General features: G+C 31.1%; 8 protein-coding genes and 2 long non-coding RNA genes across 24 annotated transcripts; 7 read left to right on the forward strand and 3 right to left on the reverse strand.

The window, feature by feature from the left end:
* The first annotated feature begins 1,502 nt into the window (after window positions 1–1,502).
* LOC103864382 (transcription factor bHLH18) lies at window positions 1,503–9,616 on the forward strand. The gene is made up of 3 exons (XM_033289534.1): window positions 1,503–1,974; window positions 2,296–2,673; window positions 4,441–9,616. Exons 1-3 carry the CDS (start codon window positions 1,534–1,536, stop codon window positions 4,504–4,506), a joined length of 885 nt encoding a protein of 294 aa, XP_033145425.1. The 5' UTR covers window positions 1,503–1,533; the 3' UTR covers window positions 4,507–9,616.
* A 15,639-nt stretch (window positions 9,617–25,255) lies between these two features.
* LOC103864383 (transcription factor bHLH19) lies at window positions 25,256–40,813 on the forward strand. Its single transcript, XM_033289502.1, has 3 exons — window positions 25,256–28,543; window positions 28,688–29,107; window positions 29,246–40,813. Exons 1-3 carry the CDS (start codon window positions 28,103–28,105, stop codon window positions 29,312–29,314), a joined length of 930 nt encoding a protein of 309 aa, XP_033145393.1. The 5' UTR covers window positions 25,256–28,102; the 3' UTR covers window positions 29,315–40,813.
* Window positions 40,814–56,133: 15,320 nt separating this feature from the next.
* On the forward strand, window positions 56,134–57,940 carry LOC117133401. Its single transcript, XR_004457175.1, has 2 exons — window positions 56,134–57,195; window positions 57,277–57,940. It is a non-coding gene; the product is annotated as an uncharacterized LOC117133401 (long non-coding RNA).
* A 3,047-nt stretch (window positions 57,941–60,987) lies between these two features.
* LOC103864386 (transcription factor NAI1) lies at window positions 60,988–63,764 on the forward strand. Of its 2 annotated transcripts, XM_009142140.2 has the most exons (4): window positions 60,988–61,820; window positions 61,975–62,473; window positions 62,914–63,330; window positions 63,425–63,764. In XM_009142140.2, exons 2-4 carry the CDS (start codon window positions 61,979–61,981, stop codon window positions 63,491–63,493), a joined length of 981 nt encoding a protein of 326 aa, XP_009140388.1. In that variant the 5' UTR covers window positions 60,988–61,820; window positions 61,975–61,978; the 3' UTR covers window positions 63,494–63,764. The 2 variants fall into 2 exon arrangements, with proteins under 2 accessions (XP_009140388.1, XP_033145392.1); XM_033289501.1 differs by lacking the exon at window positions 60,988–61,820 and having other exon boundaries at window positions 61,842–62,473.
* An 8,725-nt stretch (window positions 63,765–72,489) lies between these two features.
* On the forward strand, window positions 72,490–74,772 carry LOC108871751. Of its 11 annotated transcripts, none has more exons than XM_033289516.1 (7): window positions 72,511–72,791; window positions 72,872–72,944; window positions 73,019–73,155; window positions 73,244–73,329; window positions 73,442–73,566; window positions 73,725–73,808; window positions 74,159–74,772. In XM_033289516.1, the coding sequence occupies exons 3-7, from the start codon at window positions 73,118–73,120 to the stop codon at window positions 74,294–74,296; spliced, it is 471 nt and encodes a 156-aa protein (XP_033145407.1). In that variant the 5' UTR covers window positions 72,511–72,791; window positions 72,872–72,944; window positions 73,019–73,117; the 3' UTR covers window positions 74,297–74,772. The 11 variants fall into 11 exon arrangements, 8 of the variants coding, with proteins under 8 accessions (XP_033145409.1, XP_033145407.1, XP_033145408.1 ...); XM_033289517.1 differs by having other exon boundaries at window positions 72,511–72,775; XM_033289521.1 differs by having other exon boundaries at window positions 72,512–72,791; window positions 73,019–73,138.
* Window positions 74,773–75,732: 960 nt separating this feature from the next.
* On the reverse strand, window positions 75,733–78,729 carry LOC103864390 (malate dehydrogenase 1, peroxisomal). The gene is made up of 9 exons (XM_009142142.3): window positions 78,405–78,729; window positions 78,056–78,271; window positions 76,875–77,189; window positions 76,712–76,801; window positions 76,547–76,630; window positions 76,440–76,475; window positions 76,270–76,359; window positions 76,095–76,189; window positions 75,733–76,011 (listed from the first exon to the last, which is right to left on the reverse strand). Exons 1-9 carry the CDS (start codon window positions 78,465–78,467, stop codon window positions 75,939–75,941), a joined length of 1,062 nt encoding a protein of 353 aa, XP_009140390.1. The 5' UTR covers window positions 78,468–78,729; the 3' UTR covers window positions 75,733–75,938.
* Window positions 78,730–87,722: 8,993 nt separating this feature from the next.
* Window positions 87,723–89,278, forward strand: LOC103864391. The gene has a single exon (XM_009142143.3). The coding sequence runs from the start codon at window positions 88,007–88,009 to the stop codon at window positions 88,979–88,981; it is 975 nt and encodes a 324-aa protein (XP_009140391.1). The 5' UTR covers window positions 87,723–88,006; the 3' UTR covers window positions 88,982–89,278.
* Window positions 89,279–89,923: 645 nt separating this feature from the next.
* LOC103864392 (dentin sialophosphoprotein) lies at window positions 89,924–92,370 on the reverse strand. 3 transcript variants are annotated; one of them, XM_033289473.1, is made up of 3 exons: window positions 92,067–92,370; window positions 91,456–91,876; window positions 89,924–91,383 (listed from the first exon to the last, which is right to left on the reverse strand). In XM_033289473.1, exons 2-3 carry the CDS (start codon window positions 91,843–91,845, stop codon window positions 90,136–90,138), a joined length of 1,638 nt encoding a protein of 545 aa, XP_033145364.1. In that variant the 5' UTR covers window positions 91,846–91,876; window positions 92,067–92,370; the 3' UTR covers window positions 89,924–90,135. The 3 variants fall into 3 exon arrangements, with proteins under 3 accessions (XP_033145364.1, XP_009140394.1, XP_033145363.1); XM_009142146.3 differs by having other exon boundaries at window positions 89,924–90,417; window positions 90,448–91,876; window positions 92,067–92,345; XM_033289472.1 differs by having other exon boundaries at window positions 89,924–91,876; window positions 92,067–92,361.
* Window positions 92,371–114,805: 22,435 nt separating this feature from the next.
* Window positions 114,806–117,205, reverse strand: LOC103864393 (homeobox-leucine zipper protein HAT9). The gene is made up of 3 exons (XM_009142147.3): window positions 115,647–117,205; window positions 115,488–115,567; window positions 114,806–115,390 (listed from the first exon to the last, which is right to left on the reverse strand). Exons 1-3 carry the CDS (start codon window positions 116,061–116,063, stop codon window positions 115,042–115,044), a joined length of 846 nt encoding a protein of 281 aa, XP_009140395.1. The 5' UTR covers window positions 116,064–117,205; the 3' UTR covers window positions 114,806–115,041.
* A 4,981-nt stretch (window positions 117,206–122,186) lies between these two features.
* Window positions 122,187–126,357, forward strand: LOC117133398. Of its 2 annotated transcripts, none has more exons than XR_004457170.1 (2): window positions 122,187–125,676; window positions 125,969–126,357. It is a non-coding gene; the product is annotated as an uncharacterized LOC117133398 (long non-coding RNA). The 2 variants fall into 2 exon arrangements; XR_004457171.1 differs by having other exon boundaries at window positions 125,983–126,357.
* Window positions 126,358–128,029: the final 1,672 nt, after the last annotated feature.

The following is a 128,029-nucleotide window of genomic DNA, read 5'->3' on the forward strand; positions in this document are numbered from 1 at the left end:
GGAGATCTTAGGTTGGCGCCACACTTAATTTTAAAAAGCACCAAAAAAACTAATGAACTTTGTTCTCTACGAACAATGATTGGACTCTCATCTATTGTGGATGAAGAGTAAAATCTTTGTTTATCTCTAATAATGAATTAAATAGCGAGCGTTGTTTACAAAAATATTCAAGATTTAACTGTTTGAATACATTCTTGTTGGCAATACATTTGGAAGATAAATAAGAAGGTGAATTATTAAGTCTCCTTGAAGATTTCGTAATCTTTTTCTTAACCTACATTAATTTTAGTACGCGACAAAACGATATATTATCTTATTACAGTTGGCGCTAAATTAAATATTAACAAGATGTATGGTTGATCCCAATATATATAATAAATATATAATGTATATATACAACAAATTTTCTTGATTTTGTTGGTTTGAATTTGGTTTAAATTTATTTATAACATAATTAGTTATCTCTTGAAATATGAATATCAAAGTTGCTTGCTTTGCTACACGCCTACACCTCAAACCCTTAATGACAAGATCCTTCGTCACTTAAAACCTTGTTTAGGTACTTTGGATCCAGTCCCGTGTTCCTATCCGTGTACTACTCAATATGTAAATCCTCATTTTTTTGTGTTAATATATAACTAACAATAATAATAAGAGCCTTTTCAAATCTTACAAAATTTGCACAATTTATTCACTATATCTCGTATTTTCCATCTTAAATCTTCAAATTTTGTAATAGATACGCATTTGGTATCAAGATCTTTTTGAGTATTAAGAATATCAGTTATGTTTTTTTAAAAGTAAAATCACGACCAATATCTAACTGTATTTGATTGTCTTTTACACGTACACATAACTTCGGAGTTGTATATATAGCTGCATTTATCTTGGTCAGCCATATTAGCACCTCTCTCTCTCTCTCTCTCTCTCTCTCTCTCTCTCTCTCTCTCTCTCTCTCTCTCTCTCTCTCTCTCTCTCTCTCTCTCTCTCTCTCTCTCTCTCTCTCTCTCTCTCTCTCTCTCTCTCTCTCGCTCTCTCTCTCTCTCCTCTCTCTCTCTCTCTCTCTTCTCTCTCTCTCTCTCTCTCTCTCCTCTCTCTTCCTCTCTCTCTCTCTCTCTCTCTCTCCTCTCTCTCTCTCTCTCTCTTCTCTCTCTCTCTCTCTCTCTCTCTCTCTCTCTCTGTCTCTCTCTCTCTCTCTCTCTCTCTCTCTCTCTCTCTCTCTCTCTCTCTCTCTCTCTCTCTCTCTCTCTCTCTCTCTCTCTCTCTCTCTCTCTCTCTCTCTCTCTCTCTCTAAGCAGCTAGCAAACATGGCCACAACAATGAACGTATTCTCTACCAAATGGTCCTCTGAAATGGTATATTTCTACCCATACATACATATACACATACATATTTATACATGTCTCTCTTTTATCTTATGATTTTATATATAGTTTATATTCATGTTCTTTCTTCCCTCCTTGGTTCATGAGTCTTAACTATTTGTTCTTTCTATAGGATATAGAGGAGTATAGCATCATCCACCAATACCACATGAACTCATTCTTAGGAGATTTCCCACAATCTCTCTCATCTCTTGATGATACTACCACTTGTTATAACTTTGATGCTTCTTGTGATGATGATTTGCTCGAAGAGAAACCTTCAAAGATCCTCAAGACCACTCACGTATTACCAAAGTTATATCCATGTCCTTCTTACAATCCTCCTCCACAATCTCAGCCACCTTCTAGAATTCTTTCTTTCGAAAAGACAGGATTGAAAGTAATGAATCACAACTCTCCGAACTTAATATTTAGCCCCAAGAAAGAAGTTGGATCACCAGATCTGATAACAAGAGGGACAAAGAGGGCTCAACCCTTAACTCGAAGCCAATCAAATGCTCAAGATCACATACTCGCTGAGAGAAAACGCAGAGAAAAACTTACTCAAAGATTTGTAGCTCTTTCCGCCCAGATTCCTGGTCTAAAGAAGGTACATATACATAACCGTTCTATTTAGTGAGGCAAGAAATCGATTTTCACTGGACCTTTGTTATTTCTTTTCTTAGTTAACCAGACATTAAACTGTGTTTGAGATTTTCTTGGGATATCCCAGTTATGAAACTAGATTCTTTGGTCAGAACTGACTGTCTAAAAATCCAAATATATAACAATCCAACACATATATATATAAGAATAATAGGTTATTACTATAAAAAAACAATGGACGTTCAGCTTGATCATGGATATTCATTTTCAATGAATCTTTTATATGTCTCATGCTATTGACTTATGTTCATATATGTTTTTATAGATGGACAAGGCTTCAGTGTTGGGAGATGCAATAAAGCATATAAAGTACCTCCAAGAGAGTGTGAAAGAGTATGAAGAACAAAAGAAAGAAAGAACAATGGAATCAATGGTTCTTGTGAAAAAATCTCAGCTGGTTTTGGATGAAAATTATCAATTATCCTCATCTTCCTCTGATGGAAATCGTGACTGCTCGAGCTCGAATCTTCCAGAGATGGAAGTTAGGGTTTCAGGAAACGATGTTCTTATTAAGATCCTATGCGAGAAGCAAAATTGTAATCTGATCAAGATTATGAGTGAGGTTGAAAAGCTTGGTTTGTCTATCACCAACAGCAGTGTCTTGCCATTTGGACCCACTTTCGACATCTCTATCATCTCTCAGGTATATTCGCATACAAAACTATATATAAGAGTTATAGAGGGTGAAACTCTAGGTTCACCAACCAATAGGATTATATTATTTCAAATTTGATATTTTTTAAAAAAGGAAAAAAAATATTGCCAAGTTATTTTATGTTTTTAAAATTAAAAGGTAAAAAAAATAGTAGTTACAAAAAAATGATTTTTTTTAAAAAAATATTGTTAACGTCGTCAGCAAAACACTAAACCCTAAATCCTAATCCCTAAACCCTAAATCTGAAACCCTAAACCCTTGGGTAAATCCTAAATCCTTGGGTAAACCCTAAACCCTTGGGTAAATCCTAAACCCTTGGATAAATCATAAATTTTAAATCAAAAACACTAGACACTAAAATCCTAAACCTTGAGTGTTTTAGTGTTTAATGTTTTTGATTTATAGTTTATGATTTATCCAAAGATTTATGGTTTACCCAAGTGTTTAGGGTTTCGGATTTAGGGATTAGAATTTAGGGTTTAGTTTTTTCCTGACGACTTAAAAATATTTTTTTTGTAATTACTACTATTTTTATTTTTTTATCTTTTTATTTTTAAAACATAATATAACTTGACAATATTTTGTTTCCTTTTATAAAAGATATCAAATTTAAAATAACATAATCCTATTGGTTGGTGAACCTAGAGGTTCACCTTAGGGAGTGAACCCAAGAATAAGTCTATATATAATAACTAGTAGTTGAGTAATTCTTGGGTTCACCCCCTAAGGTGAACCTCTAGGTTCACCAACCAATAGTGCTTGATTATTTGATATTTGATATCTTTTAAAAAAGGAAACAACATTGAATTTTCAAATAAGATTATCTTTTTAAAATAAAACAATAAAAATACATAAAAATAGTTACAAAAATAAATAAATAAATATTTTTAAGTCTTTAGCAAAATACTAAACCCTATACCCTAAATCTTAAACCCTAAACCCTAAACCTTAAACTTTGGATAAACTCTAAACGTTTAAAAATCTTAAACCCTAAATCATACATTAAAAACTAAATTTTAATAACACTAAACCCTAAATCCTAATCACTAAACCCTAAACCCTTGGGTAAACTCTGAACCCTTGGATAAATCATAAACTCTAGAGTTTAATTTTAAATATTTTTGATTTACAGTTTATGATTTATCCAAGGGTTCAGGGTTTATCCAAGGGTTCAGGGTTTAGTGATTAGGATTTAGGGTTTAGTGTTATTAAAATTTAGTTTTTAATGTATGATTTAGGGTTTAAGATTTTCAAACGTTTAGAGTTTATCCAAAATTTAAGGTTTAGGGTTTAAGATTTAGGGTATAGGATTTAGTATTTTGCTGAAGACTTAAAAATATTTATTTATTTATTTTTTGTAACTATTTTTATGTATTTTTATTGTTTTATTTTAAAAACATAATCTTATTTGGAAATTCAATGTTGTTTCCTTTTTTAAAAGATATCAAATATCAAATACTCAAACACTATTGGTTGGTGAACCTAGAGGTTCACCCTAGGGGGTGAACCCAAGAATTACTCCTAGTAGTTATAATATTTTGGAGGAAATAGGTTGAACACTTGAACTTGTTTGTTTGTGAATATTTAGACATGTAGGTCGAAATGATCATGAATACGGTTCAATAGAGAGGGCATAGTTTGAATTAATTTATATTCATCATTTTAATGGCTGGAGCATATTTCAAAAGTAGTATAACTTTCGTCTTAAAATCACATTATTCGAAAACTCTAAATATATTGTGTATGCTTTTGCAGAAGACGAGCAATTTTGATATGAAAGTTGAGGACGTTGTGAAGAGCTTGAGTTGTGGTTTATCATAGTTGATGTGATTGGTTCCATATTGCATATCTACTCACATTCCTCAACGATTTCTACGACCCAAGAATCTAAAATTGATTTTACATGAAAGTGTTTTTTAGTTGATTGATTGTTTTTTAGTTGATTGATTTGTATGAAGGTTCCTAAGTCATTTGTAGAACCTTTTCTTGTTGTTTAAATGTCCATAACACACCAATATGTCATCAAAGTTTAGTAGACATAAAAAAAATTTCGCGGCTACTTGATTATTTCTTGCAGTTTAAAGCATTTCGTTAAATTTATGGATGTCATTCTTTTACTTATCAGTTTTCTTGTTAACCAAACATATTAGTTGTAAATTTTCTAAAAAAACGTTCTAAGTGGCCGCCTAGACGATGTACCGATTACCTTCTAAACTGCATAGATAATTACAGTATATAATAATAAATATTATATAGTTTATTATTCATAAATTATAATAATTAATATATTATTAAATAATGAAAATAAAATAATATCATTTATGAATAATAATATTTAATATAAAAGAGTACATATATTTATTATATTTTTATAATTTATAAACGCCTAAACCACTTAACTAATAATTTAGACGTCTGATTAGTAGTTCTAAACGTTAAGCGCTGAGTCACTGTCCGCTTAGCGCATAACACTTTCTTGAACACTGCAAATTTATATGAATTGGTACTGCAAAAATTAGCTCGGAAATTTATGGTAATACAAATTTATTTTCAAAAGCTGCAACCAATAAGCCATCCCTACATATAAAAAGATATTAAGTATATATGGATTTGCGTTTTCATTTCTAATCATAAGTATACACAATTGGTTTTACAACAAGGTACTATGACCAGTGGCAGAGCCAGCCACAATTTTCATTGGAGTCATTTTAATTCTAACACTATGTTATAGGGCTTACATAATTTTTCCTGTAATGTTTCACTAGATTTTTCATTAATATATATATAAATTTTTTTTACCAGAATTCATTGGGGTCACATGACCCCCTACCGTACTGGCAGCTCTGCCACTGACTATAACATTATAAAGTAAAAGTTGGCTAGATTAAAAGTCATAAAGTAGACACCTTGAACCAGATCTTTGAAGGACTGTTCCTTCGTGTGTGTGTGTGTTTTCTTTGAGCAAGGTAGTTTGAGCCATGTAATGATCTTAACTTCTTCTCTTCTATAAGCACCAGTAATCTATACACAGCACTAGTAATCTTTAAAAGTAATATATACTCAACTCATGAGGTAATGTTATTAAAGTCTATCTTAGCAGTCCACATCATTTTCTATTAATTTACAGAAGCACACCTAAAATCAAATAGATTAAATTTTTTAGGTATAAGTTTATAACATTCACACATTCTCAGAACGTACATATACACAGCTTTTCAAACAAATATATAGAAATTGAATTCAAGGAAAATTTAAAACTAAACTCACTTCAATTTTTTAGACCTGATTTCAGTTAATTGTAATTTCAACTCCCTTAAGTTTTTAATTGACATCCTAATTAATGGGAAAACGTAAAAAGTGAAAGGCAAACGAAACAATTGAGTGGGATATTCCTTGAAAACAGGCCAGCAAAGGTGACAATTTATGGGTTATTAAATTGAATTGAAAACGTGGGATTTTCTCATGTTCTCGGAAACAGTTTCAAGGAGGTCAAATAAATGTGACTACCAATAAGTCATAAACCTAACACTAATCTTTTAGATTCATAATTGCATAGACCAAATAATGTCCTAAATATTGGGAGGAGGTTCTGCTGTGTCTTTGGTCAACAAAGAGGAGAGAGGTTTGTCCCAAGAAAAAATGAGGAAAGATGTTACAGTGGGAAAACAAGATCTTAACTTACGAAAATAAACCAAAACCTATTTCAACTCATGAAACAAGTATTTAAATTTCTAATTTTCATTCAAACATTAAATAAATATCTAATTTTCATTGACCAAATTAATTTAGCTACGTGGTTAGTTAACCACTAAAATGTCATTAGCAAATACTCCATCCGCTCCTTAATGATAGATTTTTTAGAAAAAAAAATATTTCAAAAAGATGTATTTTTTTGTTTTCTATGAAAAAAATTATAATTTTCAAGAAAATTAATTGACTTTATTGAATTACTATTAGTTAAAGTTATTGAAAATATAAAACTAAACAATACATTTATCATGGTAGTTTAATGTGTTTTCTTAGTATGTGTGAAAATAATAAAAAGTCAATTTTTTATAGAATAGAGGGAGTAACATATACGTTTAACATCATAAGAAGAAATCAGCCAAAAATACAACTTTCAAATTCAAGCAAAAAACTCAAAACTTTAGTAAACTATTTTAATCTCTAATTATCATTTAGACACTAATAAGTTCCTTACTTATTTGCCATTCCATTCCATGTTTCGAGATCAATTGTTGAATCTCGTTAACAAACGTTTAAACATCTCTAGGTACATCAGCAATATAACCGACTTATTCTAACCGACTTATTCTCCCTGCCCAAATCTCGAAATACTTTTTTTTGGGTTAATCCTTGTTTCAAAGTGTATTAAGGCTCTGAATGGTAACTGCGGTTTGAGCGGTGCGGGACAAGCGGTTTAACTGCGGTGCGGTTTTAACAGTTATAAGAATGTATAAATATATGGTATATTTAGAGATTTTTATTACTGTTAACTGCGGTGCGAGGCAGGGCGGTTCGTAACATTCGAAGCCTAAATATTTAACTGTCATCTGATACAACCACATGTTTTAGCATTCATTTCCATATTTGATATAACCCTTTATCGGTATTATGTCATAATGTTCTAAGTTTAGTCTATGTACCCTCGTTGTTTGAGATTGAGAGATAGATGGGAAAAATATTTTGAATATCTGATTTGGAGAAGCGAAGATAAATTTATAGATTTGGAAAGGGGATTTAGGTCATTGATACTATGTAATTATGTATGCTTATTTCTTCTGAACGATGTTGTTTTAATGTTCAACATGTGTTAATGAAGTTTTGGCCGTAGATTTTTTTTTTTGAACTATCGTACATTGGTTAACATGTGTTAATGATGTTGTTTTAAAGCGAAGATGAATTTATACATGTTTTGGCCGTAGATCAAACATGTATTTGGGCAGTTAGATGAAGAAAAACATCGACAAAAAAATTAATAATTAAAAGTTTTAAAAAATTTGGTAAATTTTTCATATGACACTAACAAGCTTAATTAGGACGTAACTAAATTAGTTTGTTCAACAAAATTAATATTAGTTGGAGAATTTTTTAATGCTTTAACCTTATTTTCGTAAATTGTTGTATTGTTTATCATTTTTTCTTATATTGGGTGTATTCTATTGTCTTGCAAATTAGTTAACCAATAAAATACTCACCAAGCTCATTCGTGAAATCATATATATATATGTTGGAATTAAAGGAAGAAGACAAAACTGGGGAAGGCCCCTTGACAGTGAGTTTGATTAAGACGAGCATGATTAACTTAATGTGAGAAAGGAAATGATTGGTCCAATCCAAACTCAATAATGAAATAGTTTATTCTTTTGTTGGACTAAAATATTTAAATGTTATTAGTAGTACTTTATTATTGTTGTTGGCCTTGCGGTATAACATGGATAGAGATGGTAATGATGGACTTGAACTGCGGGTATGGCCTGTAAAGTACTGTCGCGGAATGGTATTGAGACTAGGCTTTGTAGGCCCGTATATTTGCGCGCATTGTAGAAATGATCTTTGCAGGACTGGGACTTTTGCGGGATGAGACGAAACGGGTCATGCGAAATTACATGGACCTGTATTTTTTTTTCATTTCTTATTTTACTTGAAAAAACGAGAGAGAAAGTGTGAGAAAAAAGCAATTCTTGTGACTTTCCCCAAAAAATATAAGGAGTTCTAGCGATGATGATTCGAGCTCCGGTGATGATGATTCGAGATCCGGCGATGACGATTCCAGCTCTAGCGATGACGATTCAAGTTCTGGTGGTGTTTTGATTTGGTTTTCTCTTTTTATTACACACAACTATGAATTGCTTTATTATAGTGTGGAATTTCTTGTTTAAGTTGATTGGTTTTGTTTTCAATACTGTGAAATTATGTTTTTCTTAAATTAAATTTGGTTACGATGATGTTGTTTAGGAGAAAAATTAGTTGTATATCATGTCACTTGTATAAAAAGTGATTCACGATTTTTTTTTTTGAAATCCAAATAATTACAAAGAGAGATGGTTTAATGAAGACATACAACACTTGAGCCAAGTTATTACAAAGACAATAACTCAATCAGACAAAATTAATAAAATCTTATGCTGATAACAAAAAAAAGCTTTTAACTCAAGAACGCAAGCACAAACAAAGCTTTATGGCATTGATTTTAATAAGGTTAGTGAAGCTTAATGAGCTCTCTTCAACTCTCTTACACAACTTTTCCACTTGAACATTCATGAAAGAAGTTGTAGTAGGCGGTTTGATAAGGAGACATCCTGCGGGACAGCCTGCAAAGACCTATATGTTCTACGGTACAGGTTTGGACCGGTATTCTGAAGACCGCAGTCCATGCAGAAGATGCATGCTGTGACCCGCTCGATGACTAATCCGTCGTAATACGGAACGGGATGCTTGCAGCAAACCTGTTCGACATCTCTAAACATGGATTCAAATTTGAAAATGTATGTGCGTGTTTAAGTTATAGACAAACTAGAAATAATAAAACTAAATTTAATAACATTCTCTTATATATGATTATTGGGGTTTTTCAATAAACTAATAGAAAATGATGTGGATTGATAAGGTAGATCGACTTTAATAAAACATTCGCTTATGAGTTTAGTATATAGACAAACAAAACAAATAAACGAATTAATTATATAAGGACAATAACTAAAAATTTATAAAATTTATTAAAGTAAGGACCATACTGTTTTGTAAACTTATCTATTCTTCTAATAACGTAAAACATATTTTTAAGTTTATTTTGATCCACTAAAGTTCTTTTATTAGATTGTTAAACGAATTTTAATCCACTCTACAAAAGATAATGTCAGCTCAAGTGGACGAAAATAAATAAACCATATGGAGATCAACCTTAATTGACATTAAAAAGACCAAAAGAGAACATAACTAAAATAGTTTTGTTTTACATTAATTAAATTTAGCCAGGAACCTCTAAAGCAATATTTGATTTCAACATGAAATATGTGCAAGTGTAAACTTGGCCTGAAGAAATGATGTTATAAAGAGAAAGCTATCTTAGTCCAAAAGCAATAAAATGGTTACTTGCAACATATATGCAATTACATAACTATATCGTTAATTAGATAATTCAGTTATCTACCAAATTAACCTTTTTTAATTAAAAACCGTCATTAAAAATTGTCTTTCAAATTTGTTTGATCTTATTTGCAAATTTACTATTTTGTAAAATTTGGCAAGAGATTAGTCAAATTTTGTACTTGAAAATCTGTAGGTCTCGGATTGTTTCCCCAGTTTTCCAAATTTTACGAGAATTAGTTTTTTTTTTCTCTTTAAAATAGCAAATATCTAGAAATGGGAGAATTTTACGATGATGTCAGCTAAACTTTTTTAGTGTTTGTTAAAGAGTGAGTAAGTGTAGAGATTGATTGAGATTGATTGATCACCATTATTCTTGATATTTTCGGCTGCATATCCCGTCCACACCGCACCACCAACCGTAAGGTCCGTAGCCATGCATACACATTTGTCCTACTTTCTATAGATTATCCAGTTTTGGTAGAAAAAATATTATATTATACAGGTTTCATATCCAGCAACTTGCTGACAAAAACTCCATTTATATATCATTAAAATTTTGAAAAATCTACTAAAATTATGGCTTCATTTGAAGAGATTATACGTACCAATCATTTAACTAATATATCGTTTCAAACGAGAAGATAGACTTGTACACATACACACATACATATCATAATTGAGCGTATCTCTACGGAAAGAAACATCCAAAAAATATGCGATCAATAGATATATGTGTATATGCAGAAGTTTAAAAATGCCGTTTATTATATTGTTGGTTAACTAGTAATGGTCTATTTTACCAAAAAAAAAACTAGTAATGGTCTAACCCGTTCGCGTGCAAAAATGTAAAAAAAAAAATTAGCAAACAAAAATGTAAAAAAGAAATATTCGAGAGCTTCAGTTCAACTTTGTTCACGATATGGAATTTCAGACCGTGTTACATACATAATAAACTGTGTGGTCTACGTATAGCAATTTTTATCAATTTCACAAAGGTTGGATGACTGGATTTGAATTATGAATCTGATGGGGTGAAAATATTAAGTGATTAAAAATCCTATGTTCTTACAATATAAAAATATGCATGAATATATATATAATGATAATTTTTTCTTTCATTTCTCTTGAGCAACTTATACAATTATATTTAATATTTCTAAGGATTTTGGACAATTTCTTACAATAGATTATGCAGAGCACAGTGTGCGTTGGTCTAATAGAAATGTTAAGTGGTACCTAATTTTATGTTTTAATAGATACTAGTACTGTAGATATATGTACTGTAGATATATGTCTTGATTTTTTTCTGACCCTGTAGCATTAGACAAGACGAGGATCTTGCTATATTGGTCAACGATATGTTTTAGGTACAAGATACTCATATATTGATCTTGTGTTATTTTAATCCTAGTTTTGCACTCTGTAATTTTAAAACACACTTCCAATAAAAAAAGTTTTTCTTTTGTGTTTGTAGACTTGGGTCATGTTCGTTTTTGTATTTGGTTGCACAATTTAGATGCAAAATCTCAATACATCATCTTGATGTTACATCTAAACGTGTTTTACGATTTTTGCGGGAAAACAATATTAACAGAAAAACTCGTTTCCGCGGTTTTAGCGGAAAATATGCTTTTTCAATTTTTGTGAGAAAACTTGATTTTTGGTTTCTGCAGAAAAATGATTTTGCAGATTTGGTGGGAAAATATTGTTGTGTTTTAGTGAGAATATGTAATTTTATGGTTTTTACGAGAGAATCTGCGAAAAAAATTAAATTTTTTTCAGAAAAAAATAATTTTATATTTTAATATACATATATAATAATAATAATAATTTCAAACTACCTACTTTTATATTATATAGAAAGATATTGAAGTCTTTTGAATTTTGAATGGGCAATTGTCAATAATAGCAGCTTATGAGTTTTTATTTCAAAAATGACACTAGAAGGAGAAAGTCCCAAAAATACATTCATTAAAGGATAAAATTACATTGGTGAGGACGCAAACGAGGTTTCTAAAGGAGTAAGGAAGGAACAGCGTGAGACAAATAGAAGCCCGAACCACCGTACTCAGTCAAATCCCACCTACTCCACACCCACAAACTCTCAACATGGGACCAGACAACCAGAGGATACCCTACGACCCCCGACTCCCTCAACTCCGGGAGCTTTAAACCTCCACCAAGTGGGGCAACTTCCGCCGAGACCGCCCCTGGAAAGGAATCTTTATGTCTCCGACTTCCCCCCACCCCCAAATCGACTGCCGACTATGGAGGAAGTAATGGAGGAACTACGGGAGGTCACGTTTCAGTATACTAATTGTCCGGACCCAACAGAGAGCGCTGCTAGGAGACAAAGGGTCCTCGATAGCGAATCACGTGGACTTATGGAGGAGACGGCTGCACGAATTGTTGATAATGCTAAGGCTACAGCTATGATACCATCCCCAGCCCAACAGCTGATAAGCTTTCAACCAGAAGACGGCTATGCACAAACGGCGGGAAGGGAGATCACGTTTGGGCAAACTGGTAATGTAGGGCCTTCACTGCCTATAATCCCTGCAGAGGGATCGACAAGACCGGGGCGTCCCCCCAAAAACAAAAAGAACATGACAGCGCAGAGGAAACTCTTGGGAGCAAACCTTAGAATAAAATAACCAGGCTCTCTCCCAACGCTCACCGTCAATACGTTCATCCTCAAATGATCAACGACCCACTGCATCAGGACACACACCACGAAGCAGAGGGGCACAAGCAAACCACACAACGCGAACTCAGGGGAGAAGGTCTCCACACCAGGAACAACGTCCATCGAGACGGAAAATAAATACTGGTAACCCTGCTACTTCTTCTCGGGCTGAAAGATCTCCAGCCCATACACAACAGTCTGAGCAGAACCAGAGAGGAATACAAGTGGCAGGACAAGCGCCCACTAGCCCTAGCCATCAGGTGGATTTTCACCACCTAGCTCCGGATCTTCCTTAACTGTTGTAAGCTGGAACTGTTGCGGGTTGGGGAACACCAAAACAGTCCAGCGCATAAAGGACATGTGTAAAACCATATGTCCTCATATTTTGTTCCTCATGGAAACTAAGAACCCTGATGTTTTTGTTTTGAAAGAACTCGAGTCTATCCCGCTAGAAAATCACTTTCTTGTCTCCCCCCATAGCCCGGGAGGTGGCGGTTTAGCTCTCCTGTGGTCTCAAGAAGTCGATATTACCATCTTAACCCAGTCCAACAACTTTCTAGACACGGTGGTACGATACAAAGGGACAAACTTCCATATCACATTTGTTTATGGTGAACCGGATGTCCAACGCAGACAAGTAGTATGGGACGCAATCCACGACTTTGCTAGGGACAGATCAAGCCCCTGGCTTCTAACGGGGGATTTCAACGAAATCCTCGACAACTCGGAGAAGTCGGGAGGCCCAGAACGTCCAGAACGATCTTTCTCAGCTTTCCGGGAATTCTTTGCTCAAAATGATCTGCTCGACCTGCGACACGCAGGAAACTTCTTATCGTGGCGGGGACAACGAGGACGACATTTAGTTCACTGCCGACTAGACAGGACAATGGTTAATTCTTCTTGGTTTGATGCATTCCCACAAGGTCGGAGTCACTACCTCAGGTTCCACGGATCTGATCACAGACCTGTTGTCTCATCTTTTGACGTTACAAGGAAGAAGCAGAGCAAAATTTTTCGCTATGATAGGAGATTAAAAGACATAGAGGAGGTGCGTACCCTTATAGATTCCACCTGGAACGCTTCTCCTTCGTCCCCCGTCTCTCGACGCCTCTCAGACTGTAGAAGAGCTATAGCAAAATGGAGCAGAGATCACCACAACAACAGTCGAGAAACCATCGCCTCCCTATAAATCGAACTAGATGCAGCAATGTCGGCAAAGGTATCAGATGAGATAATAGCGGGGATCAACAAAGCTCTTCTTGATGCCTACAAAGCTGAGGAAGCTTTCTAGAAACAGAGGAGTAGGCTCTTATGGCTAACTCTTGGAGACAGAAATACGGGCTTTTTCCATGCGATATCAAAAGGGCGAAAAGCACGCAACAGACTTACGGTTCTGGAGACTCCTGACGGTTTACCGGTGTATGAGGAGGAGCAAATTGCAGTAGAAGTAGCACGATATTTTGACGATATCTTCGCATCAATTGGGACAGTGGGAGAGGATGTAGTCCAGAAAGCTCTCTCCCCGCGAATTAGCCACGAGACAAACGCCAAGCTCACCAACATACCAACAGAAGCAGAGATCAAAAAAGTTCTCTTCTCTATCCATCCGGATAAAGCACCAGGTCCCGATGAATTCTCAGCATCCTTCTTCCAAGCAAATTGGACGGCGGTGAGCCCAGCCATTGTAGCGGAGATTAAGGAGTTTTTCGCATCAGGGAAATGCCCAACTCAATCAACAAAACCCATGTACGGCTCATCCCTAAGACCCAAAATGCAATGAAAGTATCAGAATATCGGCCCATCGCACTGTGCAACGACTACTACAAGATAATCTCAAAGATCTTGTCACTCTGTCTACGACCTGTACTTAGCGACATTATCTCCGAGAACCAATCGGCTTTTCTCCCGGGACGAGCAATCGCAGATAATGTCCTTATCACACATGAGATCCTCCACTATCTTAAGGGATCCGAGGCTGAGAAACACTGCTATATCGCGGTCAAAACGGATATGAGCAAGGCGTACGACCGACTGGAATGGAGCTTTATCCGACTTGTCTTCGAAAAACTTGGCTTCGACCCAATATGGGTGAATTGGGTAATGGAATGCTTCACTATTGTATCTTACTCCTTCTTAGTCAACGACACGGCTCACGGCTGCGTCCAACCACACCGAGGGATATGCCAAGGAGACCCGATCTCTCCATACATATTCATCCTATGCGGAGAGGTCCTGTCGGGACTATGCCGGGAAGGACAGAATAGTGGAGAACTCACCGGGGTGAAAATCGGACATCACTGCCCACGGATCAACCATCTCCTCTTCGCTGACGACACGATGTTTTTCACCAAAGCATCCACCGACTCCTGCATGGCCTTGGTCAAGATCCTCAAAGATTATGAGCGAGCTTCTGGCCAACTCATCAACTCAACAAAATCTTCCATTTCCTTCTCTTCAAGAACACCACAGGAGACTCGAGCTCGAGTCAAACAAACCCTTGGTATTGAAAATGAAGGAGGTGTGGGAAAATATCTTGGCTTGCCTGAGTTGTTCACAAGGAGGAAACGAGATCTATTCACCTCGATCGTTGATAGGATCAAGATACGAGCAGCCTCATGGTCCACACGCCGACTCTCAGGAGCGGGAAAGCTAACCATGTTAAAGTCGGTACTCTCCGCAGTTCCGACATACTCGATGTCATGTTTTGAACTCCCTGTCGGACTGTGTAATCAAATTCAATCTGCTCTTACTCGCTTTTGGTGGGATAACGATCCTGATGTAAAGAAGATTAGTTGGATATCTTGGGACTCTCTAGCTCAACACAAGGATGCGGGTGGTCTTGGTTTTCGCGACATCCAAGACTTCAATACAGCTATGCTGGCTAAGAACGCCTGGCAAATCCTAACGGAACCGGAGTGTCTCCTGGCCCGACTTCTCATTGGCAAATACTGCCATAGCACCAGCTTCCTGTCGGCAACATGCCCCAAATCAGCATCTCACGGATGGAAAGGCGTGATAGCGGGCTGCAAACTCCTGAAATTACAGGTCGGCAAGGCTATTGGAAATGGGAATACGACCAAAATCTGGTCTGACTCTTGGATATCACCTTCGACACGAACCATGCCCTTTGGACCGCCAACGGAAGAGAGTAGAGATCTTTTTGTTTCTGACCTGATCACGCGGGGAGCGGGAGAATGGAACCACCAGTTGGTTGAATCTATCTTCCCTGATGTAGCTCAACAAATATACCTCATCAAGCCGAGTCTCCTTAATGTAGAAGATTCTTACTGCTGGTATAAGACAAAGACAGGGATCTATAGTGTAAGATCTGGCTATTATGCACTCCGAGAAGTCAACGACAGCCAACAGGAACCACTCCCACAGATTACCTCCTTCAAATGGCAAAAGCATGTGTGGCGGGAGAACACATCCCCGAAGCAGAAACTATTTCTATGGAAGATGGCCAGGAGAGCGCTTCCCTTAGGTGACGAACTACTTCGTCGTGGTATCAATGTTTCTGGTCTATGCCCACATTGCCTTGAGCCGGAGAACGCCATCCATCTCTTCTTTGACTGCCCTTTTGCTAGACAGGTTTGAGTTTTGGCACCTCTAAGCGTTACCCTAAATTTTGACCTTGTAACGACTTTACAAGAAGCCTTCACGATCATGGCCACCGCCATTTGCCTCCCACCAACAGGTATTGCAGGTAATCTGACATCATGGCTGTTGTGGAATATCTGGACATCTCGGAACTTGCTTGTGTTTGAAAACAGAGTAGTAACAGCAAAGGTGGCAGTGGGAAAGGCCATTCTCTCAGCCAGGGAGTGGCTTGCGGCACAAGTTACCACTCCCCCACCTGCACGAATAACCCACCCAACCAAAGCTCCCCCTCCCTCGACACAGATGTGATCTGGTGCAACACGGATGCAGCTTGGGCTGCAAGCAACCTTAGAGCATGAGCGGGCTGGTGGTTCAATGATCGATCTCTAGCTATACACAGCAAAGGATCCCGAGCCCTGACCCGTGTCTCATCCCCCCTCATGGCGGAAGCGCTGGCTATGAGGGAAGCAGTCCTGGATGCTAAGCGCAACTGTCTCTCCACCGTCTGGTTTCGTACCGACTCTCACGAGCTCGCTAGAGCTTTAAATTCGAAGTCATATCCCGTGGAGCTCTTTGGGGTTCTCATGGATATCGAGTCTCTATCACTCTCCTTTTCGTTTTTCCATGTCTCTTTTATTAGGCGAGAACACAATACTGTGGCTGATTCTCTTGCAAAAGCTGCATTGTACTCTTCTCTTCCCCCTCTTGTACCGAACTCTTGCGTTTAGATATATGAATCTTGAAGCTTGTTTGACAAAAAAAAAAAAAGGATAAAATATTTTTAATACCCTTGGTTTAAAATTAAATAAACAAACAAAAATAAATAAAAACAAATAAAATAAAAATAATGAAAAAAATAATTTTTTTTTAGTTTCAGATTATATGTTTTCAGATTCGAAATTTTTTATAATTTTTTTTTTTGAAACTTTTTTTGATTTTTTTTAATTTTTTTTTTCAAATTTTCTTTTTATGATTCAAAAATACTTTTTGAAACTGTTTTGTTAATTTTTGTTTTTAATTTTTTATTATTTATTTTATAAAATTTTAAACCTTTATTCCAAAACCACATCCCCCTTAATTCTAAACCCTAAGGTTTGGATTAATTAACCCAAGGGATATAAGTGTATATTTACCTATTTAATGAAACCTATTTTTGTGACTTTGATCCTTGAGTGCTAGTTTGAAAAAAAAAAGTTGATTTGGTGCTATTCTAGTCTTTTTTTCATTTTGAAATGCAAATGCTGCATTTATACCATATATTCTTTGCATATCAAATATCTAAATTTTTTAGATATTATGGATTTTGCATCGAAATGCTAAAACTAGTTGATGATACAATAGTTTTTAAACGAACAACATCTGAGCATTTGCACATTCGACATAAAAAACGAACAAAGGTCCTTGTTAGTTTGGTGAATTTCATTATATATTTATGTCGTTTTTATATTGTTTATTCATTCTGCATCTATTCATTCTCTGTCATAACAACTAGTACTGTTCAAAAATGATTTTTGGACGTACCCTTACAATTACAAACTTTAAACTCGTTGTTTTAAAAAAAAAAACTCGTTGTTGAGTTAACAACAATAGTATAAATAAAATACCAGTGTGTGTCAATGATGTTCCAACGGTCAAATATACGAATTGATGCGAGAAATTTGAACGTCAGTACGTTGTTACGCGTCACTTAATTAAAAGCGCTAACTGCTCGAGGTTAACTACTTTTCAGTTTTTTTGTTCTATAAAAAACTTCAGTTAAAATAAAGTTTACATGATTGTGTTAATTATATCATAGTATAAAATAGTCATGCATAGCCCATGACCATTGCATTTTTACCCTACTTTTTTGGGCCGTGTGTCTCTTTGACGCCATAATTTAAACCTAAAAACTCTATAGTTCGACCCTTTGTTGCCATTTCCATTGCATTGTTGCCCTACCTATGAGTGTTTCGTTTTTTTCTTAGCAGTTGAGACTTAATAACCAGTTTGATGGGGACATACATTGGGAACCGTTTTGGGTCGTTCTCTGAACCAAATTGAGTTGACAAGACAGTATGATATACTATAATCCAACACACAGTATTTAAAAATCTATAGATATCGACATTGACATGGCATCAACGTCTTCTGCATTTGAAGTAATATTATCCCTCGTATTCATATCCACGTCTGGCAGATGACGTTTGAGATGATCATTTGCACCATATTCAAGATATATATTATCAAAGGTAAGGAAAATAATCGAAATTGTTTTACTCTAACTAACTGTCTGCAAATTTTTTAAAAAAATCTGAGAAATAATTTCTTGAGTTACCCAACAAGATCATCTCCAACCCATACCTATTTTTTCCTCTATAATTCCCACAAAAATAGAGTAACTCTATTATATAGTAAGTTTTGCTCTAATGGTTTACTGAAAAAATAGAGAGATTTCGTTTTTTCACTCTATATTTGGAGTGAAAAAGTGAAATCCCTCTATTTTCTTCTCTATTACTCTATTATAAAGTAAGTTTTGCTCCAATGGTTTACTGAGAAAATAGAAAGATTTCATTTTTTCACTCTATATTTGGAGTGAAAAAGTGAAATCTCTCTATTTTCTTCTCTATAATAGAGTAACTCTATTATAAATATAATAGGGTAACTCTATTATAAATTTAATAGAGTAACTCTATTATAGAGTAAATCATTGGAGCAAAACTTACTCTATAATAGAGTTGTTCTATTTTTATAGGAATTATAGAAAAAAAAATAGGTATAAGTTGGAGATGCCCTTAAGAAGTGGAAATTAGGACAGAAAAAGAACTAAAAGAGTTTACCTTTTACATTTGTCCAAAAAAAAGAGTTTTCCTTTTACAAAGTTGAAGTTTTTTTCCTTCTAATTTACCTTTTCTTTATTTTCTTCATAATCCCACTTTCTTTTTGACTAGTCACACCCCAAATGATAGATGGAAAGTTTAACGCGTACAGTACATATCTAAGAATATTCTTAGATTGGTCTGATTTTACATTGATTAACAATGTCTTGAGGTTCGAAGTTTGAACTTTACACCACAATCTTATTTACAAAAAAAAAACTTGAAACCACAATCTTTTTGGCTATGAATGTTACGATCCGCACCGCACCGTACCGCAGTTAACAATAACAAAAATCTTTACATATACCATATATTTATACATTTTATAACTGTTAAAACCGCACCATAGTTATACCGATTATCCCGCACCGCCCAATCTGCTGTTACCATTTTTTTACACCCCCACAATCTTTTGTCTCGTTTCTTGATTTCTTTTAAATGAATTTTCAAAAGTGCCGGAGCATTTCGAGCCAACATTTGAACAGAAAAAGATGATGATTTAATCTTAACTTAAACTGGTTACACCATGTGAAACAATATTTGATTAGTGGTTCTATTTCAGAATAAAAATAACTTGACACCTTTAGGTATATATGACGACGTTCAATTCTCAGCCTACATATACAAATATTTGATGTGGACTAATTAAATAAAAATAATACTAATCATCGAAAATCTTGCATGACAACTTGTCAACATCTCTAGGTCAACCAATGTAAAAATCATACCTCTAGGGCTCTAGCTAACTTTAACTACTAACTCAAATTGGGTTTACGTTACTATCCAAAGATAGTGTGAAACAAATAGCCTTTAATGATTATATTTTACGAGTATTACATTAGGTTTCGATTACTGGACCGAATTACATTAAACAAAGCTATTTCTTAATAATTACACAGGAAAGAAAATAAGTGTAGTTATCATCAACAGATGTCAGTATATGCCCCCTATAGAATTATTCCATGGTTTGGAAAAATGGATATCTTCAATTGTAAGATAATTAAGTTGTTTCTACACCTATTTTCTAAAATTTCATTTTATAGTTTAGATACTTATAAAACACTCATGATAAATGATACAGAATTTTATTATCTTTTGTATATGTTAAATATCTCAAGAATAAATAATTAAGAAAAAAAAAGTTGGAGAGATAACCACTTGTTATAACCCTATGAGTTACCCTTTTTCATACATGATAAAAGGGTAACTAATAAAACACTTATAAAACACTCATGATAAATGATACAGAATTTTCTTATCTTTTGTATATGTTAAATATCTCAAGAATAAATAATTAAGAAAAAAAGTTGGAGAGATAACCACTTGTTATAACCCTATGAGTTACCCTTTTTCATACATGTCATTTTGTTAGTGGTTAGATTGCTCTATTAACAATGAAATTTAGTTACATAAAAATGTGAATTGAAATATAAATATAAAGTTGTTAAGAACCTCTTTTCAGTATCTTGTCTCTCGTATAGATCTGATGATACTTTGTTAAAAGGAAGTTATTAATATATGAGCGTTGATTCAGTTTGGTTTAATGTTGGTTCAATATAGATTGTATTCGGTACATGTATAAACCGGGTTTCAATACTATATATTGTAAACGTTGAATCATTAATGAAAAGAACAGAAAGATATTTCTATTTTGAGCTTCTTCTCTGATGAGCTTGAGCTCAACTAACATGGTATCAGAGCAGTGAGGCTCAAACCTCACTCGATTCTGTTCACGTTTCTTCTTCTCGCTCAACAATGGTGATCGCAAAGAGAGTTGGTCGTCGTTCTGGTCGAGCAGCGGCATCGGCGCGGAGATCTGCAGATCCCGAAGTTTCGCCGCCAAATACCCCGATCGCTCCATCCGAATCGTACGATAGCATCCATTCTCCCTTTCACCTAACCAACGGCGACAATCCAGGTCTTTCGATCATCTCTGAGGTGCTTGATGGTACGAATTACGATAATTGGTGTATAGCTATGAACATTGCGTTAGATGCGAAGAATAAATCAGCGTTTATCGATGGATCATTAGCTAGGCCAAGTGATTCTCATTCTAACTTCAGGATCTGGTCTCGTTGCAACTCTATGGTGAAATCTTGGATACTAAATACTGTTTCGAAACAGATTTACAAAAGTATTCTCAGATTCAACAATGCTTCGGAAATCTGGAAGGATCTCGCCACCAGATTCCACATCACAAATCTTCGGCGTTCGTATCAGCTATCTCAACAAATTTGGTCGTTGCAGCAGGGCTCTATGGATCTAGCTACCTACTACACAACTCTGAAGACCTTATGGGATGAGCTGGATAGTGCTAACTGCGTTGATTCTTGCCACAACTGTGACTGTTGCAAGGCTATGAACAAAAAGGCTGAACAATCTAAAATTGTTAAGTTCTTGGCAGGCTTGAACGAGTCTTATGCCATCATCAGGAGTCAGATTATTATGAAGAAAAATGTACCTGATTTATCTGAGATATATAATCTTCTGGATCAGGATTTTAACCAGAGGAATCTCAGTTCTCTTCAGAATGCTTCTGCATTCCAGGTATCATCTACTTCACAAGTTCCTGCTGTGGTTTATGCGACTCAGTCAAACTATCATCAGAAACAACAAAAGCCGATATGTACTCATTGTGGTTACACTGGACACACCACTGATACTTGCTACAAGATACACGGCTATCCGATTGATTTCAAGCATAAACATAAGAATAAGACAGAGAAGATTACTTCAGCAAAGCCTCCAAGCTACACGAAGCCAGTGGTGGCTCAACTTGCTCTCGAGGACTCTGAGATCAACGGGAATAACATTTCTCATATGGTCAACAGTTTGACAAAGGATCAAATTCAGGGGGTTATTGCATATTTCAACTCCAAGCTGCAACCTTCCAACCTTCAGTCTACTGCTTCCTCGTCTGGTGCCACCATTACTGCTTTGCCTGGTATGGCCTACTCCTCATCTACTCTTAGATTTGTAGCCATATTGCAGGCAACCAGTAGTATTTTGGGTTCTTCTTCATGGATTGTAGACAGTGGTGCTACGCACCATGTTACTTGTGACAAGAGTCGTTTTGAGACTTTATCTGTGACTCAAAATGCCTCTGTAACTCTTCCTACTGGAATGGGTGTTAATATTGAGGGAGTTGGCAGTGTTAGACTCAGTCGTCATCTCGTTCTTAATAACGTGCTCTACATACCTGAGTTTCGTCTCAGTTTGATCAGTGTGAGTCAGGTAACAAAGGACTTGGGTTATCGCATTATGTTTGATGGATGTTCTTGCATGATACAGGATCCTACCAGAGGGCTGATGATTGGTCTGGGTGAAGAGATTGCAAACCTCTATGTGCTGGATACTACATCACTTCCTGATTCATCAAACACAGAAGAAACTACAGATTTAATTTTCTGCTCAAATGTTGTTGCTGATACTGCTTTATGGCACAATAGACTAGGACATCCTGCCTTGTCTAAAACTGATTCTCTGAATGATGTACTTGGATTAAAGGAGAGAAATAAAATACATCATTGTTCAGTTTGTCATCTCGCAAAGCAGAAACATCTTCCGTATATATCTCATAACAATATCTGTGATCATCCGTTTGAAATGTTACACATAGATGTGTGGGGACCTTTCTCTGTACCGACTCCTGAAGGCTACAAATATTTTCTCACCATCGTTGATGATCACACCAGGACTACATGGTTATATTTACTCCGAAGCAAGGATGAAGTTATCACGGTTTTTCCAGAGTTCTTACAGATGGTTGAAACTCAATATAAAGCTGTAGTGAAAGGAGTTCGTTCAGATAATGCTCCAGAGCTTCGTTTCACGGCTTTATTCAAGAAGAAGGGTATTGTTGCTTATCATTCTTGTCCGGAGACACCAGAGCAGAACTCAGTGGTGGAGAGGAAACATCAACACATACTGAACGTAGCTCGGTCATTGATGTTTCAGTCACAAGTTCCTTTGGATCATTGGGGAGATTGTGTTTTGACTGCGGTCTTTCTGATCAACCGTCTTCCTACTCCTCGTCTCAAGAACAAGACTCCTTTCGAGTTATTGACGTCAAAGAAAGTCGTTTATTCTGATCTCAGGGTGTTTGGTTGTTTAGCATATATGTCCACTTCATCTAAAGGACGACATAAGTTTCAGCCACGCTCAAGACCCTGTGTTTTTCTTGGTTATCCCTCTGGTTACAAGGGCTATAAACTCCTTGATCTTGAGAGTAACAGAGTTCATATATCCAGGAATGTGACGTTCCATGAAGATATATTTCCTTATGCTGAGGAGAAGCCGCTTTACTCAGAGGATTTCTTAAATACTGATTGGATGAATATGTTTCCTGAGAAGTCTCATCCAGCAGCATCGTCTGATTTCCCTACAGGGGATTCTATTCTTCCTTCACGTGACAAATCAAAGCGAGTCAGCAAACCACCTGAACATCTTAGTGAGTATTATTGTCATCTTACTGCTACTGATGTTCCTTATCCTCTTGCTTCTTATATATCATTTGCCAAGCTCTCTGAAGGGTATGAAAACTATATATGTGCTTTATCTAAACACATTGAGCCTGCGTCCTTCACACAAGCTAAAAGGTTCGATGAATGGCTCAAGGCGATGAATGAAGAGCTACTAGCACTCGAAAGCACAGATACTTGGAAGATTGTTTCTTTACCACCTGGAAAGCATGCTATTGGTTGCAAGTGGGTATATAAGGTGAAGTTGAATGCTGATGGCTCTTTAGAACGCTATAAAGCGAGATTAGTCGCCAAAGGGTATACTCAACAAGAGGGAGTAGACTTTGTTGATACATTCTCACCCGTTGCGAAAATGACTACTGTGAAGACACTCTTGGCTGTCTCTGCTGCTAAGAACTGGAGTCTCACACAACTTGATATCTCGAATGCGTTTCTCAATGGAGATTTACACGAAGAAATTTACATGAAGCTTCCTCCAGGATATACACCAAAACAGGGGGAAACATTGCCTCCAAATGCGGTTTGTAAGTTACAAAAATCCTTATATGGTCTCAAGCAAGCTTCTAGGCAATGGTTTTTCAAGTTTAGCTCTACTCTTATCTCTATGGGTTTTGCTAAGTCACAGACTGATCACACATTATTCATCAAGAATTTTGATGGAAAATATGTGGCCGTTTTGGTGTATGTTGATGATATTGTCATTGCCAGCAATGATGATACTGAAGTAGAACAACTAAAAGCTAATCTCAGAGAAGTGTTTAAGCTAAGGGATCTTGGTTCTTTGAAGTTTTTTCTTGGTTTGGAAATTGCCAGATCTAGTAAAGGGATTTCTATTTGTCAGCGCAAATACATCCTGGAGTTATTAGAAGAAACTGGTTTAATGGCTTGCAAGCCGGCTTCTGTTCCGATGGATCCTAATGTCAAACTTTTCTCTGATAAAGATCAACCAATCTTGGATGATCCTACTGTGTATCGCAGAATGGTTGGACGGCTAATGTATCTTACTATTACACGTCCGGATATCACCTTCGCAGTGAATAAATTGTGTCAATTTGCTTCCGCACCACAGAGCCTTCATCTCAAGGCTGCCTACAGAGTTTTACATTACCTTAAAGGGACTATTGGTCTTGGTTTATTCTACTCTGCAGAATCTGATTTGACACTGAAGACTTATACTGATGCTGACTGGGGTTCTTGTCTTGATACACGAAGGTCTACTTCTGGCTTTTGTATGTTCCTTGGTACAGCTCTTATTGCTTGGAAATCAAAGAAGCAAGATGTGGCTTCTCATTCTTCAGCAGAGTCTGAGTATAGAGCAATGTCTGTTGCGGTTAAAGAAGTGGTCTGGATTGCTAATCTTTGTCGTGAGTTGCAGGCACCTCAAGATAAGCCCATTGCTTTCTTTTGTGATTCAACAGCTGCCATTCACATTGCTAATAATCCGGTTTTTCATGAGAGAACAAAACATGTTGAACTGGATTGTCACCAAGTTCGTGACAGGATTTGCAGTGGCTTGATCAAGACGCTTCACGTTGGCACTGCTAGTCAACTAGCTGACGTTTTCACCAAACCTATCTTTCCTACTCAGTTCAACGCACTCATTGGCAAGATGTCTCTCCATTCACTATACTCGCCATCTTGAGGGGGAATATTAATATATGAGCGTTGATTCAGTTTGGTTTAATGTTGGTTCAATATAGATTGTATTCGGTACATGTATAAACCGGGTTTCAATACTATATATTGTAAACGTTGAATCATTAATGAAAAGAACAGAAAGATATTTCTATTTTGAGCTTCTTCTCTGATGAGCTTGAGCTCAACTAACAGAAGTAGTAGTTAAAAGATAAACTTTTCCCAAAAATAATAATTGAGTTGTTGTTAGGTGGACGGAAGGACCGAGTGAAAGATTCAAGCCTTAGGGACTTTTTCTTGGTCTGTGTTGTTTCCGAGTAGGAAATATTATTGAAGCTCCATAGACTCCACAAAACAACACCAAAAACACGTGCTGATAGCACACAAAGAAAGCTCAATAGGCAATAAGTGCGCGTTAGCGATTCGTAAGACTTTGTAGGACGTAAACCTTTTTTTTTTGTGCACAACTTTCTCTTTTTAAAAAAGATTTTTTTTTTACTGTTTGTTAGTTGTAAAGATAGATTTTAGCTTTCTATGTATTTTAATAGCTATGGATAAAATAATAAAATACGAACTTTAATAAACGTTAATTAAAAAATTAGTATAGTGAATTACTCATGAAAATGTTTAGTATAAAAATGATACATACTAAATTAACAATATCTTAATGCATAGGAAAGCTCTACAAAAAGTTAACAAAAATCGGTAGAAATATTATTCTTTTTTTTTACTATTGTTTGATGAAGTTATTAAATAGAGCGGTAAATGCGTAACTTAGGAATATTTTTTTTCTTTTTTCAGGAATAAATAATTTAGAGAAATTCCTAAAAAAAATTTGTTAAAAAAATAATCTCTAAAGATTAAAATGACCAAATTGTTTCATTAAAAAGATAAATATAGTCTCTAAAGATTAAAATGACCAAATTAAATTTTACAGAAAGTGAATTATACAAATTAATGAAAAAATAATTATAATTTCTTTTCCAGTAATGGCGGATCCAGAGATTTACTTTATCAGGGTCATATATATATATAATTTTCAAAAACAAAGAAAGAATGGTGTCAATGGGGAATTGATCCCTGAGATATGGGATGTCAAAAAGTACATAACAACCATTTCTGTCATAGATTATTTTAAATATTCTCTACACAATTTTATTTATTTGCCTATTTTAAAGGTGTTATGTGACCTCCTTCAGTTTTAGTGGATCTTCCTCTGATTTTCAGCATGATTTAAGAAGTATCGTCAAACATTAATTCCATAAGAAAATTCTTGATAGTGTAGTTTGACGTAAATTTTCGTAAAGTATGTAGAATATCAATCGTAGAATCGTCTGGTGTTAGAAAACTAAAAAATATGTATGGTTAATTATTTATGCTTTTCCAATACATACACTCATTATCAACATTAAATATTTTTCTACAACCGGTAATCGCCCTATTGAACTAATGTTGATATATCTTGAGTTTCTCGATCAGTTCCCTCTCTAAGTGAGCCAATGAAGGCTGTCCACATATTATTTGTGGTAGCACATGAGTCTTGTTTAACCCCAGTTTCAGTTTAGGTTTTCTATTTCGGTCTTTAGCTTTTAGGGTTATATTCTCATTTCGTGTCAAAAATAATATATTTATCATATACCAGTACACGTAACTAATCGAACGGTAAATAAATCACGTAAACACGTGTGGTTGTTTCTTGCGCTCTCATTCATTTTCTTAAATCAGTCATAACGATTAAAATAATGTTTGAAGTTTACATTATTAGCATCAACTACTAAAAAGTTAAAAAGCTCAAAATTAATCTTGTTTAATTGCAAGAAACTTAAAATATCAATTTCTTAAAATGAAGGACATATTAGTTTTTTTTTTGTCAAAGATTTATTTAGATATTACAATTATGAGAAAGATTACAAAGATGATTCGATAACCGACAATACTACCTGCTTTACGAGGATCTACGCCTAACTGCATCATTTAAGCCGTCCTATGAAGATCACGTCTGACTGGATTTACTTGCACCATGTTGAGAAACCCTTGTAAACCTTTCTTCCGTAATCGCATAATTGTTGAATAAATCGCTTGCTCCAGAAATTGAAACCTAATCTGCAAGAAATTACATAGTCTGGGATTTGAACCCCAGACCTGGACATATTAGTTTTTAGTTTACATCTTCTAGTTCCCGTACATAAACGATGATAAATTAATGCAAACGGATCTGCCAAATAACCAAAAAAGGAAATTAGATTTGTTTAGAAAGAATAGAGAGAGATATGAAGACAAAATAGGAGAAAAGGGGTGATTTTGAGTAGTTAATAAATTTGTGTTTTTTGGGTTATTAGGCTTAGTTTCCTTTAACGTTAATGAATTTGCTATAAGTTATGTTTGGTCCACCGAACTGTTGGTCTAGTACTCTAGTGGTAAAACCACTTTTTTTTTGTTACAAAGTCTTGTTTGGTTAAACTTGCTTAATTTTACTTGGTTTTGGTTTCTACAATTCCGTTCATATGGACACCGCCCCCTCTTAAATTAACTAAAATTTAGAATCTTAAATCTTAATAAAGTATGCATTCTAGCTCCCCTTATATTTAACACGTCCAGTATCTGGATTACCAAAAAAAATATCATCCACTATACGTGCGTTATGCATGTGTTCGTATTTATGAAAATAAGATAAAAATCAAATCTATTATTAAATTCTAATAGTTTTTTATTCAATAATTTTTTTAAAAAAATTATGGCGCCGTTTTTTCTTTACTTGTTGACGCGGCAAATATCTCAGACCTCTAGAAACCAACAAATTATGCGAGCAATAATATGACTACTTATAAATTCGATCATAGCGTATAATTTATTTCGATCAGTTACATCACGTGTTATGCATTATCTGTCTGGTCAACGTAGTAACGTAGTGGAAAAATGAAAAGCCATGCCGCGTCTAGTTGTCAATATATAAAGTAGCACCTGAAAACACTTTCTTTTCACAAACCCTTTAGGACAAAAACAACAAACACATCTCTCGATTTGTCTTTACAATCTTGTCTTGACTTCGGTTCTTGCTCAATTCCGACATGGATGCAGACTTCTTCTCAACTGACTTCTCACTCGAAAACATCGATTTCGACTTTAATATTCACGAAGAAATGAATGTAACACCGGTTGAAGCAAGCATGCATACACAAAGAGCTCATTATTCATCTAGTTTTGATCATCAAATGAATCTTGATTTCCTCAAAGAAAAGCCAAAGCCTGCGGTGAAGGAGATGATGAACATCAACAACAAATCACGAGTTATTTCTTTCGATTTCTCTAGTAATGTTTCTTCTTCTCCAGCTGAGGAAGACATTATTATGGATCGATTGGTTAGCTGTGGAAGCAAAAGAAAAGCATGTTCTTCTGCCACAAGATCTCCGGTTCTCGCAAAAGAACATGTTATGGCCGAGAGAAAGCGTCGTGAGAAGCTTTCCGAAAAATTCATTGCCCTCTCAGCACTTCTTCCTGGTCTTAAGAAGGTACTATATCTAGTGGCATATTTTAAGTGTTAATATAATTGATAAATATTGTACTTCGTGTATACTAAATTTTTAACTGTGAAATTTTTTGAATTATGTTTTGTCAATTGATTTTGAGAATACTCAACATCTTGTTTTTTGCAGGCAGACAAGATTACAGTTCTTGATGACGCGATTTCACGTGTGAAACAACTCCAAGAACAAATAAGAAAGCTCAAGGACGAGAAAGAAGCAAGAAGAGAAATGGAATCCATGATTCTTGTGAAGAAATCTAAAATGTTTTTCGATGAGGAACCTTACGTAGCATCTTCTTCTTCTTCTTCTTCTTCTTCTTCTTCTTCTTCTTCTTCTTCTTCTTCATGTCATGCGAAATTTGATCAACTATTACCAGAAATCGAGGCTAAAGTAGTTCAAAAGGACGTTCTAATCCGAATCCACTGCGAGAAGAGCAAAGGGTGCATGCTTAACATACTAAACACGATTGAGAATCTTCAGTTGCGCATTGAAAATAGTATTGTATTGCCATTCGGAGACTCTACCCTTGATATCACAGTCCTTGCACAGGTGATCCATTAAATAACAATTATCATTTGTAAATGATATATATTGAGTATCATAGTGGATATTTTGTTGCATTTATAATTTGTATTGGTTTTTGCATAAAATACTAATAAATATTGATAATTCTTAATTTGATTTCAGATGGAGAAAGATTTTTCAGCGAGTGCACTTAAAGATCTTATAAGGAACCTGAGACTCTCAATGGTTTAGTCCCCTTTGAAGTTTTATCAACCGACTGTTCATTATACCAATGGTTCAGCTGTAGAACGATACTTTTATCTCTATTTGATACCGTTTTATACTATAATGTTTTCACTATACAGTTTATTTCACACGTACAGTTCACGTGTGTTTGGTGTATGTTGTAGGTGAAGTTATGTCTTCCTCAGTGCGTGAAACTAAAGGGGTTGTTTTCGACAACTACCGTTGATTTGTTGTTGAATTTTTCTTACCCGTCTGTTAATTAAATAAAGTTAATCAAAAGTAGTAGAAAACAAAACTACTTCGAAGGTATTAAATAGTAATTGCATGACATTTGTTGTCAACTCAAAGTTAGAAAATTTTGTCTAGGATTTGGTGTTTGAGTGGTAAGGAAATAAATGGATATGGGACGTCAACACGTTTCAGGTTCAGCTTACTTGCTGTACAAAATTATTCCACATTATTTTTGGATATTTTGTATCAAACTACATTGCAACTAATGAAACTACATTGCAACTAAATATCAAACTACATTGCAACTAATCACCATACTGATTAAACCAACAAAGAGGGATAAATAAAGAGTTATTTTATAATAAATGTAATAAGAAATTTATCTAAAACTTCTTAATCAACAAAGAGGGATAAATAAAGAGTAATTTTAAGTTGTGATTGTTATCAACTTAACACTAATTTTAGTATCAACTTAATTTTTTCATTGAAAACAGACACTTAAAATGAAAAAAAAAATTAACTCTAAAACGACAAATAATATGAAACGGAGGGAGTATCATTTAATATATAGACTAAATATAGTTGAACCGATCATAAATAAGTCTATATAATTTTATAATTCATTGCCTTAACAAAGTAAACAAAGTAAAAAATATCACCTTGCCGTTTTTCAAGCTCCCTCGATATTGAATTCAGAACACGTGATTGTAATCACACATGGATTCGATCTCAGCTATTGATTTCCTCAATCCGGTCTCTTTACCATTTGTTCAGTCTCACAGACTCGGTTCAGTTCGGCAATTGACTAAGCATAATAATTCTTATTTCTGAGCAGTCTTTTGGTTGTCGAACACACACTTTGGCAAGGACACTTAACTCTCAACTGTGTTGTTCCAGTTTACCTCAATCCCTGAAGTCTTAACTCACTGCCTTAGTTATGTTATCCAGTCTATATTATGAAACAAAGGAAGTAATAAATAAATGGCCATACATTGATTTGTATACATTGAAACTTGAAATTTAGTGTAGGAAGAAACACAATTTCAAAATGAAAAAAAAAGTTATTTGATTGATCTCAAACAAGTAAACTACCAAACAATAATCTGCTGGCGTCATGTCATGAAACTTGGATAATACACACTTTTTGGACAAGATGGTTTACATAAAATGAGAAGAAGAATCAGTGATGAGAGTAAAAAAATATATAACGGAACATCTCATCGTTGCATGTATAATGCAAAACTCTGATCTAAGTTATATAATATATGAATATTCTTCAATAGCTAGATGTGATATTTTATAAATTTTTAGGAATTTATGAAGATGGTGTTAGAGTCGAAATATGCACAATCAAATTTGTTTACGTAATTTTGTAAGGAACCAACGTTTCTTGTTTTAATCACACAAAACACACAACATATTGAAAAAGACGGACATATGCAGGCACCACATATGTTCCTAACAATTTATAACAAACACCACATCTAGTTTTAGTGATTAGAGCTAGGCCTTATGAAAGGCTGCTTACTTATCAATCGGGAAGAGAACAAATCATTTTTAGTTTGTTTGCAGTTTTGGGTACAAGAGATGGAAATTGTTTCATAAAAATTCGTCTAAAAGCGAAGTAAAGTAGAGGAAAGAAAAAGTAAGTCGAAGAAGCGTCTAAAGCTAATTAAGTTCGCTAAAGTATAAATCTTCCTAAGTGCTAAGTTTGGTAAAGCTAAGCTGCAGAAAACTTCTAGGCGTTATGCGTGAATGCGCTCTTGAATACGTATGTCTTTCGGAAGACTTTCGAACTTTCTATATACCTTCATAAGTCAAATAAGTTAAAATGCACAGTGGTTGTAATTTTTCAACAATGATTTAAATCGACTTTGTACCATCAATTTGATTATCTAAGCCGTTTAAAATAAAACAAATATTGTAGGAGCAAAAAATTGAAATTTAGTATAAAAGATCATTACTACTTTTTAACCGAAGAATATTCTCAAGTGTATCGTAATTTTCATGTTTAAAAGGTTGACAGTAAAAATAGTATCTTAACTACCATAATATGTGTTATTTAAATGAATGTCTAACGATTTATGTTATATACATTGAAATATTTTCTTTTACAAAACCAAATTCGTAGTTTGAATATACTGTAAGTGTGGTTTTTAGAAACAATATCAAAACTGAATATTAAATTATAAGTGATTATTAATCAACCAAATACCATAATATTATAAAAATCTAAACAACAAAATATATCGTGTTTCATACATTTCACATGAAACATAAACTACATACCCTAAATATTACACCCTGTCAGTATGGAATACGAATATTTAAACTCTAAGTCCTAAACATCATAAAATATATATTATTGTATGTATATAAACGAATAGCATATGAGAACATGAAATCATAAATTAATAGCACCAATACAATTTTGTATATCTAAACCATGTATATATGTAACTTAAACCAACAATGTAACTTAGATTTATACCGCAAACTTTTCAATACTATGATTTGAAATTACGATTTGAAATCATAGGATAACAACTTAGCGAGTTTTGATTAGGATAACCAAGATTAACACAAACTGAGATTGAGAAAGAGGCAATTAAAAAGGATTTAGGGAAGCTAATCTCGCATTAGCCATGCCAACAAATTTATAGAAGCTAATCCTAGGTGTGTTGATAAGTCACATATGAATTGGACATCGTGTGTCATCCTTAGTCACATAATGAAGTTAAGCATCCAATAAAATTATAATATTTTCACTTAAACGTATTCTCAATTAATAGTATGATTGTTTAGGTTTTGTATTTATGGGGTAGGATTGGATTTATAAACTTGTATAAATATTTTATAAATTATTCTGAAACATTTATAAATGACTTAGGAGAATTAAATTTAGTTTTAATCATAAATTTAAGATATTTATGAAAATGGTTATTCTTTAAAGGTAAATTTGAAAAAGTGTTATCAAAGTTGTGGCAAAATTGAAATTTCCCATTTTATGTGCCTAATTGCTTAATTTTAACATGAGAATCTATAAAAATAATTAGTGTATGTTTATAATTTAGTTTAATAATATAATATTTATTATTTTTAGAATTTAATGATATGGAAAAATATATTAAAATTATATTTCAGCATTTTTACAAGTGTGTTTAATTATTTGACGATATAAAATGAATATATTTTATAATATTTTATCACAAAATCAAACAAGGTATATATTAAAATTTAATTAAAATTATGTAGAGATATTATGAATTAGTTAAATTTAATTACTTGATGAAATAGAAATAATTTGACAATATCCTCTTTTTCTATAATTTTTTTAATGGCACAAAGTCGTAAAATAAAATTTAGGATAAAGTTTAGTCTCATGTAATATTTCTATTTTAATAGAATAGATTAAATGCTTTTGCAAAAATATTATTTATCTTTCAGTTTAATTGAATATCTTAACACTGACTACAACAATTTTTTACATTATTTACATCTTATGGTCCAACACTACGATTATATGAACATGCATTATAATGATCTACTAGATTATCATCCGTGCATTATTTAAATCGTGAAATTATCTTTTCTATATAAGTTAGGTATGTAACAATTAAAATACTTAGTTTTAGTTATTTCTTATATTTGTAAACCGGTTTGATTTTATATTTGGATATAAAATATTTAATTTTGTTTAAGTTAATTTTTTGGGTTGTAGAGATTAAAATCATTTTATAAAATAATAAAAATAACAGAAATGTAATTATACTCATTGTTCTTACGTTGCTGGACCCAATTAATGCTTAACCATATTAGCCTCTTACTGAAATCGTAATAATTTACTGATCTAATAAAAATAATAATATATGCATGGAATTACTGGTTAAAGCTTTGTTTTTGGTTTTTAAACTGATTGATTGAGTTATGGCATCTTCAACTCTACTTTATTTTCTACTCTAAAATAGAGTTTAGAGTAAAATTGCACCAATGATATATATTTTACAATCTATAATAGAGTAAAAAATAAGTTTATTCTATATATAAAATAAGTTACTTTTTTGTTCATCATTCTATTTTTCAATTTAAAATAGATTTTTGTTCATCATTCTATTTTTCAATTTAAAATAGAGTACCATTAGAATATAACTCAACTCAACTCTATTATATAATTATTTTATTTTTAAAATGAAAAATATACTGAACCATTAAAGATAGTCTTGAAACAAAATTCGAAATTGTAATAATTTGGGCTTTAGCCTTCGTCTTACATAGACCCATAACAGGAAAAAATCAAAATTTTAGTCTACACCAACAAGAAAAACAATGGGGCATAATTACAATTCTTAGTGAGGAGAAAGGAAACAAAATTGAAAGATCTAAATGGTAACATAAAGAACTAAGGGGAATAATCAATTCCTACTCATTCTTTAGAATTAATTACACTATTTATAAAAAATATTTGCTGCGTATAAGTTCTTGTCATTCCCCAAATTTTAAAAAACTATAGAACAAAAATATTTTTTATCAAAATTGATACGGAACAAAAATAATAAATATATCTTTTCATTCTTTTTACTTTGTTCCTACTTTTTTTTTCTTATTCATTTCTATTTCCATTTTAATAGTCACCATTTAGAACCTAATAACAAATATATTGAAGTTTTCAAAAACCACCGTGAGAACTTGCCCCCCTTCTGTGAACAGTAGACCCTAGATGAATAACTAAAAGAGAAAAGATTAGGCACAAAGTCTCAAAAAGAAAATTATAAATTCATAATTTCAAGTCTCATGAATGTCACAAGATTTTTTTTTATTTCCAACAGCATAGAAGATCTCAATCAGAATCATCTAACATCCTTCAAATATTTGAAGGCATGGGAAGTGAATTATGGCAGGATAGGAATTATGTTAGAATAAATGAGAGTTGGAGTATGAAGAATTCCAAAATGTCTGAGACTATATTCAAAGAGATGACTGAATCAGCGAATCTCATATATTTTTATGAACTTTTATTAATAGACATATTCTTAATCACTTTAGAACTCGACTTTTAAGCAATATCTCTTTGTTGCTTTGTTTCTTATATTTTCTATATTAGATTTTCTTTGCATTAGATTTTCTTCATTAGTTTTCACATTTTTTAATAGTTTGGTTGGTTTTAATAATATTTTTGTTTTGATGGTACAGAAACATCGCGGAGATGATTTGGAGTTACGTTTTGTACTTTTTCCTTAATTTTTCACTTTTCAATCAAATTTTAAAATTTACTCTAGATGTTTAAAATTTATTTTGGATGTTTTCCGTTAGTTTTTTTTGTTTGTATAAATGTGTTTATCATACAGGGTTTCTGATTTTTATATACTTTATTATGCATGTTTGATTATTCGGGTAAAATATCGTACCGATCCAAATCCAATTTTTTAATAATCATCTGATTTTATATTGAATAATGAATACTATAACCGATCTGAACCCAATGGAAATAACTTAAACTTTTAATGCATCAGACAATCATAAAAAGAAAGAGTTTCAACTGGAACGATACCCAAACACCCAAGAGTCGAAGACTAGTTCTACGGATGATAAAAAAACTAGTTGTAACTTTGTTTACAAGAGCATCTCCAATGGCTGGCTTTATTTTTATTTCAAAATTTAATTTTTTTTCAAAATATATAAATAATTAAAACATTTACTTTAATATTTTACTTTATTTTTTTCAAAAAATATTCTAAATATATTTCATCCCACTTCATCATTAATTATTAATTATTTATAACATTTTATATTTTTTCATGTTTACTAATTTTCCCTGTTCGGGAACGCACTAGGCGCTAGTCGGACGGCCGGGTTAGATCTAGCGCCTATAAAAAAAATCGGAGACTAAACGGAAATTATACGCGGCAGAATTTTTAGATTGTTTAATATGTTATCAAACATGTTAATCTTTAATTGTATATAACATTAATACATTTTCATGTTTAGGAATGTATAAACACACAGATAGAATATATAAATTTAATATAGGGTAATTTCATAAAAATTATGAATATAAATTATATTTATCCAATTTAAAATTATGTAAACAGATAAAAATATTATAAAAAAATAAAATGAACAGAAATAACAATAAAAAAATAGATTAGGCGGTCGTCTAGGCGGTTAGGCGGTAATCTAGACAGTCTAGGCGGAAACAAATCGGACAACCGATTTTTTAGACTGATTTGGTATAAATCGAGGCGGATGAGTGACGCCTACTGACTAGGCGGCTAGGCACCCGATTTTTAGTAATTTTACATAGTTATTTTGTTTTTACAATAATCCAACAAAATTATTATTTAATATAATTAAATATTATCATATAATAAATTTATTACATAACATGAAATAACAAACACAAAACATCGTAATTTGTAGAAAAACACCATATATATATAGTTTTTATATGAGTGATTAATAAAAATGTTTAGAAGTAGAAAATGAGCTTATTTATTTTGGATTCTTTTTAAATGAGTTAAAAGTTCTTAAAAATAAATGTTCATATGCTCTTAGATATACAATTTTGATTGAATAAAAATAATAATTAAAATTTGAAAATTAATCGGTTAATATTAATGTATATAATTTATTTTAGAAAAAATAAAAATAAGTAAAAATTGAGAAATAATTTACAGTTTAAAAAGTTTATAAATATATCTCTAAATTTGAAGTAACATTGTTCATTGTTTTATTTTGAAGTAGAAAATAAAAGAAGATTGGAATAAAATTTAGTTCAAAGTAAAACAAAAATTAAAAACGAAGTAGAGTTAGAAATTATTTTCGAGTTATCAAAAGTCAAAACCAACTTGACCTCTTTCTGTCTGCCACTTTATTTAAGATCTGGTGAAATATAGAAGAAAAAAGAGAGGAGACTATTTAGTTTATTCTTCGGCCAATTGAAAAAGTCAAGCATTTAGAAGTGTTATTTTAGTATCGAAAACTAAGGTCTTCAATTTTATTTTACGTTTGAATGATGATATAAAATATAGACGGTGGAACTGGAATCTATCTATGAAAGTTTCAGCTAATCAAACCCTTTGTCAAAAAATATAAAGTTTCAGCTTATCAAATTGGATATACAATCGTCTCAGTTATTTTACAAATATATTTATATATTGATTGAATTTTCAACCGGTTTTTAATTGTTAACGAGTACAAAACCTAGGTTCAGCATACTCATATGTTAATATTCAAAACACAACTATTAAGTAATCTACTGTCTACAATATTTTTACTGAATTGTATTAGCTTTAACTTTTAGCTAATGTAACTGGTAAATAGGCACTTAGCTCATTTACTGTTAAAAGTCACTAATATCTTATGAATTTGCATGATTCTAACGATCATATTTATGTACATATTGATCATATATATCATCATTTAGGCATATTTAGGTTGCGTTGTATTGCATATGTTTATATCAGGTGTTGAAAATACTTGTTGGTGAATTTGAAGGCATTTAAGGGGTTATGAGTCAAAAGATTGAAAGATAAACATGGATAGAGGTCTTAGTGATATCTTTTTTAACTTATCTTTTGGGACGACATGGAAAATCAAGTTGGCTTTCCAATGGAGGTGGTTTCAATTCATTTGAAACATTATTGGAAGAGTTATGATCGATTTATGGGAGGTATATCAATTCTGCCGCGAAAAAGATATCAAAGATTGAAGTGTAGATAATTTTCTAGACTAAGTGTCCTAGCGACCAAGTCATAGCGACTTCAGCTGGTCGTTAGGGAGTTTGCAGTATGGCTGTAGAGACGTACGTAGCGACTAAAGCACGTCGCTACTTGAATACTCTTTGAAAAATTTAAGTGTTTTAGCGACCAAGCTGTAGCGACTTTAGCAAATCGTTACAGACGAAGAAATCTAACTTTTTATAGATTAATTCAGGTTTGTTGGATTAACCCAACTGGTTTATAGATTTCTATAAATACTTTTTATACCTAATTTTAGGTCAAAAAAGCATTATATGTTAAATAATAATTACATAATATTATACATTTTATATTATATATTTAATTGTAGATATACATTTATTTGTATAAAAGCCGGAGTGGAACCGATATCCAATTTTAAATTTTTAGTATTTGTGATTTATTTTGTTTTTAATGGATAATAATTTTTCAACATTTTCTTTATTCTGAATTTATACGGACATCTAGATTTTTTTAGATCGAATAATAAATCGAATCAAAATTACCGAATAAAATACTCAATCCTACTCACGACAACTCAATCTAAAACCAAGTTATCAATTAAACCTCACATATATCACGTGTTTACTCTATCACGTGGTCACAGTCACCTTCTATTGTCATCGTCACTGATAACTTTTAAAACAATCAATCGTTGTTTGCCAAGGACATTAAATTATTTAAGCAAAAATGCATTTCTGACCATTTATTAGAGCAATTGTGTACGTACTCCTTTTTGTAAAAATTGTAAGTAGTCTTAATCCTTTAATAATATTCTAATAAACATATTTTTGTGACGTCACCGAACGTTCAAGGCTAATGTGTTTTCTACGGCTAACGAGCTTCACACCTAATATGTAGATTTTATCACATGTAGCAAACAATGTTTCAATTTTTTAAAACAATATTTTTGATAAGTTCTATCGGTTGATCCAGTCGGCTCCATGAAAAACACCTTAATGTTATAGAGTAGACTATCCCAAAAATGTATCACAATGTATGATCCAAGTTTAGAATATTTTTCGACTAATGTCAGAAAATGGACTAATCGTCTGTTACAGTATACCATGTTAACCACTGGACTGAAACTCAAGCTCAGAATGGCCAAATAGTAGTAATTTAATTCCCATGAAAAATCAAACTTAGAATTGATATAGATACACAATAAAATCCAAGAAATTACCACTATACTACCATCACTTGGTAATCTTTCAAAAGTTTATTAGTTTTGTTTACTGGTTTACAATCACCATACGAAATTTCAATATGTTTTGCTTTCACCTCATCTGGAAATAGTTAATTTTGGTCGTGTAAACGTTTTAATAATTGGTTGAAACGTCCATAGAGTTGAACGAACTCACACCAAGCACACAACTAGATGAAATACAAAAACAAATTCTAATATATATATATAAGTTTATTGGCTAGATATTTTTTTATCTTTAACATTTATTATTTTAGCTATTTAAACTGTTTATTTTTATTTTTTAAATCAGTTGAAATGCCTATTTTGTACAAGTAATTATATTTTGTAAATTATATATAAGTGATGAAAATGGAATGTGAGTACAAGTAATTATATTTTGTAAATTATTTTAAATCATGGGATATATATGGCAAACAATAAGAAGATTTTAGTTTTGTGTCTTGACTGCAAATTGTAGATCAATTTTGAAAGAAATCCCTATAAGATTAATTTATTTGTAAAACATAAGTGTGTATTGTTTTATGGAAATTGCTTAAAATATCCTAAGTTGTCTATCATTTTTCAAAATACATTTAATAAAAATATTTTGTCACTTGGGTTTAGCCGCTTAGGGTTAATTGATCATTGTATGGGGTCTAGTATTTAGAGAGCAAAACTGAGTTTATAATTTTTTATAAATATTTTATAAATTATTGTTAAATTTTTAAGTGATTTAGAAAATTTAATTTAATTTTTTTATCACAAATTTAAAATATTTTTGAAAATGGAATTTATTTAAGAGTAAATTTGAAAGTGATATCAAACATGTATTAAAATTAAAATTTCCCAAAAATGAAAAATTGCTTAAAATATCCTAAGTTTGTTATCATTTTTCAAAAATACATTAATTAGAAATACTTTTACATTTATATTTTATGATTAGCTTTTAGGGTTTACTTCTTCGTTTCATTTTAATTTTCGTTTTAGACTTGGACACACATATTAATAAAACATTTAATTTTGCATATTTTCAAAATAAAAACATCACTACCAATACACCTAACCACATTTCAACTAATAAAAAAATTGAAATAAAAGATCAATAAATATGTATTAAAATTATAAAACGACTTTTATTTTAAACTAAATTTTTACTCTACAACGACACTTAAACTGAAACGGAAGGAATAGTATTTATGGATTGAGTTGGTCTTATAAATTTCTATAAATATTTTATATATTATACTAAAAATTTTATAAATAATTTAGAAAACTAAATTTATGAAAATTGTTGTTTAAATTTGTTTTGAAAATTTCTATTAAACTTGTGGTAAAATTGAATTCCGCCAAGATATTCTAAAATGTCAAAAATATTTGATTCTTTCAACTAACTCTATGGATTATTTTAGAAGCGAGCCAAGATTTTAGTTTTGAATTAGAGATAATTGGAATTAGAGATAATTGGCATAAGTGCCTATATGGGAGGCCTTAATTAACCACTTATCCTTGATTTGACATAAATATTTTTATGACCATTTTAGCTCTCTAGACATGTATGTGGATGTGTGACGTCAAAAAAAAAAAAAAAACATGTATGTGGATGTGTCAGTCATCTCTCCTTTCTCCTACCTATTCTCTACTAGTTTTCTTTCTTTCATATTTTCTCCTACTTTTCGCCATCTTATCTTTTGATTTTTTTTATCCCTCAAAACATATGTGATGTTTCTAACTCCGTTCTCTAATTATTATACAAAACTCTATCATTCTACATCCAAGTTAATTTTAATGTTCATTATTTATTTCATATGTGGCTTTGAATCTTTAATTTTATTGGTTCTTATTTGATTATTAATATAAATATTATTTGTAATGCGTTAAACAAATCAATAATGTAATAACAGTTTTTATAATGCAATATTGGCTATAAATCTAATATATTTGTTATCATGTAACACATATGTTAGCTACTAAAATTTAAATTAACAAGTAAGGCATTATGGGCAGCAGTCAATAATCATTATTTGTCGATTGTTAATATTTGATGTATCAATTGAAAAATATTGTAGATGCGAACATAGGTGTTAGCCGTTAACAATACATATACCAGAGATGTTAACAGAGGTGTTAGCTGTTAACAAATATTTGTAGATGTTAACAGAAGTGTTAGCATTTAATAAATAATATTATAAAAGTTTCAATTATTTATCAAATTGATTAAATTTAAAAATCAGTTATATTGTGACAAAGAAGAGAAAATGAAATATTTTTACGGATAAAAATAGCATAAAATAGAAGAATATAGAAAAAAAAGAAATGATAAGAAATAGAAAAAATGGAGACAAGAAAAAAAAATGTCAACAGTAGAGACAAAATTGCAGAGAAAGAAAAAAGAGTGTTAGGAAGGAAAAAGAGTGTCAGATAAGAGAGAAAGAAAATGCGAGGAAGGAAAAAAACATTAGAAGATTATTATGGTCAAATAATTGAAAGTAAAATGGTAAAGTAAATTGTCTTTGTATCAACTTTTTGGTAAGTATTTAATATGGACTTCAAATAGGGGTACTTTGCTAACTCTCCCTTTGAATTATCTGTTCTCGCTAAAAATATGAATACAACTAAATTAATTAATTAGTGTGGAATGTGGCTATGATTTCGGAACTAAATTAATGCGTCATGTACAGATTGGCGATGGCTCAATAATATCTTTTTTTTTAATAATAAACTTTAATTATATTGCTTCCAGGCGTATATGTACGTGCCTAATGTGTATCACTCCACAATTTTAAACTGTTTCGATTTTCACGTACAGTTACTTTATGCATTAACACATGGTAAAACAAGAACAATAAACTAAAGAGTCATAGTGGACACGTACGATACGTGGACCTGATGAAATTCAAAAATGAATTGGATTCCGAAGATAATGATATCTTTTGCTAATTCAATTATTCATTCATTCGATATTGACATATTGTCCGTTCATTTATTTGATATCATGAATCTTAGCATTTAATCTAGACAATAATAATACTAACATGTGTCACGTGTGGTAACATGAGGAGTGCAGACTGAGCATATGAGAGTTTAATAAATGAAATAAAATCTAAATAGTTTTTTGAAAATAAAATCTAAAATAGTTTTATAAGAGGAGTACTATCATCTAAAGGAGTGGATATTTTTATTACCTGAATATGTGCAAACTTAGGTTAATTCGTTAATACATTATGATTTATGCATGTTTACATCCGATTAGTTCTAAACTAATTTTCACTTAAAAGAAAAAAAAGAAAAATTCTTCTTTATTTAACATCTTTTTTTCAACGTTGGTTCGAAAGTTTTCGGGCCTTTGGGCTAAACTTTTTAGAAAAACTTTTTTAGTGAGAGTTTTGTTTTCCTTTTCAAAAAATTAATATATTTGTTAACCTATTTTATGTGAGAATCTGTAAAAGATTTATTTATAAAATATATTATCAGTTTCAGTTAAATAATTATGCATGTATAAACAGTTTTGTTATAAAAATTTATTTAAATCTGTTTCTTAAAACAATCTAAATTGAAAAGAAAATAGACTCCTTTTCAGAGAAATTGTTTTAAATATCAAAAATTGGATACCAATCTTCAAAATACACTCAATCAAAATATTATTACATCTGAGTTTTGAATTTAGTGATTATTGTTTAAGATTTGGTATTTAGAGAGTGAACATGTATTTATAAATAATTCTTAAACATTCATAAATGGATAACATTTTTATCACAATTTTAAAGTATTTATAAAAATGGTTGTTCAGAATTTTCCTTTTTTTAATGGATCATAGGATACTGAACTATTTGTTCTGCCAACTAAACCGGCTTTACTTTTTCCACCTCATAGAAGTTACAAACTTAGAGAAGATGAAATACAAAGGTAAGAAAATAGAAAGATTAGAACATTCGGGTTTGATTTGTATTGTAGATTTTCTGCTTCCGACTGTAGATTTTATCGATGCAAATTTTTGACTATAAAATTTTGACTGCAATTTAAAAGTAAAAAAAAACAAAATAATAATTAATTTGATTGTAGATTAGTATAGTATACATATATTAGATGTGATTTTAAAAAATAAAAACGTATAAAAATATATTTATTTTATTGAAGAAATAAAAATATAATTCCAAATAGTTCCAAATGATAAGCTATAATAATTTTTTAAAGAATATTAGTAGTACACAAGGGTTTCATTATTTAAAAAGTAATCATATAAGTTTGAATATATGGTTTTATTGTTTATAAAATGCTAGTTGAATGAAACTTAAGTGAATGTATATTTATTGTGGAAAGCTCATAAAAATATGTTCTAGATATTTGGCTGTAGAAAGCACTTGTAGAGACGTGAACTAATTTAAAATCTGTGGATTTTAAAAAGTTAATAAAATTTGATTGCTATAAATTTAGTGCGTAGAAATAAATAGAACTGTGGACAGCATCTACAACTGTCATCAATCACACCCGGAATAAAGCATTTTGATGGAAAACCGAGTATATTTGAAGTTGAGTTGGTTCAATAATTTTATGGACATATGTTAAAAAAATTATGTATATCTTTTACAAAATAGTATTATAGGTTGAAAATGTTCTAATGAGAGGACAAACACTGTAAATTGTATGTACAATCTCGCGTTTTTCCGTATTTTAATAGCTAAAGAGTTTGATATTTTATATGAATATACTTTTCAAAATACTTTTTTAGAAATTTAGTTATAATACTTAAAAAAATATTCAGTAAAAATTTCTAAATAAAATTAATTTTATATGTAATTATTTTGTCACTTATTTTTATCTAACTAATATTTTATTTGTAAACTAAGTGCATAGTATTTAACATCGTAAATACCATTACACTAAATTTGTAACGGTACTATAGGTTTTAGTGTGATTTTTAGAGTTTGATTAGAAATTGTTGGTGTAAAAATTACACAAAATAACGTGTTGTTGGGTTAGAAATAACCTTAAAACAAGCACTGATTAGAAGCTTGAGCGAACCCCCGACAGAAGAGTGATAATAAGGAGAGTAAAGCTGAACTAATTTTGACTTTTATACGTGATCAGTTTGTAAAATAAAAATCTGACTTTATTTAAATAAAATGAAGATGCCAGAACTTGTCTTGTCACATGATCCACGAGGATAGTGTCCAAGGAAAAACATGATCCACGAGTGTAAGGAAAATTTGTCCCGCAGAAATGTAAAAAGAAAATCAGATTCATTCGTTTGTTTTTATCACCGAATCATGATTTTTTATTAATTTATCGTATTTAAAGAAAAAACCCTATACTAAATGTTGGGTTAGTATTTAGAGTCTGACTATATAGTATCCCCTATATATTATTTGAGAAGCATTACAACATTTTTTTGTAGATATATGTCATCATTAAAATGATTCTTAGAATCCTTAAAAAAATAGGTTGGTCCATCTAAATATATAATAAACTTTTTATTAAACTAACCATAAATACATTATTAATGTGCTTTATTATTTCTTTAAATAAAATTACGGAATTACTAATGTGGCTAAAGTATATATGCCAATTAATGATTTTGAATAATAAAGATTTGATAAAATAAGGGTGTCTTATATTATATTTGTTTAATTTTAAACTATTAAAATAAATTAAAAAACCATAGTAACCATATAATAAAAATTAAAAATTTTATTTGTATGTTATATTTTGAATTTTTTAAAACGATTATAAATTACTCCCTCTGATTCTTAATGTTACATATTCTAGTTTTTTTACACATTTTAATAAAACAAATTATATTTGCATAATTTTTTGTGTTTATCTTTGTTCCATAATTTTAACCCAATAAAAAATTCAGTAAGTGCAATTAAGTTTTTTGAAATTTACAATTAGTTAATTAAATATGTCTTGAAAATGTAAAAAATAAATCTTTTTTAAACAATCTTTTTTCTAGAATATGTAATATTAAGGAACAGAGGGAGTACTAAAATTGTTAAAAATTTCACATTCAAATTTTGTGATCCATGGTTTAAATTTTTTGTTATGACTTGATACAAATAATTAAAAAATCATATAAGTTGAAAGTCTCATTTAATAAGTATTAAAATTAAAATTAAATATATATATATATATATCATTTTAAATTAAATTATATGACCATATAAAAAATATATAAATATCTTAATTTTGAAATTTACTGTGAACAATTTTTTTTGATAAATAATTTGAAAAATATTGACAACTTAATTTTAAAAATATTATAAATCACTTAAACTATTAATTTCACAGTGAAAATTTGTTATCAGTAATTTAAATTTTTTGCTATAACACATACAAATGATAAAAAATATATGAGCAAAAATTAACATTTAATAAATATTAATATTAAAATATACTGTATATATGTTACTATCATTTAAATTTAATTATATACCATATAAATAGAAAAAATATTTTTTGGATTAATCAAATTTATTTATATGTTCTCACCAATTTAATTATATAAGTAATAGTTATCATCGTTTTAATTATTCAATATATATTTATTATTTCATAATATGTTAGAAACATATAATATATAAGAAAAATTATATATATAATGTTCATTCGGCGCAAGGCGCGGATCTTACCTTAGTAATTAGAATAAAGTGAAAAAGGTAAAAAAGCCTTTTCAGCTAGTTTACTCTCATTTCATCTGGTCAGTATAATAAATGAGTAAATGTTTGTATGCCACTTTATTCTAAAAATAAGAATAAAGTAAAGTAAAATTTATCTCATTTTAAATGAAGTGGAAAAGTTAACGCTATTGATATTGTTTTTTTTCATCCTATTTTATTTTTTTCCACCTTTTTTACTCTATTATTTAACTAATCACACCTTTAATGTAAGAGACCATTTTGCGTAGATAATTTTTACCCAAAAACCCACTGCAGAGATGTGACATTTTAAGTTCTACGATAGTTTTAAAAATATTGATGAAAAAAAAAGGTAAATATATAAATTAAGCACCAGTCCTGCAAAAGAGCAAAGCCGAGAAAACCTTAAGAAAATGGCACAATTGGCGGTCGCATCACTGCTTTAATAACATCTTTAGCTAGCCTCAGCAGCAAAAACAACCTTATTGAACCACAAGTTTTTCATATAGCCAACTCTCTACAGTAAATCCACGATGGGATTTCGAAATACACAACTTTTCCACCTAATAAATTGTATCTTCCTTCTGTTATATATAGAGCTTTCTGCCTTTCACCCAGAGCAACGCATCGAAAAGATTGACATATAAATAAAGGGTAATTTGTAATTTCAATATTTTTATTTCAACATTTAGTTCTGATGAATTACATATAAAATAATTTTGATTATACTAAAATGAAAATATGGTAAAACATATGATCTAAATTGATATTAAAATATGTAAAGTATATGACTGATGTATTTTCTGGAAAAAAACATTTTACAGTCGGAATTGTAAGACTTAATTATTCAAACCATTCATCTGTCTTAATTATTTTTACTACTCCATTATATTCCCCATAAATCGGTTTTAAAAGATTGGATTTGTAATCTTATAAGGGTTTTAAGAAATTACTAGATTTTGACCCGCGCTTTCAAAGCGCGGGTATTGTATCCTTTTATATAATATTATATGAAAATATGTATGTTTGGGTTGTATTTATAGGAGATTATATTTCTTAATGTGTTATGTTAAATCGAGTACCACAATTGAGAAAATTGTCTAAGTTTTTAACATAATGATAATATATCGATCTACTTTAATAGTATAGATGATTTCTTATTTATTAACTTCAAAGTCAAGGTAAACTATAATTTCTATTCCTTTGGAATTATAAATTATATATAAATTATTTTGAACACATTATAATATTTATATTAAGGTAAAGTTTAACTTGGGAATATAGTATGATCAATATTATTTTGAGGTTCCATGTTGGATCTGTTCAAAATATGACACAAATCAATAAAATAATAATATAATATTTTGTTTGAAAAATGTAACGGAACTTTTTTTTTGTTGACAAATTTATTAACCCGTCAGTTTGTTCACTAATATATTTAGTCATGAGCGTTCGGTTGTAGTTTTTGGTTTTTTCGGTTTAAGGGATATAGAAAACATTCAATTATTTATGAATTTAGGTTTCGTTAAGGTTTGATTATTTTTTTTATTTTGGTTTGATCTGGATAATAATGTTAGCAACCCAATAAAATTTTGAATTCAATTTGGCTCTATTTTGGTTCATGTTTTCGGATAATTTTGAATAATTCGATTACAAACTATATTTTATAATTTTTTTGAATAAAAATAGATAAATTTAAATATTTTAAAAATATTTGAGTAATTCAGTTCTATAGGAAAATTAGATGAATATGTATCTTACATAGTAATACTTCTTATCTTTTATAAACCTATCTATATTTAAATTGATTTTAATAATGAAATAATATTTTTTTGTATAGTCTACGTTTGTAAACTATTTAAGAATGAAATTCCAAAAGACAGATTTATTTTATAAAGGTTATTAACGAATTAATGCTATTAGTTTTATAAGTTTTTTAAATCCCAACTATACAAATGTAAGGAACAAAATATATTTATATTAATAAGCTATAGACATATAATTTGTGTTTCTTTTTACTAAATTATGATATTCTTATAGAACATGTTAATTTAATATTATTGATTTAAATATATTTTTATATCATCTGTGAAATCTCAAGTTGATAATTGTATTGTTTAAGCCCATATTTTACTTTATTTTATTCAAAATTGTGAGACTGTGATGTTTTACTACAATTGAAATATTCGTGGCCAAAGCCCAATCGAAAAAAGCAACAAATGTTTATTTTTCTCTATCTCTTTGGCTACGAAAAATTCAAGAAAAAAGCACAATAAAAATTCACCTCCTCCAAATCGAAACAGGTTGGATCTGTTTTCTTTGTTTCTTCTTCATAAACCACGAGTTTGATGATCTGAATCATTTAATTGAAACCACATCGAGAGATATAACCGAACATTTTCTTTTGGTATCAGATTTGCATGTGGTGTCGATAACTTTCGAAAATTTAATCCGATGAGATTCTGATTGTCTTGCTATGGCGGTGACATGATTCGATTAGCTTATCAACCACTAAGATTAAAGTACTTCCTTATCTTTCTTTTGTATGTCTCCTTAGCCCGTTTATTACCTTGATCCTGATCTCTAACTCTTATTCCCAAACAGAAATCATTGAGTTTATTAATATTGTCTACTCTAGGATCATATTAAAACAAAGCGAGGTATATTTCATTCAACTACTCACGACGTCTTTCATATATCTATTTACTAAAGCGAGGTATATTTGACTCATATAATATTTAACTACCCAATTCGATTTTTGTTTCAGTAAGATGTGTGTGTTTTTGGTGCAATCAGTAAGATGTGTTGTGTTCTTACTTCTTATGGATGTGTCCAAGTTGTTTACATATGATAACAGAGGATCCTCCTCATAGCTGAAGTTACAAAAAGAGAAGAAGATATTTTTTCACTAAAGCTAAGTATTCTTTTTTTTTTTTTTTTTGAAACACTACTAAAGCTAAGTATTCTATCCAGAAAATATATTATGTTTCTTATTGTGGAATTATTTTTTCAGACAATTTAGGCTCTACAATAAAAATTCAGAAGCTAATTTAGATGTATTTACATGTAATTTACTAATTTAGGCTCTAATAATTCAAAAGATAATTTTAATTTATATAAATAAAATACAACAAAGTCTGTTAAGATAAGTTGATCTCAAGTCTATCTTTATAAAGTTTGCATAATATATTGTTCAATGAACCTTGTAAAATAATGATTTGTTCTTCACTGGCCATATGTTTATGTTCGTAAAACTACTAAAAGACAACTTCAAACAAACATTTTTTCTTGTTTAGTAAAACAGGATCACCATACCTTTCCAGACACTATTCAGTACTGGTTCTGTTTTAAGAAGAAGCTCTTTTCAACTAACAACTGAGAAAATAATCTTAACAGGTACTCATAAGCTCTCCTTTTGTTATTTTTTTTGTGTGCTTATGTTGTAATTAGTGTATATGAATAGTAGCTGTTTTGATTTTACTATTGAATATAATGTTATGGATATACAATATTATTTTACATTTTAGCAGAATGATATTTAAATTGAGCTTTCTAACTAAACTTACTTTATGCCTCCAAGTGTGAATTTTATTTTCTTTCTTTCTTTTCTACTACATTGGAGGGTTTGTAGCTCTCCAATAAATATTGCTTGCCCCACAACATCTACATAAAACGCAACATCTACATAAGTCAATATTCAGTCAAACAAAATTCAAACAATCACGATTTTCTTAAGAAACTTTTTAAACTTATCAATCAAGAAACTTGTGTTTAGCCTTCCATTTAAAATAGTTTCAAACTCCATAAAAGAAAGAAACATATCGGTCACTACTGAATTCATATGGAGTAATTATGGTGAGGTCTATAAAACCCATTTTATAAACAGTGAGCGGTAGGTCGGTATTCACCAGTGCTGAAATTAAGTAAAACATTTCAAGGTTTTTCTAATCACCCATACGGCAGTCCTCCCCAAACTAACCAAATAGTTTTTCTTGTTGCATGAATTTTAATACACTGTAACAAAGATATGAATAATTAATAAGTCATGACAGACGCATGAAATATCAAATATTTCTTGACTAAATTAGCTTATAATCGTTTACCTTGTCATATAAAATGATTCTGATGTGTCACCAAATTGTTTATTGAATTGTTTAAATGTGCATGTGAACAGCTTTCACGTGGATCCACCAATTCGTTTTGCTAGGTTTCACTTCGGAGAGGTATGATAACTTCTCTGTAAGCTTCATGTTTTCTATGTAGCTATTGGTATTTTGTGTTAGCTGCCACCTCTGCCAATTACGGTGTATATAGCACTGGAAAATAATGTTAAACAGGTCACGGGGATATTCAATAATATTTTCCTAGCGAATCGGGTTTAGAAACTAACTAATATAGAAAATTAAAAATATAATTTAGGATATTGCATTTCTTAATTTGTAACTGAATGGAAAGCATATAGCGTAGAGCATCATTTATTAGTTTTTAATGCAAAATTATATGTATATTTTGATTGGTATCTCTGGAAAGATACCTTTTTGTGCGTCGGTTGTCTAACAAAATTAAAGCTCAGTAATATTATTTGCTGATCTTGTTAATATATTGAGCCTGAATAGGGATTTAGAAATCAAATGGAAATCTAGTGGATAATCTTTACAGTTATGAAAGATCCATACTTCGAAGTTCGAATGATCCATATATTCCATATTCCGAAATGTAAAATATTGTTCGTGAGAAAGATATGCAATTTGTGTGGTGATTAGTTATCTTAAATATGATAAGTTCATACTTATAAATAAAACATTTATTTGATACATATAATGATTGTATATGTAACGACTGACCGTTTTTATATTTTATGGTATAAGGTTTTGTCATGATTGGTAATTTGGTATTGGATATGTTACAAAGGTCAAAGGGAGAGTTTAAATTAAATACAGAAATTTTTCTTCATAAAATTTTTGTAAAGCTTTGATTATAGGACTTAATTAAAGGTCAAAAGTTTTAGTTTAAACTGAATATAATTTCTGAAGCAATACTACATAAACGTTACGTAAATTTGAGAAACTAAAATCATCTTGAAGTGTTTAATCTCTTGAATATTCGAGGAGCTAAACCTCACTTTTATTAAACGTAGGTGGAACTTTAATTAATTACACGTAAAGGGAAAAGAAACTAAAGTCATTTGTGGAATTAAAAGGCATTTCGTGTTAATATATCACTAAATAAAAAACATAGACTTAAAATATTCCAGTGGCAAAGATCTGTAAATACTTCAAAACTTTAAGGTGGTCTCAAAAAAGGCACTTCAGTTTTAATAGTATTGATAAACAAAGCAACGTTTAGGTAAAATACAACAGATTTGGTGGTTCAAAAGATATAATCATTACTTCAAAATAATAAGTTTGCTTGAAATAAAAAGAAAATTGGTGGCCTAAATCCTTCACTTAGCTGGTTTGTCTTCTGGACCAAATATATAGTGTCATCACTATTCATATTATATCCATGAACCGTGATTTGAGTGTAATATAGACGAAAATAAAACAGATTAAAATTTTTGTACTACTATACACAAACTCAACAATAGATCCTGCTCGGTCCCACACAAATATTAAAAAATGGTGTGATTGCTATAATGTCACCAATTTAAAAAACTAATGTTATTATTAAATTAATCTGTCCAGATATATTGAACGGGAGCCTCATATTATTGCACAGACAAGTAGGGAGTTGTATAGTCTTCATTTTCACCCTAAATTCAATTACTTTCATAATATGTAACATAAAATCTAAATCCACGTAATGGAGGATTTGATTTTAGTTTTCTTTTAAATGGATATAATCCTTCTTACGCCAAAGTAATGGTATTGACCCTTTGGACAGTGATAGGCAATTTAATATATGTGAGGCTTGCAATGTGCAAATTTCTTTTTTTTTTTTTTTTTTTTTTGAATTGAATATTAAATTGAATTCAAAAGAAAAAGACCTTTTTACATCATGTGTCCTTTCCTAAACTTTTGTGTTAACTTCTATCCCTTTCCTATATCAACTTCACAAATTTTTCAAAAATTATAAAACTTCTATCTTGTAGCAAACCAATACTGCATCCCTTCTCCCATCTTGATATCACCTCTTCTTTGTATAATGGTAAGCTTGTTCCTCATGTTTTTATCCAGCAACTTTGCTAAGAGTATCGATGGAGTTGCAGCCTCTCCATGACGTCTCCTATTCCTCTCTCTCCATATCATATACACTGCTGCTTGAAACATATATTTTATAAGGAACAACTGCATCTTCCCCCTTGTCAAATCTCTCATTATCCTCAATAAGCCTTCCCATCTCACTGTGTATGCACCTCGCAAAATACCTTTCAGCAACATTCCCCAAACCTGAGCAGAGTAAGCACACTCAAAAAATAGATGCTCCAAGGTTTCCAGAGGCTCATTACACAGCACACATGATATATTGACGTTTCCACCCCACTGCCTCATTCTGTCTCCAGTTGGGAGTCGTCCTTTTAATGCAGTCCACAAAATAAAGGAGTATTTTGGAGTCGCATATTTAAACCAAACTGCTTCATGCCAGTGACACAGTTGGTGTTTTTCCCTGATAACCTCCCATGTTTCCCTCGATGAAAAGGATCTCTTATAGCTCCCCTTTCCATTTACCCACAACGAGACGTCTTCCTCATGCACTCTGCCAGCTCTGCTCACTTCAATCTCCAACTCAACCTTATTAAGAATCACCACTCTATGCTCTCTTCGGCGATGCGTCCAACTTTCTTCTACTGTTGCGTTTATTGAGATACCCATATCAATGTTACTTCCTTCTCCTAGTACATCCTTCAGACAACCCAAAGATGACCAGCTCTCAAACCAGAAAGATGTCCTCTTCCCATTCTTCACATCCACTTTATACATCCTTTTTGCCACATCTCTATACTTCAATAGTTTTTTCCACATCCATGAACCAGCTTGAGTGTTCTCTTTAACCGTCCACAACGAGCCTTTACGGATGAGATATATTTTCACCCAATTTACCCACAGCGACTCTGCAGACAGAATCCTCCAAAGTAACTTCAAACAACTTACCAAGTTAACATCCTTCAGCTTCCTTAACCCCAATCCTCCCTCTTGTTTCGTTCTACTGACCTCAGACCAAGAGACCTTCGCCTTTTTATTGTTCAAGCCTGGACCGGACCAAAGAAAAGCAGAGCATAGTCTTTCTATTTCCTTCAAACAACTGCTAGGAAGCTTGAACGCAGCCATCCAGAAATTTGCCAAGCTTGTGATGACTGACTGTATCAGTTGCAGGCGTCCAGCATAAGACAAGAACCTCCCTGTCCAGGAGCCAATTCTTTTCCTTATCTTCTCTATCAGTGGCAAATAATCCAGCACTGTCATATTTTTTGTCAGCAGGGGAAGGCCGAGGTAACGAACCGGGAGCTTTCCTGTTGCAAACGGGAAGTGACTGCGAATTTCCTCCTGTTTCTGAGCTGACACTCCTGCTAGGAACAGAGTAGATTTCTCCAAGCTAATTTTCAATCCAGTCATCCTGTCGAATGTATCAAAGACTTTTAAAATCTCTTCCACTGACCTTTTGCTTCCATCCGTAAATACCATCAAATCATCTGCAAAACATAGATGTGTTAAGTCTATGTTTTTGCATTTTGGATGGTATCCTATCCTCCCTTTCTTCACTGCTTCATCCAACATTTTAGACAGAACATTCATACAGACCACAAACAAATATGGCGATAGCGAACAACCCTGTCTTAATCCCCTTTTGCTTTGGAAATATCCAGCCAGTTCCCCGTTAATCTGAACTGAAAATGAGGCCGTAGTTATGCATAGAGATATCCAGTGAATAAACCTTTCAGGAAGACCAAGAGCTCTCAGAGTAGTAAGGAGAAAGGGCCACTGCACCGAGTCGAAAGCTTTGGAGATGTCTATCATCATCGCGCATCTTGGTGATATCTCTTCTTTGTGATAATCCTTCACTATTTCTGTTGCAAGAAGCACATTTTCCATTAACAACCTCTCCTTTATAAAAGCTGATTGGTTCCAAGAGATACACTTGGGTAGTATACTCTTTAACCTATTTGCCAAAATCTTCGAAATCAGCTTGTATAAGACGTTGCAACAGGATATAGGCCTGTAATCCTTCATCCCTTTTGCTTCTGTCTTCTTTGGGACCAGTGTTAAGATTGTAGAATTGAGCCCTTTCGGTAAGAATCCCATAATGAAGAAGGACTGAACTGCCACTGTAATATCCTTGCCTATCACTGCCCAAGACTCTTTGAAAAATTCTGTGGTGAATCCATCAGGCCCCGGAGCCTTACTCCCTGGCATTTTGAATAATACCCTCTTGATCTCTTCCTGAGTTACTTCCTTCACCAAGTTATTCTTATCTGCATCACTACACTCAAAATCCAATAATTCTCGAAGTCTCTCCTCTGTCACTCCCTCAAAATCTTGTGGTTGGGTAGTCATGAAGTCTTCAAAGAAACGCTCAGCTTCTTTTTTAATCTCTTCCTCCGTTTTTACTATACTCCCATCAGCACACTGGATCTCATAGATTGTATTACGAATCTCTCTTACTCTTGCTGCATTGTGAAAAGCAAATTTCTTTTTGAACAACACACGATTATATTAATCTAATATTTACAACCGTCCCGCCCTGCACCGCAGTTAACAGTAACAAAAATCTCTACATATACTATATATTTATACGTTTTTATAACTGTTAAAATCGCATCGCAGTTGAACCGCTTGTTCTGCACCGCTCAAACCGCAATTACCATTAGGAGCCTAAACATCGAGAAAAGTTAAAAAAATACAATAAGAAGTAAACTGAATGGCAAATGATATATGAAAACTATTACAATGAAAATAGAGATGGATATGTACAAGGGACGAAGAAACTCAAAAATGCACTTCAGTTGAGATTCGAAAACAGGAACAAATGATAGTCAATAAAATAACGTTGATAGACCTATATAAAAAGTTAGAATGTTGACCAGCAAATTTTTTTTGGTAAAAAGTTCTATAACCATTGATAATATAAGAAATAAAAAAACAAAATCGACTTGATTTGAAACTGAATAACAAACATGGTGTACAAGAGGCTAAACATCCTACCTTGGGGCACAAATTTTTTTTTTATGATTAAGATCATTTCCAGGTGGTTCATTCTATTTTTTTTAATAGACTAATTTTATAATAGAGTTAATTTTTACTCTAACGGTAAAGTAAAAAATAAAACAATGAACAAAAAATAAATAAATAAATTATTCTATTTATATAGTAAATTCACTTTTTATTATATTATAAAGTGAAAAATATAATAGGTTTGAAACAATTTACTATAACTCTATTTTGTTGATGTCTTGCACCCAAAAAAAACATGTTGAATTAACATCATTGATTATATGATTGCGTTATTTTTTATTCTATGTTTACTATTAGAAGATTTATAATCAAAATTTAAATTAATTTGTAGAGCAAGCAGACTGCCTTATAGGCTTATACGACTGGAAATTTAAGACATTTATAATAGCTATTGAAATCTCAATGGGAAGACCTTTTTTATGTAACAACTCAATGGAAAGACTTCAACCACTAAAAACCATAATACGTTGTTGATCATACTGTATTTTTAATTGAATTTGGCAACAAAATCTAAGCATATTGTGTTAACGAACAAAATTTATCAGTCAATTTTTGCTTTATCATCTATATGGAATACATCGATTTTTTTTTAAAGGCTGACCATATATACATCGAACTTGAACTGTGAAACCTTTGAAACACGAGTATATTCAACCATTAAACTACGAAGATATTAGAATTTGCAATGATACATTGTAAACAATAGTTATAAAGATGAGATCATACTTTAGGCTTCATTAGAAAATATAAAGTTAGACTAATTGTTAATATACTTTAGGCTTAGATATCCTAATTAAAAAAATACTCCATCCGTTTCATAAAGTTACATGTTTAAAAAAAATTATGTTTCAAAAAGATATATTTTGTATTTTCAATACATATTTTATCAACTAATAATGATTAATTGCAAATTTCAAAAAATCTAATTGTACTTTTTGAATAAGATTATCATGATTATATATTTATATATATTGGACATATATATAATATTTTAAAAAAGGATTCTAAAATGAATAGCACGAGTAACTATTTACTAAAGTATGCGATTACAAACAAACTATTTTGGAAATTTTTAACAGCTAAAATACTGTACATTTTTATTATATTTTAACATTCAACCATATTTCAGATGATTCAGTATCTACATCATCTGATTCTTCGGCCATGCTTGATTGGCCGTTCTATTGTAAAGTCACTAACTATCAATACTTTGTTTTTATCTCAAGTTGGATACATTTATTGTATGAATCTACAAAAAAAATTATATCAATAGTTTAAAATCATGTTAGTTTTCCAATGTCAGATCTCATCGCATATTTAGGTACTCAAATGTCCACGCATTAATTTTAAGTTCATCCAAAACAATACACACATAGAAAAAGGTGAAAATAAATTACGTAAATATCAATTCATGGATTTCTAATTAGAGATTAATTAACTACATAAACTAAAGTCACTATTTGTTATTTTTTTTATATAATATTTTTTTTGTCAATGAAATTTTATAGAACGGGTGAATTTTTCATATAAGATGTTAATTTAATTTATTTACATGATAAAACATCTAATTTATGAAATCGAGTTCCAAAAACCCAAATTATAAACGTGAAGTCCTAAACTATAATAATCTGTATAAATTAGATGTGAAATTTTCCAAAATCATCTAAAATTGTCCAACTAATATTTGTTTTATCTTTATTTCTAAATACCACTCAACTTCTTAACACATTGAATACATTTTTAATTCTTTTTCGAGATTTCTTGATAGTGTATTAAAATACAAAAAGCAAATTACCAGATCAGGTAACCTGTTGCTCGATATTGTGGATATGCGTTTCGTCGCCCAAATCTAACAATAATAAAAGGAGAATATCCTCAACAGAGAAGCATGCCACGTCGTTTAATTAAATCGACCAGTAAAAATGTTTCTATGTGCCAGGTCAGCTCTTCCAAAACTGCAATTTGCAACTCGAAAATAACCTAAAGTGGAATTCTACTGTTGGGCTCACTTGCTAAGCCCACTAAACAGAAACCCTTAACATCTCATCCAATAGCCGTCCAACAATCTCTCCATCCTCTTCGTCTTCTCCGTTTTCTCTACTTGCGATCTCCCTTACTGATTTCTCTGCTATCAATCAATCGTTCTCTTTAATACACTCTTCATTCTTCATGTCTTTCGTTTCACCTCCCTCTCTATCTCCTTATTTTATAAACTACTTCGCCTTCCAGTCAAAACCGAAGAGCTCCTCTTTTTTTTTTTGTGATCAACTTTCCAGGCTACGACCGAAGAGCTCCTCTCAATAAGCCGAATCCATGGCGATGAACCCAGCGAAGAAACATGTCTCCATCTCACCAGGGCTATACGGTTCCGAGCTACACCTCCGACTGTTACATTTCTTGAAGTGAGGAACAAAATACGAGAACTAAAGGTTGCAAACAGAAAGGAAATTCGAAGCAAACATCAAATAATTAGCAAGAAGAGAGGAACAAATGTATCGACAGCACTGGCGGTGAGTATTCATGAAGGGATTAGTCGTACCAGAGAGACGTGGAACGAAATACTAAAAAAGGTCCAAGTCCAACCAATAATCAAGGTAAAGCTGTGTGGAATCAAACGAAAGGGTCAATAAACTGCTATATTTATATTAACTGTAGGGATTGATATGTTTGAAAGCTGAGCTGATTCATGTCTCTGTAGAGATTGATATGTTTGAAAGATGTATCTTCGGGGATTGCTGATTGCACATCTAAGGTTTCATGAGTGAAGATTCCAGAGTTGTTTAGATGCGTAAACCACACCATGTTTATATATTTTTTTACAGATTATCTTGGTAACTCATCCAAAGACTGGAGATTCCCTAAAGTACATCTACGGTTTATACGTTGAATATGTGGTGAAAAATCCTATCTACAATCTAGGATCTCCAATCAAGTAAGCTTCAATGAATAACGCTCTTTTTATTGCATCAAGCAGCAAACCGTATTTGTTCTGACTATGTTTTCATTGGGTCAGAGTTGTTCAACACTGCACTTGACCAATATGTGACGAGTATCTCATAGTGTTGTGCATTACAAGATTTGGCAATTGGAACTTCTCTGACTGCTTCACAGAACTTTTGTCTTGAACAAATTCTATGGAGAAGAGAGAATTGTAGTAGAAAGATCAATCTCGTGTCAAGCCTGTTTTTCTCTGCGAATGTATTTTTCGCTTAATATGATAAGTACTTATAGAAGCGTAATTAAGATGCTTTTGTAAAAAAAAAGCTGTCATCTAAGTTAGTTGGTTTAATTCTGAGAGGCTTAGTGCTTATTTTTTACAAGAGTTGGGAGAAAGCCATGGATTTCCGTAGTCTAGATCAATGTTTGATATCCATTGACCGAGTAAGTTGTAGGCCATGATTTTGGAGAAGCAGCAGTTGGACGTGATTCTCCGGAGGATTTTGATGAAAGCATTTATGTGATACATCTACACTTTATTGTTGAAAAAAAAAATCTATACTTGGTTATGATTCGGAATTTAACAAAGAAAACATGAAAAAAATAGTTTGATATGATAATTCTTTGGAAAAACAACAAAAATTTCAACTACCAAACAATATTATATCGTAAAGAATTTAGGAATTTCAAAGAAACATATTTAGGCAAATAAAAAAAGCAGAATAAAAATAAAGTAACAAGGAAAAAATATACAGAAAATAACCTTGATATATATGCTAATTTTTGGAAAATTAACATAAAATATATTAGCTAACGTTATATCTAAAACTTTGTCAAAACATACAGATTGGCACATCCTCATACAAACTGATAATGGATTACACAAGTTTGGTATTAGTAAGACTACAAAAAAAACGTAATCTAATTTACAATAATATAATTCTTTAACATCTTATAATTTATTAAGGATAACTTTCTAAAAAAAAATTGAATGAATGCAAATTACATCGTATCTGTTGGGAGTCTTTTAGATACATATATGTATCTAATAAATATAACATAATCAAACATGATGAGTATTGACTAAAGCCCTGTTCGCGGCAGCAGCGTCAATGAGGACAGTTGTTGTTCGTTTCGCAGACGCTGACGCTGCCGCTGACGCTGCCGCATATCATATCGCGACCGCAGGTTTTATCGGCGTCAGCCGCAGGACGCAGTGTTCAGACGCTGCCGCTGCCGCCGGTTCCTACGTCAACGAAACGAACAAGAGTTGACGCAGAATGTTGACGCTGCCGCTGCCGCCGGTACCTGCGACAACCAAACGAACAGCCCTTAAATACAAAAAAAAACAATATACATGAATAAAATTATTCAAAATAGTGTAACAGTAGATTATATGCATCATACGATCTATATAATATTTAAAAATATAATATTATTTTTATAAACTATAAATATATTTTAGCGAAGAAACAAATTGTCAAAAAAAATTACTTAAGCAAAAATAAATAATTTTCAAACTTTTTTTTTTAATTTTTTTTTAATTTTCAAACTTTGGTTCTAGCATCAAACTTCTGTTCACTTTAATTTACTATATTGTGTAAATATTGAAAGAAGCTATTAAATACTTCTACAAAATTTTAGGGTTCATATAAAAAACTTAAAAACAAAATAAATGAATAAAAGAAATAACATAAAATAATAAACTAATCAGTTTCTATATAAATATTATTAATAATATTACTTCATAGTAATGCAACCAGAGTAACTTTCAGAGTCAGCAACAAATGCCAATGCTTGATTACACCAGTAAACAAAAATCTGACGATAAAAAGGTTCTAAATTACTACTATGTCTCATATTATATGATCTGTTGGTCATAAAACTAATCAATATTTATTTAAATATTACTACTAATATACATTTAAAATGAGTTAACCAATAAAATAGTATTATTAGTTAACAAAAATTTGAAGAAAGTTAAAAATATCAAAACATCTTACATTTTCAACCTTCAAAGTTTCTCTAGAAAATTTTACATTATGAAACTGAAAGAGAGATAATTAAAATTTATTAACAAAACAAAAAAAAGTAAGCTATTAGGTTAAAGGAACCTTTTAAATAAAAAAAGATAAAAAGTTTTATAAAGTAACAAAAATTGAAACACTTGGAAAAAGATCTATGTAAAATAAAATGGCAGAAAAAGCATGTAAAAATAGTTTTTAACTCTAAATATTTTTTTGTCCATGTGGATGTGGAGTTACCCGATTGGTTTGTAGAATATAATGAATTTTTTTAAGTTGCTGACAAAAAAATAATAATTTATCAGTTAAATAAAAAAAATACACAATATTAAGTAATTAAATTTTATTTTGAAGTTAATGAAAACAGATAGAATAGATAATGATGATTTTCTTTTCATCACTGCATTATTAGACTAACGTTCTTAAATATATACAATTTGCGCATGTGTTACAAAATATTTAGATTCCAACTCACATTGGAAAACATAAAGATAATTTTTTTCCTAATCATAAGTAGAGAAATTGTTTAAACTACCAGTTTTGGGTATAATTTTCAAGTTTATTTTAACCACATTTAGCTTTAATTTTAAAGGGATAAATAGACATTTATGTCCATAGGATTAACTAATATAAAATTTAAGTTTAGATTTGAGAGAAGTTTTGGAGGGTGGAGTTTAGAATTTTTAAAAATAAATACACAAATACTAAAATTTAAAATTTAATTTCTTAAAATTTTATTAAAATAATAAAAAAAATTAAAAACAAACTTCAAAAACATATTTTGAAAAAAATATTTTGAATATAAAAATTTATAATTCAAAATTATAAAAAAATAATAATAAAAAATATTTATTTAAATAGTAATTTATATTTATGTATCTATAAAACAAGGATATAACTGTCTTTTACCTCTTTAACGAAGAAAGTATTTTGAAAATGTAAACATGAATAATATTATAAACAATGTGGTAAACTTTAAATTCTCCCTCATAAATACTACATTTAGCAATTCTATGAAATTTATGTATTTTTATTATCTTAGTTTGTATCATTCCGAAAGTTGAAAGATATTTAAGATTTAATAATATTTTCAAGTTTAAAATATAGTAATTAGCTAAAATATTATAGAAAGTAAGAACAAAAAAATATTTACTTTGTTTTCATTTGGATTATGAAACTAATATTCAAAACATATTTAATTTGCTAAGCGTATATACCTAAATAAAATACATGTAGTAATATGGTGATAGCTCACAACTAGGAATGGCTACAAGAGTCGCTAAAACCATTCTGGAAATCCTTTTGCATTTGTAGCAAATTTTATAGTAAACTTTGATGCATAAGAATTTTTATAGTCCCTCAGTAATCCAATCTCAAACGAATTGTTCTGACTTTAATATCTTATGGTTGCTTTCTAAGAAGCAAGCTTAGAAGTTAACGCAAATAGGTTGTTCTTAAGCTCTTGGATGATTCACTTTTGACATAACACAAATTCAGTGTGGGCACTAATCGTCAAGATGTGGATTGTAACCAAGAATTTATGTTCAATCAGGTGCAATTCATAAGTAATCAGAGATAAAGTTTTCATGGTGACAAATACATCACTTAAATAAAAAATTAAAAAAATACAAACTTAGCAGTCTGATGCATACTGACTAATAATTCTTATTTGCATAAAAAAGAAGCTGAAATAGTAGGAGTTTACCTTATAGCAGGACACTCGCCCGTTGACAACTCTTTATTAGGTTACTAATCGGTGACTTGCTTCGTCCACTGGAATATGATCCAGGATTAATTCCTGAGACATCGATCAGATCAGAGATCTTAGGAGTACATGCCAGGGGGAGAAGGAATTCTACGACTGATTGAGCCAACAAATCCTAGCTAGAAAACTATTATTTGCTTCATTATCAATCACACAGTTTTACTTTGACACAACAATAAGAACATCAAAAACTTCAAAGGAAAAGTAAGAGTAAAAGTTTAATACATGATTTAGGGCTAAACTTCCAATGTATAACTCATAAGATTATGATAAAGAAAACATAATTAAGAATAACTTTCTGACATTTTGAGAACTGTTTATGTATTCTAAATTAAGTTTTGATATTATGGCCACTAACAAAAAAAAGTATTTCAAAAATTGTGACGAAAAAACATAAATATCTCTTTTCTTATACTATATCCTAAACGCTAAATAATTTATAAACACAAATTTTTTTACAATATTTAATATTCATATAACAAAATCAGTGGAAATATATAATAGCAACTATCCGCGCGTAGCGCGGAAAAGGGTCTAGTTCATATAAAGTCAAAGAAAAAACAATCAATTATTTAAAAAAAAAAACAACCCATTTGCTCTTTTCAGGCGGATATCATATTGTAGTACAAAATAAAAATTTAAATATCCAAAAATATTATTACCTAGGTCCTAAACCAATACTCTGCACGAACGTTGTGAAGCCGCGTCGAGTCAAGAAACCACTATAAAGAGTTCACTCAGCCACATTCACATAACAAAACAAAAGCATATACCTACTCCAGAAAATAAAAGTAAAGTTCTAAAGTTGTCTCCACGTAATTCTCTGCTAAGGTACTGTTCTGGGCTTTTGTTTCTTATCCAATTTATATTCTTTCAAAACTACTTCGCTTTCTTGTTTTTTTCATATCAAGAACAATAAATTTTAATGGTCCGAGTGTTCTTGAAAACACTAATTAATAAGTAAACGTTTTTGTGATTTCCACAGGCAAATGGAAGATTCAAGCTTCACGGATTTGATGATCGACACTGATGAGTATTTCGTTGATGATTGGGAACAAGATTTCCCGGTGATACCCGGAGACACTACTGATCATCAGAGCACAAAACCGGGTTCTGGATCCGAATCCGGATCCGGGTTCAGTTTGATTTCCGAGAACAGACCAACAAAGCAAATGAAAGTCAACTCAACTTCTTCCTCTTCTCCATCATCATCTTCTTCTTCTTGTGATTCTCTCACAGCAGCACAAGTGATCTCGTTCGGTTCTCAAGACCCGAACATGAACGTGGTCGAGGCATCGTTTAACTTCTCTAACCAAGCAAACATTGAACCGAACGTGAGGTCCAAAAGAAAAGAGTGTGGTAATAATGGAGGAAAAAGAGAGCCACATCTACTGAAAGAACATGTTTTGGCTGAACGTAAACGCAGACAAAAGCTCAACGAACGTTTGATTGCTCTCTCTGCTCTTCTTCCTGGCCTCAAAAAGGTCAGAGAATCTAGCAACCATTTCTTTGTTCCATTTAATATTATTTTTTAAATATTAACTTTAAGCAAAGTTAATTTATTATACAAAAAGTTGATTTATAATTATTAAAAATATCTTATTCTGCTTCCGTTTCTATTTTTTTCTCGAAAATAAAAAGAACTATATTATAAAAACTTACCTATATAATAGAGTTTCTCTATTTGAAAAAAAATATATATAGAAAAGAGTTGGATGATCTTGTGATTGTAAAAACTTGTGAAAATAATGCATTTTATAGTTGGTAAAAATTGCATTCTATTTAAGTTCAAATAAAAAAATTGACATCTATTTCCTTTCAAAATTTAGTTTCAGAAAATTGCACTGGACTTGTAAACTGCACGATGTCCCTTAAGCCGTGATACTAAACAAGATTTTTATAAACTATTGGGTTATGTGTATAGGCTGACAAGGCAAGTGTTCTTGAAGACGCGATCAAACATTTGAAACAACTTCAAGAACGTGTCAAGAAGCTGGAGGAAGAGCGAGTGGGAACCAAGAAAATGGATCAATCGGTTATATTGGTGAAGAGATCTCAAGTGTATATGGACGATGATTCTTCATCTTATTCTTCTACTTGCTCTGCTGCTGCTTCTCCTCTGTCTTCTTCTTTAGACGAAGTTTCTATTCTGAAACAGACCATGCCTATGATCGAAGCACGAGTTTCAGACCGAGATTTGCTGATTCGAATTCGTTGTGAGAAGAACAAAGGGTGTTTGGTTAAGATCTTGAGTTCATTGGAGAAGTTTCGTCTAGAAGTAGTCAATAGTTTTACTTTACCCTTTGGAAACTCAACTCTCGTAATCACCATTCTCTCTAAGGTAATAATATCTTATAATATTTTGAGATTAGCATATTGATTTGTTCCATACATAAATGTAATTGTTCTTTCTTTTTCCCCTAATATTTTGGCAGATGGACAACAAATTTTCTCGGCCTATTGAAGATGTTGTGAAGAACATAAGACTTGCGTTAGCGGAATAGTATTTTTCATAACCATTATGTGAATTTCGCAGCGACTAAAACGTGTGATTTGATCTCCAAAGTCAATCAGAATACTTGTTTTCCTTTTTTTAATCAGTAGTTGGATAATAAAAGCAGAGGAATGCATGTGATATGGGATGTGTTTGAGTGTAATAGCTGGATTTAGTGGGTGTGTGTGTGTGTAATGATGGCTGTATCATTGGTTTGATTTTTTTCCAATATCAATGGTTTGAATTAATAATGAAGATCCGTGAGTTTTTAATTGGTTTTAGAGGAACAAGAAATCTCGCTTGATTATGATTTCACAACTAAGCTGTTAAGTTAAATAATTGAAGACTTGTCATTAATGACGTAACTAGATACATCGGTCCACGTTTGACAAAAAAAAAAGATAGAAAAGAAAGTTGGTTGGTGGTCCATGCCCCATGGTTCAACGTAGGCTATAGATTTTTAAATTGGTTTAGATATTTAAGGTAAAACTAAATATTATCTTAATTTTTACATACAAGGTTATTAAGTGAATGTATAGGATTTTTTTTTCATCTAGAACTTTTTTAATTCAATATAGTAAAACAATAACATAAAAATTGATTGGATACACTTTTTTTTATTAATTGGATACATCGCATAAAAAAAATTAAAACAAACTCTTGAAAAACACATCTAAACCAATAGAAATATGATCGGACATATAAGACTTTAAGAAAAATCAATGGTGAAGCTCACACCGAATTTATGTTGGATTTTGTCAATATATTGATAAAGAAAGAACTTTGTTCCGCGTTTTTGAACAATCGATAAATCGATTTTGCCACTCAAATTTACTTTTAGACAGTTTTTCTATATCGAATAATAAAATAAAAAAATCCGATTCATTATTTAAAAGATTCATGATAAAAGTTTACAATTCCTTCAGATCCAAAACTGAATCATACAATATTAGCATCATTTCACGCGTCACTCGATCATATCAATTCTAAAAGATTCAATATTTTTTTTATGAAGCATATCTATATCTATATCAATCTCTACTAATAAAAGGGAGCTTTTGAGTCTCCATAGGACGTCCACATCAGCGGAAAAAACTTCTCCCAAAAGATGACACGTGGCATAAAATAAAGTTTTACACTTTAATATTACTAATTTTCGCAAAATATAAATAATATGTAAACATACAGCATAAAAAATAAAAAAACTACATTAAACATATGTAAGATTACCATTTTTCACTTGAAAAAAAGACGGCTTATCTCCATAATGTAACATTACCATTTTATATAAAAAAACAAAAAACATTATATATAATTTCGAATATAATAAATATATGTAAACATAAAACATAAAAAATAGAAATACTACATTAAACATATGTAAGATTACCATTTTACATTTTTAATTTTAAAAAAAAATAATATGTAAACATACAACATAAAAATAGAAAAACTACATTAAACATATGTAGGATTACCATTTTTCACTAAAAAAAGACGGTTTATCTCCATAATGTAAAATTACTATTTTGCAAAAAAAAACATTATATATAATTTCGAAAATAATAAATAATATGTAAACATACAACATAAAAAAATGGAAATACTACATTAAACATATGTAAGATTACCATTTTATATTTAAGAATAACAATAATATGTAAACATACAACATAAAAAAAATGGAAAAACTACATTAAATATATGTAAGATTTTCATTTTTCACTAAAAAAAGTGGCTTATCTCCATAATGTAACATTACCATTTTATAAAAAAAAAAAAACATAAATATAACTATTTGACTATTTGTCCAAGTTCTTCTATTAAACATTGTCGTTTTACATTAAAAATGTAAAAATACATTAAGATTTAAACATCTATCTTAAAATATAAAATATAGATATTAACTAAATATTTTACACTTTAATATTACTAATTTTCGCAAAATATAAATAATATGTAAACATACAGCATAAAAAATAGAAAAACTACATTAAACATATGTAAGATTACCATTTTTCACTTGAAAAAAAGACGGCTTATCTCCATAATGTAACATTACCATTTTATATAAAAAAACAAAAAACATTATATATAATTTCGAAAATAATAAATATATGTAAACATACAACATAAAAAATGGAAATACTACATTAAACATATGTAAGATTACCATTTTACATTTTTAATTTAAAAAAAAAATAATATGTAAACATACAACATAAAAATAGAAAAACTACATTAAACATATGTAGGATTACCATTTTTCACTAAAAAAAGACGGTTTATCTCCATAATATAAAATTACTATTTTGCAAAAAAAAACATTATATATAATTTCGAAAATAATAAATAATATGTAAACATACAACATAAAAAAAATGGAAATACTACATTAAACATATGTAAGATTACCATTTTATATTTAAGAATAACAATAATATGTAAACATACAACATAAAAAAATGGAAAAACTACATTAAATATATGTAAGATTTCCATTTTTCACTAAAAAAAGTGGCTTATCTCCATAATGTAACATTACCATTTTATAAAAAAAAAAAAAACATAAATATAACTATTTGACTATTTGTCCAAGTTCTTCTATTAAACATTGTCGTTTTACATTAAAAATATAAAAATACATTAAGATTTAAACATCTATCTTAAAATATAAAATATAGATATTAACTAAATATAAAGTATAAGAAAGAGAAATACTCAATATATATAAAAATAAATAATAAGTAAATATATAAATATACGAATTATATATACAATAATAAGTACATGCACAATTTTTAAAAAATGGAAAGAGTACATTAAATATTAAACATCTATCTTAAAATGTAAAATATAGATATTAAGTAAATAAAAAGTATAAGAAAAAGAAATACACAACTTAAAAACAATGGAAAAAGTATATTAAGATTTAAACATCTATCTTAAAATATAAAATATAGATATTACGCAAATAGAAAGTATAAGAAAAGGAAATACACAATTTAAAAAATGGAAAAAGTACATTAGTATTTAAACATCTATCTTAAAATGTAAATCTATCTTAAATTATAAAATTATTAGTAAATAGAAAGTATAAGAAATAGAAATACACAATATAAAGAAAAAAAAATAATAAGTAAATATATATTATAAGAAAATACCCAATTTAAAAAATGGAAAATTACATTAAGATTTAAAAATATATCTTAAAATTTAAAATATAGATATTACGTAAATAGAAAGTATAACAAATGGAAATATACAATTTAAAAAAAAAAGAGAAAACGTACATTAAGATTTAAACATCTATATTAAAATATAAAATAGAGATATTAAGTAAATAAAAAGTACAAGAAATGGAAATACATATACAGGAAAATAAATAATAAGTAAATAATATAAATATATAATATATGAATTATATATATAATAATGAGTAAATACACAATTTTTTTAAAAAATGAAAAAGTTCATTAAGCATTAAACATCTATCTTAAAATATAAAATATATGATAAAAGTAAATACACAATTTAAAAAAAATGGAAAAAGTACATTAAGATTTAAATATCTATTTTAAAATATAAAATATAGATATTACGTAAATAAAAAATATAAGAAATGGAAATAAACATTTAAAAAAATGGAAAAAGTACATTAAGATTTAAACATCGATCTTAAAATGTACATCTATCTTAAAATGGTAGTAAATTATATAAAAATGGAAATACCACATTTAACAAAAAAAAATAAAAATGTATAGTTTTACATCAAGAAAGTCTCTATAAAACTCATTATTCCATCAACATCAACCTCACACTATCAAGGAAAACTTCAAAGCACTCGAGCAAAAAAATGGTTCCACCATCAACTCTTGCCGTCCCAAAAACCTTTAATGACCTTGAAAGAGATTTTTTATAACAACGAACTTTTTGTTAGGTGGATTCATTGTTGGGAAACCCGCAACTTTCAAAAGCCAAACTTATTCATGGGAATTGAATTGCTTTTCATAGACTCAAATGTATTCTTACAAATTTAAATTAATCAAATCCATAATTTTATTGTTAATATTCGTACTAACTCTTTCATGATCAAACCATTACAGTTAATAATCATTCAAGCGTTTATCCCGAAACACTTCATTCCTCGCCAAATCAGGTATTGGTTCATGTTGGTTTAGTATTGTTTTTGGTTTATTAACCAGTTTAGGATGGTCCTATTGTAAATATAATTTAAGTTGGTTTAGCATATATTATGCTTAAAATAACTTAAATTAAATAATAGTAATATTATGCTTAAAATATAATTTTAGAGAGTTTTCAAATATAGTTTACAGAACATTATAGGTGATGAATTTAATTTATTAAATTCATTTATTATTTAAAACTAAGTTTTTTAAAAAACATTCTGAGTTATAAATATCAATTATGGATTGGTGAGTATAACATGAAGACAAAACTATAAATATTTGATTTTCAAGATAAGAAATTCAGCTTTTATTCAGTTACTCAATATATAATATCTTGAATTATTTTTAAAAAATATACATAATTTATATATATAGATTAATCTTCCAAACTTAAACAATTATATTATATATGAATGAAGTTTTTAAATAAAAATAATTTCTGATGTAAAATAAAAAATAAAAAAAACAAATGGTTATTTTTAAATAATGGAAGTAATTTACATTATACTATCATTTAACAAGTACTAGATATGTTTGGATATATCATTATTTTCTATATCCAGAAAACAATAAATTGTTAAACATCAATATTATCTAGGTTAAGTATACGAACAACACAAATTCAAACATCAAAAAATATTTACATAAACATTATAATACAATAATTTAATCAAAAAATACAATTTGAAAAAACAATATTCAAAAGAATAGTTATATACTTAATATGTGAAAATCAAAGATATTTTTGCTAAAATTGTACTTACCTGGCCAAGGAGATCGACCATCTTTTTACGGATCGACCGATTGTTGAGCATGTGGTCGATCCGAAAATACTCTGCAGTTTAATTAAATATCTAAACATTTATTCCAACACTCAACATATAGTTTTGCTAAATATGTTAACTAGATAGCCAACAAAATTACAAAAAAAGATATTTAAATAGTAAAAAATATGTTAATTTAACGTGTCAAAATATAAAAATAAATTTTAATTATGACATGCATCTTAACATTTATATAAATATATATCATAACCTAAATATAAATAATTTAACAACTTAAATTAGAAAAAAAAATCCCGGGCGTAGCCCGGGTTAATCCCTAGTACAATACTAAAAGGGGAATAAGGGCTCCCCTCATGCCTCCACATCCTCAAAAATAATCAGCCAATAGGAAATCAGTAATGAGCCACGTCACACGCCCATCTCTTTCTCGAATATTCTACCCTTTCGTGTTTCAAAAAAAAAAACTACCCTGTTCATATTCTTTCTTTCTCTCCCGAGTCATCTCCTTCTGAAACTCGATCTGATCACTGAGAATCTACGGCGACGAAGAAGGTGGAGGAGGAAGAGGAAGAATGAGAATCTCAGGCTATGTAATCGTTGTTCTATCGGTAACTGTATTCTATTCCGTCGATCGTAGCGTTCACGCGCGTCCCGTCGTCCTCATCCTCTCCAACAACGATCTCAACAGCGGCGGCGACGTTCCCGGAGTCGGAGACTCCTTTAACTTCGAGGAATTCGGCGAATCCGAACCCAAATCCGAAGAGGAGCTCGATCCCGGCTCGTGGCGACATAAATTTTGATGGGTTGATGGAGGAAGTGGTGGAGGAGATAGAGGCGGCTTCTTCATCCGGAGATCCGCACTCGCAGTCGCTGATGGGCTTCGTCTACGGGACGGGGATGATGAGGGAGAAGAGCAAAAGCAAATCCTTCCTTCGCCATAACTTTGCTGCTGAAGGTGAGAACATGCAGTCAAAGATGACACTTGCCTTCACGTATCTGCGACAAGATGTAAGCTAAAAGATTTTTTTTTTTTTTATAGTTTAAGCTTTAGAATTTGTTATTTGATTCGTCCTTGTGTTTGCAGATGCATGATAAGGCTGTGAAACTATATGCTGAACTAGCAGAAACCGCTGTGAATAGCTTCCTGATCTCAAAGGACTCTCCCGTGGTGGAACCAACTAGGATCGGGACTGAAGAAAACAAAGGCGCTCTAAGGAAATCACGAGGGGAGGAGGATTAGGATTTTCAGATATTGGAGTATCAAGCGCAGAAAGGCAATGCTGCGGCTATGTACAAGATTGGACTGTTCTACTACTTTGGTCTGCGAGGGTTAAGGCGTGATCACACCAAGGCGTTGCACTGGTTTTCGAAGGCGGTGGAGAAAGGAGAGCCGAGGGCTATGGAACTAATTTTTTTTCCTCATGTAGTCATATAATGTTCATTTGTATCTCTATTTTCGTTACATGTTCTATTAAATTTGAAATTTTTAGGCATAAAGTTAAATGCAATAAACATTGTTTCAGTCGGTCGCCTCCTCTGCCTCTGGGATTTATGGGAATCAGCCTCCTCTTACTAGATGAACAGGTATCGACATCTTCTCCTTCTCTGGAATAATATATTCAATCTCTGTCTAATCAATACTCAATAATCGGTTAACAACTTCACGCTCAATACTGTGATCAACCTTAGAATTCCCTGTATAGCTTTAAATTAACGTTTGCATATGAAAATTCAACTAAATCTACTTATATTACGTTTGGATTCGCTGAAAAATTCATCCACTTCCAGATGTAGTTGGCCAAATCCTTTCCGTTCAAGGCTCTGATCTGAACAACTCTGCAGCAACAACTCGACTTGCCGTCTGTTTCCTCACTGACCCGTAAGCCATGAATTCATTTTTAAATAGTTTTGTTCCTTATCTCATTTAGTTCTTTCTTTCAAATAATTCCATTGTGGTGTAATGGAATGGAATTCACCACGGAGAATCCAAAAATATTTGGAGGTATGATTATCTACTTTAAAGAATAAAACAGGTTCATAGTTATATTTTCCTGCCAAAAAAAGTATTCTTCATACTTATATATTATATTTTACTTAATAAAATCATCTAAGAAACACTTGGGCTTACGCAGGTAATCTCTATGACTCTATCTAAACTCAACACCAGCAACAAAAGTTTACTTTGACAATACCATTCATGCTACCAAAGAGTTTACAAACAGGTAAATCAAGTCTTACCAGCCATATTAAGATCATGTCTTGGCCACACTTAAATGTGCTAATCTTTCCCACATACTGCCTTCACTACAACTCATATTTCAATATCTGTTAGTCTTTTCAAAACATACTTCCTCCATGCAGCTTTGGAGGTGCTGCAGCGGAGGTCTTTCCCGAGTTGATACGATGGAAGGAAGAAAAAAAAAGAGTTCGTATCAATTGGAGAACTTCACACGTTCATTGCCAACTCCGGTGAACAGGTAAAACTCACGCTTTCAACAATCTTTAGTACTCCTATGTGGCTTCAAAATAGTAACAAGTAATGTTAGGACTTTTCTCCCCATGAAGACAGAAGAAGCTGATTTTCTCTGTAAGGCTTAGATTGTGGGAGTTGTCCAGCAAAATGGCTTGTCGTTTGTATCTTGCACAGGTTGCAACAGGAAGCTCGCAAAATCTCTCTGGTGCAACAGATGTGTTTCTCCTAACGCACCGGGGTCATCGGGTATGTACTGTTCTTCTTCCCGATCCATATTTAAAGGAACACCCTAATTTGAATATATGTGCACGTTTGACATACTCTCTCTCTCTGCTGTTCTGTGTGAACTAGCTGTTGATGACGGAAAGGAAAGTGCAACTTTTGTTGTCTTTGACAGGGAGATGATCAAACTCATCAAGAAAGAGGCAAAGTCTGGCTCCTGCGTAGATACGTTTTAACTTCTTAGATTGGTTTTAAAAAAATTTACCTTACTCTAAATGCCCCCACAAACGCCAAGCCTACTACAGATTAGTGGCAGTGGGAGGAATGGAGCTACCAAAATGCCCCCAGGAGCTAGCTGGTAATGGATACCTTTTCAGCTACGTGTAACTCCATATAATTTCACCTCCAACCACCACACATTCACCGTCTCTGCCATTAGTGACAACCTCTTCTTTTGCTCTCAGGTAGAGGTGTGGTAATCTACGTTTCACACTCTTTCTTTGTTCTGATTTAATGTTCCACTGTTTTGTAGAGTGGCAACAGCAACAAAGCTCCAGTCGTGGATCTCAAATCTGGACAACCAACAGCATTTGCCAGCTCCACGGGTGATGCAGCGAAGATAGCACTAGGAAATGATGGAGCAAATCAGCCAGGTTCTGCAGACTGCAGGCAACGACAAAACCCGCAAACGCTCACGTGAGTGATAGATAGTATCAAGGCTATCAAACCGTCAACTCCACTTAGCTTTTGTCTCATTTTAATTTATTATGATATCCATATATTTTCCCTATATTGAACTTTGGTTCTTTTCGATTTTCTGAAAATTTCTCTTAAAGAATTAAATAATTCGTAAAAATATATACTACTCCAAGATTCAAACGGAAATGGAAAAAAATACAAAAATCACATCATACCATATATAAGATCAAAATATGTGACATGAGAATAAAATAACAAGAAGATAATATATAGTGTAATAAGATAAAAACTGAAAATTCAGATATACAAACCGTGCATAGCATCATTAACAAAAATAATATAACAACAGTTGAATCCAATAACATAAACTATAACCCTTCTTTAAAAATGGAAACCTCTGATTTATACATATAACAAGAGTTACAATACACTTTAACTAGAAATTAACATCGCAAGTTTAATTCAACTTAATGATATTATAGGAAAAAGTCCGGGCGTAGCCCGGACAAACCCTCTAGTACTATATTAAAAGGGATATATGAGATCCATTGAGCCTGTCCACGTCAGCATAAAAAATCAACCAATAGAGGATCAGATATTCGCCACGTCAGAAGCTCCGCGCATGTCATTTGGGCCTCGCATTCTACAGGCCCGATAATGTTCGGAATCGAGAAGCCCGTGGCTCTCTGAAGTCCCCTTTCCCCTTTCCACGAAGAACCAACCCTAATTTATCAAAATGGATCTTCGATCCCCTTTCTCTTCCTCTTCTCTGTTTACTACGTTACACGAAATCTTTATGGCGATGGAGGCTTGCCGCAGAAAAACTTGCCGTCGCCGGCTCAACCTCCGTCTGAGAGCCAGAGAACCGCGGCGGAAGAACCAAGGACCTCAGCGACAACAATTGGAGCCTAGAGCACCAATAAGTCTGAGAAAAACTTAGTCTGTGTGATTGCCCTCTAATAAGTCTTAGTCCCCTGCTTTCATTTGTTTTATTTTAAATAGTTCTTCCCTCTTTTCAGTTCTTGCAGGCGCTCTTTTGATATTTGTAAAGAGAACATTTTTGCAAGCAATTTATCATTGAGCATAATGATAGTAATTGCCACTCAATTTCCCATTCAGGTAACAATACTCTTTTAAAATAATTGTCACATAATGATTGTTTGCAGGAATAGCCATTACAAAAGAAGCTTTGGGATTTTGGACGGTGAAGTTGTTTCGAAAGATGGGGTGTGGATGCTATTGTTTCCCAATTAGTGAAATGGGTGATGCATGCTATGCTGCCACATGTATTTTCCAAGTCAAAGTGCATTTCTTTTTTAATTTCTATGCTATCGTAAATCTAAATGTCATGCTCAAAGTAGTTGTAAATGATATCCTCTCTATTATTTCAGAGCACAATGGATACTCCTTTGGCTATGGGAGCTTTTGTTTCAGCAAGATTTCTTAAGTTTCTTCTTAGCACAACGGTTCGCAATAGGTATATATGTTCACTTGCATTCTCTTTCGGAATCTTGAATAAATTTTTATTGCATAATAAACTCAGTTGTTGCATAGTTTGAGAGTGATCTTTACCGTTTGCACTTACGCAGGAAAAGCTTTGTGGTTCAAAGTAAGAGACTGGTCTTTGCGGGTTAGGGACGTCCAGTGCATGGATGAGCTGATTTTCTTAGTCCTGGAAGTGGACTGCAGAACAGTGTCTCCACGTCTCCTTACGGTATGTTTTCATATGCTCTTACATTGTTTGTTTAAGGGAAAGTCTCTATTGATCATCTTATGTTTATTTTTTTGGTTTAAACTTATAGTTAAGTGCTATATTTAGCCACTCAAAACACATACAAATAGGTAATATTCTAAAATATTCAACTTGGTTAGGACTTTGGTTTCCCTTGCTCCAAAGGTGGTCCACAGACCATCCAAAACCTAACAAAACAATTCCATCCAAGCTTAACCGAAGAGGTAATCCTTTTTTTTTATGTCTGTTGAATTCAACTTTCCGCATGATCCATTGTTGGTAAATTTTGTCTTCTCTTATTTTTTTTTAAACATGGTTGGATCAAGAAACCAACAATGTCTATCTTTTGTTTTCTCTGTCATAAGCAGTAGCTTAGATGCTTGGCGAACCAGCAATGTATTTCTTTTCTCATAGTTGTAACATGGTAGAGGAATAGATGAAGTATGTGTGCGCGCACACGTTGGTGGAAGAAGAAACCATTCACACGGGTAAATCACACCTAGGATAGAGGCAAAAAAACAGTTTGTGTACAGATGATTTTGCAAAAGTTTGATTGTTTATCTTTACGTTGCAGGAGAAGATTAAAAAAAAAGAAGGAAAATGCCTCAAATTTTTCTTCCTTGAAAAAAGGTTCAACACCCAACCAATCAAGACCCGAGAAACAACATGGTCCTTTAATGGCAGCCATGAACTCGAGTGTTCTCACCTGTAGCTACGTAATCTCTGGCACTGGCTCAGAAGAGCTGAACCAGAAAATGTGTTTAGTGAATTCATCAGTTGGGTTTGGTTAGAAGAACATACAGTTCCCGGTATCAAAGCTGTCCTAAGAGTTGGTGGTGATGTGGTTAATGGAAGAAGATCCGCCATGGTTATCTTAGCTGCTACACTTTTCTCCTCTACTTATGGATCTGCTTCCGCTAATGCTGGCGTCATTGATGATTTCTACGAAAGATCAAAGCCAACAAAAGTAAAGTCTTGAAACGTTATGAATCTTGTTGACATCTCTTAAAAAACCTTTTTATAATGCAAAGTAATCTATTTCTGATGATAGGAACTGAATGATAAGAAAACTTTAGCAACAAGTGGAGCAAACTTTGTTAGAGATCCACTTTGATTATATGTTTATTTTTCCTTAACACTCTAATTATATGTTTGTTTTCAAATAATAGATATCGCTGTCTCGATATACAAGAGTTGCTTGAAATTTGCTTTTGTAAAAAAATTAACAATATTGACGACACAATACAAATCCAAATTATCAAAAAAATATTATCGATATAAACCCAAATTTGTAAAAAAAAAATTATTCAAACTCCCAAACTATTAAATTCTTTATAAAAAGTTTACAACTTTCAAAGCCTCCAAAATTTAGGGATAAGTTTTTGAAGGACATTAACACTTATCCAATAACAACTCTCCCCTTTAAACAAACGAAAACGATAAGAATTGAAATACCTAAATATTGTTTTGTTAGATCAAGATAAGTGTTAAATTATAACTAAAAAATATTATAAAATTAACAAATGTTCCACACGAAATGCAGAAAAATAAATTATCAAAATAGATAATAGATACAAATGTATAATTGCAATATTAAAAATTTGAAATACGTATAATTGTAATTTTTGGTATTACAATTTAAAGATAACTTACAATTTAAATAAACTATACATTTTAAAATATTTTTAAAAAATATGATACATTATGTACTTTTTTTAGTTACTAACCCGCCCTACGGGCGGGTCAAATCCTAGTTAGCTAGTAATAACGACAATGTCTTGTTGACAATGTCTTGTTTAAGTTTTGTTTTTTCTTTTAAGAATTTGTCTTATAATTGTAATGTCTTGTTGAAGTTGTTAAATAAAACAGGGGTCGAATAATAAATTGAGTAGGATCCAAAAGGCAGAAAAATCCAGCTTACCCATCTAAGTTTTGTTTTGCTTGTAATTATTATGGTTTATCGGGATAGCTCTCGTTACTTTCTTCAGTGCATAGCCGTGTTTGAAATATTTACATGTATATCGGGACTGTGTATCAGAGTTTTGAAGTTTACTTACACTTACAGCCGATAAGGCAAGTCGCGGCTCAAACAAGAGGAATAAGCCACTGGTTGATAATATGGAGTGGCTCTTACGTGCAATAATACTAAGTAAAAAAAAACACATATTTGAAGAAACATACCAAGAAGATAAGAATATGAACTCATAAACATTCTTGTATCTAAGAACAGAGTGACTGCAGTTTATTAAATCTTCAAAATCAGACTACTCGCATGAGCTTTTATTGCGAGGCATTGTTCTTATTCCAAACAAATCACTATTCGAAAGATAAAACTAAGTGTTTGTCAACGGTCTTTACTTCTTCACAAAGGTAACACCTTTCGCAATACTCCCTTCAAGCTCTTTCTTTGCCTTCTCCAGTCCCATCCTGACCAATAGGGAACCAAACCGATATGAACACAGAACAAGTTCGAAACCAAAGTGAACTAAACATAAGATTTTAAATATTACCTCTCGTATTCATTCAATGGTCCGAGACCGTACACTTCATCGACCCCACATCTTCCTAGACGCACCTTTGATGCGAAGAAGGGAAGCTCAGTCACCTGCTTGACGAATAAGACAAAGTTTATATGTAAAAGCTAAAGAAAGATAATACAAAATGATATTTTCAGAAGGACAGTACATGAGATGCCACAAATGCACACTCGACGATGTTTGCATCGCCACGTAGACCCTTGAGGCAAGCATCTGCAAACTTCACTGCTGCGTAAGCCTGTAATTGGCATTCAACGTGATGACACATAGATTCAGAAGGTAAAATTTGAAACTCCACATGTTACAATAAAGACCTACCATGGATAGTGTTGCAGAACCTGCACCAGCTTTTGCCTGCATAGTGATTAAAAACAGTCAATTCAAAGTTCACAGCAACGGAAGCTGAGAGAAGGGCTTGTATGTACCTCGACAACTTCAGTGCCACCATTTTGGATACGGTCTGTGAGATATTCAATCTCATTTTGAGTGAAAGAGCAAGGAGGTTTCACCTGTGACATACATAATGATGAGAACATACACATACACAAGAGTTTTTGAACAATCAGAAAAGATGGTGAATCATGTTAAACCTGAGAAAGCAGAGGCAAGATTGTAACTCCTGCGTGTCCTCCAACGACTGGAACATCAACTTCTCGAGGATCAAGACTCATTACTTCCGCCTGTTTCAAACCATAAAAGGCTATCGCGTTAACCAATTTAGATAACAAAGAATGTGTGTTTATGAGTGCATACCACAAAAGTATTAGCTCTAACAACATCAAGCATGGTGACTCCCATGAGTTTCTTTGGATCAAAAGTGCCAGCTTTCTTGAAAACCTCAGCTGCGATTGGCACGGTAGAGTTCACAGGATTACTGATGATATTCACAATCGCTTTGGGACAGCACTTGGCTATAGCTTCAGAGAGTGTCCTCACAATGCCAGCGTTGATTTTGAAAAGATCATCCCTCGTCATCCCTGGCTTCCTCGGAACACCAGCTGGTATGATCACTAGATCCATACCCGTAAGTGCTTCCTCTAATTGCGACTGACCGAGAAATCCACGAACCTGAAACAAAATTTCCCAGAACATCGACACGAATCTCAAGAATTTAAAATCAACTATTTGTATTTCTAACAACATATCTTTCAAACCATTATATAAGTACCAATGAGGAAGAGGCAGGCAATAGAATTTAAAACTAAAGACAGAGCTAGTGTCCATGAGCTTGAGCTCAGTCTTCTCAGCTCGTTAACTAGTTGTAACAAGCAATTTCTCTATTAAACTACCGTATAAGTATTACAACTCACGACCATCGCCTAAAATTGACTTAGAACAGCAATAGTGTACGCATAGTCCATGATCTTGAGTTTAATGTTCTTAGCTCCATTTGTATCAGCAGTTTTTGAATCAAAGCTTTACATAAGTATATCCTTAAAAAAAAAATCAACTTTTTAGAGTCACAAGCTCATTTTCCTCTATGAAACCATCATCTAAGTAGCAATTTTCGATCATAGCCACTAGAATCTATAACTAGTCTCCATGATCTTGAGCTCAATATTCTCAGCTCATCAACTTCTCTATTAAACTATCATATACTCCCCTCCTAAGTGTCATTGTAGAGTACAATTTTTGTTACAAAATAACCGTGTTTTAGAATTTTAATGCCAAATTTATTAATTTTATATTGTTACATGACTTTGTATTTTTTTTATGGGTTGAAATATGGTTACGTGTATAAATATAGTGATGTTTTTATTTTAAAAATATACAAAATTAAATGGTTTAAATCTGTGCTCAAATCTAAAACGACACGGCTTTTAATGTTCGTAGCCTTAAAACATTTTCCCTCTACGGTAGCTAGTATCGATGATCTTGAGCTCAAATCAAATGTTATTATCAATCAAAGCGTTTAGAAATGAAATAGAACTTACGATGGCACTAGTGTCCATGTGACTAATATCGGCGGTGACACCAGGAGCATTAGCAACGTCGTAGAGATGAAGAAGCGACACCAACGGATTCATCTTCATTAACATCGCCAGAGGCTGCCCTATCCCTCCCGCTGCTCCCAGTATCGCCACTTTGAATCCTGGAGACCCGCCTTTCGCCCGGCAACCCACCCCTTCAAGACCCGACCCGGAACCAATCTTTGAAAAAAAAAAAAACAAATCGAATTAAATCGGATCAATTTTTTTTAAAAAAAAGTCGGATGATCCGATCGCGATCGCCTACGACGAGACGGATCAAGAGAGAATCGTTTGAAATTGAATATTCTAGAACCTGATCGAGATTGGGAGGGTTGAGATGAGCAGAGATTCTCGCGATACGCTGGTTTGCATCCATAGCTCTGCTTTTTTTTTTTTTTTGTTGCTTCGATTAAAAGTTTTGAGAATGTGATGAAGAGGAATCGGCAAGTTTATATATTGATTAGAGATAGGAGATGACGTCAGAAATGGTTATATGTATTGGGAAGCGTGGCGTCTTCAGAGCTTATCTTCTTCTCTTCCTTCACGGCGCCTTCTTCTCGATCCATAATACTACAAATAATCGTTTTATTTAATTAAATATTTTTATGTTCTGCAGTTTTATTTGTCAGCCAGTTCCAAATTTGGATAATACAGAAATGGCAACGTATTTTTGTAGAACATAAGCTTCTATACGACGGACCGGCTCCTAGAACTATAACAAATAAATAAAAATGGACAATTTTCTCAGATAATTATTAAGTTTTTATCACCAAAATAATCTTTAAAAGAATAAATACTGCATTTGAATACCTGGAGAGAAGGTGTATCCGTGGACTGCACATCTTCTTAATGATTAGTCTGGATCTTTCTATAGGTCCAGAATACCTCCATATTAAACAAAAAAAAAATACTGAAAATAGTTTTTTTTTATTTTCAAATTTTTGATATATATATACATATATATCTTAAAAAATTTTGAAACCCCACCTTTTAACTATAAATTGTAAGTCTACGTTAGTTAATCTTCGAATATAAGTGATATTACGTGTATACGCACACCAATTAACCTAATGTGCACACTACCACAATCGAATGGTACGTCGATGTAGCCATTTATGATCGATTCCATAGAGACCAGTGGTTATATTATATTTATATGGGATCAATATTAAGCTAAAACAATGAATGAGTTTTAAAGTTGATTGAAGCTCAGAAAGCAAATAACAATGAAACAAAAAGGTCTTTTCAAAGATGATAAGCGAGCTAGCTTGCTGGCAGACTTCAGTTGATAGGGTCTGTTATCTACAACATTACAAACTTCTGGATGTCAGCCTATCGTTTGCCAAATCAGTGCATTCAGGAAATTAATAGTATATGCGGCTTTTCTCTGGTCAGGGCCGATATTATCAACGCAGAAAGCTAAGGTTGCGTGGGTGGATGTGTGCAAACCGAAAGATGAGGGAGGCCCTGGCCTAAAGAACTTAACAGAGATAAATAGAGTTTCCTGTTTAAAGTTAATATGGCGTATTCTTACTGCGAGACATTCTTTGTGGGTCAAATGGGTTTGGAGGTATCTTATCAGAAAAAGATCTTTTTGGAGTGTTCAGGAGGAGAGTACTTTCGCTTTTGGATGTGAAAGAAGCTTTTAAAGTTGAGGTCTTTGGCTATTCAATTAACGAGAAAGGAGATAAATAGTGGAGCTTCTACGTCTTTTTGGTATGAGAAATGGTCGCCTCTAGACCAATTGATTGAGTTAACAGGAGACAGAGGGAGTATGGACTTGGGCATTCCAAAAACTGCTACGGTGGAGAAAGCAATACAGCTTTATCGAGCCAGAGGTCACAGAGTTCATGCGCTTCGTCTGATAGGCCAGGAGATTCTTCGACTGAAGAATAGATGGCTTAATCAGTCGGAAAATGTATGTCTCTGGAAGAGGGATAATGGGGATTTCAAAAATGATTTTATCACATCCCACACTTGGAATCTTACCCGAATAAGTCTCCAGTGATCTCTTGGTCTAAAGGGATTTGGTTTACAGAGGCAACGCCAAAATTTTCCTTTATCACTTGGTTAGCTGCTCATAATAGAATAGCAACGGTGATAGGATCCTTCGATGGAATCCGCAAGCTATCTCCACTTGTTGGCTGTGCAATCTGGATTTAGAAACAAGGGACCATCTCTTTTTTGAATGTCCTTATTCCACTAAAGTTTAGAGAGGAACTGTGAAGAATCTAGCAGGTCTTGGAAGGTTTCTTCGTTGGAGTAGAGTGATTCAAGTGGTAGTGATTGGAAGCCAAGAGAGAGGTATAAATTTTTTGATGAGATACTGCTTACAAGTTGTGGTTTATGCTATATGGCACGAGAGAAATATAAGAAGAGCAGGGGAGCAATCTCAACCAGCTTCTTGTTTGATTAAGAGATTGGACAGGATTGTGAGAAATAGAGTCACATCTCTTAGAAAGAAAGTAGGGGGGAAGCATGATAAGACTATGGAGATATGGTTTGGAAGAAATTGATGGAGGCAGTTTATAGTTTGGAGAAATGTGTAGTTTGTTTTTTGGATTAAGTTTGTACGAAAAGTAGCAGTGGAAACTCTGTAAAAAAGTTTTTTTCTTATTTGAATAAATTTAAAAAAATTTCAAAAAAAGATAAGCGGCTAGCCTAGAGTGATTGAATGGATTACAAGGATTCGAGCCAAACAACTATTCAAGTTCTTTCAGTTCGAGTCTAGAACTCGGGTAACAAGGGAAGATCAGCCCACTGTTATGGTGTTTCCCTTTTTATCCATCGATCTCAATAACTAAACTCTCGTTTGGACTGAGATACGATGATAAACATTAAGAACTGACCCAATCTGTTCACAAGACACCATAATATCTACTTTCTCTGATTAGGGATGTAATGCCCATTCATGACAAGTCTAGCAACCTATTACACGGTTAATGAATAAATTCAGCCTAAGATCAAACACTAAGTGATCAATTCAATGCAAACATTAAGATCATACATGAATGAAGACAGTCAATGGATGCTTATTTACGTTCAGCTCGTGATCTAACACCCTAACACCCTAGGCTAACAAGGTTCGACTAAACAAGAAAAAAACACATAGACCAATTCTGAATAATACTGCATGTTTATAAAAAAAGAGATAAAAAGAGGGTTCACGGTAATCTTCTCTATTGTGAGAGAGATGGAGCCTTCTCCATTTACAAAATATCAAATAACAAATCATCAAAAGCTCAGGTCTCGTTTCTTGTTTCAAAAACAGCGTAGAAAAATATAGAGAAAGAGAAAAAGAAGATATATGGAGGCCACATGTGGCTGAGGGAGAAAATAGAGAGATTAGGGCAAATCCTGAAATAACTTGTAGTTTCCTTAAAAGTCTTTGCCACTGGAACATGCACTCGGGTTGCTCCGCACGCTCGAGAACAGCCCGAAAGGTTGTTCCACTCGTGAAAATCTCCAACTCGGATTCTTTCTGACTCTTTTGTTCCAGCTGGTTCATCTCCCATCAAATACAACTTTAGACCTGTAATGACTCAAAAAAAAGTAGAAAGACTCGATAAAGACTCAAAAACACTTTAGAAAACATCGTTAGAATGTGCTAAAAACATAACATATTAATAAGTGTATATTTACTCTTTAATAAAATATTTTTTAGTAATTTTTTTTCTTGAAGGCTATTTTGTGAAAAAAAAACTAAAAAGACTATATTAGAAAAAATTTCAATAAAAATTTACCATACAGTGGGTTAAATTTCAATACCTTGGAAATGAAACTAATGTTATAGACTTAGTTTAACTTTAAACTAGATCATGACTGGCACATCCATGAGGGGTTTTTCTTCTTATACTAAAACATTTTATTTTATATAAAAATAATTATCACTAAATTAATATAATTTATATTTATTATAACACTCTATAATGCCTATATTTAAGTGGCTTATATTTTTATTACTATAAATTTTGTAAAATAATTATTTTGAGAAAATTATTATCTAACAATACTATTTTACGTAATTTTAATTTTATTTCTAAGTTTGAAATGTACATGGAAGTCAAATTAAATTGGACCTACATAACAGAGAAGAAATATATTGAGATGTTGTTAAAAACAACAAAAACATATTTAAAAAAAAAGAAACTATAATATATTGTACATGAAAAATAATTTTGTAGTAAAAATCTTATTTGAAAAATTGCTTGAAATACACGAAATTGGATAAGATTTTTTTATTTTATTTTATTTGAAATATAAATGGATATTTGTTTCTAACAAAATCTTTTTAAGATCTTTATAAAATGTATTTCCGAATATTAATTAATTTAAATTTTTATTATCATTGAAATATAATCAAAATATTCTATATGATTTTAATTTTCGTTCATAAAAATTTTTGAAACTCTAATTATATTTTATGATAGTTAAAATTTAAATTAATTAATTTTGGAAATAAAATTTAAAATGATTTTGAAAAGATTTTCTTGATTTTTCTTAAATAATAGAATTTTAAATAAAAGAAGATATTAAAAGATTTGATGATTAAATTATATAAAAATTGATAAACATTCTAGAAGACGATCCATTTTAAAATATTACACATAAAAGAAATTATGACTTATGTTTTAATAGTATATACTAATACTTTGCTATCGAAGAGAGTTACTGCATTTCAAGTATTGCTATATTCATTTTTATTGCAGCACAGTTTCTATCCAGAAAACAATGATAAAGTGTTAGATAGCAAAAGAATCTAAATATGTGAAAATAACTCAGCAGTCTTTTTAATTTTTTTTATAGAAAACAAAACTATCTATTCAGATTTTGAGCTACCTAAGTAATGAAAACTGGGATATATAATCATATCTTAAAGAGATAAAAGCCAATGCATAACAAGCTATTTGTTTCATAACATGCAGTTATTAGTTGTTATTCGTTTTGTAAATTTTTTTAAATACAAAATAGAATTTATTCAAAATAATTAAATAATTTAGACGATTTTAATATAAGAGTATGTACATCAAATTATCCTTAGTTATTTCTAGACATTATTTGTAATGTGATTTTGACACATGTCCTCTCTACAATCACTTTCACTAAATAAATATGAGATGACATACTAGAAAGATGACATGACGTATAGTTATATGTGACATGAATGATTACATTTAATTTTAATTTATAATTTTGATATCTTTTTTACAATATTGTAGTAAAATATACATCATCATTAAAATAAATCTATTCAAATATGATATTAAATAATGTAATAATAGTTTACAAATTTTTAAATATTATTTATTTCTATTTTTTATAATTATATAATTTTAATACCAATAAATATTTTCGAAGTTTTCTACGATTTTAAATAAATTATAATTTTTAATCGTAATATGTTTTTTTCTTTTATATATCAACAAATTTTAGAAATACTGTTTAGTTTTATTTTTATAATTATATCAATTTTAGTAAATTTATACAGGTTGATTTAATGTATTTTATCCATCATAAATATATAAAAATCTATCTAATATTATAATTTAAAAAATATACGTATCTATTTTAAATAAAATTAAAAAGAAACAATTTTTTAATTTATCTTAATTTTATGTTCGACTAAATCAATATTTATTTTAAAATATCGGTTAGAAAATAATAAAATTTAAAAATGATAAAAAATTTTATTTTTAAATATAATTTAAATTTAAAATTTTTATTGCTGTACATGGTGTAGGAAAACATCTACTAATATATTTAAAATTATATAAAGAATCTAAAATGTATTATTAAATAATATTATTATATATATACTTTTGTAAAGATCGTAAATAACAACTATACAGTAACAGTTTTTATAGAAATTATAATTTTATTTTTCATCAGAATTATAAAATTTATATTTTGTCAAAATTGTAAGTTTGAGTTTTCTTGTTTCCTTCACTCTCTCTTCACAAAAGAGCTACCTTTTTTGTAGGGGTGGGCGTTCGGATACCCGTTCGGGTTCGGATCGGGTATTTCGGATTTTCGGGTATTTCGGTATAGAGTTGTAGAACTCGTTCGGGTATTTCTGTACTTTGGGTCGGGTTCGGGTATTTTTAGTTTGGTTTCGGTTATTTCGGATCGGGTTCGGATATTTAGATTTTGAAAAAAAAATTTAAAATTTTCATTTTTCAAATTTCTTGTATTTAAATATATAACTTTCACTTAACTATTTTTTGTATTTTTAATAGATTGAATGGTTAATAGATTTGGACATAACATTTTCAAACTAAAAAGACATTAATTTGGTTATTATTTTTAAATTTTGGATGTAATTTTTTGTTAATTGTTGAAATAAAAATTTTGACATGTATTTTAAGTGCATAGCAAATCATCTTCTACGTAATTGTATGTATATCATATGAATTTAAAGTATGTGTAGTATCAATATAAATATTTTATATAAAATGAAAGATGTAAATTAAAAATATAAGGTTAATTATACATATATTCGGTTATCTTCGGATATCCATTCGGGTTCGGATATTACCCGTTCGGGTTCGGATATCCAATCTCTCCTAATTTAATACCCGTTCGATATTTTGCTATTTCGGTTCGGATTTCGGTTCGGGTTTTTTGGATCTGGTTCGGGTGCCACTTCAGATTTCGGGTAAAGTGTCCACCCCTACTTTTTTTGTTTCATATGGGCCTCAGAATACCTTGACCAAAACCCTCACCTTTTATCGATAATTGGAGCCCAATTCTCTCTCGAGTTTAGATATAAATGGTGTCATTGTTACTATTTTGAATGAAAAATATTATGAAGACATGACATCGGTGTTTCGAGCTATGTGGACTTGGTTGAAACAATTATTTTTCTTCAAAAGATCTCATCAATCAAATATACACGTTTTACTTTTTTTTTTCTTTTTGTCAACATACACGTTTTACTTATAACAAATCAAGGGTGTCTAGAGGCTTGAACTTGTGGTTTACATGGTGGAATGTAACAAATGATCGGTTCACTCCTAAAATTAGTTGAAATGTATTTCAAATTAGTATGGTACATTTTCGTGCTAGTCCATTCTATAGCATTAAGTGAATTAACCGATAAGATTTATCAGAAAGAAAAAACAGATCAGAGTGTGGCTAGTATAAGCATATCCCCACTTCTGCTACAAAAAGCCATATATCACATAAACATAAGACAAAAACCAGCCTATGAGACTCAAAAGCCGACACATTCTGTCTTCAATAACAAAAAATTTGGATACCAAAAGCTAAACAGATCGAATCTCCCATATAGAATAACATAATAAAATCCAAAAAGGAAGATTAACTTTTGATCATCTGTCTGAAAATCCTACCTACTCTGGTTAAAACAAATTTCAATTGATTAACATATTCTTTTGTTAATCAGGAGGATGTTTAGGCTGAATTTTAATTAATTCTTTAGAGGACTACCATAACTAGTCCCGTCTCGAACTTAAATAAACTTCAATTGATTAACTTTCCCGATTTAAAACGGAAGATGCATATATGATAAAAGGAAGGGCCCATTCCTCGATATCATCGGTCACTAGGTCACTTGATGAGGGCTGAAGGAGAAAGACACCATCTGAAATGACATCATTCAATATTTTTTCATAAAATATTACTTAAGAATGTTTTTTTTTCCAACCAAATGATTTTGATTAATAAAAAAGACCAAGCCCAGTACAAAGAAATACACTAAAACCCAAACAAACTACACGGATACTCCCAATTCCCAATTGGGCCCAGACCTTCGGCCCAACTTGAAAAACTCTAGCGACCTACGGCAGATTGATTTGGCCGCCTCACAGAAACGACTTTTGTTGCTTGAACACGTGTTACCATCCTTGTCGTCGAAGGTACACGTGTTTCGAAGCCATCGCGTCACCACCGCTTCCATCAACGCCAGAGATCCAACCATCGGATCCTCCGGCCAACCCGGAGCTCCATCGCTCCGACTCTCTTCACCTCAAACCATCTTTGGGGATCTAATATCGGAGAGGATCAATCGCCGTGGCGAGATCTCATCCACCACCGTTAACCACATACACCCAAGGATAAATCATCGCATGCATCATCGCCCTTTCCGCCGGAGCACTTCACTCTCCTCCGACGAACACACAAACAGCCGAAACAAAAACCAAAACCAGAAAGAAGAAAACACCTGATCTTAAACTAAACCCTAAAGACTAGGGGACGAAGCCGGCAACACAAGGCTGTGGAAGCCTTCACCCCCCGGAGACTAAATCCGATGACGTCGGAACTGAGGAAGCTTCCTCGCCACGGAGACAAAAGACCGGCGGCGACAGATCTGTGAGAGCCTCCGCTTCCCGAAAATATTACACGAAACATTAAGATCTTTAACTGAAGAAACAAGAGCTCCGGCGACGGCACGGACGCTCACGCGCCGGCCAACCGTCGAGCCCCGTCTGAGATTTATTCTCTCTCTTCTCTCTCTTCTCTCAACTACTTAAGAATGTTACAAAACTTGTTCTTTAGAATATTACAAAATTTTCTCCTTTTCCACCATTAGTGTTGATCAAGAAGAGAAACAACATCTAATAAAGGCAAATAGAACAAGAAATGTACCAGTAGATTCATCATATTGTCTTCCAAAGAATATAAATGTAGACATCAAATTACCAATGTGAAATTAATTTTAATACTCCTTGAACTTTTGTGAGATTTTATTCAATTGATCAAAAAGAGAAAACACCAAATAAAGTGAATCCAATATGCGTGATTATCCACTCATTTAACTTTTATTTTAATGCATCTTTAGCGTTCAGTTTAAAGATAAAATTAGTGTATTGATTTGGCGCAAGGCTCACAAAAATTGCTTTTTAAATAAGCCTCACAAAAATTAAAGTCTCTTGACTGCCCTTTCTGAATTGATCACTTTCCATAATCCTTGCATATATGTTAGATTAGGGGTTTATTATGGATTCCAATTCAAAACTAATTGGCAATTAGTAGATTAGTCCTAACCTTTTATATATTACTTAGAGTTTGAATGGTAACCAAGGGAACGAAGAGGAACACTGCATTCTTTAATGTTCCTCAAAAATGTTACCATTCGTGAGGAATATTTTTTTCCTCTTCATTCCTTCTCATTCCTTTTTTTGTAGAGAATTATAATGCAAATTTGTTCCTTGTTAATTTTGATAAGGAACCCTTGTTCCTCATCGTTCCAAAAATTTTATTCCTATTCATTCTTTTCCTAATCATTCCTAATGTTCTTTGATGGTTACCAGTCACACCCTTAATGTTCCACTGATTTTCCAATGTGGAATAAATATCCCTTAATACCCCTCCTCGAGATGATGACTCTTATCGGCCAGAAATCTCGAAAACTTTTTTTAAGACAGTTATACTCGGTTGAGCGAGTCAATTACGACATATATACCCGGTCGGGTAGGATTAATATTAATTAGGGGTTTAACTTATTAGAATCTAGGCTCTGATACCATGTTAGATTCAAGTTTATTATGAACTTATAACTCAAAACCAATTGATAATTAGTTGATTGACTCTAACCTTTTATATATTACTTAATGTCCGATTGATTTTTCAATATAGAATATATATCCCTTAATATATATCTACACATTTTTTGGTTGTTGAAAAACATTGTGATTATTTATTTTTTGAAAGAAAAGTATTTTGATATTTTAATAGTAAATTATTTAGCTAATATTTGCTGTAAGATTCAGACGTAGATTTTATACCTTTACTACATATAAATAGATTTAGTTTCTTTTTTATGCAATAGAGAAAAATAACAATGTTCCCAATTGACGTAACTTTCCATAATCATTCATACAATTACTTTTGGTTCTCTCTACCTTATAAATAAACATCTCTTGACTGGTTTCAGCTATTACAATTCACAAAGACATGAATCATCGTCTTCCCGGAATAATCAGCCCACTTGATCACATCATCACTGATCCTATTCGATCCTCCGTCAAGCCTCCGTTACCGGTTTACTGCAAAACCACAATTAACCATTTAAAATCTCTGACCGGTCTCGATGTTGCACCTGGCCTCACAAATCAAGAGATCTCAACCGTTGAATCTTCACTTGGTTTCCCCTTCCCCATTGACCTCCGTTCGATTCTTCAGACGGGTCTTCCCGTGGGTACCCATTTCCCCAATTGGCGATCCGGGTCGACCCGGAATAATCTCCTCCTTATCGTCAACCTCCCCCTTCTTCATATATCCAAACTCGTCGTCAGAAACGGATTCTGGGTTGATTCTTGGGGGACCCGACCCGGATCCGACGCGGAGGCTTTATCGCTGGTTAAGAAATTGATGGAGTTTGCTCCGGTTCTCGTCCCGGTTTACGAAAACTTCTACGTCCCTTCGACGACGCCGAATTTGGCGGGAAATCCTGTGTTTCAAATAGACGGCGACGGAGTTAGGGTTCTGAATTGCGACGTCGCTGGGTTTCTCCAAGGATTCAATCGACCAGACGATCATCGGGGGTCCGGTGCATTACGACGACGGCGAAGAGTGGAGTTTTGGACTGACGTGGCGGAGAGAGGGAGGGTGGCGCGTGGTCCAACGTGCGGATGGTGGAGCGCGTTGAGTTGTGATGAGAGGTTAAGGGCGTGTCTGGACGACGCGTATTGGAAGCTGAGAGAAGCAGGGTGGAAGTTGGACGAGGTTCGCGAGATGATGATGATGATGGACGGATTAGATAGAGACACGTGTACGCAAGCGTTTTCTTCGACGGTGCATGAAACGGTCAAGCGTGACGTGGCGTGCGCATTTGGTGCAGATGGAGACACGTGTAGGGAGGATGAAAATCATCGGGAAGGCGGAGAGGTAACGACGTTGAGGCACCTGCTTAATACTCGCGATCCGTGAGTTTAGATAACCATTGGATCAGATAAAATGATCTGTAGAAATATATATTTTTATTATGTAGTTACTATTTACTAAACTGTATATGGTTTAGAACTTTAGATGAACATTAGGTGGTTACTAGTCGTGTAAAAGAATTTCAAACACCGTGACGTGAGACTTTGTTTCACCAAAGAATTTGCTCAACATTGCTTTTCTAAGTTAATGTGTTTGATATATAACATATAGTGAAGTCGACATTCTAGCTTCTCTTGTATCCCCCTTTACATAGAGAAGATTGTCTTCTTCATTTTCATACAATTTAGATGCAGCCATGCCAATTCCCATAACTACAATGAATCATATCGATAGCTTATGGAAAAGAAGCAGGCATGTCAACTCGCAGAAAACACACATAAAAAAGGTATTCAATGAAGACGACAAGTTTATTTCTTCCCGTACTTTCTCTCTTTCTAGTCTTGTGTCCATTTATTTCAAGTTGGCTTATTCCTTCAGTGTTTGAACCAACTTTCCGAGTCCATTAAACATACGATCGTTCCCGTTAATTACTCATAAACAGTGATAGAATTATTTTGGTAATATGATAATTTTTGTTTGACGTTCTGACCCAAAATGCACATTGTCTTTCTGGTTGCAGAAACACTTTGGTCATATGATGCTTTTTTTACTACAAACGTATGTGTCTAGTCGTATTTAAATATATAGGGGCAATAAGCTAACTTTTGTTCGAATCTGTGACCATGAATTTACATTATCTTCTTGGATATAAATTATGCTCCCTCTGTTCCTAAAGGTAGTGATGGTTCAGTACCTAATTGCGACTGCAATCACTAATATTTATGGGGTCTTGGAGTATTAGTTTGGATTTTGTATGGAATTCCTCTGGTTTTTAGTTGAAAAACAAAAGAATAAAAATATAAATAATATAAAAATGAGATAGTTGGGTGTGAATTACTAGTCATAATAACACAATCATCAAGAAGAAAATCTTTAGTTCAACATATAGTAAATTTTCAAGAACTTGATTGTAAAAAATAAAGAGCCAATATGTAAAAGAAAGATTACAACAAATTACATGACAACAAACTGAATCTCGTAAAACTCTCTCTACTAAACAACATTAACAAGAGGATATGTGATCAAGCTGAGGACATCTACTACTCAGCTGCAACGTTATCACTGCTTCCTCCATTGCCAGATTCTGGCAGAGTTTCAAGATCAGTACGGACATCTTTCACTTCTTGAGGAAGATTATTGTCTGAAGAAGCGTCAGACTGTTCTTGATCGTTCTGAGTTACCACCTCTTCTGTCTCACCATCCTTGTTGCTTTCCTCTTTCTCTGACTCTGCTTGCGTAGTTTCTGAAGTATCCTCTGGTTGCTTTTGTTCAGTATCAGTATTGCCATTTTCTTTGCTAGATTCACTTGTGTCTTCCTCAGTCTTCTTCTTCTCGGTTTCTTCAACTTGTTCCTTCTTCTCACTCTCATTACTTTCATTTCTTTGTGAATCATTGGAAGTAGACTCCTCTTTCTCAATTTTCTCTGTTTCCTTGTCTTCTGGTTTCTCTTGGGAAGCAGACTCTTCTTTCTCCTTTGTCTCAGTTTCATTGTCTTTGGTTTCCTCTTGAGATGAAGACTCATCCTTCTCTTTTGTCTCGGTTTCTTTGTCTTTAGATTCTTCTTGAGATGAAGACTCTTCCTTCTCATTTGTCCCAGTTTCTCCTTTAGACTCCTCTTGGAACGAAGACTTATCTTTTTCCTTTGTCTCGGTTTCCTTGTCTTTACTTTCTTCTTGAGATGAGACTTCAGAAGATTCTACTATCTCTTTCCCATCTTCTTCTTCTTTCTTCCTTTCTTGAGAAGTTCCATCTTCAGATCCTGTTGACTTCCCGGTCTCATCTTCACCTGTCTTTATGGTAGACTCAGACTCATCATTCCCAGAAGATTCTGTAGTCTCTGTTGCATTAGATGGTGAATGATTAGACTCAGGCAAGTCACCATTAGAATCATTGAACCCTTCCTTCTCCCCCATCTCATTCTTCTCCATAGATTCACCCTCAGATTTTATTTCACTCGACGAATCATTACCAGTGTTCTTCTCATCACTGCTGCTTCCCTCATTATCAGTCGACAAAACACTCTTAATAACAGTGTCTTCCGGTTCTCCAGACTTGTCTTCCTCCACTTGCAACTTCTCACTAGTCTTCTCATCATGAACCACCTCACTAGAAGCATCATCTCCCTTGTAATTATTCTCTCTTGCTTCTTCACCTTCACCATCCTTCTTCTCCTTCCCTTCACTCTCATCAGTCACTTCCTCTATATTCTCCTCTTTATCACTCTTCTCTTTACTCTCCTCACTCTCTTCTGTACCATCATTGTCTTTCTTCTCCTCAGTCTTACTCTCCTCGCTTTCTTTGGTACCTCCACTATTTTCTTTGTTCTCTTCAACCTCAGTCTCATTCTTCTCTTTACTCTCCTCGCTTTCTTCTGCACCTCCATTCTCATCCTTCACCTCAACCTCACTGCTTTCTTCACTATTCGAAGAATCATCATTCCCACTTCCTTCACTCTCCTTCTCCTTATCCTCCCCAACCTCATCATTTCTTGTCTCATCCTCTTTCTCATTAAAACTCTCAGCTTCTTCCTCAACGACAACACCAGGGTGAAGATCTTTCCTCCCAAGCTTCACAACTCTCTCTCCAACAACAGCCTTTGCACTCTCTTCAAACAAAGCCTTCTTCTCATGAGAATGCTTCACTTGATAAAGCAACCATATCCCAACGCCAAGCAACAGAGTCAGCTGTATACAATGCTTCACCTTGAACCCCTTTGATCTCTGTCCTCTCCGTGGCGAGGTTCTAAACATCTTTTTCACTTCCTCCCCCCCCCACAGAACCCTATTCAAGAAATAAACAAAATCTCAGATCTTGACAATGTGTTTCAACGATACGTTTCTATTAACTAAACCAACATCAAGATCTTGACCGGATCTAAGTAAATGTGTAATGATTGGTACAAATCTCAAACCGTTACACTAAACTAAGAAACATATCACAATCAGAATCTATATAAAAGAGGAAACTTTACCTGAAAAGGCAACTCAAAGATTGAAACTTTAAATGTGAATTTTAATTTTCTTTTTTCTGGGCAAGAAGAAAGATGAACAAATTTCTTGTTTTTTTTAATTTGGATCTAGAGAGAGAGAGAGAGAGAGAGAGGTAGTGTTTCTGTTAGATTGCCACTAAAATCGTGCGACTCTTCAATTTACAGAGGAGGAAACAAAAAAAAATATTGGGAGGGAGGGAGCATGTGAAGCTGGTTCAACGTCGTCGTTTCAAGTTCTTCACTGACACACCGACAGTATCTAACGACGTCGTATCCTCTCTCCGGCCACTATGGTTGGTGGGTTTGTTAGATGTGAGTTATTTTTTATGTAAAAAAATAAAGCTTAACAAGAGCTTAATAAATGAAGCACTCCAACGATGTTAACTATCTCTAGCTAGGTTTTTAATATGTATCTCATAATTTTGAAATAATAATGAGATTCAGTCACTTTGTGAACAAACGTATTATTTAACCGTACAAGTAAAAACGGTACGGTGGTCGACCGTTTAGCGCATGGACAACATGTATGTATTGACCGAATTTTAGAACAGTGGACCAGAGAGATCATTGAACCCACCCTCATTGATATTCAATATTTTCCTGGTTAGTTTGAATTAATTCCTTTTAGCTTTGATCTCAACAAGCCATTGGTTTGCATGATTCGTTAGCTAAGCTTTCAATAAACGAGCTTCAACTTTCCGTCGTCAACATTTGGACTAATTAAAAACCTTAAAAACAAACCATTGTAAGTTTGTAATTAAGTGGTAGTATAAGAAGTAGTTTTTTTTGGAGAATTATGTGTTTATCACTTTCATGGTACTATTATTCATTTTTATCACCATACAGACATTTTTAAAAGTATTTTCTTCAATAAGTGGCAAAAGACTTTTATACTTTTGTTTTTTATAATAAATAATTATTTAAATAAATAAAAAAAAAAATTATTAAAAATATTTTTTTTAGTTTTCTTCGAATTATACTTTTTTAAATTCGAACTGTTTTACAATTCTTTTCTAATTTTTTTTGAATAATTTGTTTTTTTTTAATTTCTTTTTGAAAATCGAAAATTATGTTTGAAACTATTTAAAAAAAATAGACTTTTTAAAGTATTTATTTATATATTTATTAGAATTTTAAATTTTATATTCCAAAAACCATACCTCACCCCTCACCTCTAAAATCTAAGTTTAGATTAGTTAAATGTCTTTTACCATTTATTAAAAGTGAGAGTAAAAGTGGTTAGTGTAAAAATGAAAAGTGGTATTATGAATGTGGTATTTGTGGTTAATTCTTTTTTTTTCTTTTAGGGTTTAATCATTTTTGGTACAAAATGCTATTTTAAGTTTGAACGTAATATTCAGTAAAAAAAGAGTTTGAACTTAACATGTGTTTATGGTTACTAGTTTTTTAATTTGTTCTTGACGTACATGATCAGGTGAGCAAATATCATAACGATATTAATCATTTGGAACTTGGAAATATATACTTTAGAAATTTGTAAAGGAAACATCAAGTTTTTTTTTTTTTTGTCAACAAGTTTTAAACTTGTGAAAACAGAAAAAGCATAGAGATTGAATAATAAACCATATAACTTGAGAAAAAAAAATTATCAAAAAAAAAAAAAACTTGAGAAAAAAAATAAATATGGCGGTGAATGTGAGAGAAAGCTGTGTAGGATAAATTGATGGTTTGGCGGAACGAGTTTGGTCATTAGATCATAACTTGGAATCAAGGCAAGGGCGAGCCTAGCCTCCTTTCTCTCTCTAAGTTTTTCTTTTCTATAAGTTTCTCTCAAAACAAAGCTAGAACAAGTTTTTCGGTTAGGTGACCAATGGTTTGCTCCGCCGTTGTCGTTTCCGCCATTGTCGTCGGTTACTTTTCCATTTTTTTCCTTTTTTCTATTACTTGTCTCTTTTATCCTTTTTTCCTTTCAGTGTGTTTTGCATTGTGCCTCGTCGCCACCGCCGTAGCAGCGAAGCTAAACAGTGAGGAAGTGTTCAGCAGTTTCTTTGATCAAGTGCGGTGGTGATAGCTCACATATGGTGTCAGATCTAGCTATTGGAAGTAGGTTCTTCTCCTTCCTCATTTTCGTGTCTCTTCTTTCTCGGCGGGGGTGACCGTCTTGCATGGTATATGTGTTGTTGGTATCTGTTAGATTCGGGTTTATTATGGATTTCCAACTTAAAACCAATTGGCAATTAGTGGATTGGCCCTAACCCTTTATATATTACTTAATGTCCTTTAGAATTTTCAATGGGGATATATATCCCTAATACCCATCCTCGAGATGATGGCTCTTATCTACCAGAAATCTCAGACTTTTTAAGACAGTTATACTCGGTCGAGCGAGTCAATTACGACCTTTATACCTGGTGGGATAGGGTTATATTAATTAGGGGTTTAGGGTATTTAGAATCTGAGCTCTGATACCATATTAGATTCGGGTTTATTATAGGCTTTCAACTTAAAACCAATTGGCAATTAGTGCATTGACCCTAACTCTTTATATATTACTTAATGTCCCTTAGAATTTCTAATGTGGGATATATATCTCTAATAGTATCCAACGGTGTGCTCGTTTAGATTAGCTGACGCGGTTTTCCGGAGGACTCATTTGCTGCATGACCACTACTCCACCGTCACTACTAAATCTGACACCAAAGACCGAAAAAACTATATAAAATGGGACTCAAAAGGAAAAGAAGAAGATAAAGAAAATGGAGAAGAAGGGCTCCCTGACGACACATATGGAGAGCCGATGCCGGAGAGACAAGGAGAAAAAGGTGACGGTGTGTCATCAAGTTTGAGAGAAAGGCTCTCTAATATAAAGATTTTTTTATTAAAACAACTGGCGAATTAATACTAAAATTCAATTGTATTTAATTAGTATTTTTCTTTATGAGATGAAAATTATGCGCGTTTAATTGATATTTTTCTTCATGAATATGATAAAGCACACATGATGTACAAGTTTTGGAAATAGAGCACGTATCATGGTTTTGTTCTAAATATCATTTGACGTATAATTTTTAGATATATTTTATTATTAACATTGTTTTGTTTTAATATATAAGGTTTTTGTCAAAAGTGAAAAAAAATTAAAATAAAAATTACACTTTCTGAAAATTGAAACATCATTTTAAGTTTAATGAAATGTTTTTAATCAATGTTATATATATATTTTATATACTAAATTGTAAGTCATCCGGCGAATCAGATCCTGACACGTGAAATTTATTATATTATTTAAAGAAGAAAATAAATGTAAAAAATTAAAAATTTAATTGTAAGAAAGAGTTTCGTTTATTAATTTGTTCTGTTTACCTTTAATATAAATTAAAATCCTATTATTTCTCATACTACACCACGATCTCTTGACGATTTTTTGAAACCGCAAATCTTTTCTTAAAAAGATTTGACTCAACGTTCTATAAATTCAAGTTCAATGGCTTCAGTGATTCTCTCTCTTTCTGAAAGTCAATTCAAAGTTCAAAAAAAAGAAGAAGTCAATTATATATCTTGCTAAACATTTGCAAAGCACAAGTACAACAATAGTATCTGAGAGAAAAAAAGATGAGCGCAAATTTTCTATGGCAAAACTTCCTGCAAAGTGGAAAATCATGGTTAGTGAGATGAAAAACACCCCACTCTTAATGACTCAAATCGTAGCTTGCTTTTATGTTTTATTTGAACCTTTTTCTTTAACCTATTCATAATTTTCTCCTTTTTTTGTTGTTTTAGATATTGGCAAAATCTACGTACTTCTATGTAGTAAAAGGTAAACCTAATGAATTAGGTCAATTTTTTTTTTAAAGTGAACAATATTAGTTTTCAATTTGCTGAAACATGACTATTTGTTGTGGTGGTGTCAGGGAAATTTGATTTAACCTTCTATCAACCAAACAGCTATCACTTACTAGTTTTGATACTACTTGTTATATTTACCCATACACCTAACTTCCTTATCCTTTGAGTGTTAAAGTTTTGGATCTTTGTGATGAACAGCAGAAACTCAAAGACATAAAATTTTTCATCCAGTTCCCTTGCGGTACCTCTGGAGGGAGATCTCTCTCCCACAACTTGCACTACAAACAAAGCTTACAAGTTTCAGTCACTTCTCACTTCTTTGAGAATGACAAAGGAGGTTACAGAAGGAGAGTACAATACTAAAACACTCTAAGAACACAAAGACTCGAACTTTGGTTCTTCTCTTGTCTTTGGTATCTTCTCACTCTCTAACTACTTCTCTCTTGTCTCCTTCTTGCTCTTTGCTCAGCTGCAGATCCCTCTTGACTGCCTTTTGTTTGCCTCTGTCTCTAGATCTTGTGGAGTTCCTCTTGTCTTCTCTTTTCTTGGTCTCTGGCTTAGCTTTACCTTCTAGGTTTAGAGGAGGCACAAGATATATATATATATATATATATATAATGGTATCTTGTGTCCCCAAAACCCTAGCTCTAATGGGCTTCGAAAACACTGAGGCCCAAACATAACATATTTCCTAGAGCATCAATGTGCAAGATGCAGCCTTACTGAAGTGGTTGAAGTGGTCACTTCAGTGCTCTAGATAACTTCGCCGATTTTCCTATAGCAACAAAGTGCTGAAGACAAGTTTCTGAAGTAGGCACTTTAGAGCCGTAGGTGAAACACATACCAAATGCTCATAACCAACAATCTCCACCTTGAGCGTTTGGTCACTTGTGTTTGTGCTCCCTTGCGCTTCCAACCTACATCTAACCTACCATGCCTTGTAGGCACTTGCCCTGCTTCTTGGGGGTCCTCTGTTTCCTGAGACGGAATCATCCTCGTCTCCTCCTTTCTCAGTTACTCCACCTGAGTCGAACCACTTGCTTCAACTTCTTCTGAAGCTTTCCCTCAACTGCTTCACCTGGAACCTGTGAATCTACTTACAAAGTTCCAGAAACTCCACCATGTAACTCTCCACACTGCAACTTAACCTTCCATCTCCAAGCTTTAGACAAATTAACTCTACCATGTCAATTCGATCCTATAGGATCCACCATAAGCCAGCATAGTTACATGGGGTTGTTTCCTTTTTTAGTGAGCGTTGAGAAGTATACAGCCTTGCTGCAATTCCTGAGTCGGTATCTTATTATCTAATAAGCCTCCTTGCTTACTCCTAGCATGCTTCTGATCTTGGGTAGACTCTCCTTCTTTTATGACAGACTCACATTCTGCTTCACTTACTTTGAACATAAATCATATGGCTGCTTCAATCTCATCTAAGCCTGTTGCATTCTCTGAGCCTGAGATACTACTAATGCAACACTCGGAATCCTTCTTGAATCCATGAAGCTTTTGATTCCTCCTTCTTGAAGACTTTTTCTTGGTCCTTTCTTTGTCCACTTGAGCTACTTTCGGTTCTGCTCCTGATTCCTCTATGCTCACCTTAGACTCATTCTTTCCTGACATTCTTGTCATAGAAGAGCCTCCACCTTGAGCTAATGGCCCCTGCCACTTATAGCCATAAGGAGTTGGTCCTCGAATCAGATCCTTACTGAAAGTCGCATTTCTTGACTTCTTCTTTTCAGCTCCCTTAACCGATTTTTTTGCTCTTTTCCCGGACTTCCTTACTTCTATACTCACCTTCTATTCTCTTGGCACTTTCGCTTCAGCCTTAGTGACCTTGCCTTGAAGGTAATAGAACCCTTCATGATACTCTCCCAGTGCCGGTCCAGAGTAAAAAAGTGCCTAAAGCAAAATTACAAAAATGATGCCCCTAGATAGTATCGAACCCACCAATTCAAAGACACATGTAGGCTCTCTAGCCACTACACCAATGAGACATTATTAATATTGGCGCCCCAAATTCGGCTATAATATTTGGTGCCCGAAGCCTATGCTTCACGGGCTTTAGCATAGAGCCGGGCCTGTACTCTCCCGATATCATCTTCCTTCCAGCTTTGTAAAACTGAACCTTGAAGTCTTTTATTCTGTACTTGCAACCTGACTTTTCTAACAGTTAAATTGAAGTGAAAGTGCCAAGAGAAAAGAAAGTACAGTTAAATTGAAGTGAAAGTGCCAAGAGAAAAGAAAGTGAGTATAAAAGCAAGGAAGTCCGGAAAAGGAACAGAGATATGAATATCAATTTTTAAAAAATCTACTAATAACTTTAAAATAAAATTCGTTTTCATTGTAAATTATATTATATAATTAAAAATATTAAAAATATAATAAGGCCCGTGCATAGCACATGAGTAATACTAGTATATATTATAAAACATAAATAATCACAAATACTAAATAGATAAAGTTTGCATAGGCTTTTATTAACTAACTTATATAATGAAACAAATAAAAAATTAACATTTAATATAATGAAATTGATGGAACATTTTAGTTGAATTAAATATAATTGCTAGTAAGATCCATATTAAATACGACTAATAAAATTTTCTAAATATAGAAGGATGGGCTAATTGTTTGTTATGTTATGTATGCCGTGATCTCGTAACAAATCTGAGTTTGGTGATTAGAAATATTTTTGTAATCATTAAAGAAGAAATGTTAAAAAAAATCATTAAAGAAGTTTGAAACAAGAAGTTGACAAACCGACAAATTAACCAGCAAGTGGCACATGTTTTATGATGTACTTAATAAGCTAATTACGTGCGTGCACACGTAACGAAATCTATAAATCATTAGTGAGGACCCCATATATTATTGGTGGAAATATTTATATATTATAGTATTTGAGAGCTGGAAAGTACTCATCGTCGACAATCATGCTCCAGCCCATCTGGAGTAAGAATTCCCATATGTAGAGGAAAAGAATAAAAACTTTTTATTGTTTTAAGCAATGTTCTAAAAATTAGTCTAGGTGTCACTGTGTCAAAGACTCTTTTTTTTTTTTTTTTGCCATCTGAAATTTCCATTTATCTTAAAAGTATCACAACAATAAGATACAACACCATAAAGGTCTAAGCCCAGCATAAAGCCCAAACGTATTAAACAGAAAGCCCAAAACACAAGGGCAATTAAGCTCAAAAAAGAAAACCCAATCGGCGCCATACGTTACCACGCATCGGGAAATTCACTTGGACGTACACGTGTTGAGCCCCTCGCCATCAAGGGACACGCGTCACTAGGTCACCACATCTTGACTCAAACTACGAGTCATCACCCGGAGAAAAACGAAACGAACACGTGTTTCACCGGAATACACCGTAACCACCGCACACCGAACCCATCGAACCACCGAACGGATGAAGAAAAACCAGAGACTACAACATCTCCTCCTTCATCGCTTTAGCACATCATCGGAGAGTTTCATCGCCTATCGAGATCTCATCCGATTATCAAGCCATCAAACGTGAAGACAAGAGAACATTCACCAAGCACCCATTCAAAGGAAACACCGCGACCAATCTCTCCAAACTGAAAGACGTCGACGGATCCTAATCATCAACCACCGGAGCTTTCGAGAAACAGAACCACAAGCAAAGAAACCCACTAGCTTCAAGCATACACAACGATGCCTAAGCTCCACCAACAGAGATCGTCATCGTCCCAGTCGAGATCTCCTCCGACTCCCAGAGAATCAAAGCTATAGACCCATCGATCGCATCACAAAGGAAAATAAATTTTTATTGTCGGCTGCGTAGAGCTTCGGAAGCCTCTACCTCCCCGAGATCAAAAGCCGACGACGACGAAGCTGAAATAGCCTCCGCCTCCCGGAATCAAACAACCTGGTAGAGCACCAGAGAAAGCTTCGTCTCATCTCATCTCCGTTAAGAAACGAAGAGAGAAAAAGGAGAAGTCTCGGTCTCCAACCAAGTTTGCAAAACCTATCTATTCACTGTGTCAAAGACTCTATTCTCTAAGCACCCGTCTAGATGGTAAATTAGTCATTATAAAATGATTTATTAATCGGATTTATGAAATATAATTCAGTTTAAAATTTAAATCGTTATAATACGGAGGGGTAGTTATTTTTGATTTTTTTTGTAACTAAGGCAATTATTTTTGATTTTGCTATTCTGTTAGATTCTATAATTATTAGAATGTAAATTCTTTGCATTTTACTCATAAAACTAAACTTTGAAAATTAACTCTTAAGATTTTTGAAATTTGTGTAATAATAAAAACATACACATACCCCATGATAAAAATCCTGTAAGATTTTTTAATCACGCAATAGGATTATAGAGTGATTGTCACACTTTCATAGCTTGGAACCTTGAATGTCTCATACTGGAGAGATCCCTTCTGAAATCTTTGAATGCAAGATGCTTCAACGACTTGACATGTGCTGCATTAATTCCTCTGGAAACTTTACCAAGCGATGTAGGTCTCTTTATCAATTTGCGCTTCTGAAGCTGTCAATAACCAACTTTCGGGTACTATACCTTTGGCTCTTGGGAATTTGTCTCGTTTAACTGAGCTACAAATGGGCCGTAATTTGTTCTATGGTAGTATTCCTAGAGAGTTGGGAAGTCTGACCGATTTGCAGATAGCATTGAACCTCAGTTTCAACAAGCTTACCGGAGAGATACCTTCTCAGCTCAGTAATGTTGTTATGCTTGAGTTTCTCCTCCTTAACAGCAACGATTTGTCTGGTGAAATACCAATCTCTTTTGCTAATCTCTCCAGTTTGTTTGGTTACAATTTCTCATACAACTTGACTGGCCCTATCCCGCTTCTCCATAACATGTCCATTTCTAGCTTCTTTGGCAATAAAGGTCTTTGAAATAGTGGATGGTGAAATCCTTTGCGATTTTTCATAATAAGATGAGACATTTAAGGTTCAGCTCCTGATTCAAAAAATCCATTACGATTTTTGAAATAGTGGGTGGTGTTTAAAAAAAACAAAAAGTTAAAGAAAACAAGACTGATAAAACAATCTTATGCAACTGAATGTACAAAAATACTATAAAATAATTGTAAGAAGAAGTAGAGAACTTGTATGTAGCTAGACGAGAAGAATTGTTTCTCAATGTATCAATTAGGGTGATGTTATATATATATGGACGATAAAAATTGTGTCTCATCGAGATTCTTTTTGGAAAATTTCTAGAAAGATTTTTGTATATTACCTTATAAGGAGAATTTTATTGAAAAGTTCTACTGTGCAGATCCATAATAATCAATACCATTCTATAGAAATCAATACAAAATAATAGATAGAAATTTAGAAAATATTTGTTTAATCTGTTGAACTTTTAAAAATATGCCACCTTTTGAAATCACTGAACTCTTTTCAAATTCTGGTTCCATTAACCCATATAATCTTGGGGCCCTATAATCTGCATATGGATTTTAGCAAAAAAAATCTTCGTATGGATTAGTCCATATAAATCGCTTAATTACTATATAACGATTTCTTGAACATTAGTTTAAAAAAATCACAGATCTAAAGTATTATTTGAAATTAATTATTCTTATTTGGCATGTTCTCCATGATTTTAGGTTAATTTTTTTTTGTCATGTTGTCAATAATTTTAATTAATAATTTTTTTATTTGTCATATTTTAGTTACTTTTGATTATTTGTCATGTTCTCCATGATTTTAGATAATTTGATTATTTTTCATGTTCTCAATATTTTTTAATCAAGTTTTTCATCAATTTTAATTAACAGTTTTCTTCTTTGTCATATTTTTAATTACTTTTAGCTAAATCATTAGTTTGAATAATCTATTTTAATATTTATAACTTTATTAAACAAGTAAAAGTAAGGATTCATTCAAGTACACACCTGAAAGAAGAACAGGTCTATTAATTGAAAAAAAAATGTTAATTAAAATAGAAAAATGCAGCGATAATATCATAGTATCTTTATCTTAGACTTATTTTATGATTTAATGGTTTGTATTATAGTTAACTTCTCTTTTGTGATTTTAACGGTTTATATCATAGCCAACTTCTTTATTGATCCGGTTAAATATACAAAATTAAAGTTAAGATGCTTAAATTTAAAAATAACATATAAAAATAAAAATATTGTTTTAAAAATTGGTGTTTTTAGATACCGTTATATGTGTAGTATTTTTTAATTGTTTTGTATTAATTATATGATTTGGGGTTAGTAAATTATATTTTCAGGGTTTATGCTTCTATTGATGAACATTCTACTGGTAACTTCCTATCTAAATTATCTTAAAATATGTTTTTGTTCTGAGTAATTTTACCATGTTTCCTATACCACATAATATAGAACTAATCTTCTATATCTTAAAATAAATTCCTATAAAATAGTCAAAATCACTCTTTGTGATGATTTTCACCTCTAGAAGATCTTTATCTAAGTTATAACTAATTATTTATGACATAAAGTAGATTTTATGAACGTTAAATTTTATATTCCAATTAATGTAATAAGTGATAATTTGAGTTAAACTAAAAGATCATTGAAATGTATATTTTTAAAATAGAAATTTTATACTTCTCCTGAATATTTTAAATATTAAATAATCATATTTCTAACTTAAGTAAATTAACTTTCATTTATGCTTACCGAATATTGAATTATTTTTTGATCTTGAAAATCACAGAACATTATCACAACAATAAATTAAAGCCAAAATAGTAAATAATCTATAGACGACAAAATAAAAACGTAATATTTTTTTTTTTTGAAACATAAGGAAACATGAAAAACTAAGATTGAAACATTAAGTAACATAAAATGATTTGGTATTAAAAATATTATTTTTATTTAATTTTCAGGTTTTTTTTGATGAACCTTATGTTGGTATCTTCTTATCTAAGTTTTCTCAAATAGATTTTTTTTTTCTTAGTAACTTTACCGTTATTGACTATACCACATAATATGTATGTAATCAGTAATATTACGTGTATACGCAAACCAATTAATCTAATGTGCACACTACCACAATCGAATGGTAGGTCGATGTAGCACTTTAGGATCGAATCCACAGAGACCAATAGTTACACTAGGTTCTTCCAGAGTGAAATAAATTAGCTAAGACAAAGCGATTTGGTTGATGATTTATGTAACTAAAGTAACTAAACAGAAGGATAAGAATGATGTAAAATCAGGGAGATAAAGCACTAGGTCTAGGGCTATGATTTCGGGAATGTAATGATCATGAGCCAAACATCTATTCAAAGAACTAATCAAAACCAGTCTCGAACTCAAATAACAAAGCAAGATTAACCCATTTTCGTGGCATCAATCCATTTATCAAGCATACCTAATATCTAAACTTTCGTTTGAATTAGAGAATAAAGATAAGAATTATGATCAAATTCAATTTGTTCACACTTTGCCTTAACATTGATTTTCGTTGGTTAAGGACAAATTGCCCATAAAATCATAGACTAAGTTGTCAGTTTATTCTCAGCATTAAGATCAACTATAGATGGAGACATCAAAATATAAGTCCTTATTTGTGTTTAGCCCATAAATCTACAATTTTCTAGCACCCTAAACCTAACACTTGACTACTCAGCCATAGCCACAGAGAACACATAAATAAGAGATGAAGAAAACATGATAATAGATTGCAGAATAAGAAAATAGGGTTTATGATCTTCTCAAGTGTGTGTAGAGATCGTTCTTCCTTCACAATATTACAAGTCTCTTCGTAAAAAGTAACATAGTCTGTGAAAAATAATAAGAAAATGTATATTTTGCAGGTTTCTGGCGGCCCAGGAGGAAAAAGGGAGATAGCTAGCTAAAATCTTGAAATATTAGAAGTTTCCTTAAAATTCTCGAGCGGCTTGAGCAGTCACTTGGGTGCTCTCCTCCGGTCAGAGCATCCACTCGGCTGCTCGGCTTAAAAGTCTCCAATTTGTGTTCTTTTCTGCCTCTTTTGCTCCAAGTGATCCATTTCCCAACCAATGGAACTTCAGATCTGTAATGATTCAAAAGTGACTAAAAAGATTCGATAAAGACTTGAAAACCAACTGAAAAATATATATACAATATGTCAAAACACCATATATCAATCAGATACGTCTTAAGATAAACGCTTGTATATGTAATGATTTTCTGAAAGAGTTGCAAATAATTACTTCAAAAGTTTAAAAAAAAATATTGGGACGTAAATATCAAAAAGAAGTTTTAGTAGGTGAATTTCTAGATCGTGTTGTTTATTGGTAATCATATTTATATTCTCTTTATCCATCAGTTTTTATTCTAATATTTTTGTTTTAGATGATATTAATCATATTGTGAATGTTGGACCTCTCGTGGATCTTATCGCATAAGGATACCTACAACTTAATTAGCATTAACAATTTGTGACATAAAATAAATTTTACTGAACATTTAATATTGTATTTCATTTAATGTAATAATTGAAAATTAGTTAAAAGATCACTGAAAATATATATGTTGTAGAACATGAATTGTATACTTATGCTAAATATTTTATATATTTTGAATTAAAAAATCATATTTCCAACTAAAATAAATTAATATGCATTTAACCATGATAAATGTTAAATTATTTTTGATATGTGAAATCAAAAACATGATCACAATAATATATTTAAAACCAAAATAATAAATGGTCTATACAAGAAAAAAAGGAAACTTAGTAAAAATAATTAAAAATATAAAGAAACATAAAACAAGGCAAAAATTATTAGATAATATAAAAAATAAACCGACAATTAATAAACAAATAAAAGTAAAAGTAATAAAGAGGTAATGTTTATAAGTATTACTTTTTATCTCACAGTTTCTAAAATCTAATTTTTTGATAATATATGATATTACTTTTCTGTTTAATCCACAACTACAATGAGTGTTTGATTTCAAATTTAAGTTGCCTAATGATAAATTGGATATTATTAGAGATTAATTTTGTATCCAAAATCTACACTCATAAATAAAAAGATGATTTTGGAGCATTTTGTATCCAAAATCTACACCCATAATTAAAATTAAATAATTTATTATTTTAATTTTATATTTATATTTAAATAAAAATAACAATAACAATAAAATTAAAATTCATTGATATATGTATATATATATATATATATATATATACATTAATCCGCACAAGGTGCGGATAATCATCTAGTTAGCATTTTATACATGAAATTAAAGTTGATTATTGTGATATTTAAACTACCCAATCCAAATGTAAATTTTTGTTTGTTTTAGATGAATCAATATAAAATTGTGCCTATTTATCCTAGTATAAAGGGGTTTTAACAAAAATACAAAATCTAATTGTTGTAATGGCCGTTTTTAATAAATATTTGTTAAATCTTAAATATAGATATGATTATTTTAACTACACTTTTTTAATTCGAATTTTATAAATTTTTTTACTTTTGTTTTTGATTTTTTTTTCAAAAATATCTTTTTGAAAATCGAAATTATATTTGAAACTATTTTTTAAAATTTTTAAAATATTTATTTATATATTTATTAGAATCCTAAATTTCACATTCCAAAAACTCTACCCCACCCCTCAACTCTAAACTCTAAGTCTAGAGTACTTAGTCCTAGGGGTATAAATATCTTTTACCTTTTATTAAAAATACCGGTAAAAGTGGTTAATGTAAATATGAAAAGTGGTACTATGAATGTGGTATTTGTGGCAATTTTCCATTATACAACTCGTTTTATTTTAGCTTAACGGGTCTTTTGTTGGAAAAAAATAATTGTCATATACAGTAGTTATAGATTATACATGTTAGCTACACAAACTATATAGTTAACCATGTATCAACTAGGGAAATTTTCAAGTTTACCACATTGTTGGTATCATTATTCATGTTTACCTTCACTAAAGAGACATTTTCACAAATATCTTATTCATTAAGAGACAAAAGACTCTTATATCCTTGATATATATATATATATAATAAATAAATAAAATAATTTTTTTTATAGTTTTTTAATTATACGTTTTTAAATTTGAATTTTTTATAAGAAATAAAATCGATTTTTTTTTCAAATTTCCTTATTGAAATTTGAAAAAAAATTGAAACTATTTTTAAAAACTTTTAAGTATTTATTTATATGTGTAAGAATTCTAAACTGCACATTCCAAAACTATATCACACCCTTCAAGTCTAAACCTTAAATCTAAATTAGTTAACTCTAGGGTTATAAATATTTTTGCACCTCTTTAAAAATGAGGGTAAAAGTAGTTAATGTAAACATGAAAAGTAGTATTAGAAATGTGATATTTTTGGTAATTTTACAGTCAACTAACATGTGTTATGTACCTAACACTATGAAACCATATTTTATCTATTGGCATAACAATATATCAGACGTTGGAATCCGCTAATCCAGTATAAAAATAAATCGATTCTATCCAAATAGAAACACATTTTTTTTGTCATCAGAAACAGATGAATAAAGCTCGTTTAACTGATCCAACCCATTTAAAATAAATCAGTAAATTAGATCAGATCTTTTTGTTATGAGTAAATTGGGTTTTCAGCATTCAGTTGTTTCGACGTTCGGTCCATGTTAGTGTTTTTATAACAAAACAAAATTCATATTATTTTTTAGTTACCGGGAAAAATTCCGGGCGTCAAAATCCATTTAAATTTTTGGTGTTTCTCTAATATACAAAAGATGTAGAACTGCTGTGGCCGCTATCTCTGAGTTGTTAAACCGAGTAAACTCGACCAAAGCCAATGAAGATAGTACATATATATGCTGGAGAAATAGCTGTGAGTTGCACAAGGCCAATTGAACAAAACACTGAAACATCACCACCAAGCATCGAATTAATCTCAGTTTGAAAGTTTAATGTACATTAAATATAACATAAGTAGATGTTTCTTTTTGCTAACGACATAAGTAGATGTTCTCACTGTAAAAAATATTTTTGGGCTGAATAACGTTTTATGTTTCAAAGAAGAAAAACTACAAATACAAAACACGGGTTAAATTTTAGTAACGTAAAATAGAGAAACAATGAGCTTACTCATATTTTCCACATTTATTCTATATATTTCAGTAGAGTATATGTGTGGATCGCATTGTCAATCGCTAGGGTCGACTATAGAGTTTCATGTGAGATTGAAAGATTCACCAATTAGTCATGTATATAATAAATATGAGTACTATGTGAAAACTCATATAACTTGACATTTTTATAAAAAATGGTACGTGAGAAAAAAATCGAAGAAAAATTCACGTGAAGCATGCCCCACCTTATCCCCATTAACGACTACACATACTTCTCTTCCATTTTTTTATCATTATTTGTTGTTTAATATCTATATACGTAATGAGATTGCAGATAAAACACAGAACTAATGCAGATCATCTATTTTGCAGATGTGACTGCAATTGTTCCCCATTCATCATAAAAAATGCAGACCAAAATAAAATAATAGTTAATCTGCATGCGGATTAATTTTGGGAACTAATTTATAGATCCCCAAATAAATAAAGAACTGTGTTGGACAGCATGATGGAGACAAATCTGGATGCAGAGTATCGTTTGATTTTTTTTTTCAGTTTCATATTTTTTTTTAAATGGCTCAGTTTCATATTAGTTGTTTATCAATAGTTTTGTTTAATTCATTTGATTCATTTTCAAACCAAACATTATTCTCTTTAAATTATAATTTGATTAACTACTTTATTTATTATTTTACGTAATAATTCTTTAGACAAATTTATTTATAAATTAATATGATACATATATTATTTATTTATACAGTAGATTCTATACAAATGTTCCTGAATATTATAATATATATTCAGTTTACACATCACTAATATTTTTTTTAATTTTAAAACACTTATATATAAATATATAATTTATAAATTGAAATTTATTAAAAACCTGGATTATCGGAAATTTTTCTTGGGTTTTTCGAGTTTAGCGGCGGTTTTCAGAGTTTTTCTTTTGTTTTTTGGTTTCCAACTTTAAACCTAAATTGAATCGAAACAATTGTTAACTTGGTTATGTTTTGGGTTTTATAAAATAGAAATATGACCAAAACTCGACAACATTCGAATCGATCCAATAAAAAAATAGTTTTTCTAAGTGAATCCTAAAAATCCCAACCATAATAAGTAAGTCCGACCCAAACTATGCAGAGATTGGCAATGCTAGTTCTATGTCTGAAAAAATGATTTAGAAAAGCTAGAAACCGGACAAGGAAATCTTATGGTAAACAATAGCGAAATTATTGCAAATGCATTATGGGTAAAAAATAATCTTTTCAATTTTATTGTATGTTGTAATTATAATTACCTTTTTATAATGTTTAAATTTTCCTTTTATTTAATAAAATAACAAAAATAATTTGTACTTTTGTTTTAGATATAAATTATTTTTTTAACATTTGGTCAAATATACTAATTTGATATAAAAATTAAATTAGTTAGATCTGCATTTGTTTTACTTGATTTGATTGATCTGTATTTTGGATTTGATCTATTTTTTTTTCTAGATGCGATTCAAAGCTTTAATGATGAGAATATACGAAATACATTTTTTCTCCAAAAAAAAAAATTCGTCCCCAACCTTTTTAGTGATGCATGCAAGTCACACACTGACACACGCACACTCATGAACTCAAACATGGAATATAACATATTAGCATCATCAATCGTTTTCGTTTGCAATAGATAGGCTAATCTAATTTGGGTTGCAAAGGTAAAACTAGAGTTTGACCCGTACATCCGTGCAAATATTATTTTTATATTATAAATATATAATTAATATATAATTTTAATATATATATTTTTAAATATATTATTTATAATTTATTGTTATATATAATGTAATTCTATAATTTTATTGTTTATGTTTTTTATTTGACATTATTAATATATAAAAATTTGTTATATACATTTTAATATATTATTAATTGTTATTATATAAAAATATAACATCTATTTCGGTACAATAAATTCATAACTTGAAATAATCAAATAGATAATCTCACTCAAAATATATATTTACAGTTTTTTTTAGTTTCCGTACAAAATATTTTTTAACTTTAGTTAATTATACTATAGAACAAATATTTGTTTAAGATCATTTTTATTTTATTTTTTTGTTTCACCAAATATACTTTAGCATCTACAGTTTTAAATATAGTAGGATTTTATAAGTAAATTTTATACATGCTTTACAAATTTTAACCTGTTATAATGGTAAATGATTTTTTTAAATAAAATAAGTTAATTTATTAATTAATATAATTTTTATATTTAATTTATATAGTACTTCTATTTTAATATAATATAGGCTATAAATAGAAAATTTATGAAAATAGCATAAAATTATTTTATAATAAAATCTAAATTAACATTGTTTTAACTAATATTAAACATATAATTCCGAAATTAATTAATGAATTATATTATATAAAAATATTTAGTTTTTAGTAAAATTTTGTTAGATTTTTTGTCAATAGATTTTTATAATTAAAAATAATATTAAAACAATTTTATAGGTCAAGTTATTATATGTATTGATTATATAAGATGTGATATCTTAATGATACCAAAATGTTAATTTGAAATAAATGAAATATAATTTTCTAATGAAAGTTTATTTTTTAAAAAGTCACACATGAATAGAAGTTATGACTTCTATTTTAATAGAATATATTTAATGGTAAATGATTTTTAAAGTGATTTTTCAAAATAAAATAAGTTAATTTATAAATTAAATATATTTTTATATTTAATTTATATAGTACTTCTATTTTAGTATAATATAGGCTATACATAGAAATTTATGAAAATAGCATATAGTTCCTTTATAATAAAATCTTAATTAAATTTGTTTTAAATAATATTATACTTATAATTACGTAATTAATTAATGGATTATTATATAAAAATATTTAATTTTTTGTAAGATTTTGTTAGATTTTTTGTCAATAAATTTTTATAATTAAAAATAATATTTTTAAAAAATATAGGTGAAGTTGTTATATGTGTTGATTATATAAGATGTGATATCTTAATGATACCAAAATGTTAATTTGAAATAAATGAAATATGATTTTCTAGTGAAAATCTATTTTTTTTAAAGTCACACATGAATAGAAAATTGTGACTTCTATTTTAATAAATAAACTAGATATTAAGCCGCACATCCGTGCAGATATATTTATATTTTTAAATTAATATTCAAAATATAAAATATGTTATAAAGATATATATCTAATATCAATTTTATGTATATAATTTTTATTTTGAAATTTTATATTTGTTGAAATTTGTTTGATGATATTGTACAAATCATATATTAATGAAGTATTTTTGTTTATTTATTTAAAATGCAACATCAAATTGTTTAATTTTAAACATTAGTTTTATATGAATTAATAAAAAAAAATATTAGCTTCTTTCTTTAGAATTTTTTATCCTCAAATTTTTTTTATGTGAATAAATTAAATTATTTGTTTTTTATTTTAAAATATTATTTTATTTAATAAATTATATTTCAGTTTAATGTTTTTATTTTAACTAAAATTATCAACATAAAATGTTACAACCAGTAAAATATTATTTATTTTGTTTTGTATAAAAATTTAATTTGATAATTTAAAAAGAATTGGCCTATGTTATTTAATTTCAAAATTAGTTACTGGAATATATAAAATATGGTCTATATTAAATATGATAAACAGTCAAATGATAATTAACTAATGACAATATATTTATGTTTTCTTAGAAATGTTATTGTTTAGATGTATATTATTTTTGTTAGGAGAATATCACATATGAATAATTTTAGGATGTTTAGTTAAATTCTTAATGAATGGTCTAACATAGACTTGTGTATGGTAGATAAAAAATAGTACTCTATTTTAATAGAATAGATAGATATACAAAATTTGCTTTGAACAACTGACATATTGTTCTTTAGCAAAAATGGTTGTAGTTGGATCCCTAAATCTAGAGCTCCCGGATTTAACAAACCATCTTATAGTTATTATAAAATTTCAAAAATTCTGTGAATTAATGCTGATAGTAACTTACAACAGATTCCCGTAAAATGTTTTTTGTTATACTACTATAGCTACAAAATTAAGATAAATCATTTTCCTTTTCGTTTTCAACATTTTCCTTTGTTTTAGAAAAAAAATATTCTACCAATAATTTTCTTTATATAAACTAAATGTTTAGTCTTAAAGACATTACTAGAACTGAATTTGCGCTATGCTTAGATATAATCTCAAAATTTTGTTGACTGAACCAAATTAGGCATATTCATAAGTATATAACATAACTTAAAATAAAATTTATTAGTTATTAATAACTACAGTTAAGCCAATTTGTTAGTTTTTTTTTGTCAAACAGCAAATTTGTTAGTTTGATTTTTGATTTTTCACTAATTTATTCAATGTTTAATTAATTATATATTGATCAAGTATATAACTAATTAAGTATCTATTAAATTACACAATATATACATTGATTGTTTCTTAGTGCTTTGTATATTTCTTAGTTTCTAGTTATCAATAACTTGGATTTATCATACATCTTCGCCGTCATTGATTACTGTATTTTACCGTGGGCCAAACCTAATGTGCACGCTACCACAATCGAATGGTATATCGATGCAACAATTTAGGATCGAACCACAAGGAACTTGTGATCTATAACACTAAAATACACAAACTTCCCTAATCTATGCAAAAAAGAAGATGGTTGATTGATAACAAGTTAAGATCCTATAAATATAAACAAATGCGATCTCAAATCCAATCAAGAAATAAGTAAAATAACTAAATTTTCAATCAAATGTTAAGGATGGATCCATGGGAAAAGATAAGTGATATAAAGTGATCAAGGTTTAATCTTGGATGTTCAAACAAAACAATCAACAAATCGATAAGTCTATATCTTATCCAAATAGATTAATCCACTCCCGTGACAATATTCAATATGCTAATCATGCATCAAACATTAACTTCTGTTGGCCTAAAACATTCAAGCATGCATAAATCACAAGTCTACTAACCATTTAACATCTCTAACATCAATTCCCATTGGCTAGACATGTAAAAGACTATAGCAGGTTGGTTTAAGCATTTCATGAGAAACCTGATCAAGACTAATCTAGCATTAAAAAACATCTAACAAGCATTGAACAATGTTAATTAAGCAAGAAAAATCTTAAATATCCACGTAATGACTATAATCCACCTAATCCATGAATCACAAGATGACTACTCACTAATCTCCATGAGAAAACTTAAACTCATATGAGATTCAAGGCTAGTCATGTTAATGAGTAAGAGAAACACAAACTGTATACGCTTCAATCTTTGATATCTTCTTCGCGACAGGATTTATATGCCTCCACTAGATCGAGCATAACTCCTCCAATATAGCTCCAAATAACTTAAAACCAGCACCACTGGAAAGCTAACTAAATTTATCATTTCTTCCCAAAAGATGAGCTTTAAAAGATATCATTAAGACCTTCATTCATGTTTATCTTTCACCCTTGTGACTCAAACCCCTCAAATGCCTTCAAACTCATCAACAAGTATCTCCAACACCTATAAACATATGCAATGTAATGCAACCTAAATATGCCTAAATTATACATGCGATCAATATGTACATAAAATAATGGTTAAAATTATGAAAATACACAAAATATCAGTCATTACCTGGTATCAAAGACTTTTATGATGATTTTTTTAATAAATTACTTATATGTATAAATTTTGGCTTTTGAAACATTATTTTGACATATATATTGTATAAATTAGTGTATAACTAATTACTTACATAAATATTACTTGATCAGTGTATAGACTTGCTTAACCATATTTATTAATGACTAACTAAATATATTTTAAGTTTTGTTAATCTACTAAACAATATGTCTAATTTGGTTCGGTTGACACAAATTCAAGATTTAAAATAAAAGTCAAATACAACTTTGTGTTTTAAATTATCCGAATGAAAGTTGATGTTTTTAATGGTCCAATTTTTTAAAAGTTCAGATTTTGTATGACTATTTTTATTTTTCAGATTAAAGCAAACAAAACGTTGTCGTTTTGTTTGACCATGGTTTTTAACGACTAATTAACTTTGTTTTTTAGTTCAGTTAGTTTATTTAACAGCATGTCTAGTTTAGCTTAGTCAAAAAAGTAAGATTTAAAATGATGCTTTAAATGTGGGCTAAATCGAAAAAAAAAATTAAAAAAAATACGAAGAATAAAATCTTTGCAAATTTCTACCATAAAGTGTGTGTTATATAAATTAATAATTTTTGTATACGTTTTTAATAAATTTTGATCCATTACGAATTTAGCGTATTTCATAACAGATTTAGTCGAATATAATTTTCAACTACATGGATGTTAGGTTAAGGCTCCAAATATTACAAACAGTACTGAAGTTAACAGTAACAAAAAAAACTCTACATATACATATATATCTATATGTTTTGTTTCTATTAAAATTGTACCGCAGTTGTCCCGTAAGTTATCGAGAAAAAAGAATATTTATAATAAATACTTCTGAAATGTTTTTTTATTCTATTTAAAATAAAAAAAAATTAAAATAAGATTTTGACAAAATCAATATAGTTGAAACCCGCTAACAAACTTAAATTAGTTTCAATATTTTAGATTTTATTTTGCAGGATATATGTAAATATTTTTGTACGCGCTTTTAAGCAGTGTTTTAAAACTCGGATCGAACCGGCGGTCGGACCGGGTTAAACCATTTATAAAACTATTCTAAACTCTAGTTTTTAATTTACCGAATAGTTTTATAACTTTATTTATAGTGATGCATCAATACACGTGAGCTAACCTCCTAACCCCACACCCTTTATCTCTCTCGCTTAAAATCCTTCACACTCAACCAGTGATTTCCTTGTTTTCCTAAAATTTCTCTTTGGATAATCCATAAATTTAAAAATTGGAGTAAGGAATCACATCAATAAATGCGTTTTCATCTGATTCCACAACTCAAATTTGGATTTTTCTCAAAAGGGAAAAGTTTGGGCCAACTGAAATTGTTTATGCTTGTCAAAGTTAATATTGAAGGGAAAAGGGAAAAGTTTCCATCATTTAAGTGTATATATATATATATATATATATCTTTTATTGAAGGGTAGGGAAAAATAATCTCCATCAATTTTCCTTTCCCTTTTTGGATTCAAGAGTTGAGAAACAAACCAAGTTGATACTAATGCGTCGTTTCGATGAATGATGAATGGACCCTTAGCTAATCTGTAAGATTTGTTTTGTTGTGATGGAGTCTTAACGGATACTTCCACATGATCTAGTCTATGATTTTTTTTTTCTTTTTGTAGAAACAATCTAATGAAGATTATACAAGGTAGAAAGGTCATACAATTTTATAGGAAAGATTAAATGAAAATTATACTAGTTATGTAATGTGATGTAAGATATGACCTACCAATTATATATATATATAATTATACATTTATATATATGTCGTATTTTGAGTATTAAGTTAGACGTTTACATTGAGACTTGTAGTTTGTTATATTTGTAGGGTATCACCCATATAAACTCATTCTTTTTTTTTTTAACAACGAAAGATTATTCTATTATTCAAATTTAATTCTGTTGTAAAATTTGGCCAAACACGTAGTTCCAAATAATTAATCATTGTGATCAAATCTTTGCAGTATGTTCCAAATATTTAAGTATTGCAGCATACTCTCTCCATAGCCCATTCATAACTATACGTCACCATATAAAATATAGTTACATAGAAGAAATAATTATTGGGCGGTTGTTTTCATGAAAAAATCTCATGTATAACTTTGCTTCACAAATAACTTTACGAGAGTAAATATGAATTTAGAGTGAATATTATTACCTTTTATACAAATAAAATAATAACTACAAATTATTCTTTTTTCGCAGACCAACAATCCCACCGAAAAACTAAGTGGGAATTGTAAAAGAGACCATCTATACCCATCTTACCCTTTCTAACGTATTTCTTGTGTTCTTCTTCCTACTGAACAATATGCCATCCCGAAAAAAGATAAATACTAATAAGAAAACTTCATTCAACAAGCTGCAGAGGAATTAGTACAAGGGTTGAAGAAGTGAGGCTTTGACGAGATGGAGAAAGCTCCCTTCGTCGTACCTCCATCCACAACCACCGTGGTAGCCACGCTGCTGCCGCCTCCGACACCTTTTCCTCCGCTTTCGCCGCCGCTTCTGCCACCGATTCTTTCACATGAAGGACACATCGTGAGAGTAGATGCAGGCATGTGCATGTAAAAGGGGGGATGAGTCAATTTTAGGGTTTTGAGTTCTTGAATCTCTTTCTGAAGTCTTATGTTCTCATCTGTTAATGTTTCACAACATTTCTTCAAAAACTCACAATCTACTTCTGTTTGCTTTAGCTTTGTTCTGTTCAAATTTAATTAAATAAAGAAAAGTATTCAATAAAAAGAAAATAATGTTCCCTACAATCTTTTTTGGATAACTGTAATAGAATATAACTTACCTGGCTCTTCTATTTTGGAACCATACTTCAACTTGTCTAGGCCTAAGATTCAGCTGTCTTGCCAGATCTTGTTTTTGCTTCTGTAAAAAAATGAACACGATTATTCAAGGATTATAAAAGTATTTATAAACGTATTAAAGGATTAGAATTAATAATTACGGGATTAAGGGTGCTATGGTGCTTGAAGCTTTCCTCAAGAAGAGCAGATTGCTCTTTGGTAAGCCTAAGTTTTTTTCTAGCACTAACACCTTCTTCATCTTCATGGTAGTCACTTATAAGTCTCTCCGTCTTCTCCTTCTCCTCCTCCTCCTGCGACTCTTCGCAGCCGTCTCTCTCTCTCTTCACTACTCTTCCGGTTGAGAAAGAAGAGACTCCGCTGTGAGATGAAGTCTGACGGCAGAGCAGGTCAGCTCCGGCGACCACCATCATTGATGGATCGCCGGAGAGGCTTAGAGTCAACGATGGGTCGGACTTGTAGCCGGAGGAACGTTTGATGGTATTATTGTAATTGTTTGAACTTGGTGAGAGACCTAATCCAAGAACAAGACCTGTGTTGCATGAATCATCGAAACCCATCTGGAACAAATCTTATGGAATATATGATTTTACCAATGTTCAAGATTTCGAGAGGTGAGACTTAAGGAGAACTTTTTTGATGAAGTTTAGAAGATAATGGGAGGAGATGATGCCAAGAGGCTTCTTAAGAAGGGAGAAGAGAAGTATTTTTTTCGTTTATTTTATTTTTATAATTTGATGAGTGGGTGGATAGCTAATAATTATTAATCAAAGGGATGAATGTATTTTCTTGGTAATTCTTTTTCTGAAAAGAATAATGTGAGAAATTATTTATGGCACAATTTTCTCTCTTTTATATTTTTATTTTTATTTTTCTTACTTGCAAAGGTTGACCAAATGAGCATCCCACTTGGCACTTGCTACTATTCGTCCCACTAAGAGAAAAGTTCCCAAAAAGTTGAATGATTTTATATTTGGTACCCTTATCATACCATGTATAAATTTAATATTATACGTTGAAAGTTTCCTTCATTAGTGCTCTCGTGTGTCGTCTCGTATCATTAGTTCAGTCGGCATAGTATTTTAGATTTATCATAAAGCGTTACTAAAGGCAACATAAATTATCTATCATTTTTCTTAATTTTCTCAGAGTTTTATCATGAATAATCTAGAGTATTAATTAAGAATATTTAATAAACAAAACGTTATGGGGGAGGAAATGTTATGGGGAAAGTATATAAATCTATATAAGAATATATATCTATTAATAGTAACTAGAAAGTGATGAACAGGTGCCTTTAAATAACGGACCACAAGTCTGTTTACCTACCAATTTTCAGCCTCTACACAAACGCATTGGCCCTTCATGTTCAATTATTTAATTAGACATCATACATTTTAATTAATTATTTCTAAAAATACACATATGGATAGCGATCCCCACCATCTTGTTTAGGTTTGGTTCTCTTGATCTCTTTCACCAATTAATTTAGTACTTTGTGGAAAAAGTTAGGCATATAATTTATTCCAAAAGTTTTAAACAAGGTCAGCACCATACAAATTATTTTGTTAAATATTCAATCTTAATTACTATGAATAACTATCTTAAATTTTCAAATTGTCTCTTAAATTTTATTCCTATTTCATATCGCAATCATCTATATTTACAATAAAAATTAATATCAGTGTAAGAAGAAAACCGAAACCCATGCCTACTGCCTTGTGCACTTGGTTAAGTAACACACACACAACAAACTGGCCATGATGACACAAGTTTACTCCAAAAATCGTGAGGTTCTCGGCAAAACATAAAGCATGTTTTTTTTTGCTAAAAAAAAAATGTGTATGTAGTATGTATGTCAGTCACAACATAAAGCATGTTAGTTTGGATGATCCCATAAAAACGTTGTAACTTGTTACAAATCATCTGGTTATTTAAACAAAAAAAATGCTACAAATTATCTCGTGATTTCGCAGTTTGTGACATAATCTCCAGAATCAAAGTGTATTTAGTCTGACACTTGCGTTCCATAAAATGGCTCAATATTACCTAAATTCGAACCTGAGTTTTTACGATATGTCATATGTGGTCCAAATAGTTGAAAAGAAATGTGTCTTAACGTCTAAAATGACTTTTCGTTTGGTTACCTGACATATTATAAGAAATATCAAGAGAGTACAAAACAAAAAGAAATATATATTTTTGGAGTAATTGACGAAGAAAGTTAATGTGTAACCAACCCTCAGTTGGGTTTGGACCGTTTGGTCTTAGCTTTGTTATTTGTTTTGACACTTCCAATAATGCCTCTGTCGGCTATACTCGTCCAACCAAAGTTAGGTTACCCATCCTATACATGCTATTATTATCATTATCTTTTATCCCTATTTTCTATCGATGATCTAAATCACTTTTCATATTGCTTCTTTAAATTATCTTGTATCCCTTAATCCTGATGATTGTCGCCCACACACGAGGATTAAAGGTTTTCGGCTATGAACAAAAATATAATTCATATTACAGTAAAACCTTTACACCAAAACTATAATTTTTTTATTAATTTATCGATATACTAATTGAACCAAAAACTCAATTTCTGATTATAAAATTATATTATTTTATAGAGATTTTTAGTGTATATTAATTTATAGAGTATTAATTTGAAGAGATTATACTGTATATATTTTTTCATATTATATTTCATTTACTATTTCATTTTATATTTATATTATATGCTCTTGCTCTGGTCGGTGAATATATGAATCTCAATCCAACATTTTTAACTATTAAAAGAAAAATATAACCCATAACTTTATTATTATCATAACGAAAAATTAAGACTAAATACTTTAAAAAAAATTATTGCTGTATAAAAAGATTAAATAAGCACGTAATTTGTCAATTTCATATGATTGTATGACATTTGACATTTTCTAAACGGTACAAGTTATCATAGTTTGTCTTGACATTTGAGAATTAAGTGTTTGCACACTTGCAGTTTACCAAAAGAATTTTGAGAATTTATAAAATCGGCATGAAGGATAAACATAATTTTATTCCGACAAAAGAATGGTTTGTAATTGAATAATTTAATTTAATAAAAAGCAATCTATTTTATTAAAAAAATATTTACGAAATAAAAATTAATTAGCCATTAATGTGATTTACGTAAAATACATCTATTTTTATTATATTTATAATTATTATAAAATATTATTTTAATTATTAATTATATATTAGACTATTTTAATATAATATATCATCACACATGTGATAATTTTCCCACTAAATAATATTTTTAGTTATGAATATTTTTATTTTACTATAGAAGTTTTTCTATAATATTTTTAATTATTTTTATTTAAATTCATTTACTTTTAATTTCAAATTAAAAATCATAAAATCATAATATTTTATATATTCCATTAGTAATTAAATTACTATATTATGATAAATATAATTAAATATCTTAATATAAAAAATATTTTTAATTTATAAAATAAAATTAATATGCATAAATAAATGATATATTTAAACTGAGCTGTTTTATAAAAAATTAAAAGTTATTTTAGTCAACGCAATACAAATCAATTTACATTACATAACCTTTACAAAATTGTTTTTAAAAAGGAAGTTTTTATAGTCATTTTAAAATAGTGATTTCGTGTTTAATATATGTCAGAACTTATCAAATCGTCGAATAGATCGTTACAGTTTGAATTAAATGTTATTCTTCACATGGTTAATTTTTCATAAATATAATAAAACTCAACTAAATTTGTCAAAAGTGAAAAAAGCAAGACTTGAATCAGTATGTGCGAAGGCATTAAATTAGACATATCAAAATAATTTGGAATGCATGTATGATTGCACAATAATATTAAGTTATCTACTAGTAACAAATTTGGTTTCTCATTAAGAAGAGTTGGTCCTCGCCGCAAGACCAGTGTCCTCAGGACTCAGGAGAAGGTGTGGCAGAGTTGTTTCCACGACGACATATACATTATTTATTATAATGTGATTTAGTTAATTAATCAAGATCCTAACATCAGTATCGTGCGAAGGTTTTTGGAGGTCCGAGTCGAGTTCAAAAAAAATTTACATGATATTTTTTTAAAAAAAATAGTTCTCTTTAAATTCGAATTATATAAAATATTTCTTTTGAAAAAACATATACATATATATAACACTAAAAAGTTTTGATTTATTACCTAAACATTTTCTAAATTTTATGCACCAGAATTTTATAAGCTAAAAAAATAAAAACTTTGGATTGAAATATTGTTCGCGGTTAAAAAGCTAAATTTTAGCATTTAAATTAAATACAATGAACTATATATTCAAAATATTATAATTTTTAATCAAATTCTATAAATATATTAAATAAATCTAACTCATAACATATATAAAGAAGATAAATATGGATCAATTATTTGCAGTTAATTAAAAGTAGAATCTTTATAGTTTTATATAAAATATAGTAAAATTGATCATAAATAACTATTTAAACAAAAGTTGAATTTAGAATCAAACAATAATAAAAATCTAACAAAAAAATGCATTAATTACCATGTAAAAATATTTTTTTTGTAATTAGAAACCCTAAAAATTTTACAAAATTTAAGTTTCTTAAGTAAATGCTTTTTTTAATAGTTTGTAAGCACGGCTCTGCCTAACATTGAACTAAGTGTGTAGAGATTTAAAGAATATAAAGAGAGTACAACCTAATCATTTGGTATTTTTAAATCAAGAGGTAAGAAGACGAAAATTTTAATTGGCTCGAACCGATATTTTAATGGAATGTAGGCGATCTTCTAAAGACGCCATGATTATTTTTTCCTTTAAAAAAAAAAAACGGGCCTCCGTGATTAATATTATTGTTTTGTTCTTTTTGTTTAAATTTCCCAGTTTCTCGTAATAATATCTTAAGTATACTTATGAGACCTGGAGACATGCTAGATATTGTCCATCATCTATTTTTCTAATCAGGGGTAATTCGACACCGGTAGTAATATCATAAGAGTGAATGTAATAACTAAGAAATTCATTTATCGTATTTCTAATAAATAAAAATAAGATAATTTGAAAGTGACACACTTATTTGATTTTTTTTTAAATTAACCTATTATCTATAGTTTTTTTTAGATTCCTTGATAATGATGAGATATGAAATTTAGATAAATTTTATTGAGTTTCTACATTATTTTTCGTCGGCATGAAAATATGAATAATAGAAAAAATTTGACTATGGATAGAAGTCGTAAGAGGAAATGATAAATACATAGTTTATTTGAATAAGTCAGGAAGAAGGTGGAATTAAACAAAACAGTAATAAGGATGTCATGTTTCTAAATAATAATAATAATAATAATAATAAATAATGGAATCTAACCCACAAGTAGCATTACTTTTTAAAGAGTTCAGATGATTGATAAAATTAAATTAATCATCTTATTAATACCTCATCCCCAACAATATAGAAAAACATGGTAAAAAGAAAAAAAAACGAAAAAGTGGTGGTTCACATGTCATCAACAATAAGCACCATCCATCGAAATATCGAATCATGGCATCCCTCTCAAAATTCTTATCCACACGACACGAGAAGCAAAGCAGCTCCAAAACAGTATCTTTGTCAGTTTGGTTCGACACGTTCAAATCTAGACAGCTTCAAACATTTGGGTCCTACCAATGATTTGTTATGATGGAGTCTGATTCTGATCCTCCCATATATAAAAAGAATATATGTAAGTGTAAATCATGATAATGACGACTTTGATGACAATTAATCCACTCATTAATTCCAAGCTTTAACATTTTTTATGTTTTGTTTTTAATTTTTTTTTTTTTTTTGACAGCAAAGAATTTACAGACTCATGTTGACTCATGTTTTGTTTTTAATATTCTTTTGGTTTTAAATATTATTTCCAAATTATAAGTTCTGATCCCTTTTACGGACATCAAATTATATGTATATAACAAAACACTTAGAGTATTACACACAACTTCCCCCCTATTTGCACTCCATATCCTATTTCTCTTTAATTTTTTTCCCTCTATCACTACCATTTTCCCTCAATTCAATGGTGTATCCCACTCTTTTCAGTATATTGAGCTAATTTGCTCAAACACTTAATTAAGAAAAAAAATAAGAATTTTAAACCCGGCTCTAAAATTATTTTTTCATTGTTTTTCCTCTACTTTAGGAATCTGAGATACAAACAAAACTATATATACTATTATTTGCGAATTAAATTTTTGGAATCGAACTCTCACGTTAGAATGATTAATATCGTTTATACCCTTAATGAATAAAATTTATAAATTAACTAAAACATAAAAACGAATTTAAAATTATTTGGTTAGATAAGTTATTATTAATAATAAAAAAACTTATCCAAAATCTGAAAGATATATTTTAAAATAAAAATAATTCCTATATATTTTGTGTTGTTATCCGAAAACATATTTTAATAAAAAATTTAAATACTAAAAAATTAAAACTAAAAACACACAGAAAACATATAACTGAATATTATTCATATATACTATTATTTGCGAAGTACATTTTTGGAATCGAGCTCTCACGTTAAAAGTTAGAATGGTTAATATCGTTTATACCCTTAATGAATAAAATCTATAAATTAACTAAAACATAAAAATGAATTTAAAATTATTTGGTTAGATAAGTTATTATTAATAATAAAAAAAAACTTATCCAAAATCTGAAAGATATATTTTAAAATAAAAGATAATTCCTATATATTTTGTGTTGTTATTGAAAACTAAAAACATTAATATTATTCACAGAAAACATATAACTTAATATTATTCAAAAAATATTAATCATATTTTATACTCAATTATTAATTTTAATAAATAATTTTAGATAATTTTTTATTACATGTCAATAGAAAAAAAATTTAGTTGAGAGGTTTTAATGTTAAAGCCCCATAAATCTTCTATCTTTTACTATATTATATTAAAATAAATATAAATTCATGTATATAGTTTTATGTATATTTTTATGTATATAAATGTTTTGAGGATTATTTTACATAATAATAGATATTTTATTAAAATAAAAAACTTTAGCGTGTATAGAAAAATTAATATTAAATTAATTATTAAATATTTAAAAAGCGTGAAAATAACTTATTCAAATTTTTGAATTGATAATATATTTCTTTACAAAATTTTATAAAATTATTAAGCCCGCAAGTACGGGCAAAACACCTAGTTTAATTAATATAACTGAAACTAAATTATCTATATTATGTAAGTAGCTATTATATTGCTATAAAGCAAAAATAAAGTTTTATTATGACATTAAAAATATATGCTGAAAAAAAATTATGTGGATTTCAATAAAGTTTTATTATGACATTAAAATAAAGTTCTTTTCTTTTCATTTTCATATAGCGTTAAATTTCATTTTCGGTATATTTTTTTCACTTTTAGGTTTAGTGGTTGTAAATTTGAGGCGGCGAAAGGTGTAACATCGATATATGGTGATGCGGAGGTTCCTTTGCATCAAGACCTAGCTTTGTGGAGGTAGATGCAGGTCGTGATCCCCAAATTTTCTGTTATCTCCCAAGTTTTCTTTTCGGTTTTTGGTTTCAGTAGCGAGGCGGCTGCAGCTTTCTCGTGAGGAGGTGACTGATTGTTCTGAAGTTTTGTTGGAGATTAGATCCATGAATCTTACCTCTCTGCTATTAGTTTCTTTGAGGACATTGGCTTGAGCATGGGGAACTCGGGTTTTCTGATGGAGGTGGTGGAGGTAAATTGGTTGTGGAACGTGGCTTCGGCCCCTCTACATACCGGTTCTGCATCGGCAAAGACTCTTCAATTTGTATGCTTTTGTTTGGTCTTCGTTTCATTTTTTTTTTCATCGATATGTTATGTTTTTTTTATTTATTTTTTCGATGGAATTTACCCTTCTCTTCTTCAATTTTCTTGTCTAGTTCTTTTTGAAAATTACCTCTTCGTCCAGTTCGGGATAAATGGAGTTTTCGAAGAACAACAGTTTTAGTTGATGTAGCTGCTGCAGTAGAGGTTTAACTTTGGGCTCGTTTTATATTTTGAACTGGTTTGTTCTAGTTTTAGCTCGTTTTTATTTTCAGCTGTCATTGTATGTTTAAATAACCAAGAAATGATATGAATAGCTTAAAATATATGTAATTCAATAAATTTGGAACACCGAAAATTATAAAGGAAACTTTGCATCTTGAAGATTTTTCTTATATCACCAGAGCTAAATAATCTTCTGTATATAAGTTATTTTACATAGAAAAATGCAATCTTTTAAATATAATAAATATGCGATAAAAAATGAAAACGAATGTAATTGTATAATTAAGGACAGACTGAGTTGGAAGAATGATGAATGGATTGTCTGATCTTTTTCATCATCTTTCCGGCTTTGCGGCCAGCCAGACATATTGCTTTTTTTTTGTTCTAAATTTTATTTTATTTTGTTATTATTTTCTTACGCATACATAAAAGTGTAAAATGCATATACTCATATATATGTACGCGCAGTTAAATTGTGGATTCCACTAACATAATATATATAAATATAGTTTTTTGTTACTATTCTACTTCCAAGATTTTTTTTTCTATTCTACTTCCAAGATCTATATAAAAACATTTTAAAAAATTATATTTGTATGTTACAAAATATTTACTGATTTGTGCTTTTTAGTTTTTACCTATAATAATCAAGTTTTGTTTTAAGTAACTTTAGTTTAGTGAACGCGCAAGTGCGAGCAAATATAAACCTATATTTTCATGATAACTGTTGTGAAATTTTACGATTAGAAATTAATAATCTATTCAAATTGAATATCTGAAAGCGATAATATAAATGTTAAGCCTTTTTCAAAAAATAATAATACAAACGTTCATAAATATATTTATTTTTTTATTAATATATTTTTGAATATATTTTACAGAGTACTGACATCAAAAACTAACTAGTGGAATTCTTATAATAAATTTTTCTTTCGAATTCTATATCAGATTTGTAGCTTTTTTTTTTTGAAAAGAAAAAATATTGTGTTTTCTTTAATGGTGTATAAAGTATGAGTGTTTTTTTTTGTTTTTGAAAAAGCTAAAGTATGAGTGCTCAAATAACTTCTCCAAATGTACTTCTAACTGTGTTTCATGTCTTAAGCATGTCCATAATTTAAGGTATCATCTTTAAGAAAAACAAATTAAAGGTATCATATTCATATCATATTCGTGATATATTCCAAATAGTTTCCACGCATAATCATCCCTCTAGATTAATTCTGTTTTTAATCAGTTAACCAATTTTCCTTTTATTTAAATAATTGTAGTGCATCTAGAATATGGCATTTAGACTTTTTTTTTGTTAGACTATTCCCCAATTCTAATTTTTTTAAAAGAAAGGAATATTACCTTGAAATGTAAAAGGGTGTAAATAATTGAATCAAATTGGATAATTAAGAAGAATAAATAATTGAAACACTTTGGCAAAGAGAAACCAAAATTTATAATAATAATAATAATAAATTTGATAAGAAAAATGACTTGATGAGGTCAAATTTTGACTTTGTAAACGACGAATGATTAGACACCCAAATTCTGGTCAGCGAAATATATCATAATTAATCGCATTAAGGTTTACATATTTATATATAAAAGTTAATATCACTAAAACCATATTCTATAACCGCTAACATATTTCATTCATACAATAAAAAATAATTGCTAGCGAATTTTATTTTTGGTGATATTAGTTATAATTTTAGAACAACATTAACCGTGAGTATTTTAATACTTTTTATTTTTTAGTTATGTTATTAAAATTTATTTTGTTAAAATAATATAAACTACTAGAATTTAAACACTTGTCACTTTAATCAGAAGACCGATTTTTCAAACTCTAGATAAAGGACCGATTCTCAACTGTTCACATATTTTTCTTTTTTTCTGATTTTTTTTTTTTCTAGAACTCCTCTACAACCCATAGTTGGAGGTGCTCTTAGCTGCCATTACCATTCCATGCTTATAATGACTACCTAATTCTATGTTTTCTCATTATGAATGCAACCCAATAATACGTTACGAAAATAATTTACGAAGTGGACAATTGGCTAATAGAATGCTCAAGACACGACGAGACGCTTCGAATTATTTTCCCAGAGAAAGGTCATAGTTTATTTCCGTTTATTTTACTGAACTTCATTCACAACTCTTTTATAATCCTCTACAGATGCATTCATTTCACTATTTTTTAATTAAAACTAGATCGTATTATGTTCGATCAAAATGTTTCCTGGATCTTACCACTACACAACACACATATGTACATAAATATTTGTTGTACGTATATCTAGGCAGACAAATACTTGGTCATTTTTTTTATTTTCTTGTAACTTGGCTTACATACTTGGTCATTTATTAACCTAAAAATATTGCATCATTGCTTGCGTTATGAAAGGTTCTCTGAAACAGGGAATTGCGTACGTGCGAGAGTCCATAGTCACTAATCCACTATGGTGATTCACTCTTCGCCTTGGAAATATACTCGACGATTTTGTAACGCTTTAACTGTCCAAGGAGTCTTACCACGTCCATTCACTATTCATGGGTTTCATTCCGTGCAACGGATTGGATAATTTTACGAGACTTAAAAGACTTGTTTACTGACGTTACAATAACTACATGAATTTTTTTTCATGTTTTGACTTCATTCAGATGATATTAGAAATCACTTTCTGATAAGTTACCCATTCTACGTGTAACTATAATTATGAAGTTTTTTTCTGGATATGTAACCGAAAAAATAAGTATAATTTGATGATTATATAGTCAAAAAAATTCTATTAAGTTTTGCACATATACCACAAACCGAAATTTACAATTCACTCACTCTCAGAGAACGCAATGTCTTTGTTGCGCCTCAGAATCATAACCGCCCATATTAGAGTGACCCCATGTAGGATCCAACATTCATTTGGGTTTGGTTCTGATTCTACTTGTAACGCCTCGACCGCCTATGACTAATGGATCTCCCACGCCCGCTCACTCGGCCCATGATCCCATTCCATACGACTGACGGTGCGTTAATTTTCGGAGGCTCAAAAGACTTGTTTGCTGATCTTGTAATCACTATATGATATTTCTCCGTGCTTTGGTCTCACTCACATGATATCATGAATCATCCTTCTACTACTCTAATTTAAATACGCTTAACTCTGAATTTTTTTATGGATGTGTAACCGAGAAGGTAAGTCCATTTTATTGGCATATGTAACCAAATCAATTCTATTAAGTGTCTGAATGGGAAGCGTAGAAAAAAACAGATCGCCCACCAAAGTGTTTCATCCACTTAAATTTGCCATTCATACAAAAGTTAATAAAACAAGTGTACTAAACAGTAAAAGTGAGAGTACCACTAGCAGTTAAAAATAACAAAGGATTTATGGTACACAAGCGGTACAACTCTTCTACCACAAATATGAAGTGGACCAAGTGGATAAAAGACAGACCATACCACTAATTTCTTTTGTTAATTCTAAAATATATTGTATCAATATCATAGCATTATGAATTTAATTCAATTTGATGGATTAAAAAACAGTTTTTAATTCGATTCACCAAACCATTTGTTTTTAAGATTTTAAGATATGTATGGATTTTAAATTTTTACAAGATATGTATTTTATTATTTGACATAATACTTTATTTTTTTTAATGAGTTATTCTCTTTCAAATTTTATTTAAAATATTCTACAATTTTATTTAATATTACCGTTAAAATTATTATATTATTTTACCTAAAATTATAATTATTTATAAGTCATCCAATTATATATTATAATTTAGAAGCTCAAATAATTACACTGTAATTTCTTAACAATGTGTTACTTTCAGATTTTTTAATATTTTAAATTTATTAAGTTAGTTAATATTAAATCTTAAACTGTTATACTGTTTTATCAAAACATAATTATTTTTAAATCATACAAAATTAGATATGTATATATATACATATATATATATATTTCATTTTAAATCTCTGTATATGTATATTTTAAAAAAGTTCTATTATATTTTAAATGTAAAATATATAAATGAATTCTAAAAATTAATTTTCTGAATTATAAAATTAAATAGTAATATAATTTATTTTTAATTTGTACAATATTTTGTACTACTTTTTATCCACTTTAACCATTCAAACATATATTTTGGACTGCTAGATCCGCTTGATCCACTCTTGTTCTGCTAGATCCGCTTGATCCACTCTTGTTCCGCTAGATCCGCAATGCTTGATCTGCTTTTTCCATTCGGAGCCTAAATCTTTTACATATATCACAAACCGGAATGTTATAAATTTGGTACCCCTTTCGTCTTGCTATATCTGCCACTTTTGATTCCACTTTTTTTCTTATAGCTTTGGTATAACCTCTGCAAATACGCCCATTTTTCATTTATTAGCCCAATGCTCGTTGTTTTCTGATTGAATGCAGATGATAATTAGAAGTACATATCTATA

This window comes from Brassica rapa, chromosome A04 (assembly GCF_000309985.2).
Source record: "Brassica rapa cultivar Chiifu-401-42 chromosome A04, CAAS_Brap_v3.01, whole genome shotgun sequence".
Lineage (NCBI taxonomy): Eukaryota > Viridiplantae > Streptophyta > Magnoliopsida > Brassicales > Brassicaceae > Brassica > Brassica rapa.

What these genes read in the sequence shown, in the direction of transcription:
- LOC103864382 (XM_033289534.1), top strand. Translation starts at nt 1,534, where the DNA reads ATGAACTCATTCTTAGGAGATTTCCCACAATCTCTCTCATCTCTTGAT. An exon ending in AGATTCCTGGTCTAAAGAAG is followed by an intron (nt 1,975 to 2,295) that starts GTACATATACAT and finishes ATGTTTTTATAG; the next exon opens with ATGGACAAGGCTTCAGTGTT. An exon ending in ACATCTCTATCATCTCTCAG is followed by an intron (nt 2,674 to 4,440) that starts GTATATTCGCAT and finishes ATGCTTTTGCAG; the next exon opens with AAGACGAGCAATTTTGATAT.
- LOC103864383 (XM_033289502.1), top strand. Translation starts at nt 28,103, where the DNA reads ATGGATGCAGACTTCTTCTCAACTGACTTCTCACTCGAAAACATCGAT. An exon ending in TTCTTCCTGGTCTTAAGAAG is followed by an intron (nt 28,544 to 28,687) that starts GTACTATATCTA and finishes TGTTTTTTGCAG; the next exon opens with GCAGACAAGATTACAGTTCT. An exon ending in ATATCACAGTCCTTGCACAG is followed by an intron (nt 29,108 to 29,245) that starts GTGATCCATTAA and finishes ATTTGATTTCAG; the next exon opens with ATGGAGAAAGATTTTTCAGC.
- LOC103864386 (XM_009142140.2), top strand. Translation starts at nt 61,979, where the DNA reads ATGGAAGATTCAAGCTTCACGGATTTGATGATCGACACTGATGAGTAT. An exon ending in TTCTTCCTGGCCTCAAAAAG is followed by an intron (nt 62,474 to 62,913) that starts GTCAGAGAATCT and finishes TTATGTGTATAG; the next exon opens with GCTGACAAGGCAAGTGTTCT. An exon ending in TAATCACCATTCTCTCTAAG is followed by an intron (nt 63,331 to 63,424) that starts GTAATAATATCT and finishes ATATTTTGGCAG; the next exon opens with ATGGACAACAAATTTTCTCG.
- LOC108871751 (XM_033289515.1), top strand. Translation starts at nt 73,118, where the DNA reads ATGCATGCTATGCTGCCACATGTATTTTCCAAGTCAAA. An exon ending in CATGTATTTTCCAAGTCAAA is followed by an intron (nt 73,156 to 73,243) that starts GTGCATTTCTTT and finishes CTATTATTTCAG; the next exon opens with AGCACAATGGATACTCCTTT. An exon ending in TGTCTCCACGTCTCCTTACG is followed by an intron (nt 73,567 to 73,724) that starts GTATGTTTTCAT and finishes CAACTTGGTTAG; the next exon opens with GACTTTGGTTTCCCTTGCTC.
- LOC103864390 (XM_009142142.3), bottom strand. Translation starts at nt 78,467, where the DNA reads ATGGATGCAAACCAGCGTATCGCGAGAATCTCTGCTCATCTCAACCCT. An exon ending in GTGGCACTGAAGTTGTCGAG is followed by an intron (nt 76,476 to 76,546) that starts GTACATACAAGC and finishes ATCACTATGCAG; the next exon opens with GCAAAAGCTGGTGCAGGTTC. An exon ending in GTGCATTTGTGGCATCTCAT is followed by an intron (nt 76,190 to 76,269) that starts GTACTGTCCTTC and finishes TTCGTCAAGCAG; the next exon opens with GTGACTGAGCTTCCCTTCTT.
- LOC103864391 (XM_009142143.3), top strand. Translation starts at nt 88,007, where the DNA reads ATGAATCATCGTCTTCCCGGAATAATCAGCCCACTTGATCACATCATC.
- LOC103864392 (XM_033289472.1), bottom strand. Translation starts at nt 91,845, where the DNA reads ATGTTTAGAACCTCGCCACGGAGAGGACAGAGATCAAAGGGGTTCAAG.
- LOC103864393 (XM_009142147.3), bottom strand. Translation starts at nt 116,063, where the DNA reads ATGGGTTTCGATGATTCATGCAACACAGGTCTTGTTCTTGGATTAGGT. An exon ending in ACCATAGCACCCTTAATCCC is followed by an intron (nt 115,568 to 115,646) that starts GTAATTATTAAT and finishes ATTTTTTTACAG; the next exon opens with AAGCAAAAACAAGATCTGGC. An exon ending in TTCCAAAATAGAAGAGCCAG is followed by an intron (nt 115,391 to 115,487) that starts GTAAGTTATATT and finishes AAATTTGAACAG; the next exon opens with AACAAAGCTAAAGCAAACAG.